This window comes from Peromyscus eremicus, chromosome 4 (assembly GCF_949786415.1).
Source record: "Peromyscus eremicus chromosome 4, PerEre_H2_v1, whole genome shotgun sequence".
NCBI classification, from domain to species: Eukaryota; Metazoa; Chordata; class Mammalia; order Rodentia; family Cricetidae; genus Peromyscus; species Peromyscus eremicus.
Genome location: NC_081419.1, coordinates 49,517,930 through 49,645,491, shown reverse-complemented (window position 1 = coordinate 49,645,491; position 127,562 = coordinate 49,517,930). Strand labels below are relative to the sequence as shown.

The 127,562-nt window shown below is 43.6% G+C and overlaps 1 protein-coding gene across 2 annotated transcripts; it reads left to right on the top strand.

The window, feature by feature from the left end:
* The first annotated feature begins 28,061 nt into the window (after positions 1-28,061).
* On the top strand, positions 28,062-119,711 carry Slc25a12 (solute carrier family 25 member 12). 2 transcript variants are annotated; one of them, XM_059260681.1, is made up of 18 exons: positions 28,062-28,310; positions 29,249-29,302; positions 53,685-53,827; positions 63,676-63,791; positions 72,728-72,867; positions 81,503-81,649; positions 85,388-85,526; positions 86,128-86,221; positions 88,174-88,258; positions 94,377-94,458; positions 95,990-96,148; positions 99,100-99,152; positions 99,398-99,478; positions 112,396-112,536; positions 114,364-114,502; positions 117,546-117,704; positions 117,830-117,920; positions 119,087-119,711. In XM_059260681.1, exons 1-18 carry the CDS (start codon positions 28,299-28,301, stop codon positions 119,295-119,297), a joined length of 2,046 nt encoding a protein of 681 aa, XP_059116664.1. In that variant the 5' UTR covers positions 28,062-28,298; the 3' UTR covers positions 119,298-119,711. The 2 variants fall into 2 exon arrangements, with proteins under 2 accessions (XP_059116664.1, XP_059116665.1); XM_059260682.1 differs by lacking the exons at positions 28,062-28,310; positions 29,249-29,302; positions 53,685-53,827 and adding an exon at positions 68,511-68,614 and having other exon boundaries at positions 63,679-63,791.
* Positions 119,712-127,562: the final 7,851 nt, after the last annotated feature.

Sequence of the window (127,562 nt, the reverse complement as noted above, 5' to 3'; positions counted from 1 at the left end):
AGCTGATTCTAACATAAACTGAGGAATCAGCAGCAGCACCAACAGGATAGATGAACTTCCCAGCCAGAGTGAAGGTTGAGGCAAAACAGCAAAGCTTTCCTACTTCCTTTTATCTGGGCCACTACCAAGAGGTGCTGCCCACGGTTAGGGTGGGTCTTCCCACAATGAGAGCACCATGGTGAGCTTCTCCCCGCCCCAGGCTCTACTAGTCCTGAGTTTCAGTTTCAGTTTCTGTTTGAGTCCCAGATCCAGTTTCAGTTTCTGGTAAGGCAGATGGGGGAGATAATGCACACCAGGCATGAGTCAGCATTGACGGCGCCAGCCAATCATAAGCGTATTAACGTGGCTGCTGCTCGCTTGACCAGCCATGCTTAGGATGACTTAATCCCCTCCTGGTTGTCTATAAAAGGAGCCTGCGAGCCTCTTTCCGCTGTGTGGGGCTTTGGGATCAAACTCTGGTTGTCAGGAGTGGCAGCAGGTACCTTCCCCTGCTGAGCCATTTTAGGACCCTGTCTCCCCTTTCTGATCTATCATTAATAGCACTGACTTCATCTTCCTATCTGGACATTATGGCTGTAATCTTGTATATAATTGAGAGTTTAAGAAAAAGGATATCGGCCGGGCGGTGGTGGCGCACGCCTTTAATCCCAGCACTCGGGAGGCAGAGCCAGGCGGATCTCTGTGAGTTCGAGGCCAGACTGGGCTACCAAGTGAGTTCCAGGAAAGGCGCAAAGCTACACAGAGAAACCCTGTCTCGAAAAACAAAAAAAAAAAAAAGAAAAAAAGAAAAAAAGAAAAAGGATATCAGTGTTCTTTCTCCTTCTCCGTAAATATATAATCCATATATATGTATATACCCAAGTCTTTCTTCCCAGGTGATTTTAGGTTGTGCCAAGTTGACAGTTAAAACTAACCATCACACTTGGTAAGATAGTCTAGAATTAATATGTTCTCTAGTCTTAGACATTAAGAAAATATAGCCGTAGCAATGGATTATGCCTAAACTCATTGCACTTGGGAGTATGAGGCAGGAATATCACTCATCAGTTTGAGGTCAGGATGGGCTACAGATTGAGGAGATTGTGCCAGAAGAGGAGGAGGAAGAGGAAAGGGCAAAAGGGAGGAAGAGAATGAGGACCAAAGTGTAGCGGAACAAAGTGGCATATACCTGTAACCCTGCACTTGGAAGGTAGAGGTAGGAACTCAGGTCATTCTTGGCCACAGAAGCTTGAGGCCAGCTGGGCTGTGTGAGGTCCTGACTTTAAAAAAAAGAGAGAATCCCATCGCTCGGGAGGCAGAGCCAGGCGGATCTCTGTGAGTTCGAGGCCAGCCTGGGCTACCAAGTGAGTCCCAGGAAAGGCGCAAAGCTACACAGAGAAACCCTGTCTCTTAAAACCAAAAAAAAAAAAAAAAAAAAAAAAAAGAAAAAGAAAAAGAAAAAGAAAAACCAAAAAAGAAAGGGAGGTGGGCAAGGAAGGAAGGGAGAGAAAGAGAATCAGCCCAAGGAAGGGAAATTGCCAAGTTTATCCTCAATTTTCTGCAGTCTCTGGAAGAACCCAATTCTCCAGATACTCAGCTATGTAGAGATGCACTTCCTTAATATAAAGATCAGTAAAGGTAGGGAGGACACTGAGATCCTTTTTCTTAAACTCTCCATTATATACAAGATTACAGCCATAACGTCCAGATAGGAAGATGAAGTCAGTGCTACTAATGATAGATCAGAAAGGGGGACAGAATCCTAAAACGGCTCAGCAGGGGAGGGTACCTGCTGCCACGCCTGACAACCTGAGTTTGATCCCAAGGCCCCACATAGTGGAAAGAGGGAACCCACTCCTCTAAGATGTCCTCTGACCTCTTTTTTTTTTTTTTTTTTTTTTTTTTTGGTTTTTTGAGACAAGGTTTCTCTGTGTAGCTTTGGAGCCTGTCCTGGAACTCACTCTGTAGCCCAGGCTGGCCTCGAACTCACAGAGATCCAACTGCCTCTGCCTCCCGAGTGCTGGGATCAAAAGCATGTGCCACCACCTCCCAACATCCTCTGACTCTTTATCTCACACACACACACACACACACACACACAGCAAGAAATAATTTCATTTTAAAAATTAAAAAGGAAAAAACAATCTTTAATATATTTTTTCAAAATAACAAAATGTATTGTTTTCCAGATCCTAGGACAAAGTAATATACTGGTAATTATTAATATTAATGTCATTAATTATTAGTAGTATATTAATAACTATGTATATTTACCTTGTCCTAAAGAGGATTTGGGTATGTGATCAGTAAAACTGCAGAATGCGTTTCTTTTTTTTGTTTGTTTTTTTGTTTTTTTGTTTTTTTTTTCGAGACAGGGTTTCTCTGTGTAGCTTTGTGCCTTTCCTGGAACTCGCTTTGGAGACCAGGCTGGCCTCAAACTCACAGAGATCCGCCTGGCTCTGCCTCCCAAGTGCTGAGATTAAAGGCATGCGCCACCACCGCCTGGCCAGAATGCGTTTCTACAAAAGGCCTGTGCCCTTCTGCTGTGTGTGAGCAAGGCACTGGGCAGTTCAGTGTTTAGTGACCTATGAGTCCAGTTCTACTACTATTTCCTGGTTGACCTTGTCTTCTTTATGGAGTTAATTATACCTTCCCAGACATCAAACTGAGTTCTTTGGAAAATCAAATGGATATTTAGAGACGAGCCTTGTAAACTCTGACATGCTATGTAAATATGAACTGATAACATGATAGCGTTGAGTCTAGTAAAACATCTTTTTGTGTGTATACGTATGGTGTTTGTGTGTATGTGTGTTTGTGGGGGGGCATGCATGTGCTGTGGCTCACATGTAGAGATCAGAGAACAACTTTGGATATTATTCCTTGCTTTCCACCTTATTTTGAGATAGGGCCCATTGCTCTGTCTTTGTCTCTGTCTCTGTCATACCCCTCCCATACCTTGTGCATAAAGTTAGCTCTCCATGCCTCCCATTTCACCATAGGAATCCTGAGATTATAGGCACATGCTACTGCTCCCTACATGCTGGGGACGTGAACTCAGGTCCTTATTCTTGTGAGACAAGTATTTTCACACACTGAGATAGCTCCCCAGCCCAAAGGCGCTTCTCTCTTCAGAGTAAAAGGTCATATTACACTATAAGGAATTAACTAGCAACTATATATCTGCTACAGGCAGAGTGTATATAGACAAAACAATTTTTACCATCCTGCCTGAAATCTGTAGAAGGCATTTTTAAATATAGTATAGGAAATATGGTCAGAGGAGAGTGAGTGTAGGCTGGGATGATAGCCCAGTCAGCAAAGTGCTTGCTTTATAATCATCAGGATCTGAGTTCAATCCCCTAGAACCCACACACACAAAACCCAAGCTATAATTTTGAAGCAGGGAATAATCTACCTTTTTACCCTATCATTTCTATAACAGATAGATAGTATAATAAAAATCCTCAAATTTTTATCAATGTACAAAAATCCAAGCCAATGTAAAATATTTAAGACAAGTAGTTGCTTTTTTGGTTTAAAAGTAGATTCAATAATCTACCCTTTTATCCTATGTCTATATCCTCCCCCCTTTTTTTTTTCAAAACAAGATCCCTGAGTCTAATCTCCTTTGTTCAGCTTTTTTTCTGATCATTACCAATAACAACTTGTAACCAACCCTCCTAAATGATAATAAATATCCATAACCCACTGAATGACAAAAAACCACCCACCCCACCTCTTGGGAATGTGGACATCCTGTTCTTAAAATTACTTCCTGCTGTCTGGGGGTGATGGCATCTTTAGGGAATCCTGAAAATAAAATTGGGATAATTCGGCCCATGTCCTCTTATCTGAGTCCTCAATGCCCGGCATTCAGTAGACACTTAACATGTTCATGGTGTGGCTTATCAGATAAAGGTGCTTGTCTCTAAGCTCAACAACCTGAGTTTCATCCCTGGAACCCATATGGTAGGAGAGAATCAACTCTTCCCAGTGGGCTGCTGACTTCCACACTTGCTGTTGCACACGTGCTTACACACAAACATGCATACACAAATAAATAAATGCAATTAAATTTTTAAAAAATGTAGTTTTCTAGCCAGGTGGTGATGGTGCATGCCTTTAATACCAGCACTCGGGAGGCAGAGACAGGTGGATCTCTGTAAGTTCATAGGCCAGCCTGGTCTATGGAGCAAGTTCCAGGACAGCCAGGATTGCTTCACAGAGAGACCCTGTCTCGAAAAACCAAAAAATAAAAATTTAAAAATAAAAAAAAATGTAGTTTTCCTCCATTCTTATTTTTTCTTTCATTCCCCCACCCCCACCCCACCCCCGGCCAAGTCGTTTGTCCTTTCAAATTCTCCAATTCTTTAGTGACTGTATGGAGGTCAGATAAAGCAGCCTCCCTCAGGAATTGCTGTAATTTGATATTTGAACGTTGCCTGGGTTCGAGCTCTGTTTTTTTCTAGGTGACTGTCTAATCCAGTTTCCTAGTGCCAGGAGCACAGCCGTAGTGCTGTGGTTTCTTTCCCTGGTGTTTGAAGTTATTTAAATGGAAAGTGTTTCTTACATCTTTAGAAAGCCACATCCAGCATTTTGTGTGAACCTAAGTAACAATAAAAGTTTAGAACTTAAAAAAAAAAAATTGGGATAATTGTCGAGTCCTTGAAGAGCTAGCTCTATCATTTGTTGTCCAGTCTCTCTGTAACGGGAAAGTGCTGGGCTTGTCTCAAGTCCTGACTAGAGTAGTCTGTGAGCCTGGATCATCTCAGCCAGCCACCCTGAAATTGTCCTGAGCAGTTTGTAGTCCAAAGCCGATCTCTAGGTGATGTTTGTCAGCTTGGTGGTGTTATCATAGCACAGGTGGAATCATGTCATTGTGGGGCCCCATCCTCCTTTTGGAGACTTCATAGATCGAATTAGGCCAGATTATTCCTTTTCTTGGTAATTTTTTCTAGGTTGTTCTCCCTTCTTCTTTGGATGCTGATTTGTCCAAAAGTTTTTGTTTTTTTTTTTTTTTTTTTAAGATTTTTTTTTAAATTTATTTATTCATTATGTATACAGAAGAGGGCGCCAGATCTCGTTACAGATGGCTGTGAGCCACCATGTGGTTGCTGGGAATTGAACTCAGGACCTCTGGAAGTGCAGTCAGTGCTCTTAACCTCTGAGCCATCTCTCCAGCCCTGTCCAAAAGTTTTTAATTTCCTCAAGATGGTTGTTTTTATTTTCTTGGAAAGACAAAAACAAAACTCTGCCCTAACCCTAACTTGGGGAGTTTCCCTTTTGGCAAGTTATATCTGATCAAATGCATTTGTTACTCTTTTTTTTTTTTTTTTTTTGAGTTTATAAATTTATAATTTTCAAAGCCAATCGAAATGTATATAACTATTTAATTAAATTTATCATGTCCAATAGAATAAAAGATTAATTAACTGTGGTAGCTACTTTTGCTGCCAGGGTCTCCACTGTGCTAGCTGTAGTAAGCAATTATGAAATGGTAATCCCAGAAACAGTAGCCGCGGTGGCTTCCACTGCTATAACAGCAACAACGGCAGCAGCAATGTCAAATTCTCTTCTGGAGCGTGTGGGCATCCACTGGCATGGATACAACTCCAGGAACACGAACCACCAAGGCCCATTTTTCTTGATCTCAGCACGACTTAGGCTGGCAGCTCTTCTGGAGAATCCAAAAGCATGGCTACAGTTCCCAGGCTTATGTTAATGCTTGCCAAAACTGGCCATATTGGGCTCTCAATCCCCATTGGCATCGGAAGTGGAGAGTTTTTCATTAAGGCCCAATAGGTCTCTGCCATGTTGGGCTTCAGCAGCAGTCACAGGGTGAACACAGCGCTCAGGAATCCAAAGAGGAACCTCGTTGTCCTGAGGAAAGACATAAACAGAACCCCGGACCCACACCAACACCAGATCGGGTCTCCTTCAAGTGCTAGTAGAAAGATGCTTCCATCGCCCCAGAGGGTGATTTGCAACAGAAGACTTCCAGTGCTTATCTCCAGTGGATACTCCAGCAGAATCCACCCATAAAAAATTTAAAATATATAAAACAAGAGAAAGAATAGAATGTGGAGAGGAATGATGAGTCCCCAGTTCCCCCTTTTTTTGTTACTCCAGCAAAATATGTTTGTTTGGCTCCTTTTTAAACAGTTCAGCATTTGTTACTCTTATAAGTTAGTTTAGGTTGAATCATCCAGAACACTATGGGTTTTTTTGTTTGTTTGTTTGTTTTGTTTTGCTTTGTTTGTTTTTTGGTTTTTTTTTTGTTCTTTTTTTTTTTTTTTTTTTTTTTTTACAATAGGCATTAGGTCTTTTAATTGCTTTGGGAAAGAGTTTCCCCCATGGTGACAGGAAACAACTAAACCAAATTTTACATAGGGACCTACAAGAGGCCCCCTAAGGTGTTTCCCATTGGCAAAGGTTATACCCTGTCTGTCCCTTGTTGATCTGTATTCATTGGTCCAAGGTTGGCCTTTGCCACACCTTCTGCAAACTCCAGAAGGGTGGGGCCTTTTGTTTGGATTATTCCTAGAAAAAACATTGTTTCTAGGAATGCCCTGTCTACAATCCCTTTTTAGGTGACCTTATTTGCCACAATAAAAACACCTAACATTGGGTGGTGATGGTGCACTCTGGGAGTTCATGGCCAGCCTGGTCTACAGAGCAAGTTCTAGGACAGGCTTCAAAGCTACACAGAGAAATCCTGTCTCAAAAATAAAAAATAAAAAAAAAAAAATAAAGAAAAAAACCCTAACATGTTGATTTTTCTTCAAGCTTCTGGAAATCACCTCTCCTATCCAAGCATTATCATGGTTATGAGATTCAATATTGACTGTATCTTGGATCCATTCCTCTATGGGTGCTGATCTTGCTTTTAAAGGCCTAATTACCCTTTTGCACTGTGAATTAGTATTTTCAAAAGCCAAAGATTCAATTATTATTTGTCTAGCTTCTGAATTTGGTATCATTCTATTTACAGCTGAGGCCAATCTTTGTTTTAAAAAAATGTAACAGTGAAGGCTCTTTTGGGCCCTGTATAACTTTAATAAATGACTTCCAACTTCAATTCTGTCCCAAGCGTTCAAAGCTGCTGCATAGCATAGAGCCAGGGTGTGGTCATCATATAGAGATTGTCTTTGAACATTGGCATAATCGCCCTCTTCAAGAAGTTGGTCTTGGGAGATTTCCATAACTCTTCATTGTTCAATGGTCTTAGCCTCATCTTTCCACCAGGTCCTCCACTGTAACTGACAACCAGGCTCCAATACTGCTGTAACCAAGTCTCTCCAGTCTTGTGGGACAATTCTGTTATTAGTTGACGATGAATTTAAAATCTGCTTCACAAAAGGTGAATGCATATCCTATGAAACTATTGCTTCCTTAAATCTCCTTAAATCTAACATTTCCACAGGAATCCGGTCAGCTCTGTCACAGCCTTGAGGATGTCTGTCACTTGGAAGTTCCTATAAGGTAAGTAGATAAAATAAACTTAAAGGCATTACAAATTTCTGACATTTGGATTTTCTCTTTTTCTTTCTTTCTTTCTTTCTTTCTTTCTTTCTTTCTTTCTTTCTTTCTTTCTTTCTCTCATATCCTATGCATGGGCATGTGGCCTACTACTTTATTTGTTTGTTTGTCTGAAATATGTATTTCTTGCTGGCCTGGAATTTACTATGTAGACTGGGATGGCCTTAAACTAACAGAGATCTGCCTGCCTCTGCCTCTCTCCTAATGTTGAGAAGAACTGTATCAGCAAGGCTGTGATAAAAATATTGACAAAAGCAACTCAAGGGAGAAAGAGTTTATTTTGGCTAAATGTTTCAGGATATAGTCTATAATGGCAGAGAAGATACGTCAACAGGAACTGGTCACATTCTAACCAAAGGCAGGAAGGGGAAGAAGATGAGTGATCATGTGTGAGCCTTGTCCTTTTTATATAGTTCAGGACCTAGTCCAGGGAATTGATGCTGCCCATATTGATCTTACTTTCACATGATTAAGGTTATCCCCCACAGACATGCACAGAGGCTAACTTGATCTCGATAGTCCCCCATAGGTGTGCACAGAGGCTAACCTAATCTAGATGATCCCCCACAGGTGTGCACAGAGGCTAACAATTTAGATGATCCCTTACAGGTGTGTCTGGAGGCTTGCCTGATAGATGATTTAAAATCTGTCAAGTTGAGACTATAAACCATCATAAAAACACACTATTTGTACTTGATCACAAAATGACCATCCAGGATGACTGCTTTACTCTTTGAAACAAGACCCACAATGTGCATTCTGAACTGAGACCATCAATCTTTGTAGCAAGTGTCTTTACCTGTTGAGCCATCACAGGCTCATAATGATTGATTGATTGATTGCTGCTGTTTATTTCCACGTTTTATAGAAAGGCCTTGGTTAGATTTAGTGGTTATGATGGTTTGAAAGAAAATAGCTCCCGAAGGGAATGGCACTATTAGGAGGTGTGGCCTTGTTGGAGGAAGTATGTCACTGTGGGGGTGGGTTTTAAGGTCTCATTCGCTCAAGCTTCCCTTAGTGTGACAGTCAGTCAACTTCCTGTGGCCTGCATATCAAGATGTAGGACTTTCAGCTGCTCCAGCACTATGTCTGCCTGCACACTGCCATGCTCTCCATCATGATGATAATGGACTGAACCTCAGAAAATATGTGAGCCATCCCAATTAAATGTTTTCTTTATAAGAGTTGCCATGGTCATGATGTCTCTTCACAGCAACAGAAACTCTAATTAGGACAGTGGTGCATGCCTCTAATGCCAGAACTCAGGAGTCAGAGGCCAGAGACTCTCTGTAGTTAGAGGTCAGGGCTAAATAATGTGACCCTGGTGGTGGAGTGGGGGGGGTGCTTTATTATGTGGAGAGGGGAGACAAAATCTGTTCCTTAAAAAGTGAACAAAAAAACTTTTTTTTCAAGGTTTCATGTAACCCAGGCTGTCCTTAAATTCACTTCTGGTCTTTCTGCCTCTTCTTCCCAAGTGCAGAGATTATAAAAGTATGCACTACTGTGACTGACTTAAAAATAGTGAAAACTATAGGAATTCCTTCTGAAACTTGAAGAAAATAAGATTTATTTTTATGTGTATGAGTGTTCTGCCTTCATGTATGTATGTGCACCATGTGTGCCTGGCATTCTCAGAGGTCAGAAAAGAGACTCTGATTCCTTGGAATTGAAGTTAGAGATGGTTGGGTGATTAGTACAGTGGGTTGAGGCACTAGGAGAGGTAGGTATTGAATGATTGGTACAGTGGATTAGGTAGTACATTGAGAGAGTCAAGGAGTAGTGGTGATTAGTACTAACAATCTTATTCTTTTTTTTTTCTTTCTTTTTTTTTTTTTTAGTTTTTCACAACAGGATTTCTCTACATAACCCTGGCTGTCCTGGAACTCTCTCTCTCTGTAGACCAGACTGGCTTTGAACTCATAGAGATCTGCCTGCTTCCACCTCCCAAGTGCTGGGACTAAAGGCGTGAGCCACCACTACCTGAATCTTGCGCCTCTTATCTCTGGGTTCCCACAAGCAAGAATGAGACCATATAGTCCAAGGCCAGTGCTACATTTCACCTCAAATGAGGCTTTTGTATGATCTCATTTCTCCACAGTTGGCTTCATTGAGGCCAGCTATTTCAGGGACCTACTGCTTTGACTTAGTAAGGAAAGTCTGCTTATCACAGAAGGGATGCTTCTCTTCCTGATCTGTCCTTAGGTTGTGAATCACGACCTTCTCTACTCTCAAGTTACATACTCCTTGTGTTAGTCAAAATTCTGTAGAGGAATTGGACCAATAGAATTTATATACATATATATTTTATAAAAGAGGACTGTGCTGGATAGTTTTATGTCAACTTGACACAAGCTAGAGTTATCTGAAGAGCATTTTGACAACAGTCATGGAGATACCAAGTTTGGAGTTTGCCCAGTTGGTTTTCGGTCTTGCTTTGGAACAGTATTTCCTCATTATGTTCCCTTCCCTACATTTAAAAATGGTAATGTATATCCTATGCCATTATATGTTGGAAATATGTAATCTGCTTTTTGATTTTTATCCCCCCCCCCCTTTTTTTTTTTTTTAGTTTCTCAAGACAGGATTTCTCTATGTACTTCCCATGGCTGTCCTGGAACTTGCTCTGTAGACCAGGCTGGCATCGAACTCATGCAGGCTGGCCTTGAACTCATGGAGATCCGCTTGCCTCTGCCTCCCAAGTGCTGGGATTACAAGCTAAAGCCCAACTTGATTTTGATTTTACAGGGGATTACAATTAAGAAATTGCATGAATCTCAGAACAGACTTTGAACTTTAGACTTTTTAATAAGTTTGAGACTGTTAGAGACTATGAAGACTATTGAAGTTGCACGGAATGCATTTTTTTCCATAATGATATGGCTACAAGCCTTTGGGGCCAGGGAGTGGAATGTAGTAGTTTAAAAGAAAATACCCCCCCCCCCCCGTAGGGGGTGGCACTATTAGGAGGTGTGGCTTTGTTGAAGTAGGTATGGCCTTGTTGGAGGAAGTGCATCACTGTGGGAGTAGGCTTTGAGGTCTCCTATGGTCAAGCTCAATTAAGAAAATGCTTCCAGGCCGGGCGGTGGTGGCACACGTCTTTAATCCCAGCACTCGGGAGGCAGAGCCAGGCGGATCTCTGTGAGTTCGAGGCCAGCCTGGGCTACCAAGTGAGTTCCAGGAGAGGCGCAAAGCTACACAGAGAAACCCTGTCTCAAAAAAAAAAAAAAAAAAAAAAGAAAAAAGAAAAAAGAAAATGCTTCCATAAGATTGGGTTGTAGGCAAGCATATAGGATGTTTAAATAGTTGGGTGGGAAGGTATTTGCTTAATGATTGATGGGGGAGGGCCCAGCCCATTGTGGTCTGTGCTGGTGGTCCTAAGATCTATAAGACAGCAGACTGAGCAATCCATTAAGAGCAAGCCAGTAAGCAGCATCCCTCTACAACCTCTGCATCAGCTCCTGCTTCCAGGTCCCTGCCCTGTTTGAGTTCCTGTCCTGATGTCCTTCACTGATGGGTTACAATACAAATGTAAGCCAAATAAACTCTTTCCTCTCCAACTTGCTTTTTAGTCATGGTGTTTCATCACAGCAATAGGAACCCTGACTAAGACAGGGACTTGGGTTGTGTCTTAGGGTTTCTATTCCTGTGAAGAGATATCATGACCACACTAACTCTTATAAAGGAAAATATTTAATGGGGTGGCTTACAGTTTCAGAGGTGTAGTTCATTATCATCATAGTGGGACGACATGGTGGCATGTAGGCAGACATGATGCTGGAGAAGGAGCTGAGAATCCTGCATCTTTATCCACAGGCAACAGAAAATGAACTAAGATACTGGGTATGGCTTGAGCATATGTGAGACCTCAAAGCCCACCTTCACAGTGATACACTTCCTCTAACAAGACCACAGCTACTCTAACAAGGCTACATCTCCTAATAGTGCCACTCTTTGGGGGGGCCATTTTCTTTCAAACCACCACAGGTTGGCACACCACTCAGTAGGGGCTAGGAAGCCAACAATGGCCATCTGTGCTTTGGAAAAGCTGAGAACCTAGAAGTCCATGAAACTGGATGCCTTGGCAGTCATTCTGGCGCCAAAAGTCTGGATGATTTCTAGATAGTGGCTGATCTTCTGTCCAGGTCAGAAAGATTAAGAACCTTCAGGAAATTCTTAACTTGTCCTGATGTTCTAAACACTCGATCCTGAAAAGACTTCACAAATGAGAATCCCTACCCAAATGTTACAAAAGATATCAAAAAAATTGAAATTGGAAGGGTTGGGGAGACAGCTCTAAATGCTTGTTGCTTGAGCATGACAACCTGAGTTTAATCCCTAGCATCCATGTAAAAAAAAACCCAACCAACCAACCAAACAAACAAACAAACAAAACAAAACAAACATGCATAGCCATGCATGTGTATAACTTCATCGTTAGAGGGCAGAGATGGATGGAAAGCTGGAACTCCCTGGCTAGCCAGCCTAGCCAAAAATAGCAAACTTCAGGTTCAATGAAAAATGTTGTCTTAAGTCAGTAAGTTGGAGAGTGGTAGAGCAGAATACCTAATAGTCTCGCTGGTTCCTGCAGGCACATATATTCCAACTCCCACACACATGCATCCACATGTATTCAACACACACACACTCACTCACACACACACACACATGCACACACACACACACACACACACACACACACACACAAATTGGAGTTGAAAATAGAATAGGTTGGGGTAGGTTGGGGTAGATGATTTCACATCAGGTGGGCCAGAAGAATCTTTACTGGATGGATTGCTCAAAGACCTGTTCTCTGAAATATCTGCAATATTAACAATTATATGTATGGACTCCCTGCAAACTGCAATGATTGCTAATAATGGGAAAAGCCAAGCATAATATTCAATTTTTGATGGAAAGGGGAGGAACTGAGGAAACACTATTTAGTCTGCTTCTTTGAAATATTAAAGTGTTAATCTTTGAAAAACAGTGACAAAAAAAAACCCACCCACAATCTATATGTTCACAGAGGGTAGCCAAGAATCCATCATCCGAGGTAGGTTTACGAAAAGCAATCATCAACTGAACTTACTGTAAACCTTAAACAAATAAATCACAGAAGGGAGTAAAATAGTAGGTTTGGAAAGGCATCTCATCAGTGCTGACCTCACATGAAACTGTGATTTAGAGATAATTCAATTATCTGGACTCAGCTTTGTCTAAAGTATTCAGATTAGTGGGTACACTTATACTTGGCGTGAATATATTTTAATTTCTGATTCATTCACTTAACATTACTTAATAAACTAGGTGTCACTTTTGCTTTTCTGTGGCCAGGTTACCAAGGAACATGAGCTGGATAGAGATAGAAACATGAGTCTTTTCCTTTTCTGTCGTAGATGCTGCCTCCGCATTGTATTGAATATATCTCTTCCCAGACACACATCCTGTAGATTTCACAGTTTTCTAGTTTTTGAAGTTATTTAAATTCTAGCCTAGATTAATTAAAAACGTGGTGGTTTTGGAACTTCCCCCACTGCTGGCCAGCAGTTAAGAGCACTGGCTGCTCTTGCAGAGGACCCTGGTTCAATTCCCAGCAACCACGTGGTGGTTCACAATCATCAGTAACTCCGTTCTCAGGGCATCCCATGCCCTCTTCTAGCCTCCACAGACAGGCAAAATACTCGTGTGTGTGTGTGTGTGTGTGTGTGTGTGTGTGTGTGTGTGTGTGATGTGATATATAAAAATAAGTAAAATCTAAAAAAACAAAAAAAGAGAGAAAGAAAGAAAGAAAGGAAGAAAGAAAGAAAGAAAGAAAGAAAGAGAAAGAAAGAAAGAAAGAAAGAAAGAAAGAAAGAAAGAAAGAAAGAAAGAAAGAGAGCAAGCTTGTATTGGGAGGGAATGGGGCAATAAAGAGCTGGAACAAGGAGGAGCTGGAACAAGGAGGAGCTGGAACAAGGAGGAGCTGGAACAAGGAGGAGCTGGAACAAGGAGGAGCTGGTGACAAAGGCCAGTAGCCCTACAGACCCATCCCTATGCTTGCATTGTTCTCCTTACAACAGAAACATGGACCTTGTGAGTGCATGTTAGCTGTTAACAATTGCTTTCCAGGCAGGCATGGTGGTGCACCACATGCCTTTAATCCCCACACTCAGGCAGCAGAGGCAGATCTCTGTGAGTTCAAAGTCTACATAGGGAATTCCAGGACAGCCAGAGCTACATAGTGAGTACGCCGGATAGTTTTATGTCCAGTTGACACAAGCTGGAGAGTCATCTGAGTAGAAGAAACCTCGAGAAAATGCCTGCATAAGATTGGGTTGTGGGCAAGCCTGTAAGGCTTTTTTGTTGTTGTTTTTCTGAGACAGGGTTGTTCTGCATAGCATTGACTGTCCTAGAACTCAGCTCTGTAGGTCAGGCTGGCCTTGAACTCCTAGAGATCCACCTGCCTCTTCTGGGATTAAAGGTGTGGCATTTTCTTAATTAGTGATTGATGGGGGAGGGCCCAGCCTATTGTGGGTGGGGCCATCCTGTTCTGGTGGTCCTGAGTTCTATAAGAAAGTAGGCTGAGCCGGGCGGTGGTGGCGCACGCCTTTAATCCCAGCACTCGGGAGGCAGAGCCAGGCGGATCTCTGTGAGTTCGAGGCCAACCTGGGCTACCAAGTGAGTTCCAGGAAAGGCGCAAAGCTACACAGAGAAACCCTGTCTCGAAAAACCAAAAAAAAAAAAAAAAAAAAAAGAAAGTAGGCTGAACAAGCCATGAGGAGCAAGCCCCTCCATGGCCTCTGCATCAGCTCCTGCCTCCAGGTTCCAGCTCCTGCCTCCAGGTTCCTGCCCCGTTTGAGTTCCTGTCCTGACTTCTTTGATGATGAACAATACTGTGGAAATGTAAGCCAAATAAACCCTTTCCTTCCCAAATTGTTTTGGTCATGGTGTTTCATGCAGCAATAGAAACCCTAAGACCGTGAGACCTTGCCTCCAAAAACAAGAACAAACAAACAAAAAAAACAATTGCTTTCTAAGACGTTCTTGGTTTTACTGTTAAACCAACTAATCAACAAACAAAACACAAACAAATGAAGATGTGCTTTGAATACCTGCCTGCCCAGCTGTTTCTCTGGGCCACAGTCCCCTCTCCAACTCTGTTATGCTAGGTGATATTGGCTAGGTCTCAAAAAAGGGACAAATGGCTAAACTGAGGTGTTCATTAACATATCAATGCTGATGCTGGCCAGGTTTTCTGAGCATCCTTCAATCTCCACAGGACCTTCTTGGTTGGCATACCCTGCCCCCTACCCTGAACTCTCCAGTCCATCTATTGGTCTGGGCTTCCCTCCCCCCTTATATAACTTCCCTCCCCCCTTATATATTCCCTCCTCTGATCCTTATATAACTCAGCCATTTTGGGTATGCCAGTCTCTTGGCCCAGGCTACCTCTCTTGGTCAGAGGTTCCTCCCACCACCAAAACTCCCCAACCCCCCACCCCTGTCTCATGGCTGAGCTCAGGGTCATGTTCACTCTAGACTCTCCCAGATGTCTCTGCCTCTGGCTATACTCTCCCTTTTATCTACAATGCACCTCCTCCATCATACCTAGGAGCAGTCATGGCCTTCTTCTTATTTCTCTTTTTCATTCAATACTCAGCTGCTCCCTTAGAAGGCTCTGATGCATCCACACTGCTGGGGCAGTCACAGGGCTCTCAAGCAAAGAATTTCCGCTTCACTGAGGAAGGCTGCAATCTCCATTTCTGTGAATTGACTTTCTTCAGGCCATCAGCAGCTCTGTTCTAGAGGTCCTGAGTTCAATCCCCAGCGACCATAATATGGTAGCTCCCAACCATCGGTAACGGGTTTGGATGCCCTCTTCTGGTTTGCAGGCAGACATGCAGACAAAGCACTCATCAACACAGACAAAGTTGAAAAGAAAATGGCCAAGCACAGTGGCACACACCTCAAGAGGCAGAGTCAGGCGGGTCTCTAGGAGCTCCAGGCCAGCTAGGGTTACATAGTTTGTTCCAGGATAGCCTGTCTCTAAAACAAAGCGAACCTTACTCAGGAAGTTTAAGAGAAACGGCCAGCAGTTAAGAGTGCTTGCTGCTCTTGCAGAGGATCCAAGTTCACTTCCCAGCGCCCACATCCAGTGGCTCACATCCACCTGTAACTCCAACTCCAGGACCCTCATCTGGCTCCCAAATGTACAAAAAGATACACGTACATAGAAATAAAAAATATTTTAAAAATATTTGACACAGGCTGTCTTAATTAGGGTTTCTATTGCTGTGAAGAGATACCATGACCATGGCAACTCTTATAAAGGAAAACATTTAATTGGGGTGGCTTACAGTTTCAGAGGTTTAGTCCATTATCATCATGGTGCAACATGGTAGCATGCAGGCAGACATGGTGCTGGAGCTGAGAGGTCGACATCTTACAGGCAACAGGAAGCATTCTGTGACACTGGGCAGTATCTTGAACGTATATGAGAACTCAAAGCCCACCTCCACAGTGACACACTTCCTCCAAGAAGACCACACCTACTCCAACAAGGCCACACCTCCTAATTAGTGCCACTCCCTTTAGGGGCCATTTTCTTTCAAACCGCCACTTAGGCTCTCCCTATGTTGCCCCAGCTAGCCTGGAACTCACAGAGATGCATCTGCCTCTGTCTCTCAAGTGCTGGGTTTAAAGGCATAAATCATCATGCCTGACCTAAAATAAACCTAAAGCAAACAAACAAAAAAATAACTGTTCACAGAGAATGCTGCATTGAAGGGTTGGGATGGAGGAGAGGAATTTCCATGTGGGTAAAAAGTCACCACGTCACAATCTACACAATGTGTCCGACTTCTTGCTCTATTGTCACTCATGGTGACAGACAGCATAGCAAGAGCAATCAGACAATCATTGTTCTGAACTCTGTGACTGCAGTACTTCAGGATGTACTGTTGCGATGGTTTGAGCCCAGTTCCAGAAGAAGCAGGTAGTGAATTAACTCAGGCACTTTCTCAAAAGTGCGGGCAACAACTTTGTGCCTAATTGTGTGAGTTGAGATATCTTTCACAACACAAACACCAATGCTATGGGACATTAAGTGGAGAGGTTATCCCCACCCTCAATTCCTGTTTATTTCATTTTCATGTACTTTTTCATTCTCCTCTCTCTCTCTCTCTTTCTCTCTCTCTCTCTCTCTCTCTCTCTCTCTCTCTCTCTCTCTCTCTCTCTCTCCAAGGTTTCTCTGTGTAACTCTGGCTGTCCTGGAACTTGCTCTGTAGACCAGGCTGGCCTCAAACTCAGAGATCCACCTGCCTCTGCCTCCCGAGTGCTGGGCACAGCCTGGCTCACGTACTTTTTCTTTTACAGTGCCATTGCCCTAAGGTGGAATCATACTATCAGAACAGCTGGAAACGGAATCTGGAGAGAGCAGCTCTGAGACCTTAAATTCCAGTCAAGTTTTTCCTTTGGTCTCAGTTTCCCTTCTTTCTGGTTAAAAGGACACTGACCACTCCCCAGACCTGTCCGCTTTGCTTCCTTTACCGCCAGGTCTATCACTCTTCACCTGCTTCACACTGCTTCCCCAGAATGGTCTAATTCCAGTGCGTTCACTTATTATTCTGATCTGTCCAACTGGTTTTGCTTTCTTTTTCAAGCTGAAGTCCCACTGCCCGAGACCGGCCTTGGCCTTAAACTTGTAATCCTTTTGGTTCAATTTCTAGACAGTCAGGATCACAGGCACTTGCTGCTGCACTCTGCTTGATCGGTACAATTTGATAGGGATTATATTGTTGTTTCAACATACTTTTTTTTTTTTTGAGTTAGGGTCTCATGGTAACCAGGCTGAACTTCTTATATAGCTGAGGATGACCTTGAACTCCTGATCCTCCTGCTTCTACCTCCCAAGTACTGGGATTGCAGGCATATGGCACAACACTGGGCTCATTCTTCTGTCATACTTAAGAAAGAATTTCTGGTCCTGGGAGATGGCTCAGCAGATAAAGGTGCTTGTTGCCAAGCTTGGCAACCTGAGTTGGATCCCTAGGATTCTCGTGGAGGAAGGAGATAACTCCTGTAGGTTGTCTTCTAACCTCCACATGAACTTAAACACACACACACACACACACACACACACACACACACAAATAAATAAATAAATAAATAAATAAATAAATAAATAAATAAATAAATAGAAGAAGCTTTTAAGAAAGAATTTGTGATATACTTCAGTTCTTATTTCCTTTTCTGAACGTTTGCTCCCCCACTCTGTGTGTGTGTGTGTGTGTGTGTGTGTGTGTGTGTGTACACACACTGGTTAGTTTTTGTCAACTTGACACTAACTAAAGATACTTGGGAAGATGGACCCTCGTTGAGGACTTGCCTCCGTTAGATTGGGCATGTCTTACACATTCTCTTGATTGTTAATTGAAGGAGGAAGGCTTAGACCACTGTGGACAGTGCCACCCTGGGGAGGTGGTTCTGGGTTGTGTATAAAAGTAGCTGCCCGCCGGGCGGTGGTGGCACACGCCTTTAATCCCAGCACTCGGGAGGCAGAGACAGGTGGATCTCTGCGAGTTCGAGGCCAGCCTGATCTACAAAGCGAGTTTCAGGAAAGGCGCAAAACTACACAGAGAAACCCTGTCTCGAAAAATCAAAAAAAAAAAAAAAAAAAGTAGCTGACCATGAGCATGGAAGCAAGCCAGTAAGCAGCGTTCCTCCCTGTTCTCTGATTCATACAGAGAAGCAAACTAAAACGCTTCTCTTTCTCTCTCTGGCAGACTTTCGGGTTTCCCAGTACAAACCTGCCTCTCCTTTTGGAAACTTCTTACTCCAAGGGTTGGTTTCATCTTATCACCTTTCTTCTGGCTGAGCAATCCAAGGTCACAATGCCCCTTGCAGAATCTTGCCTACCAAAGCCTGAGGTTCTCAATCTAGAGTTACACCCTGGGTACAGACCAATAGGGGAGCTCCAATTTAGGCTTCAGACAGCATGCCTGCCTCCTCCTGAGGCTACGCAAAGAAGGTTCCACAAGCTTGCTTTGGTTTTCCTGTGTGTCGTGTTTAGACTAAACACACACAGCTACCCAAACATTGCCACTGCCCAATGGCATACAATTATTGTCTGAGTCTGTGGGAAGGAAAACACTTTCCCCTTCTTTTTTTTTTTTTTTTTTTTTTTTTTTTTTTTTATTTATTTATTATGTATACAGTGTTCTGCCTGCATGTGTCCCTGCAGGCCAGAAGAGGGCACCAGATCTCATTACAGATGGCTGTGAGCCACCATGTGGTTGCTGGGAATTGAACTCAGGACCTCTGGAAGAGCAGTCAGTGCTCTTAACCACTGAGCCATCTCTCCAGCCCCACTTTCCCCTTCTTAATGCGACGTAATCTTCACAGATTCCCCTGCCCACAAGGGGGTGTGTTGCTTGCCAGGTAGTTTCAGTTTTATTTCCCTCCCCTCCAGCAAAGTGAGAAATCTGTCAGTGGTTAAGAAATAGGTCTTGGAACTGGAGTAATAGCTCTGTGGTTAAGAGCACATAGCACACTTGCAAAGGGCCTGGGTTCCCTTCCTGTGGGGTCCCCTTTTTCCTCACAGTCTGTTGGCCACCAGTCCATGAGGAAGAAGGAGCAGAAGCCGTGACAGAGAGCTTTGCACAGCCTGTGAATACAATGGAAACAGCCTTCCAGGAGACATCTTCAGTGAGGCGGCTCAGATTTATTCCAGAGTGTAGGGGATATGTAGGACTGGGGACCGTAGCAGGTGAATCACCTAATTTGCATTAAATGGCACCCTCCTATCATATAGCTGGACTAATAACAGCATGGCCCTATCAAAATAGCTAGAGAATATCACCTAATTACCATCTGGGCAGGAGCAAGGCAAGAGCATTTGCCGGGGACTGTGTCCTTGAGATAAGTTGGGCATCCAGGCCTAGAGATATTCTCCAAATAGTTAGGTAGAGAGCAGGAAGCCCTTTCTGGGGAAGGGGTGTCCCTCCATATTGTGCTGAGCTCAGAGAAAGCTGTCGAGCCACGGTAGACTTAGATTGAAACTTCTGACCAGCAGGACCTCCCAAGAACAACTCAGCACCCACACTAGGAAGCTGGACTGCCTATAACTCCAGCTCCAGGGGATCCAATGACCTCTTCTGTACTCAGAGGGCACCTGCATGCACACATGTATATACCCCCACACAAACATATACATAATTAAAAAACAAATCTTAAAAAAAAAGAAAGAAATAGGTCTCATTACTATTTCTAACCCAGGAACAGGATTATGTTATAGCTGGTTATGTAAAGACTACTGACACTATTATGAAAATTTCCAGAAATTTGTAATAATTAAACAAATATTTCAGTAAACTCTTAAATGCTCCATCAGTTAGATATGCCCCATATATCTATATCTCTATTCATTCATAAGTATTTCTCATTTCTTTGATATATTTCAAAATAGATTTAAGCCAGATGTGGTGCACATGCCTTTAATTCCATCTCTTGAGAGGTAGAGGTAGGAAGATCTTTGTGAGTTTGAGGCCAGCCTAGGCTTGATAGTGCGTTCCATGTCAGCTAAGGCAATATAGTGAGACCCTGTCCCAAAAATAAATAAAAATATAACTTCACAGAATTGCTATGTTATAACTCAATATTTTTTCAAATCATTTCCTCTTGAAAACTTTACATGCATTTGTAAAGATGTGCATAAACCTTAAGTGTACATTCTATGAGCTTTGAAAAATGAACGCAAACCCTAGCCAAGTGTAGTCTGCTATTATCACTCCAGATACATCCTTCAGGTCTCTTTCCTCTTAACTACTCTCTCCTGGCCATCACAGTTCTGATTTTTTTCCCACAGCACCTTAGCTCTGGTTGTCTTAGTGGCTTACATAATTGACATTAGTCAGTGTTCGCTCTTTTGTACAACACGATTCTGTGTAAAGCTTTTATTAACACCTGACATGATGACTTTCCCTTATCCAGGTTGTTGTATCAACAATCTGCTTCTTCATCTTCTTCTTCACACAATTTCTGAATGATACTCCATTCTGAAATGTACCATACTTGAGCATTTAGACTATTTCTAGTTTTGGGTGATTATAAACATCCCCCCCCTTTTTTTTAATGTTTTTGAGACAGGGATTCTTTGTGTAGCCCTGGCTGTCCTGGAACTAGCTAGCCATGCATGTACCACCACACCCAGCAGTTGCAGAGCTCTTAGTGAATATATATATATATTTTTTCTTGATTAAATATAGAGAGATAAAATTGGTGAATCATAGGGTAGGTACATATTTAGGTTTTTTTTTTTTAAGATTTTATTCTTTATTTTTGTGGGTATGGGAGTTTTGCCTGTGTGTATGTCTATGTACCATGTGCATGACTGGTGCCCAGGGAGGCCAGAAAAGGGCACTGGATCCCCTGGAACTGGAGTTACAGGTGTCTGTGAACCATTGTGTGAGTGCTGGAAATCCAACCCAGATCATCTACAAGAGCAGCCAGTGTTCTTAACTGCTGAATCATCTCTCCAGCCCACATACAATTTAAAAGTGACACATTTTCTTTGTTTGGATCAGATCCAAAGCATCTTGATGGGTTTCTTGGAGGAAGAGAGTGAAAACAGCATCTAAGTCAAGCCCCAGGAGTAGGGGAGTAGGTGGCTGAAGGACTCAGCAGGATGTTTGACCTACCAGTTATACATTTCTTTTCCTGGACCGAGGATGCGCACCCCACTATTTTCATTTACTTTGTGGGTCTGAGCATCTAATTCAGGCCCTTGCACATGGTGGCCCAGCACACTATCTGTGCAACATCCTAGCCCCGCCCCGTTATTACCTAGAGCTACCTTCCCATCTGACGCATGACAAAAGGTTCTTGTTGTTGAGCTTTTTGTTGGTTTGCTTGTTTTTTCAAGACAGGGTTTCTCTGTGTAGCCCTGGCTGTTCTGGAACTTGCTCTGTAGACCAGGCTGGCCTCGAACTCACAGAGATCAGCCTTCTGAGTGCTGGGATTAAAGGCATGTGCCAACACCACTCGGCCAACAAAAGATTTTTTTTTTTAATGCCAAATGATGTTTACTGAAGGAGGGAAGAGGTCTTAAATACAGGCTTACGGCACAATGGGAGAACCCCGGAGGGCAGAAGTTCACTTCTGATGTTTTACAATCTTGCATCTAAGCTGTTAATGCCCATTATACAGGATACACAAACAAGGAACTTCCCTTAAGCATTCAGGAGTGTGGCACCCAGCAGGGAATTAGCATAGGGGGATATCAAGGTCAAGGTCAGCAAGCAAGGCAACAGTTACCCAAAAGGGGGGGACAGGGCCCTACAGGTCCCCTTTTAATAAAAAATGAGCTTCTGACTTAGGTTGCGTGGGACATCAGCAGGTCACCTTACCCGTCATAGAGACGCCTGCCCAGGCCACACAGGGGCTCCGTCTTAGGTTGGTGAGTGTCCCCCAGGTATTACCCGTCTCTGAATACTCATTATCATACAGGCTCAATCGTGTGTGAGCTGCAGAGTTAACTGCTGCTAAAGATCTCAAAGTGGCACTGGACTTGCAATCTGTGTGTTCGACACAGAAAAGACCAACAGAGGTCCTATCCCACCCATAGCCAGTAGGCTAAAGGCAACTGAGCCATTCCCTTCCTTAACGAGCCTTACTGCTAATTGGAGTCCTTGTAAGATGGTATCCCAAAAACAAATGGAACTTGAGTTTATAAATTTATAATTTTCAAAGCCAATTGAAATGTATATAACTATTGAATTAAATTTATCATGCCCAATAGAATGAAAGATTAACTAACTGTGGTAGCTACTTTTGCTGCCATGGTCTCCACTGTGCTAGCTGTAGTAAGCAATAATGAAATGGCAATCCCAAAAACAGTAGCAGCGGTGGCCGCCACTGCTATAACAGCAACAGCAGCAGCAGCGATGTCAAATTCTCTTCTGGAGCGTGTGGGCATCCACTAGCATGGACACAACTCCAGGAACATGAACCGCCAAGGCCCATTTTTTCTTGATCCCAAGAAACAGGGTTTCTTTGTGTAGCTTTGCATCTTTCCTGGAACTCACTCTGTAGCCCAGGCTGGCCTTGAACTCACAGAGATCCACCTGGCTCTGCCTCCCGAGTGCTGGGATTAAAGGTGTGTGCCACCACTGCCCAGCTGGGCTTTGAGGTCTCTTATGCTCAAGCTATACCCAAAGACTCAGTTCACTTCCTGTTGCCCGTGGATCAAGATGTAGGCCTCTCAGCTCCTCTCTAGCACCATGTCTGCCTGCATGCCACCATATCCCATCATGATGATAATAGACTAAATCTCTGAAACTGTAAGCAAGCCTAGTTAAATGTTTTCCTTTATAAGAGTTGCCATGGTTATGGTGTCTCTTCACAGCAATAGAAACCCTAACTAAGACAGGTTCTCAGCACCCACATGGTAGTTCACAACTGTCTGTAACTCCAATTCCAAGGGATCTATTGTCCTCTTCTGTCCATGACAGGCTCCTGCATGAGTGTGGTGCACATACATGGAGGCAGAACTCTCATACACACAAAATAACAATCTTTAAAAAGAAGATTATATGAAGAGTTCTGTATTACTTTTATCTCCTCTCATATATTTTGTGAATTTTATCTGAGAGGTTTGTATTTTGATATATTATTAGGTAATAAATTTTTCCTTAACTGGTGATCATTAGCAATTGATGTAATAGTAAATTTTAATTTGTTAAAACTTCTGCTAATAGTATTTAGCCAATTATTGCATCAGAATGACAGTTTGAAAGTTTTTTCATGATAAGAACTCTGTTTATCTGGGCAGTGGTAGCGCACACCTTTAATCCCAGCATTTGGGAGGCAGAGGCAGGTGGATCTCTGTGAGTTCCAGGCCAGTCTGTTCTACAGAGCGAGATTCAGGACAGCCAGAGTTATACAAAGAAACCCTGTCTCCGCCGGGCGGTGGTGGCGCACGCCTTTAATCCCAGCACTCGGGAGGCAGAGCCAGGCGGATCTCTGTGAGTTCGAGGCCAGCCTGGACTACCAAGTGAGTTCCAGGAAAGGCGCAAAGCTACACAGAGAAACCCTGTCTCGAAAAACCAAAAAAAAAAAAAAAAAAAAAAAAAAAAGAAACCCTGTCTCAAAAAACAAAGAGAGAGAGAGAGAGAGAGAGAGAGAGAGAGAGAGAGAGAGAGAGAGAGGAAACTGTTTAAAAGAAACCTAATTTTACTATGTATATTTATATTATATAATACGATGTGATACAGTATGTATATAAAAGGCTCCAGAGATGAATCCATGGTTAAGAGCACTTGTTGCTCTTATAGAGGACTCGAGTTTGGTTCCCACAACCCATATCTAGCAGCTCATAACTTCCTATAACTCCAGCTCAGGAGATCTGATGTCATCTTCTATATTCAATGGGCATCTGAACTCATGTGCACAGTCTTATGCACAGACATACATATATACATAAAATTTGAATCCTTAAAAATATGTATATACATATATGTGTGTATAAACACAGACACACATTTATGTGTGTGTGTGTATATATATATATATATATACATATATATATATATGTATATATATGTGTGTGTGTGTGTGTGTGTGTGTGTGTGTGTGTATACAGAGCTAGTTCCAGGACAGCCAAGGCTACATAGAGAAACCCTGTTTTGAATAACCAAAATCAAAACCAAACCAAAACAATAATGTAACTGAAGTTTTCCTGTGTCCCAACCTGCCAGCAGTCAGGACAAATCTCTCCCACTCACATCCCCCAAGTAAACACATAGAGACTTATATTACTTATAAACTGTATGGCCATGACAGGCTTCTTGCTATCTGTTTTTATATCTTAAATTAACCCATTTCTATAAATCTATACCTTGCCACGTGGCTTGTGGCTTACCAGTATCTTACATCATGCTTCTCCTCCTGGCGGCTGGCAGCATCTCTCTGACTCAGCCTTTTTCCACCCAGCATTCTCCTCTCTCCTTGTTCCTCCCACCTACACTATCCTTCCTGCCTGGCTATTGGCCATTCAGCACTTTATTATTAATCATGGCAACATATATTTATAGCATACAGGACATCCCATAGCACAACAACAAAAAACAAATAATAATAATAACACCAGCCACCAAAAACTGGGGAAATTGTGAAAGGAGATTCAAAAGCACTCCCACAGAACAGAGAATACAAAGCTAATCAGGAAGCTGACTCTATTGAACCACCCTACACACAGGGCTGCTACATGCTAGGTATTCAGCATTTGGGAGAGGTTATTAGACATGGCTGATCCCCTCTGCAGGGGACTATTGTAATCTGTCAAATAGGAGAGTAGATACAGTTAAGATGTGGTAGTTTCCTGTCCTGTGCGTATATGACCAGAAGTAGGATCTAGAGTACATATAAACTTTTTTTTTTTTTTGAGACAGGGTTTCTCTGTGTAGTTTTGGTGCCATCCTGGATCTCACTCTGTAGACCAGGATGGTCTCGAACTCACAGAGATCCACCTGGCTCTGCCTCCCGAGTGCTGGGATTAAAGGAGTGCACCACCACTGCCCGGCAACATATAAACATTTTTAATTATACACATATATTATTTTAGTTGCACATATACATTTTTAACATCATTAGAAATCTTTTTTTTGTTTGTTTGTTTGTTTGTTTAAGACTGGGTTTTTCTGCGTGTCCCTGGCTGTCCTAGAACTTGCTCTGTAGACCAGGCTGATCTCAAACTCACAGAGATCCGCCTGCCTCTGCCTCCCGAGTGCTGGGATTAAAGGTGTGTGCCACCACCACCACACCACCTGGCTTCTCTAGGAATCTTTGTACTGGATTCCATAATGATTCCACCAAATTCCAAGAATTCCTTCGTTTCTGAACCAAGGTTTTACTTGCTGGCTTTTTATCTTTTTCGATAATAACAGTCTTAACAGGCAAGAGGTGATAACCCCCAGCACTTATTTCTTGGCCTTTCCCTGGTGGTAAGTGATCTTGAGCTCCCTTTCTGGGTGCCCACTGACCATTTTTATACCATTTTTAGAGCAGTGTCTCTGCAAGTCTTTCACTCACTGTTTGATTGGGATCTATTTGCTATGAGGTTGTATAAGTTTTTTTTTTTTTTTTTTCCGGTTTTTTCGAGACAGGGTTTCTCTGTGTAGCTTTGCGACTTTCCTGGAACTCACTTGGTAGTCCAAGCTGGCCTCGAACTCACAGAGATCCGCCTGGCTCTGCCTCCCGAGTGCTGGGATTAAAGGCGTGCACCACCACCGCCCGGCGGAGGTTGTATAAGTTTTGTCAGTATGAATCGTGGATATGGACAATCTGAAAATGTCTTTTCCCAGGCTGTAGGCTGCTCTTTTCCTCCTTTGCTTTACTTCGCTGTACAGAAGCATTTTAGTTTGATGTAGGCCCTTATTTTGTTGCCTTTGTAACCTGAGCCTTGGCGTTGGCATGCAAGAAATGATGGCCAAAGGCGATGTCAGTGAGCTTCCTCCCATGCGTTTTCTCCTGGGAGCGTTATGGCTGCAGGTCTTATGTTTAGCCTTTAAAAATGCATTTTGAGGGAGATTTCTGTGCATGGCATAAGATAAGGCCCAATGTCACTCACATGTGGGAACCTGGCTTCTATCACTACTTGCACCTGTTTTTTTAATTTAAAAGAACATGTCTCATTTAAGAAAGAAGAGAAACCTCATGTAGTTGAGGTTGTGGGTAAACATGATCTCAAAATGTCTGGAGAGCTGGCTTTTACTTGACTCTACAATTTCAAATATCCCAATATTTATTGATAGATGCAAGTATTCGGGGCATGAATATGACTTTATGAATTAAGTAGACTTAATTTTAACACTATAATGAGAACAATTAATTAAAATCTCATCATTTCTTTCCCACCTACAAAAAAACCATGTCAAGTGAATTAATGATCAGGTTTGAATAAGTAAACTGTGTTTCTAAACAACAACAACAACAAAAGATATGCTGGGTGGTGGTGGCACACACCTTTAATCCCAGCACTCGGGAGGCAGAGGCAGGTGGATCTCTGTGAGTTCGAGGCCAGCCTGGTCTACAGTGAGTTCCAGGACAGTCAGGACTGTTTCACAGAGAAACCTTGTCTTAAAAAACCAAAAACAAACCAAAACAAACAACAACAACAACAAAAAAGACTTATACACTTGACTGGCCTCAAATATTAAAAACTAGCACATAAAGCCCATAGCTAGGGGGTAGGAATACAGGCAGACACCATCAGTTCATGACGAATTCTCTTGTGACAACCCAGTGGATAACAAATGCTGCTGCAACATTTAAGTATGACTGAGCAAGGTGGACATCTACAGTATTTAGGATTTCTGTTTAGTTTCATAAGTTTAAACGGTCTATGACAACGGTGGCAAAGAAGGTCTTGCAATAAATAAACTGTCTTTGTGTGTGTATGTATATACACGTATACACAGACACACTTTATATACATTTATATTTATATACACACTTTACAAATAGGATCATGTCTAGCACAGGGAGGAGCTCAGTAAATGCGTGAGTATCAGTATGTGACCTAATAGGATCTTTTCTTTCTTCTCTTTAATAATTTCAAAACTTTTATCTTATTTATTAGAGTGCATATGCACACCTGCCTAGTTTAAATGTGGAAAATAAGGAGTTGATTACCTTTCCATCCGTAATGGGTTCTGAGGGTCCTCAGGCTATCACCTTGGGCCCCCCTTCCTTTTCTCTCTCTCCCTCCCTCCTTCCTTCCCCCTTCCTATTTCTCTTGTTTTCTTTTCTCTGAAGACACATCTTACGCATCCCAGCCTGGCCTCTGCTTCTGTGCATTCTGATCATCCTGCCTCCATTTCCCAAGTGCTGGGATTACAGGCGCATACTACCAACCTTAGACTTCTGTGCTGAGCTTGGGTTTACGCGATGCCGGGGATGGAACCCAGGCTTCCTGCTTCATGCATGTTGAGTAAGCAATTTACCAACTAAGCTACTTGCCTGGCCCTCAGATATCTTAATGGCAAGATGAAGTTTTAAGACATTATTTTGGCTTAAGGCAAAGCTGGGAACTCAATGAAGAATTGTTTTGTGTTCTTGTAGAAGTGAGAGCCAGCATAGTGCCAGCCCCAAGACAAATGAAGTTGTTTTATATATACATCGCACAAAGAATTTGTGTGGCTAAGAAAGTGAAGCGCGTCTACTAATAAACTATTAAGACTACTCCAAGGAATGCCAATTCAGGAACATATTTCTGAAGTTATGTTTACTTAGCCCCCCCCCCACCAAAAGCCCTAAGTATATAGTTTCTAATCTTTTAATTTTTTTTTTTTTAGTCAGTATTTGTCACTAGTTGTCATTAACTCATTATTAATGGTCCAAGCGCTCAGACGCTTCCAAACCTTGCCCAATACAGGCCCCAAGTGTTCCTTTAAGCCCCAAGAGGGAACCGACTTTGGCCGAAGCCAGTGCCCAAAGCCACACCCACTGCCTGGCCTTGGGACTTGGGGCTAGCCCAGCGGCGCTTCTGCTCACGCATCGTCCGGGATCCGGCGGCCGGAGCTCCGGTGTCCCCCGCGAGAGGTGACAGCCCCGCTGGCCGGCAGATGGACCGACGGGGGCCTCTCGGTGCGCTCCGCCGCGCTCTGGCTCATTTGCATATAGACGGGCGCGGCGCCGCGACAGGAGAGAACGCGGGCGCGGCCCCGGGCCGTGGCGCGCGCGCGCCCTGACAGCTCGGGCCCTGCTCGCTCACTCGCTCGTTCCCGGCTTCCGAGCACAGCATGGCGGTCAAGGTGACTCCAACTCTCTGCTGCTGCCTTTATTGCATAAGAGACGTTCCAAGGGCCCCGAGTGCAGCCCCCCGCCTCTCTCCGTTGCTTTCTTTGCCTGGTTCTTGGCCAAGCGCGTCCCGGGGCTCTAGATTGCGGGTGGAGAGCTGTGCCGGGCTTGGACCGGAGAGAAGAGGATGCCCGGCTGGGGGAGGGGAAGGAGGAGGGATCGTGAGTTGGAGGGGCTCGTGAGGACCATGGTTGGGAGGAGGAAAAGAGCAGTGTTTTGCCCTAGGTACATGGGATTGCGAGCACAGAGTTGGAGAGCAGAGGAGAGAGAGTGAGGACAAGCGGACAGGAAAGCCGGGGATACCCAGGGCATCCGCGGTGGGGGAGGGGGTAGGTGTTGTCATTTGGGGCCTCAGTACAGCCCAGGGCACTGGTTGACATTTGCGTGGCAGGTTGCAGGATGTCGAAAGTATCCATATTTGTGGCAGCTCTCAAGGTTTAGGTTGGATGGAGAAGGGGTCGCCAGGATGACGATGTGCGGTTACTGTTTTCCATAAGAAAGGCTGCTAGGCCCCGGGTATTAATTTGGGGGTTTTACATCTCCTGTTGCTCCACTCCTGAGGCTCTCTGGGTTTACAGCTTGGTGGTTGCTACTGTATAGCTAGTAGATGTGGAATAAAGCAGACGATTATATTACTTGGTTTCCCTTTCCAGTTCAGAGGAAGTACCGTCTGTAATTTGCTGTGTCTTGGTTATGCACACCCTTTTTTACCACCCCTTAGCCATAGATCTCCAGTTTGACAGGTGTTATCAGCAATTAAGCTTTGGGGTTGTTTTACACTAAATACCCTTTTAAAAGATAAGCAGAGTTGGCAGATGTAAACTATAATCTAAAGAGATTGTATGCTTTCTAGCTAAGCATTAACCAGTTCCTCCTCCTCCCCTCCCCATAGGTGCATACAACCAAGCGAGGTGATCCTCATGAGCTGAGAAACATATTCCTACAGGTAAGTTAAAGAATTTTACATCATGGAAAAACTGAAAAAAGCATAGTCACTATTCCTTTTTAAGCTCTGACTTTGAGAAATATTCTACTTCCATCTAGTCTCATAAACATGAGTGGAGGATGTAGTTTGTACTCGTTTTGTTTTTCGAGACAGGGTTTCTCTGTGTAGCTGCCTGTCCTGGAACTTGCTCTGTAGACCAGGCTGGCCTTGAACTCAGAGACCCGCCTGACTCTGCCTCCTGAAGGCTGGGATTAAAGGTGTGTACAGTCATGTCTGGTTGTTTATGCTTTTAACAACTGATTATCACATTTCCTTTATATTGGGGATTGATAAGAGGTTTTCCTGGAGTTACTATTTTTGTTTGCTTGATTTGAGATTATGAAGTTTTCCTTATGTGTATGTCATTTGTTGCACAATAAAACAGCAATTATAGTTGTGCTTTCCCTTCTAATTATTACAACCATAGATCTGGGGGCCGTGATACAACATGTTTACTTTAGATTTTTCTCAAGGAGGCTGGTGAGATAAAGGCTCTGGATAAAGGTGCTCTACCCAGAACCATGTCCATGTGGAAGGAGAGGACTGACTACATAAGGTTGTCCTCCAACCTTCACTTGCATGTGCATATGCCCACATGCTCACCCACCCACACCTTATCATAATAAATTATTTAAAATATAAGGAAAGGGGATGGAGAGAGAGCTCCCAGACAAGAACACTGTTTGTTCTAGAAGACCTAGGTTGGATTCCCAGCACCCACATGGCAACACTGGATTGTCTGTAACTCCAGTTCCAGGGAATCTGACATCTCCTGGCTTCTGAGGGCACAGCATGGATGTGATGCACAGACATACACACAGGCGAAGTATCCATACACATTTTCAAAAAGGAAAAATTGTTGTAAGGATTTACTTTCCAATACCTTACTTAGGTTAAGCTTTTAGACTCAGTGACTTGACTATAGACTTAATTTAAAAATTGTTGCTTAGTTTTTTTGTTTTGCTTTCTTAAATTTCTAAGGTATTTTACTAAAGATTGTGTTTTTGTCGGAAGAGCTTTTTTTTTTAAATTTTGTATTCTGGATGTGGGTTCTGTGTAGACACTTAACCTTGGACAGACTCCTTCCGGGTACTATTTCCCTCTATAAAATGAAAGGTGACCTTCAAGGTTCCTTCCGATTCCAAAGTCTATGATTCTATTTTAGGAACAGATTCTAGCGTCTACTAGTGAGCCTAGGCTAGATGGCACTTTTATCTGAGACATGTAGTTCCCTTAACCATTGTTGGGGGAGGAGACTGCATAGGAGAGCACACACAGCATAGTTTATGAAAAGGAGTTAGTAAAGGCAGGGATGTAGCTCAGGATTAAAACATTGATCTACCTTGTTTGAGGCCCTGGGTTTGAGTGTTTGCACCAAAAGAAAACAAAATAGAATTTTAAAAAATGAGATTTATTTTTAATTTTTATTTTTTAGACAAAGTCTTGCTGTGTAGCCCAGCCTTGAATTTTTATCTGTCTGTCTGTCTGTCTGTCTGTCTAGAGACACAGTCTTACCATGTAACTCTGGCTGGCCTGGAACTCAATATTACACCAGGCTAGCCTTAAACTCACAGAAATCTGCCAGGGGTATCCTTGAACTTGTTTGATCTTTCTGTCTCAAGCCCCCTGAGTGCTGGGGTTGTAAGTGTGTACAACCAAGCTTCCTATACTAAGAGAAGGATCTTTTCTGGAACAAAACCAATTATAATAGAACTGCGCCATTTGTGTGTTAAGACTTTTGCATTCTTTGGGACACACAAAAAAAGTTAGTATAAACTCTGTCATATGATTAGAATCAGTTGTTTTGTGGAGAGTTTATGTAATTTAGTTAATTTTTGGTGTTTCAAGACAGGGTTTCTCTGTGTAGCTTTGCACCTTTCCTGGGACTCACTTGGTAGCCCAGGCTGGCCTCGAACTCACAGAGATCCACCTGGCTCTGCCTCCTGAGTGCTGGGATTAAAGGCGTGCGCCACCACCGCCCGGCAATTTTTTTTCTGATTAAGCAGGCATGAAGGAATCAGTTGAGATGCTGTATGATGTAGTGAAAAGAGCCCTGTTCCAGGTATCAGGAACACTTTGTTGTTGTTGTTTGTTTTTTTCCAAGATAGGCTCTCTCACTAGATAGCTCTCTGGCTGTCCTGGAACTCACTATGGAGATCAGGCTGGCTTTGAACTCACAGAGATCTGCCTGCCTCTGCCTCCTGAGTGATGGGATCAAAGGTGTGCACCACTAGACCCGGCCTTTTTTTTTTTTTTTTTTTTTTTTAGGGACCTGGGTTTAATTCCCAGGTCTGTGGGTCTGTGTTTCAATGGCTGCTTACCCTTAAGCTAATTGTCTAGCCTTCCTAAGTTTCATTTCAGAAGAACATAAGAAAATAGGAATCGGGGTCTTTTCCAGCTTTAAAAATCTATATGGAAAAAAAAGTCTGACTCCGTATGACTTTGTTACTGGTTTGTGTATTGTGTTGTTCAGGGTGGGTAGTGACGGTGGGGGTGTGGGGAGCTCACAACTATACCTTACCCTTGGTCAGCAGTCACCCTTTAGCTCTTCATCTGCTCTTTTACATAGTGTTGGTATCTTTTTGCACATTGTTTTTATTTTGTGGTGCTGGGGAATCAAACTCCTCATAAATATTAGACTGACATAGTACCCCTGAGTAGAATATTGCTCAGTGGAAGGACACCCTTACTCTTTTAAACATTATTTTGATGTTGTCTGTATCTTACTTTTGTACTGAAAATTTGTGAAATTTACTAATTTGTATTTAGCACTAAACAGAAAGTTCTGACTCAAACATCATCATCATTATTATTATTTCATTTTTCTAGTCAGAGTCTTGCTACATAGCCCCGGCTGGCCTGTACTCATTATGTAGCTCAGGCTAGCCTTGAATTTAGTGTTGGGATTACAAATTCCATACTCAGCTTCAGCATTATTGGCAGGCAAGAGAGAAACAGTGTAAAGATGCTTACTTAATCCCCTGGAAAGCATAAAGCTCCTGGGAAGACAGTGTATCCAGTTGGAGCAACTTTTTGTTACCTTCTGGCATTTTAAGACTTTATTCCTGGTTTGTCTACTTCAAACTATAGTTACTTAAACAATTAGGTACTTCTATAAAAAGTTTCATTATGGATCCATATGGCTTAGTGACATATTAGATGTAATAAAATGCACACTAGCTACTTTTTTCTTTAGCAAATAACATTTATCACACACACACACACACACACATATTGTTTTGTTTTTCGAGACAGGGTTTCGATCACATATATTTTTAAAATGAAGTTTATGTGTGTGAGTGACTATGAGTGTGGACGTGCACATGCCACAGGACATCCGTGGAAGTCAGAAGCCAACTTTCAGGACTCAGATTTTTCCTTTCCCAGTGAGTTCTGGGTGTCGAACTGAGGTCATCAGGCTTGCGTAACAAGCTCTGTTACCTGCTGACCATCTTGCCAGCCCTTCAACAACATTTACTAAGGACTATTTATGTCCCATGCACTTGTGTTTTATTTAGTCGTAATCATCAAATTAAATAATTTGATAATAATTGAAGCCGAGAATTGAGCCAAGACTGAACGGTGGCAGACCTTTTCTTCTCTGAGGCCCCCTCCCTTTCTAGTGGGCTGTCGTTGAGGAAGTCAGGACTTGTGAAGGCGAAACGTGGCCTGATGTAGAGCAATTACTTTGGTTTGTCTAGAATAGAGGTTCATGGAATAATGACAGTGCCTGCTGACATTTTTTGGTCATTTTGAGTGTAGTGTACACTAGCTCAGGACTCTAAAAATATTGTTAATGTTCTCACCACTCTTATGAGGTAGACTTGGTAGGTCTGTTATGTAGATTGAATTAAATGACTTGGTTAATGTCTCTGAGTTCATAGAGACCATCATCAAATCAAATGAGCTCCAGAATCCATTTTTTTTCTCTTTAAGAAGAGCAGCTTTGCCGGGTGGTGGTGGCTCACGCCTTTAATCTCAACACTGGGAGGCAGAGACAGGCGGATCTCTGTGAGTTCAAGGCCAGCCTGGTCTACAAAGCAAGTTCCAGGAAAGAAGAGCAGCTTTAGCCAGACATGGTGGTTCACACCATTAATCCCAGCACTCAGGAGTCAGAGGCAGGTGGATCTCTGAGTTCAAGGCCAGCCTGATCTACAGGGTGTGTTCCAGGATAGTCAGAGAAACCCTGTCTAAAAAAAAAAAACAAAAAACAAACAAACAAAAAAAGCAGCTTTAGTGGGCATGGTGTCTCATGCCTTTAATCACAGCATTCAAGAGGCAGAGACAGGCAGATCTCTGGGAGTCCTACGCCAGTTTGGTCTTCCTGTCAAGTTTTAAGCAAAAAAAAAAAAGCAACTTTATGGGGTATGCTAACTTGCACAACTAGGTTGTAGAAGAAAGAATCTAAAACTCCCCCTCTTCCCTTTTTGAGACAGGCTCTCACTATGCAGCCCTGGCTGGCCTAGAATGCTCTATGTAGACCAGTCTGGTCTTGAACTCCTAGGGATCCACCTGCCTCTCTAGTGCTGGATTGAAGACATACACCACCATGCCAGGCTGAAAATCTTTATTTTGACCCCATTTTTATTCACCTCTAAAAGGCCTTTTGTTGTTTTTTTTAGACTAAATCTTACTCACTTTGTAGCCCTGGACTGATCTCCAACTGGCAAGTCTCCTGCCTCAGCCTCCCAAGTGCTGAGTTTATAGACAGTGCTACCACACCTAGGCCTAGAAGATATATACTACATGTATGTGTATATGTATACACACACACACACACACACACACACACACACACACACACACATATATATATATATATATATATATATATATATATATATATATATATACTCTTGACCATTAAATTACATGCTTAAGGGGTTTTTAAATGGGGTGATTTTTGAAAGAGTTATATTAAGGATTTTAGCAGCTATATTTTGCGAAGAATATTAAAGATAAAATTACTTAAGAGACAAAATTAAAACACGCCTTTGTGCTGTAACTACCTAGAAAAATTGGCTGAGAAGTTGGGGTTTGAAATAGCAGGTAGACTTTGTGGGGTTCTGAGTGGGTCAGTTGGAGTGTGTGTCGGATAAAGTGTGGGGAGATTGGAAGTAAGTGAAGGTGTCAGCTAAGAGGCTATTGAAATAATCCATGTGGGACTAATGACCTGGAGTGGCTGAAGTCCGGGGAAATGGAAAGGCAACACCAGGGACTTTGTAAGTGCGGAAGCTATTGGATTTGCCGTTAGCTATGGAAGGGTTAGAGGAGCAGTGAAACTTGCATTTTTCGGATAGATGTCAATTGATAGAGCATCTGTTTGGGCAATTGGAGAAGGTGGCTACGGAGTTACGCTTGATTGGTAAATGGATGTGACCCACTAGTTAAAGTCCGGATTAGGAGAGACACAAGTTTGTGTGGGTGCTAGACTAACTGTAAAACAGGGCAGAGAGCCAGGAGCCAACTCACAGTGGGCACTTTTAGTCGAAACGGGAAGGAGGAACTGAGCTGAGGAAGTAGTGCCGTGAGAGTCTGAAGGAGGAGTTTCACAAAAAAACGGTAAATCAAAGATTAAAATGTCCATCATTCTGTTAGTTAATCTGGTTTGAGCAGGACTCTGAAGTAAATTTGAGTTCAGTATCGTTTGAGCTTGCTACTTGAAAGTCTGCGGAGGGCTGAGGAAATGACTAAGTGGATGAAGTCTTGCCATACAAGGTGAGGACCAGAGATGCCTAGAACCCACATAAAAGCCAAACAGGTGTGGCAGCGACGGCGTGTAATCCAATTTCGGGGGTAGGTAGAGTCTGGGTTCAGCAAGAGACCTTATCTCAGAACTACAGAGCCATGGTAGAAGAAACTCAATGTGAACGTAGGGCCCACACATCCACACATGTGTCCATATACATGCGAACACATATGCACGCATACTGTACATGCATACATAACAGACTTTCCTTTGGTCACCAACCAGTTCTCAAATCAAGACATGGAGACTTATTATTAGTTATGAATGCTCAGCCTTAGCTTATGTTCATTTCTGGCTAGCTTTTTTTTTTTTTTTTTAACTTAAATTAATTTGTTTCTCTTCATCTACATTTTGCCTCAGGGCTTTTTCCCTTTCTTTGTGTATGTCCATTTCTGTGTCTGCTGGCTGGCGGCTGGCTGGCGGCTGGCTGGCAGCTGGCTGGCAGCTGGCTGGCTGACCCCAGGAGTCTCCCTCTCTTTCTCTCCTGAGCCTGGATTCCTCCTACTACTTAGTCTCTCTGTCCACCAGCCCTGCCTATCCCTCAACTGCCTAGCTATTGGCCGTTCAACTTTGTATTAGACCAATCAGGTACCTTAGGCAGGCAAGATGAAACAGCAACACATTTTTACATCGTTAAACAAATGCAGCATAAACAAATGTAACACATCTTTGCCTAGTTAAAGTAATGTTCCACAACACACACATACTGAGAGAATATTTGATTTAAAATTTTAGGACACAATTGAGAGTTGAGTATAGCAACATACACCTGTAATTCAGTACTCAGGAGGCTGAGGCCCACCAGCTCCGGGCTAGCCTGAGATACATGGAAAAAACTTTGTCTTAATAAAGCCTTTAAAATAATAACAAAGTAGGTTAGAGAGATGGTTCACTGGATAAGAGCACTTACTGCTCTTGTAGAAGACCCAGATTCAGTTCCTCTTAGTTCCCAGTACCCAGTACCCACATTGGACAGCTTACAACCACCTGTAACTCCAGCTCCAGGAAATAAGATACCTTCTTATTTATATCACAAACACATCCACATAGTTAAAAATAAAACAAATCTTTAAGCAACAACACAGTCATTTGTCATGTAAGGCAATAAAAGAATCTTCTGTTATGGTTTTCAAGACAGAGTTTCTCTATGTAGTCCTGGCTGTCCTGGAATTCACTCTGTAGACCAGGATGGCCTTGAACTCACAGAGATCCACCTGCCTCTGCCTCCCGAGTGTTGCGATTAAAGGTGTGCGCCACCACCGCCCAGCTAAAAGAACCCTTTTGGAAAGTGCGGGCACATCTGTGCTTAGAGGAGTCCTGTGTGTAATTCATGAAGGGCTTCAGAAAGAGAAACATCAAGTATAGGGAAATACTCCTTTTTTCCCATGTGTCCTTTCGTTCTTTCTTTCTACTTATCAATTTATTTATTTGGCTTTTCAAGACAGCGTTTCTCTGTGTAATCTTGGCTGTCCTCGAACTCGCTCTGTAGACCAGGCTGGCCTCAGAGATCCTCCTGCCTCTGCCTGCTAAGGGTGGCAAGTATTAAAGGCGTGTGTCACTATGCCCAGCTTCCCTGTGTTCTTTATTACTTCTCAAAATTTGGTGAGCTATTTCTGTTTGTTCCTTTTCCTTTCTTTTTTGAGATGGGGGCTCATATATCCCAGGCCAGCCTCCAAGTCACTGAGTAGCTGAGGATAACCTTGAACATCTGATTTCTCTGCCTCTACCTCCCCAGGTACTGGGGTTCAAAACCAGGCATTGGTGTTGGGCAAGCACTCTGTCATCTGAATTACCTCCCCAGCCCATGTATTTTCTGTTAGTTAATTTAAAAAAAGACACTTGGGGCTGGAGATGTGGCTCAGCAATCACGAGCACTTGACACTCTTACAGAAGGCTCAGGTTTGATTCCCAGCACTCACATAGTGGCTTACAACTATTGGTAACTCAGTTCCAGGGGATCCAACAGGTATGCATGTGGTGCACATATATACATGCACATAGGCAGAACATTCATACACATCAAGTCAATGAATAAAACTATAAAACAAAGCAAAATAAAAGAGATTCTCCAGGATTCTGCCTTCCCCACCTCAATCCCGCCGAGCCCAGGACGTTGGAGCACACGGATGAATTCTTAGCTGTTCAACTGCGCCGTCCTTTCCCAGGCGGTTCTCAAACTCCGACTGTATCATTGCCACCGTGGAACTGTCGTTTCCTGATTTGTCTCTTTCCTCTTTTCCCTTTCTTGCCCACACACTGTCATGGACCCAGTTTTCCTGCATCAGAGGTATACAAGAGGGAGAGGGTACAGTAGTAGTGATAAGAGGCGGGTGAGGCAAGGAGGACACGGAGGCGACCTGCTGTTTGTTACGAATCCGAAGAATGTCAAAGCGAGGAGTTAGCCTTCTCTGCGCAGTGTGACAAAGTGGGCTTGGAACAGATTTTTTCCCCCATTTTTAAAAGATCTCTTAATTCTTTTTAGTTGGTAAACTTTCTGCGTTCGTTTGCCGGCTTATTGTAAGCTGAAAGCAATACATGTGGAGATGATTCAACTGTGTGCGCCAGATCGAAGCCTGCTGAGATACAGAATCCAAGTATTGCTTTGATTTCTGTTCTTTTCTTCGTTAGCACCAATGGACAATGAAGGTTCGATAACACATGAAAGTGCACTTTTTGGTCTTATGTATTATTTATGTATTTATGTATTTGCTGTGCTTTGAACTTGGTCTTATGTGTTTTTATTTATTTATTTATTTATTTATTTATTTATTTATTTATTTATTTATTTATTTGCTGTGCTTTGAACCCTTGAACCCCAAGATCTTGCTCACACTGGACAAGTGCTCTACCACTGAACTACATCCTTAGCTCTGTCTTGTTCTTCTAAACTGAAGAATAAGTGGAAGGCGGTGACGATGTTGCAGTAAGAATGCGTTTTTTTGGGTTTTGTGAGAGCAGGAACGTTTAGCGGAATGAAGTATCCTTTGGGTCACTGAGTATTTGTTTATGTGTTACGTTGTTTACTTGTTTTTGGAAGGAAGGCTGAGGAGGGACTGAAGCAGGTTTTTGAAAAGGCTCCTTTGGGCCTGCGTTGTCAAGCGTGGGAGGCGCCTCCCTCTAGAGTTACGAGTGAGATATTAAGGAGCTGGGGAGTTGGCAGTCAGTAAGGAGCTACCACACAGGCATGAAGACATGAGTTTGGATCCCCAGCATCTAGGAGTGACCCAGACATAGAAAAGCTCACAAGAAGAGATTACTATAGGCATGACAAGTACAATAAGGAAATAAAAAGAACGAGGAGAGGACCGCTATTTTTCACCACGTTCAAGAGACCGGTGACAGCTCCTGAGAGTGCGTTAGTGTTAAGAACTGAACCCTCAAGGTGAAGTGGTGGAGAGGATCCAGGCCCGGGGCTCACATCTGTGTGGCTCGGATGCAGAAAATGGCTTTGCTATGTTCACCAGTAGGAAAGGAAGCCAGTGGGTCTGAAGCGTCCGTGAGTGAGGGGGCCAGTGACAGATGAGGCTGAAGGAGCCATATCCAGCAGGCCTTTGTGTCTAGGCCATGCAGGAATTTAGATTCTTTTTTTCTTAGTAGCTAGACAGAAAACATCGAATATCCCCCCCCCCCCTTCACTTTGGAATGGTTGAAATTATAGTTTCAACAGAGCATGTTTAAGTAGATCATATTGATATGTAAACTGGTTTTTCTGTTTCCATGCTTCCTTGTGGATGACTGCTTTGAGTAGACGCTGATTCTTGGAGGTTTCATTTCCTTCTATCTGTCAACAGTGCTCTCGGAACATCTTGAGCTAGGTAAAGACACACAGGAGGCCTCAGGGTCAATCCAGCTGGAGCCAACATGGGCTTTGTGGGTTCAGTGCTTTGTTTTGCTTTTTAAGTTCTTGATTGTTTGGTTTAGTTTGGACTTCTGTTTTTGTTTGTCTGTTTTGTGTTTATAGACTGGATTTCATTAGGTAGCCCAGGTTGACCTTGAACTCACTGTTTTGCCCAGGCGGGTCCTGAACTCTAAATCCTCCTTTCTCACATTCCCATGTGTTGGGTTATAGGCATTGACCACCACTTGCAACTCAGGCTTCCAACCTGAGTTTGGATTCTCATGTGCCCTATTTTTAATGTGCCGTAGGTATGTATAGCGCCTTTGGAGTCTGTTTTCTGTCTGACTAAGGGCCGATGCACTCAGTGCAGACAGGTCTTATAAAGATTCAGTGAGGTGACTGCTAAAGTGTGCCTGAGAACACGAAGAACCAAATCAAGCTTAGTGTCTTGTTCCAGTTCTGCTTAGAGACGAAGACTCCTTTTCCCTGTGAATACTGTCGTACATCCTTGTCTAGGTAGCTGTGCTGAAATTAATAAAGGGACTCCGCTGTTAGTGTGTGTTTATCACCGTGTGTGAGTCATCAGGTGCATTCTTAAGACATGCATCTGAAGTCTCCACAGGATCCCAGGTGCAGATGTTATCAACCTCTGTGGTGATTCCCCTCCCTGTGCAGTTCTGAGAAGATGGATGGTCAGTCTGAGGCTGGGAGAGCTGAGGCTGCGGCGGCGGCGGCGGCGGCGGCGGGAAGCAGCTGTTTCCTTCTGAACCGTCAGGTGCTTAGCTGGGACCAGAAAAGCAGTACTAGTTTAATAATTATAAACGGTTAGGACATTCGGAATCACGCTGTTCTTTTCTGCTTCAAAGAAATCTTTTTGCGGGGCTAGAGCGATGGCTTGGTGGTTAAAAGCACTTGTTGCTGCTGCACAGGGTCCGAGTTTGGTTCCCAGCACCTGCTAGGTGGCTCACAGCCATCGGTGACTCTAGGGGACCTTTGGGCATGTGTGTGAGCACAGACACACAGATACAAACACACAACAAACAGACAAAGCCCCCCCCCAACAACAATAACAACAACAAAACCCACAAACATGTATTAAAAACTGACGAGATGCAGGCTAGACTCATTCATTGCGTTTGATGGATCTCTCACTGATCTGTCAACATCTGCCAGATCAGGATAAAAGACCTTCTTGTTCTGTGACAGAATGTTGGTTTTCAATCAAACCTTAACAGCATCGAGGTGTGCCATCTCCCCAAGAACTGTACCTCGGTTATCAAAGAGGCACAATTTGTCCAGGCTTATGAACATACATGCTCCTTGTATGTTCCCATGGTTACCTAGAACAAGAGACTGAAGTGTTTAGTTAAAGAACAGTACAAACGAATTATTCAGCTTAATCTCCCCTGGGAAGCTTCCCGGTTCCAGTTATTGGATTCTCTGAGGTCATTATTTTATTTCCCGGGTTTTTCATCCTTTTGAAGAGAAAACGAAGCCCTAGCGTTAGTTTGTGTCAACACTTACAAGCCTCTTGAGTCCCTCCCCGGCCTGTTAGAAATTGCATCGTCCTGGCGGACGGTAGGACTAGCTATAATGCACAGAGAAAACATACGCGTTTTAAGTTTTAGTCTTTTAAAAAATTAACTTAATTTTTTATTGTGACATTGTTTCTCCCCTTGCACCTCCATGTGGGTTCCGGGGTTTGAGCTAAGGCCATGAGGCTTGGATCATTAGGTGTCAAGCTCCTTTACCCACTGAGCCATCTTGCCAATTTTGAAATCTTTTTGTCTATTTCTAGTACATACACGAAGTAGAAAGAAAAAATAAGCACTAGCATTTATGGAAGCATTCTGAGCCAGAAAGGCAGAATTCTAGAGAATTTTGTTTGCAAAAATTAAATAGGTTTTGTATCTGATGAATCTGAAGATTATATATATATATATATATATATATATATATATACATTTAATATTTATATTAAACCCAGGTCTTCTGTTCCTGTCCCCACCCCACGCACACAATAAATAAATGTAAAAAAAAATTTCAAAGCGTATAAATAAATAAATAAATAAATAAATAAATAAATAAATAAAATGGATGAAGCCACTTTTCCTTAAAACATATGATGTTATAATCTTGGAAATTTTTATATTAAAATAGTTCTATGTCTTAATGAAGTTCTTAAAGTTAAAAAGTCAATTTGTTTTCATTCGTTTGTTTTTGAGACAAGAGCTTCTTGTGTAGATCTGGCTTGTCTGGAACTTACTCTGTAGTCAAGGCTGGGCTCAAATTCATAATCCTCCTGCCTCAGTCTTCTGAGAGCTAGATTTACAGACACAAGACACCACACCCTGCTTGTCATATGAGTAGAAAATTACTTCTTTCCCCTTAGGATAGAATAAGCTTTCTTCCCCATTGACTGAGTGTATCAAAATAAGGTTCCTCCCACATCCCCCTGTTGTACAAGTTTCGTGTGTCAGGTGTACTGTGGTCTTTGCTCCTCATGCAGACAGCGTGCACAGTGAAAGGGCACACATTCCTGACTAAATTTGGCTTCCGTGAGAAGGACGAGCAGTAGTAGTGGACAGCGAGAGGATTAGCTTCCTGCTCTCAGTTCTCGCTCTGGTACATAATGTCCCCCTATTGTTCACATAACTCCTTTTTCCACACGGGAAACACTCTGTGTGATATCTCTCGTTAACCAAACTCAGTGACACCATTTCTGGAGTCAGTGAAGTTGGAAGGATGTTAAGATCTAAAATATTAGTTCCTATCACTTGCAACGACGGTCATGGAGAGACAGTTTGTTTTGACTCGTATTACAGCCGCATGTTGGATGTGCAGAGATAGCCACTTAGAGCAGTCCCAGCTGACCTGCTGCGAGCCGACCCCTGGGCAACCTTGGTTTGGAGAGGCGAAGCATAAGAAGAATAACTCCTTCATGTTTGCCTAAAAGCAGGAAAGCCAGAAGAAGGCACTAAGACCCTCCCCTTTCCTGTTTCTGAGCATTTCAGAGCGATGACGTCAACACTCGTCTTTGCCCATTTCTGAATACTTTGGTGTTGAAGATCCACACACCCCCCAACAACGGGCCAGCTATTTTGCTTGTAACTACTTGTCAGAGAAGAAACTGAGAGATATTTGCTTATTTAGAGATGGAGCCTAGGGGTACTGCCCAAGCTGTTCGCAAATGAAAAACCTTAGCTTCCCACATGGCTGCAATGTCAGGTGCAGCGGTGCCCAACAAGTCCCCAATGAGTTAGTGGCCTGGGATTTAGGACCCCAGTTTCTGATTCTGATTCTCCTGTCCGTCCTCCTAGCAATGTCGTGTGTCTTACTTCTTGGCACTGAGACCTGTTTAGGTGTTAATGCTGAGGCACAGTACTCAGCATGGGCTATTGATGAAACACAATAACACAGAAAGATTTGATTTCCACAGATTTTTTTTTTTGGCTTAAAAAGCAGTTTTTCTAGATATGTGACTTTAGTTTGGTAGGCATACTTAAAAAAAAATAGTTTGATCTTGTTTCATTATATAATCTCTGAGTTCAAGGCCAGCCTGATCTACATAGTGAATTCCAGGACAGCCAGAGCTACACAAGTGAGACCTTGTCTCCAAAAAACAAAACAATAAAAAAAAATCTGTTTGTAATACATCACAATTAAAAAATCATATTTATTTTTAATTATATACGTATGTAAATATATTATATGTGTGTGTTTAATTACACACCCACACCCACACACCCCTCTGTTTGGGGGTATGTGCATGTCAATGCAGTTGCCAGCAGAGGCCATAAAGAGGACACTGAATCCCCTGCACTCCTTGACCTGGGTGCTGGAAACTGAGCTCTAAAAAGGGCGGTAAGTGCTCTGGACTGCGAAGCCATCTTTCCAGACCCAACATCTCAATTTTCATTTTTGCAGTTTATTGACTTCTTTATCTGATTTTTGTCTGTTTGTTTGAGTCAGGGTCTTACTTTACATTATTCACGGACGTGGAGCTTGCTAGTTACCACAGGTTGGCCTCAAACTTGTGACAGGCTGTGTGTGTCAGCTTTCCTGAGTGTCTGGATTACAGGCTTGCGTTTCCATGTCCAGCCCTGAAATAGATAGATAGGTAGATAGATAGATAGATAGATAGATAGATAGATAGATAGATGTGTATATTTGAATAAGAATCATCAATGAATCTGTTTTTGTTTTTTGTTTTGTTTTGTTTTGTTTTTTTTTCCCCCGAAACAGGGTTTCTCTGTGTAGCTTTGGAGCCTGTCCTGCATCTCACTCTGTAGCCCAGGCTGGCCTCGAACTCACAGAGATCATCTGTCTGGCTCTGCCTCCTGAGTGCTGGGATTAAAGGAGTGCACCACCAACGCCCGGCATGAATCTGGTTTTGTTTTTTTTTGTTTTTTTTTAAACTTACACCGTTCAAACAGATTACATTTTATCATATTTAGACTTTTTTAGAAAATTATTTTAGTTATGAATTTTTGAGATAATCTTTTCTCCCCCTTAGTAGAAATTTAGAGGTGTGTGAGTGCTTTGTAAGCTATAATTAACACAGTTAGCTGGTAAGGTGGGTGTCATGTGTTTGAAAGGTCATCTAAGGTTAATGTTAGTAAATTGCAGGGGAGTTTCTCCACTCCTGTTTACGCCAGTCAGGTGAGGCCTTGATGTATTCATCTTTTGGCTTCAAAAGGCCAACCGTTTCGGAGTGGCATGGTCTTCCCCCCTTGGGCAGTAGACAGTTCAGTGTAATTACAACATGCTTTTGTATACGAAACCCTGCCAATTTTAATATGGGATTTTGATTACATATATGAGGACTCCAGGCTCTCATAAGGTCTGTTTTGTTTTTCAAGCCTCAGACTGCCAAGGCCTTCTCAAGCACATGTGAACTATCCTTGGTGAAAATGTAAATGTCTCTGGAAATGTCAAAAGCTGTGTGCATGTTTGCATTCCGAATACTTGAGTTAGGTTGGAAAAGTTTAATCTGGAAACGAGACCACTTATTTTTCGTCAGCTCTGGGAACGTCTTCTTGTCAATGTCTTCCATGTGTCCTTGACTTCTTGCCCAGGAGGGATTTACAACTGCTTAAGAAACAGCTTTAAAAATGGCAAGTGATTAACTCTAAAGGTATTTGGCATAAGGATATAATATTCGGCAATTTTATTTCAAGTCATTTTAGGTTACCCTTTGAAATGATAGGAACAAAAATGGAAAAGATGTGATAAAACTATTAAATTACTTAAGATATAAAATCTTTGGCACAATGCTATTTTGGAAGACTCCAAGCTCTATTTTTAAAGATTGTAATTAATTAATTAATTAATTAATTAGGTTTTTTTTCAAGACAGGGTTTTCCCATGTAGTCCTGGCTGTTCTGGAATCCAGGCTGGCCTCGAACTCACAGAGATCCAGCTGCCTCTGCCTCCCAAGCGTCCAGCTGAGCAGCACATGTTCTTTTTTTTCTTCTTTTTTTTGGTTTTTCGAGACAGGGTTTCTCTCTGTGTAGCTTTGGAGCCTGTCCTGGAACTCACTCTGTAGACCAGGCTGGCCTCAAACTCACAGAGATCCACCTGCCTCTGCCTCCCAAGTGCTGGAATTAAAGGCGTGCGTCACCACCGCCCGGCTGAGCAGCTCATGTTCTTAACAGCTGAGACCTCAAAATACTATTTTAAGTCTCTCTTTCCATTTTTAATGTAAATATCCAAGGTATTTTGATTAGTACAGAGAGAAGGCCTCAATAAGGCCCTTAACAGTTTTAATTTCTATTCTGATATTACCTTATTGGTATTTTCTCTGTGTGTGTGTGTGTGTGTGTTTTGTGTGTGTGTGTGTGTGTGTGTGTGTGTGTGTGTGTGTGTGTGTATGTGACAGACTCTTGTTCACTGTAGGTGGCCTCAGGCTCCCTATTGAGAAGCATAAATGTAAGCACCACCTCAATGCTATCTTTACTTCCTAAAAAAAATAAAAATCTGTTCACAACATTATTACCAGGCTGGGTATAGTGTAGTGGTGCCTGTGTGTAATCTCACCACTTGGAATGTAGAGGCAGGAAGATCAAAGAGTTCAAGGTCACCTTTGGTTACATAGCATGTCAAAGGCCAGCCTGGGCTACAGGAGACCCTGCCTTAAAAAAAAAAAAACCTAAAGAAAAAATTAATAACCCAAATCCAACCCTCTTATTAGCAGTCAATTAAAAGAAGCATTATAAGTAAGTTATTTAAGATAAGTGGTCCATACACATTTTTTTTTTTTTGTTTTTGTTTTTTTGTTTTTCGAGACAGGGTTTCTCTGTGTAGCTTTGCGCCTTTTCCTGGAACTCACTTGGTAGCCCAGGCTGGCCTCGAACTCACAGAGATCCACCTGGCTCTGCCTCCCGAGTGCTGGGATTAAAGGCGTGCGCCACCACCGCCCAGCCATACACATTTTTAAAACTATTTTTTAATGTACTTTGGGTTTAAACACATCACACACACACACACACACACACACACACACACACACCCACACACACACACACCTCGATTTTATTTTGCTGCTGAGGATTGTACTCAAGCACAACCTCGTCTTTGTCTAAAGATTCATGAGCCTACAGGCCTGGCAGCCAGGCGGCTCAGAGTTAAAAGAGCCTGCTCTCAAGCCTGATGGCCGGAGCGTCATCCCTGGGACTCAACATGCTGGAAGAAAAGAACCCTTTCCCGAAAGTCGGCGTCTAACTTTCACGTGTGTGCCGTGGCATGCGTGGTGTGTGTGTGTGGGGGGGGGGTGTGTGGTGCAGGGGTGTAAGGACGGGAACCGGACTTCCGGCCTCCCAGGTGTGTGCTCTCCCGCCACAGACCTGCCTCTGCAGCCTGTCACGGTGGGGCCAGCTCTTCTCTATTAGTGTAGTCTCTAATTCGTTTTAACCGACTCTGGGTAGCTTCTCCTTCCCATTCAGGACTCTCTTTGGCTCTGTCTGTTCAGGCAACAGGCTTCCTGACATTGCCAAGTAATTGCCTCTAATTTAATGGGTTAATTAGTTCACTGTTTTCTGTAGAAGTCAAGTACTGACTCCCTGCAGAGGAGAAGACTTGGGGTTTTTTTCCCCCCTTCAGCTATACACTCCATCTTTCGATTAAAATCAAGTTAAAGTAGACTGTGAGAGTCGGGGAGTTGTTCTCTGGCATCATTTATAAGCCTAGGTACTGGCAAGGCCTTTGTCAGCCTGTGTCAACAAAAGCATTTGTTTTCCTGTTGCTGCTGTGTCCTTGGTAGCTTGTGCTAATGCTGCTGTTTCCTGGGTTTTAAAGTGTGTATTGGGGGGCGTCTGGGGACTCTCTGGGTGCCGCCTACTTTCACTGTCTGTTCTGGGTAGGCTGTGTGCTTGTCCCGGCAGCCAGGCTCAGGCACCGGAGAACACACGCCTCTCGATCAGAAGGAATGGGCAAGTAATTCTTACTAACAGCTCTGACATGTGTTCATGTTCTCTCCTGGCTCTTGAGAAAGCAGCATCCTCACAGTTGTGAAGCCAAAGGCTGTCAGCAGTGCTAACACTGGGGCTTTTTACCTCCCTGTGTTCCTGCTGGCCTCAGGCACTTCCACCAGGCTCTGTGAGATGGACACTACGCGGTCTCCTTGTCTCAGTCACGTCTTCTGTCTTCATCCACCTGAACAGCACAGGGATAGTTACTCTCTTCTCCAAAATCTTTCATGATACAGCAAGCTTCACAGACTAACGTCCATTATCTGTTCAGCTTTCATGGCCTTCCATAACTTGGTCCCAAACACCTTTTTCAGTCTCAACTTTCTGCTCCATACCTTTGTGTGTAGGTTGGACATTGCTGCTGCTATTCTTCTTCTTCTTCTTCTTCTTCTTCTTCTTCTTCTTCTTCTTCTTCTTCTTCTTCTTCTTCTTCTTCTTCTTTTCGAGACAGGGTTTCTCTGTGTAGCTTTGCGCCTTTCCTGGAACTCACTTTGGAGACCAGGCTGGCCTCGAACTCACAGAGATCCGCCTGCCTCTGCCTCCCAAGTGCTGGGATTAAAGGCATGTGCCACCACCGCCAGCTGGACATTGCTATTCTTAAACATTGAAATCAGAAATGCTCCAGAATCCAAATTCTTGAACATTGATGTGATGGTGTATGGAGGAAGTTCTATACCCGACCTTATGTAATGGGTTGAGATCAATATACAGGCACACTGAAAATATTGTATTAAAGTCACCTTCAGGCCGTGTATAGAAAGGTGTGTGTATTACTTTTCTGTTCTGGGATAAAACACCAGGATGACAAAGGCGACTTCCGGAAGAAAAGCTTTATTTGGGCTTACGGTTCCAGAGGGACAAGAGTCCATCGTGGCAAGGAGGCGCAGCAGCAAGCGACAGACAGGAGCAGGAAGCTGAGCGCTCCCGTCTTCAAACACAAGCAGAAAGCAGGAAGAGGGAACTGGAAGTAACGGGAAGCTTTTCATTTCAAAGTCCTCCCCTCCAGCGACACAGTTCCTCTGGCAACACTGCATCACCTAAACCTCCCCAGCCACCAACTAGGGACCACACGTTCAAATGCCCCCAACTATGAGGAACATTTCTCATTTAAGCCCCAAGAGTATGTATGAAACAATGGAATTTGTGTTTCGATATCTCATTAAGGAACCAGATGTGGCAGTGCCTGTAATCCCAGTGTTTGAGGGGAGTGGAGGCAAGAGAATCAGTTCAAGACCAGCTTCTTCTACATAGTGAGTTTGAGGCCAGCTTAGACTACCTGAGACCCTGCCTAAAAAAGAAAAATGGAGCAAATCAACAAAAATAACAATAGCAAAAAGATTTCCCATGAGTTTATGCAAATATTCGAAAAATAATCTGTATTAAAAATACTTCTGGTCCCAGGCATTTTGAGGTACTCAATCTGTATCCATTCATTTTTTTCCTCTCTCTTTGTGTTTGTGAGTGTGGTGTGTGCTCACCCTGCGGTGGGAATGGGGTGTGTGTAAGAACCTATGTGCACCTTCTCTTACTGAACCTGGAAATAGACTGGCAGTCAACAAGTCCCAGCAATCCTCCTGCCTCTGCCTCCCAAGTGCTGCTGTTACAGACACTTGCGTGGTCACCCTTGGCTTTTTACATGGGAGCTAGGAGATTTAACTCAGGTCCCACGCCTGCATAGGAAGAGCTCTTACCCTCTGAGGTATCTCTTGAGCTATACCCACCTCCCTGACTCCCTCCCATTCTCTCTCCTTTTTTTCCTTTTGTCTTTCTTAAACAGGAAAAGAGAACACACACAATTACATGCTTAAGACAGGACAGTATCACCCACCACTTCGGGTGCTGTTGGGAATCAAACCTAGGGCTTCCTTCACTCTGTACAAATGCTGTACCCGTGAACCATATCTGCCAGCCCCAAACTCTATTTATTACTGTTGCTCACTCCAATTAACCCCTCTCCCAGGAAGGAACAAACAAAGATTTTTCTCATTTCTAAGTTATCCCCCAGGTTGAACTCTCCTTTCTCTGGTTGAAATCAGATACTGGGGTGCCCTTAGAAGGGACACTCCTTTGGTTTCCGTGGTGTCTGTGTGATCTTACTTAGTTTTTGGTAGCCAGGTTCCCGTTGTTGCGTGACTCATCGGGCTCCTTAAACCCTGCTCTCAGATTTCTTAGTGCTGACCTCCCTTGGCACTCCAAGTAGCCCCATGACTCCTGTGCTTCTCTCCACTGCTGCCTGTCCTTAGCTCTGCTGATTTTTGTGTTCTTGTTAACCTGTCCAGGGACTGAAGGTGGAGCTCAGTCGATAATGCTTGCCCAGCTTGCATCAAGCCCTGGTTTGATCCCCAGCCCTACAGGGTAGCTCGTGCATGTAATCCCAGAACTGGGGGGTCGGAGGTGCGGTGGGAATGATGGGTTGGAGGTAGGAGGATCCCAAGTTCAAGGTTATAGTGAGTTTGAGGCCAGCCCAGAATACCGGAGACCCTGTTTCTACAACAAAAACAAACAAAAAAATCAACATGTGTCCTATTATGGCAAGTGTTGATGGAAGCACAGGGAAGAAGTGTGTAATGAGAGCCAGTAGACAACATTTATTATCAGAGGCTAGAATTCCTTTACAGATACTGCTAATATCTTATAAGGTTTTTTGGTTTGGTTTGGTTTGGTTTGGTTTTTCAAGACAGGGTTTCTCTGTGTAACAGCTCTGACTGTCCTGGATCTCACTCTGTAGACCAGGCTGGCCTCACAGAGATCCGCCTCCCTCTGCCTCCCGAGTGCTGGAATTAAAGGCATGTACCACCACTGCCCGGGCAGTTCCTTTTTTAAGGTTGATTTTTTATTATTTTTGACTGTGTATGTGTGTGTATGTGTGTGTGTGTGTGTGTGTGTGTGTGTGTGTGTGTGTTGGAGAGATTATCTCCGACCAGGAATTCTGAACTCTCCACCAAAGGTAAAGTTAGCTACACGATTTTGAGATCTCCATATTCTCACCATTACTTTTATGTCTTTGTGTCCCTCTTCTCGGGAAACTGTGGGCTTTTTTTGGTACATGGATTCATTTGGGGTGGGCACACATGCCACGGCGTGAGGTTAGAGAGCTATTTTCCAAAGTCAGTTCTCTCCAAGCATCAAACTCAGGTCACCAAGCTTAGCCCTGGTGCCTCCCTTGCTTGGCTAGCTCACTGGGGGGACGGGGGGGGGGCGGGGGGGACACACGGGAGAGGGTGGGTAATGTACATGTGAATATGAGTGTCTCAGAAGGCAAAAGTGTTGGATCCCTCTGGAGCCAGAGTTACAGGCATTTGTGAGCCACCCAAACGCAGGTCCTCTGCAAGAGCAGTTATGTAGTGCTGTTATGCCGCTCTGTTTCACTAGTCCCTGGTTTTCTTTTTTTTTTTGTTTTTGATCCTTTGTTTATAGACCCACTCTTTCAATATATCAAAGAGTTACTTTATCTTCATTGCACAGAAGCGTGCATGATCCAGAGTCCTGGGGAAAGAAGGAGCTTGTCTAAAGACTCACATGAGCTGATTTGTGATAGAGCCAGGATTAAACACAAGGCTTCTTCAGGAATGGCTTTGGTAGTCATGTGGCCAGGGCATGATTCATTTGGAGGGTGACGCTTCTCAAGTGCTCTTGATTGTATCAGCTAGTAAAGAAAGAAGTGCACCTTAGGCTCCTTCTTTTGCAAGTTGACATGATTTTTTTTTTTTTTTCAAGTGTGACCTTTGATGTTTTCAGAGCAAGACAAAGGGAACATTTCTGGTTTAAATTCCCTCCTGGTTGGAAGGGCAGATGGTTTACTCAGTTCACAGGTATTGGAAATAGTTAAGCCAACCAGCAGTCCTTGTCCTGATCCTTCTCTGTCTTACCCCCCAGAGGCAGCCACTTGAACCTCCGTTAGCTGTTTATTTTGGTATTTCCTTTTATATTTTTATGCTGATGTTTATAGGTTTTTCTCTTTTCTTAAGTACCAGGGATTGAGCCCAGGGCTTTGTGCCCGAGCTAGGCAAGCTTACTTACTAAACTTTCAGGTTTATCCTCCGTTCTTCTCAAAACAGTTATAACGTTTGATCATTATTCAGTCTCAACATTTTTCTGAGTGCAAGTAGTTTATTCTGAGGTACGTTGTGCTTTTTCGATTGTTTGTTTGAGACAGGACCTTGTGACATAGAACAGGCTGGCCTTGAACTGGGGGTGATCCTCCTGATTTTGCCTCTGCCTCCCTAGTGCTGGGATTTCGGGTGTGTTGCTACCATGCCTGGCTGACAATTTTTAAAACACATTTTGTTTATGATGTGTGTGTGCGTGCTTACACATGCTCACACGGTGTACGTGTGGAGGTCAGAAGACAATTTACAGGACTCTGTTCTCTCCTCCCACCTTGTGGGTTCTGGGCATTGAACTCAGGTTGTCAGGCTTGGTGGTAAACCAACGCCTTTACCAGATGCAGGCTGTCTTCACACACCCTATGGTCCTCCTGCTTCAGCCTCCTGAGTGTTGGGATTACAGGTGTGCGACCCCACCACCCGAGCTCAAGTCATTACTTTGGATATTTCCTATTTTGCCCAATGAAAATGCATTTTCATAGTTAAAGATGATCAGACTTGTATTTGCTTGTTTATATACCTACTGCTGATTCATTAATTCAGTGGGTGTTTTTTTTGAGTGCCTACTATGCACCAAGCACTGTGTTTGTTTCTAGGAGCATATTAGAGAACAAGCTAGACAGAGATTCTCCTCTGACATTTTAGGCGGGAGATGGTAAATTACAGTGTTGGAAGGGGATATGTGTGAAAGGGAGAACAGCTATGTCAGGGTGGGGGCGGGTATAGACACACACGGCCAAGGTGAGTAGTAAACAGGTATGTAAGGGTAGGGGGTATAGACACACACGGCCAAGGTGAATAGTAAACAGGTATGTAAGGGTAGGGGGTATAGACACACACGGCCAAGGTGAAGGAGTAAATAGGCGATGAAGGCAGAACTCTGAGCAGATTTACATTCTTCCCAGCATCCCTTTCTTTCTCACTCTGTGCCTTGGGTAATCTGGTCTTAGGTTTTTCCTGGTGGCTTTGCTTCCTGCAGCTTTCTGTCTGCCCCAATCAGGAGTAGGTACCCTGGAGGGCTGCAGTACCTTGGTCCTAGGCTTTGCTTCCTGCAGCTTTCTGTCTGCCCCAATCAGGAGTAGGTACCCTGGAGGGCTGCAGCACCTTGGTCCTAGTTTCCTCGCCCATTTCCTCAGTAGATCGCCTGCCCCTGATTCCTACACACTCTCTTTGATTTAGTTCGCTCTCTCTTAAAAGAAGAAAAACTCCCCTGGGGCCAGCGAGCTAGCCGAGCAAGGGAGGCACCAGGGCTAAGCTTGGTGACCTGAGTTTGATGCTTGGAGAGAACTGACTTTGGAAAGTAGCTCTCTAACCTCCACACTCACGCCGTGGCACGTGTGCCCATCCCAAATGAATCCATGTACCAAAAAGTCCACAGTTTCCTGAGAAGGGGGACACAAAGACACAAAAGTAATGGTGAGAGTATGGAGATCTCAAAATCGTGTAGCTAATTTTACCTCTGGTGGAGAGTTCAGAATTCCCGGTCGGAGATCATCTCTCGGGCCTCCATCCACTGTCAACAAGTGTTCCCCTAATACTTTATTCTGACCCAGTGTTTCTCTCTGGGGACTTTTAGGATTGTTCTTTTTTATTTTGCTGTCCTGAAGTTTTATGAGGGTGAGGGAGGCTTGGTGAGATTTTTTACATTAATTCTTTTTGCGTGTGTGTATGACATTTAATGAGTTCTTCTAGTCTTCAGTTTGGGAAACTCCCTGATCTTACCTCTTTGTTGGTAATGACTCTTGGTCATGGCCCCATGCACTGAGTCCTTGAAATGATAAGGGGTTTCTTTGATGAGCATACTTTTAAAAAATTGACATGAGATGTAAGAGACTTTTTATTTCTTTTTCCAGTGACTGGGACTTGGACTAATGGAAGATCTCTTTAGAACACAGTAGTTTCATTTTCAATGGCAGCCTGTGCCGCCTGCAGCCACCCCCCCCCCCATGGGCTCTCGGCCAAAGGCTGCATCTGGGAAGTGAGGGGTCTGTGAGCTCACCTTCGGGGCCTTGGCCTTTCTTTCACTTACCTTAGTTTTTCTGGTTTCTCTTATCTTACCAACGTTTTTATTTTTACTTACTTATTTTACTTTTGCAGTGCAGTAGATTAAACTCATGATAGGAAAGCTGTATTCCTCAGCCCATGTAGTTTTACACTTACTTATTTAGTGTGTGTGTGTCTCTCTGTGTGTGTGTGTGTGTGTGTGTGTGTGTGTGTGTGTGTGTGTGTGTGTTGCATGTGGCTGTGTGGTATGGCATTTGTGTGGAAGTTGGGGGACAGCTTTTGGAAATCGATTCTCTCTTACTGTGTGACTCCCTAGACTTGAACTCAGATCGTCAGGCTGATGATTGTCAGAAGAACTCAGTCATCTTGCCAACCCCTCTGTATTTTATTTTATTATTTATTTTTAAAAATTCATTTATTTTTATTTTATGTGCGTGGGTGTTTTGCCTGCATGTTGTCTGTGCATCACATGGTTGCAGTGCCCTAGAAGTCCAGAAGGGGGAGTTAGATCTTCTGGAACTGGAGTTACAGACTGTTGTCAGGGGCTGTGTGGGTGCTGGGAACTGAACCTAGGTCTTCTGGAAGAGCAACCAGTACTCAAACCCCAGAACCATCTCTCTAGCCCCATCTCATGTATTTTTAATTGAGATTAAGTAGTCACATGACATAAAGGTTCCTGTTGTGATCATTTTAAAGTGCACTACTTAGTGGTTTTAATTTAAATGTTTCTAATGTGTGACCGTCACCATTATGTAATTCCAGAAGCCGTTCATCATCCTCAGAGAGAAACCCCCACACTCATTTAGCCATTAGCTCCTGTTTCCCTCTCTCAGATCCTGGCAGTCATAATTCCGGGTTCTCCTCCATGGCCTTACCTTTGTTGACATTGGATGTAAATGGGGTCCTACACTGTGGACTTTTTGTGTCTGGTTCATTTCACCCAGCAGACTTCCAGGGTTCATCAGTGCTGACCACACATCAGTTCTTTACTGTGATCTTAAATTGGTATCTGGGTGTTTGGTTTTTCACTACCCAGAGGCAATCAATATCCACGTTTATTATCCTTATTTTGATTTCAATACCGTAACTTGGTTTACTTTCCCCCAGACAACTGTTGGCCACCACATGATGTTGAATCATCCTCCTTTTTCAAAGTGCCTTTTTGTTTGTTTTTCAGTATGCCAGTACTGAGGTGGATGGAGAACATTACATGACCCCAGAAGACTTCGTTCAGCGCTATCTTGGCCTGTATAATGATCCAAACAGCAACCCAAAGATTGTGCAGCTCTTGGCAGGAGTAGCTGACCAAACCAAGGATGGGTAAGAACTTTTATACCTGTTCTGAAAATTAGTCATATATTTTATTAAAAATGTAAAGCTGGCCGGGCGGTGGTGGCGCACGCCTTTAATCCCAGCACTCGGGAGGCAGAGCCAGGCGGATCTCTGTGAGTTCGAGGCCAGCCTGGGCTACCAAGTGAGTTCCAGGAAAGGCGCAAAGCTACACAGAGAAACCCTGTCTCGAAAAACCAAAAAAAAAAAAAAAAATGTAAAGCTGTAAGTTTCATATCATTTTTTTTTTGAGACCAGGTCTTACTATATAGCCCAGGCTAGCCTGGAACTCAGTATGTTGACTAGGCTAGCCTTGAACTCACAGAGCTCCTCCTGCTTCTGAGTGCTAGGATTAAAGGTCCATCACTATGATTAGCTTGCATCTTGAATTATTTAAAAGATGTACTTATTTTTATGTTATGTAAATGTTTTGCCTGCATGTGTGTATATGCACTATGTGCATGGTGTGTGAGGAGGCCAGAAGATGGCATCAGTTCTCCGGGTACTGAGTTACAGATAGTTGTGAGCTGCTGTGTGGGTGCTGGGAACTGAATCTGTGTTATCGGGAAGAGTAGCAAGTGTTCTTAACCACTGAGCCGTCTTTCTGGCCCTGTATCTTGAGTTGTAATAGTAACCAATATCTTCCCCTTGAAACTTACAAAATGGTGTTCTTTACTGCCATTATTAAACATGCTGTCACCTCTTATTTTCTTAAAAAATAAGTTTACATGAGAGAAGCCATATTTTATATTGGATAATCTCATCAGGAGGGGCTCCTTATAGCGAATTTTATTTTTTTTTATTCCTTTATTTGAAAAATATTGAGTGCCTGCTAATGTGTCAGGCATTATTCTTAGTGTTAGAATGTGTGAGAAAGCAAGCCACAAAAGGTAATAAAATAAAATAAAAAGTAAACTATAGCATGTTAGGGGGAGGCAAGCACTATGAAGAACTTAGGGAGTGGCCTGTATTCATGTGTCTACTTATTTAGTTGGAAAACATTACGTTAAACACCACAATTTGCCAGGTACTATTGGGCTTTATAAATATAAGCATGAATAAAATGAGGTTGCCGGCCTTAAGAATAAGTTCATAGTTTAGTGGGAAAGAGAGGACCAGACAAAGTAAAAGCAAGTCAGTATTTCTGGGGTAAGACAGTGATGATAAATATAGAAAGTAGAAGGACCCAGGAAGCTTCATTAACTCTCAGTTAGGACAGCATCCCAGGGAGCTGACACTTGAACAAACCCATGGGACAAAGAGGGGGAGGAATTCCAGGGAGGGAGAAAGGATTGCCAAGGAACATGAAAGAATGCAAGCGTGTGTGTGTGTGTGTGTGTGTGTGTGTGTGTGTGTGTGTGTGTGTGTAAGCAGTGGGGAATTTGTGTTGTAAGTACTTTGGTGCAACAACTGTGGCATTGCTTTGCTGCTGCAGAAGATGTAGTTGGGGTGAAACTGGGGACTGTGTATGTGCTGGGCTTTTGCTGTGTCTTGTGACTCCCAGTCTTGGGGTCCTTTTAGCCTGGTAGTGTGTGGGTGTGAAGTTACAGAAGTAATAAGGATTCATCTTACTATGGAGTTAGTCCATTCTTCAAGGGGCGCTCTAAATGTTAGTAAAATTGCATGGGGCTGGATTATGGAACAAATACAATATTTATTGAGTTACATAAAGAAAACAGTTGTTCACTATGGCAGTTTTCAGCTTTATCCCTAGCCAGGATTTTTTTTCCCCTAGGTGTAGAGGTGCTTGAGTGAAAAGCTGGGCAGTGAAGATCCATCTTTATCTTTATCCATCACTATAAATATGATCATGCTTTGGAAAAGAAGGGTGGAGAAGACAAGACTGGTCTGGAGCAACCTAGGGAGCCAAGTACTATAATGGTTGAAGTAGCCAGACTGGCCAAGAGTTCCTTCCTGCCAGAGCCGATTCTGAGTTCATTTTTACTGTCTCACAGAACTTGGCACAGTGCATGAAATTTGGGACATTCAACAAATGTTTACTCAATGCATCTTTAATAACTTGGAAAGATGCATCATTGTAAATGGCAGGTGTTGGATAAAAGTTATACATTTTTGTCTAGTATTAAAAATGTCAAATCAGATGCCGGGCATGGTGGGGACTTTAATCCCAGCACTTGGGAGGCAGAAGCAGGTGGATCTCTGTGAGTTCCAGGCCAGTCTGGTCTACATACCAAGTTCCAGGACAGCCAAAGATACACAAAGAAACCCTATCTGGGGCGGTGTGTGTGTGTGTGTGTGTGTGTGTGTGTACCAAAAAACCAAAAAGAACACCAAAATGTCAGGTCAGCTCCCAAGCTGCAGATCAGGTCATTTATAGAGTCTAAATAGTGGTTAGATAGAAGGTCTATGGAAATTAATGTATTTAATTAGAATTCTTCTTTCTGAATTATTAAAGGTAGCACATACAGTTTGCTCTTTTAGAAAATATTGGTATGTTTGTTGTTGACCTGGTTTTGTATTTATTTATTGAAACAAGAGTCTCTCTGTGTAGCCCTGACTGTCCTGGAACTCACTATGTAAACCAGGCTGACCTTGAACCCACACCTGCCTCTATCTGCTGAGTGCCAGGATCAAAGCTGTGCAGTCACCACACTTGGCCCTATTTTTCTCCATTTATTTATTTATTTATTTATTTATTTATTTATTTATTTATTTAGAGACAGAATTTCTCTGTAGTTTTGGTGCCTGTCCTGGATCTTGCTCTGTAGACCAGGCTGGCCTCAAACTCACAGAGATCCACCTGGCTCTGTCTCCCAAGTGCTGGGATCAAAGGCGTGCGCCACCACCGCTGCCGCCCAGCCTCCCTTTATTTTTATTTCATGTTTTGCCTGCATGTATGTGTGTGCAGGTAATGCCCAAGGAAATCAGGCAGGAGCATCAAATCTTCTGGGACTGGAGTTACAGCTGTGAGCTGCCATGTGGGTGCTGGGAATTGAACCTGGATCCTCTGGAAGAGCAGCCAGTGCTCTCAACCTCTGAGACATCTCTCCAGTTCTAGACATGGTTTTAGAATGACCAGTTTTCACATAAATACCTCACGCCTTTTGTGACCATCTTGTTTTAGTTCTTTGAAACTTTAGATGATTCTTGTAGGCTGAAGTGCATTGTTAAAGTATGGCATTTTTCATGAAGTCAAGTAGAATCCAAGTATTAATTTGGCAGAGTGTATCAGTAATAACTTTGTGTAGTGAATAATCTAGTAATATTGAATTGAGTTTACTCTTTTTTTTTTTTTTTAAATACAGAGTCTCACTATGTAGCCCTGGCTAGCCTGTAACTTACAGATCCATCAGTCTCTGTCTTTCAGTGCTGAGATTAAAGGTGTGTGTCACCACAACTGGCTGAATTTACCTTTTAAAGATACCCTTTCACTCTTGGTTTTCTTTTTTGGGTGGTTGTGAGATATGTATTTAAACTTATGATAATCCCCCAGCTTCACCCTCCCAACTGCTGGGTCACAGGCATCACCACACCTGGCAGCCCTTTACACTTTTTTTTTTCCATTTTTTTCAAGACAGTCTCACTTTGCCCACAAATTACTTCCAGAAACAGAGAAAAAAAATAGAATTTTTCAGAAGACTTGGATTCTTGCCTTTTTATGGATGCATGGTGTTTAGAAGTTGTTGAACTTCCTGAATATAATGCAGAATGGGTGGATTTGTATCAGAATTTTTCTAGGGAGAAATCTCAGGCTTTCGGAAAGGCTCAGTATTATAGTTAAGGGTTTACATCTTTTTTTTTTTTTTTTTTTTTTTTTTTTTGGTTTTTTTGAGACAGGGTTTCTCTGTGTAGCTTTGCGCCTTTCCTGGAGCTCACTCGGTAGCCCAGGCTGGCCTCGAACTCACAGAGATCCGCCTGGCTCTGCCTCCCGAGTGCTGGGATTAAAGGCGTGCGCCACCACCGCCCGGCTCGGGTTTACATCTTAATCCAACAGAATCAAAGTCTTTGGTAATGTTTGACTCATTCCGAGAAGTCACTTTTGTTTAACAATTAAGGAAAAGAGGCTCAGAGTGGTTAATCAGCTTTCTTGGTAATCAACAATTAGTTCTCTTAACAACCGGTCTTCTTTTCTTGTAATCTCTCATCATTAATTTCTCCTTCTCCAATTCTCTCTTTCTTGCTGTCACTGTTACCGAGGACAGTGAATGAAGGCTTAGAATGAAGTTGTTACTTTTATTCTGGCCTCGGGGTTAGAATGAGATTGTTACTTTTACTCTGGCCTCAGGCTTAGAATGAAATTGTTACTTTTACTCTGGCCTCAGAGTTAAAGGTTCTGTTACAGTTTTTGTTGTTGTTTGTTTGTTTTCCAAGACAGGGTTTCTCTGTGTAGTCCTGGCTGTCCTGAAATTTGCTCTGTAGACCAGCTGGCGTCGAACTCAGAGATCTTCCTGTCCCTGCCTTCTGAGTGCTGGGATTAAAGGTGTGCACCCCCGCCACCTGTTACACTGCTGCCCGGCCTGTTACGGTTTTTTGATGCTGAGTCCCTACAGGATGTAACTTGATGGCAGCGTGACATTACTTAGAATCACCCTGGCAAAGGGAAGCCACGCGAGTGAGTAGAATCAGTAGAGACAAGTTTAAGTAACCTGACGTGTGAGCTAGAGCTGGGTTAGGAGCGGTCAGTAGTCTTCCTTTGTTGATCAGATCTGAGACCTGCTTTTGGAATCTCAGTGCCTTCAGGTTAAGTCTTTTGCTTTGCTTTTGAAACTTTCCGAGCCCCCCAAAAAAAAAAAGAACATAGTGTTTCCCCTGATGTTTTCTAGCCCAGGAAGTGGCTCTTTCTTGCCATCCCCTGTCCACCATTAGACGGTGAAATAAGGTGCTTGATACAGAGTCACGCGGAAGCAGCATCGTGTGGTATAAATAGCCTGCTGGGTTGTCTGAAAGTCAAGTTATCGGCCAAGTGTTATTTGTGAGATTGTGGCTTAAACTTGGGAGTTCTGGTTGTGTCATGGAAAGCAAAATGATTTTATGCATTAAACACAGATCACAGAGACTATTATGTGATCTGATCTGAAATATTTAGACAGTTGCTTCTTTGAAACTGTAACTTCTAGGATAGTGGTTTCTATATTTAGTCTAGTCAGAATTTCATCTGGAAGTTCTATCTGCTATACTGGGAAGACCCAGTTTTTTCTCTGATCCTTCATGAGTGGGTTTTTTTTTTCTTACCATGCATGTTGAAGATCCATTCATTTTGGTAGAAATCTTGGCTATTTTATACAATTTTGTAGAAAATTATAAAAATAACGAACATTTTTGGCATTATATTAGTTTTCATTCTGATAAGGGACTTTGTGGGAAAATGTACTACACAGTCACAAAATTTGTTACTTCAAAGTTATAAAATATGCAATTTTAAATAAAAATTTCAAGCACACAGGAGACAGAAGCAGGAATGTCAGGAGTTCAGTGTGCCCCCTACCCGCACTGCACCCCATAAAAATAATTTAAAAAATAGGTGGAACTTGGCCAGGGATGAGGTGCACATCCTGCAAAGTCCAGGGACCTGGTGAGCTATCCCACACCTGATTTTCTCCTGCAGATGGACCAGTAGGAAAGTAAATGGCTGTAGATGTGTCCCACTGGTTCCAATACCCTGGCTGCTCAGTAGTTTGGTGGAGATCTGAGTATGCTGATGGGCAAAATGTATCAGTTTAGCAGGTTCCATCAGGCTTGTATTTTAATAGGGCTGCTTGCTGCACATAGTAAATCTCTGTGAGTCACCAGTGTCCTGAGGCATCGGCAGCCAAGGCCTACAGCTGTCTTTTTGGAGGCAGTTCCTGCTTGGCACCAAGAGCTACCAAATGTCACTTAGGACCAAGAACCTCCTGTTGCCCAAGCTTGCAATTTGTCAAGGGAAATCAGAAAGCTGGATATTTGTATGAAATCTTAGGATTTCCTAATGTTGCCAACAAGTGCATCTGGAAAAGTAATTCTTTGTTTGCCAAAGAAAACATGTCTGTTGGACAAATTCCACTTGCTAGCCAGCAGCTACGGCCTTTGCTGGATAGGGAGCTAATCTTTGATTTTTCTCCTATAAAAAAATAAAGTTTTATTACTGAGCATGAAATATGTTCCAAAGTGATGCATTCTGTATTTCAGAGTTACTTGTGTTTTTGATGCCCAATTCTGAATACTTAAAAAATCAAATTGTTGCTGGGCAGAGGTGGCACACGCCTTTAATCTAAGCACTCGAGAGGCAGAGGTAGGTGGATCTCTGTGAGTTCGAGGCTAGCCTGGTCTACAGAGCCAGTTCCAGGACAGCCAATGCTACATAGACTCAAAACCCTGTCTCAAAAAACAAAACAAAACAACAAAAATCAAATTGTTGCAAGTTGGTTCATTAAAAAAAAAAGATAATCAGCTCATCTATTGTTTTTAAGTTTTAGAATTATTATTACCATTTTTTTTTTTTTGAGACAGTTTCTCTGTGTAGCCCTGGCTGTTCTGAAACTACGTCTGTAGCCCAGGCTGGCCTTGAGCTCACAGAGATCCGACTGCTTCTGCCTCCTGAGTGCTGGGATTAAAGGCGTGCGCCACCACCGCTCTAGAATTATATTTATAGTCAGAAGAAATGATGCTGGTCATTCTTCATTATGAAACTTCAGGCATTTAAAAGTGTGTGGCTAATGAGTCTTCTGGTACCCCCTGCCTATGCCCCCGTTTCCTGGCATTCCACGCTCTAGTCAGTCTCAGCACCCCACTCATGGCTGGCCTTTTGTTTCACTCAAGCCCAGCCCCCCATATTGACTTTCTCTCTCCCCTTTTCCTTTCTTCCCTCCATCCTTCTCTCCCTCCTGCAGCCGGGTATGGAGTCCAGGGCCTCCTCACACATGCTTAGCTACACCTCACCCAGCTTGTTGCTTTTGAGGAATGTGTGGTTGGTTCTGGTATGCTGCAACAGGAATAGCAGAAAAAGCCAACTAAAAAATAATTCAAAACAAAACAAACCAAAAAGAGTAGGTGAGTCAGGACTGGGGGTCACACCTGGCAATTTCAGGGACCTGCCGAGTTGTCCCCTGCCTGACTTTCTCCTGCCGATGGAGATGGGGGAACATCAATGGCCACAAAAGCTGGGGTGCATTGAGGGCCAGTGTGCCCTGTAGGCTCCAAACTCCTAGGACTGTCAGTGAGGTCTGTGTTGTGTTAATGGCACCACGTCTCCCACTACTACACCGCCCGCAGACAGGGTTTCTCTGTAACAGCCCTGGCTGTCCTGGACTATGCTCTGTAGACCAGGCTGGCCCTGAACTCAGAAATCTGTCTCTGCCTCCTGAGCGCTGGGATTATAGGTATACGCCACCACAGCCCAGTGGCATCATGGTTTTCAGGGGAGGCTACAGGGAGACTGCCAGCAGTACGAGGTGGGTAGATCCCAAATCCCACCTTTAGAAGTTAAGGGTCCACCTCTGAGGCCGGGTGCCAACCCTCTCTGTAAACCTACATCTGATGGTGCCCTAGGGTTGATTTTATAGCAGTGGTGGTGATTATAGATAAAGTACAGTAATGCCTCTTTGTGCCAAGCATTGAGCATATATGTTTTACATTATGGATTTCTCAAAATTAGCTTGAGACTTAAATGTTAAAAGTTTTACATATAAGGAAACGGAGAGGCTAAGGAACTTGTCCAGGGCATCCTCTGTTCTTGATATTGTACCCTACTTGCTTTAAAGTCAAACCATCTTTGACAGGCTTTCAAAAGACCTAGGACGGTGGTTTTGTAATTTGCAGGCCATGTAGGCGCACAAGCCAGTAGTCCCAGCACTCAGGTGGTGGAGGCAGGAGGATCAGAAGTTCAAGGTCATCCTCTACCACATGGAGACTTTGAGGCTGGCCTGGGCTATGTGAGACCCTGTCAAAAAGAAAAGGAAAGAAGTAAACAGAAACATGGAATCACAGTGATAAGGGTGCTTTGGTTCCTGCAGCTGACACATGCGTGCTCCATGACGCGTCATTAAAGGCAGTTTTGTGTTATTTTGACTGCTGGTTAATTTCAGAACTCACTAAATATATATCTTAGGGCTCAAGTTCTAGAAATTCAGTAATGTGAGATTTTACCTTTTGTTTTGAGGGTTCATTAGAGACATATCATTGTCTTTTTAAACATAACAGAATAATGTAGTGATTTCTTGTTCTCATCACTTTTGATAATTATCAAAATAATTATTGAATTTATTTCATTTAAATTTCTGTCCTTTGGCTTATTTTGCCGAAAGCTCCAGATGGCATAATTTATGTACAAATACTTTTTTTTTGTATTTCTAAAAGCTTCCCAGCTCCTCTCATCTCATGTAGCCTAGGTTAGCCTTGAACTTGCTATATTGTAGAAGCTGGCCATTGAGCTCCTTAATTTTCCTGCCTCATCTCCCCAGCGCTGGAATTATAGGAATGTGCCACCACACCCATTTTGAAGTCACTAAATATGTATGTGTGTGTATACATATAAGTGTCTAGATATAGATAGAGATTCTTCAGCCAAGACAGTGAGAAGGAGATGATTTAGTGTACCTGAGTTATACTTGGGCACACGTGAGAGAAGTGGAATACCCAGGTCCGAGGCAGAGGGTCAACAGGGACTGTTTTGGTTGTAAGCAGAGCAGTCTCTCAGAGGCGCACTTGGTGGTCTGATGGTGAAGTTTTGGATCGTTGAGATAATGACAGACAGTAGCGTGTAGTCAAACAATGTGTACCAGCATGCCCTCCTTTCTCCCCCAACCCCCAGGGCTGCACAAGCTCATTTACAGGGACCTCTGCGCCATCTTTCTTCTCATGTACTTTCACTTCTTCCTGAACTTCGCTCTGTGGTGCAGGAGTTTCAGGGAAGACGGCACGGAGGCCGGGAGAGCGTCTTTTCTGAATGTTATCTTCTCGGACCCCTGCACCGTCTTGCGGTTTCCTCTAGGCGGCCTTTCTGTGGCAGCAGTTAACATGTGCCTTTGTGCATTACATTTTCTCTCAATTGATGATTAGTTCTAAATCACTGGTTCTCAATGGGGGTAATTTTGTTTTCTAGGACATCTCTGACAATATCTAAAGACATTTTCAGTTATCACAACTGAGAGATGAAATTGACATCTCGTGCGCAGAACCCAGGGATACTGCTAAATATGCTACAAATCATAGAAGACCCAACAATAAAAGATTATCCAGCTAAAAATGTCAGCAGTGCTGGGGTTGAGAGACTATTGATCAAATTCAGGCTTATTTTTGGCCTGTTCCTATCTCTGTGGTGTTAGGAGCTATTGATTAATACTCACGTTCGTTAATTTGTTAAGGGCTTACAAAAATGCACTATTCCTTCCCTTCTGCAAATGCATCCACCCTTCATCTGTCACCTGCTTACCCTGAGCTACAGTTCATACAGCAACACATACTAAATGCCTGGTAGTGATGACTCTCTCTGGAGGAGCAGGTACCCAGGGTACGTTTTCCTTTCTGTGACTTCTGCGAGACGTCCACCCCCATGCTCTTGGGTGTCTTTTGTCTGAGGGCCTCTTTCTCTTAACCCTCATGCTTTAGCTTATATTAAAATGTCTTTATTAAACTCCAACTCTGATTCATAAAAAGGTCCAGTATTTTCCTGTTCTCTACTAGCCAGTAATTAAAAGAAATATTTAGTTTATTTGTGTGTGTGTGTGTGTGTGTGTGTGTGTGTGTACGTGTACGTATGTATGTGTGTTTGAGTGCCTTGGAGACCAGAAGAGGACATTGGATGGACATGTGGTTGATGTGGGTGTTGGACATTAAATCCGGGTCCTCTGTGAGGCTGAGCCATCACCCCTCCAGTCCCAGTAATATTTTATATTTTGTTCCAGGTTGATCTCCTATCAAGAGTTTTTGGCATTTGAGTCTGTTTTGTGTGCTCCAGATTCCATGTTCATAGTGGCTTTCCAATTGTTTGACAAGAGTGGAAATGGAGAGGTGACATTTGGTAAGGGGAAACAAAAACGGTTATAAGTCATAGTAACGTTCTCACGGCTGGTCCAGCCCTACATTCCCAAATGTAACTACTGAATGCACGTTGCTGTTTACTTCGGGCCTAGTCAATGAGTGAAGGAGTAGTTTCCTAAAGGGATTTATACGTATAAACGTGGGCATTACTTTCTTCAGAGTCAGACCATTGCAAAAGGTGAAGGAGTTCATGAATGATGTCGCTTCAGCTCATTCAAACACTGATGTTCTGACTTCCTAAAAGAGTCGGGTGAGCTTTCCTCATTCCGGGCCAGCCTGGGCAAAAACTCTCCGTGAAGTAAAAGTACAAACGCCAGTGCTTGTCTCCCCCTTCTTGAAGAGCTTTTGTCTTACTTTATTTTGGAATAGGAAGATTGGAGGCTCTCTACGACACCTTGGGGAAATTGCTACTCTGCCATTTCCCACCCGTGGGTGCGTGGGGAGGGGTGGAGTTGAGGTGAGATTAGAGTCTCCACAGCCTTCTCCCCACTTTAGAGCCTTGGTTGTAGGAAACAGAGCCTAGAAAAGTAGAATTGTCATTGACTTAAATCCTTCGGTAGGAACATTGTCTCAGAAGGATACAACTGGAATTTTTCTTTTCTTTTTTCAGCTATCATTCATCTCTAAAGGTGCTCGTTTGTAGAAATTAGTTGATGCTTAGTAACAGGGCTAATCTTTCCTTCAGCAATTTTTCAATTAAAAAACAATGTAGTGTTCCCACGGATTTAGATCCCCCCTCTCTACCATTTCTTTTTCTTTTGATATTTGAAAACAGTATTTTCTTATGGTTAAAAACAAATCACATGAAATTTTCCATCTTAGTCACTTTTAAGTGTTCGGTTCAGCAAGGTTTGGGATGTTAGATTTCCACAACTTTCCGTCTTCTACAAGTGAGGTTGACCCCCTTTTGTGGTGGGAATTGCCACAAATATTAGTAGAGAGACCCTTGAAATTCAGGCTTTCCCTCAGTCACATCATTGATTATTCCCTCCGATGCTATAGTTGTAATAGAAACGTCCTTGATTTACACATGGTGGTGCACATCTTTAATCCCAGCACTTGAGAGGCAGTGGCCGTGGATCACTGTGAGTCTGAGGCCGGTCTGGTCTACAGAGTGAGTTCCAGGACAGCCAGGGCTATATGGAGATCTTATCTCAAAAACAAAACAAACAGCACACAGGAAGCAGCGCCACCATAACTGTGAGGATGGTGAGGAACCACGGGTCCATCAGAAGGACGAGCTGCACCTTGCCTGTGACTTTGGTGGGCACACTGTCTACTTTGGTATTTTTTTCACTCTCTCTTCATTGGCTCAACCCTCCTCTGTGAGGAGCATTTTCATTTAAAAATACTCTGCAGAGCTCTTTACATTTCTGCATGTAACTGGGCGTCCTCCCTGGCCATTTTGCCCGAACACCCAGAGCTCTAGAGAAAGCAGTCTCTAGTTAGTTAGCATCCACTCTGCAGTGCTTCTGAGCATTCCCCCCTGCAGGGGGTAGCACACGTACTCATGTGGCTCCCTTCCAATGTGGCTCTGTGACGTGGGGAAACTGGGACGCATGAATCTGAGTTAGTGACAGTTTCCCTGTGCTTATATCATGTGTACATGAAGAATTAGGCTTCTCCAACGCGCGTTCTAATTTATTTTGTCTCCTACCTTAGTACTGTCCCTCTTCCATTTGGTGGCTTTCCCCAGCTTGTATGTGTGTCTTTTTTAAAGTGTCACCGAAGACGCTTCTTGAACAGACCATCAACAGATCCCTGTCACTGTTGATTAGGAGATTAAAATGAATACAGGAAGCAGTTGGGTGGCTGACACACACCTTACTTTCTGAGATAAAAAGCTCGTGGATATACCAAAATAGCTCCTAACTTTATTACTTTATGACTTTTGCTTTTCCCTTAGGTTATGATTTACGAGTTAGGGTTTAAGAAATATAGTCAGGATGAGAAGGTAGTTTGAGTTTTTAACAGCACCCATGATCTGAATGAAGGGCATAGGAACCTCCCACCCCAGAGTCTTAGGTTCTTTTTTCTGTTCCGTAATGTACAGATAAGATTATTACGGATTATCTACAAATCCTGGGGTCCTTGCCCAGCACTCTGGTCCTCCTGTTTCTCCCACCCCCTCTCCATACCCCTTTTTTCTTTCCCTCCCTCGAATTTTGTAAGGACTTTGATCTTTTCCTCTTCCTGTCCGCCATCTCTAATTTTGAGGATTCATTTGTAGATCACGTTTCTCTTTCCTTTTTTGTGGTTCTGGGAGTTGAACCCAGGGCCTCATGCATTCTAGGTAAGCATCCTGCCACTGAGCTCAGGCCCAGCTCTTAGAGCAACTCTCTCAACTGATCTGAAAGTAAAGAAGAGAATATTTGACTTATGTCTGTAAGAAATAAACATTGTAACTGTTACTTACAGCAAATGCCATGTAATAAGATTTCTAAGGCCCACTCATTTCAAAACTCCAGATTCTCTGCATCAACTTGAAGTTTATTTTTATAGGATTTTTACTTATGTGAGGAAGGTCAGTTTTTATGTTTGTATCCATTTAATAAAATGAATTGTTCTTATAGATTTATAGACACATGTTTAGGGAAAAGAAATTTGATATTCACTGTAACTAGAGTTAAATCCTTCGAAGCAAATGGCTTTCCATTTCTTAGTTGGAGCTATTTAAGGTACAGTTTTCTCTTGTGCACACGAGGGAAAAGAAGGAGAGATATTGGATGCGAACTGCAATAGAATGGAGACCAGTCACTTTGCCATTGCTATATTCTGTGGGCTCCGACAGGAGTGCCGTGTTATCTGTGCATTTGTTTATACTGTTCTTATCTGTGCCTCTGTTTTAGGTCTGTTTTTTATACACATCAAGCTATATATTTAAACCTAGCATCTTAACAAGTATTTCTATACATAGCAGCATTGGACATTCACTTGAGTGCCAGACAAGGGGCTTTTTGTTGTTAGACGTGCCTCCGTTCTGGAGAGAGGGCTTATATCAAGGCCTTGGTAATACATTTCAGAACGAAAGCTCAGGAAAGGTTTCTAGAGTTCTGTGTCTGTTTTGTTTTTTTAAATAAATAAAGCGTTCCTCTTTGATAATCTTTAATGAACTTTTAATGCATGCTGTGGGTAATTACTTAATGGCCTGTATCTCTGTTACTGCCAAATGGCATGAGCCTTGTGGAGGTCGTTGCATGACTGGTGTGTGCTAGATACAGTGTACATGTGCTTGTGCCTCACTGTTACCCACTAGTGTGCTGGCATCCTGCTGGTAGAATAGATAGAGGCGACCTAATCTTCATTAAGTGGTAATACTGCATAGCGCTGTTATTTGCTGCCATGTATTTATTTCAATTTTAAAAAAGAAAGGTATTTATTATTTTTATCAAAGATTTAATTCTAAAGAATAAACCCAAACAAACAAAACCAAGAGAACCTCTTAACTGTTTATTAATAAACAAATATAAAACATACCATATGCTCTAGATTTTCTATCAAACACTCATGCACCATTTCACTCCCACATGTTTGTGAGGACCAGGGACTCATCAAAAGGAACTTTTCCAAGGACACGCCCATACTGTAGAAACCTTCTAAATCAGGGGTGCCTTTTGATATAGTACAGTGTTGGTGTCAGCATACAGCAAGCAAAAAATGTATTCCACATGTGCCTTTGAAATAGACTTTTCTCTCAAGGGAAAACATAACCATCATTGTTATTCCAAGTGTCCGGACATGGTAGTGTAAATAGCAAGAACCTTGTATGTGTGTGCCCTTTCTCTGTGGAGACAAAACTATAGATATGGATTCTAATACCGTAAGACTAGGGTAATTTGGTATGCAGTAGGGCCACATGGGTGTTTGATTAAATCAGGAAGAAATTTTAAGATGCTTTATATTATTTTCAGACATCACAGAAAGGACTATTTTGGGGAAAAAAAATACACAAGCTACTAAAGTAGCTTCAGGTTTGAGGTTAGAGGAGAGGATTCGCTGGGTTCACGTCACTTGATGGTAGACTGTTGTTAATGTTGAGGCTTGTGGCTTCTGTGATGTTCTTTAACTGTGAACTCATCTTTCCTGAGAAACGACCCTTTGCGTGTATTTGGCACAGGACTGCTCTATTTGACTGATCACACAGTAATCCCTTCTGGAGGTAGGTAAGGGGCTAACAGACACCTTCCCGCAGAGTGCCGGGGGAGTTCACCCAGGACACTAATGCCCTCCTGGAAGTGGAGTCGGAAGGAAGCCGAGAGAGTCTGCATGCTTCGGCTGGGACTTCCTCCACCAGTTCCTGCCATTGATCTTCTCTGTTGTTATTGTTGTTGCTGTTTGTTCACTTTTCCGGGTTCCTAGTTGTTCCTCTTCTTTCCTCCCAATTTTTCCTTCACTGAAAAGCACATCCACAAGTCTCACTGTCGTGTCTGTTCAGTTGTACACAAGGATAGTCACCATTTACCACAGGTATCCTAAGGGCCTCTCTGACTTCACCCTAAGAACTGTGCAGGTGAAACCTGGCTGTTGAAGTTAAAAAAAAAAAAAAAAAAATCTCCCCTGGCAATAAGAACGCTTGGTCTCAAGCCTTTAAGTTGGAAGCAGCGACTCCTGCTGGGCTGGGATCCTTGAAATCAGGATGTCAAGCTGGGCTGATGGTAGGCGGGCTGTGTCACGGGGCTGATGGCTTGTATACCTACAGGAGGAGTTCTCTGGCCACACCGTTGGTACAGCAGCTCCTTCCAGGCTCATTCATGGAGCAGGCATGGTGGCAGTCTTGGAGAAGAGTGCCAGCCCCGGTCAGAGGTAATTTTGTACTGCAGAAAGGTGATAAAGACCCTGGAGGAAGCGCCCTTAAGAACCAGGGTGGGCATGAGGGTGGATGAATGGGGAGACACAGTGTGGGCTGCTGGGGAAATGGAAACCTCTGTTAAGACATATTTACATAATATGTTTCAATGTGTATTTCACCTAGTCCAGTCTTTATAAGTGACTGATAGAGCTAAACTGACTAATATAGGTCTTGGAACATTTTTCCTTAATCACATTGTCACCATTACTTGCCCTCCTGACAAATCACATGCTCCTCTCCTTTTGAGCAAAGAGAACATAATGACAAGCTACTTTTGCTATCTGGCCCCAATTCTCTCTTCAAAGGAATTGTAAGACATCTTTTTCCCCCTTAAGCCCATGCTCTCTGCAGGAAGTGAAAAAGTGGTCTATTGTTTTCTCTGTCAGAAACATGAATGGACTCCTGTTTCTCTTAGCAGTACCAACCTAGTATAACCTCCTGGATCATGATCTTGCTGCCAAGATGTCAGGCCAGGCCAGAACTGTGGCCACGGAAATAGTGCTCGTAAAGAGTACTAGTTAGAACTAAAAATCCTTGTTTGCCACTGGAAAGACGGGATTCTCTTTGGGTGGGAAGCTTGTTCCACAGAGCAGTGAGATGACTCAGGTATGCTCGGGGTTTATGATGGTCCCCCCTCTCAGGTCTGGCAAGACCTGGTGACCCACGAAGATAAGTGCTGCAGCTGATGGAGCTATTGCCTCATGCAGGTATATGCTCCTTAGTTCTAGAACTTTTACATGATTTTGTTTTGTAAACACACCCCAGTGAAAGAACAGTGGCGATTATAAATTGGACTTCAGTAGTTGGCCATCTCTGTGACATTCTGAGCCAGCTTCAGGTGATGGATCATGGACCAGATTTGTAGACTACATCTCAAGAGATGCCAAGATAGGTTTCCAGTCTTATTTGCCCTAGTGACTCCAGTTGCAGCCTGGGGTGTGATGAAAAGGACTGAAAGTCTCATGGAGTAGTTAATCAACTGGCGGATGATGTTACAATTGAAACCACGTACAGAGCTGTCCGGGGACCATCGGGGGAGAAGTGGTAGATGCCCAAATACTGCTTGTGGGAAATGCCACTTCTGTATCTGAGAGCCTGCTCTGACTAATTCAGACCACTATTTTAATTGCTTGAACAGCGGTCTAAGATTTCAGAGATTGCTAGGAAGTTAGTAAGAGAGAGTTTCCCACTAAAGAGCTTTTATTATAGGGCTGGGGTATGGCTCCGTGGTAGACTGCTTGCTTAGCATTGGTGGGGCATAGGTTCCATCGTTAGCACCACTTTAACAATTTGTTTTTAACTGTTAAGATTTTTTTCTAATACGTTGTATACATTTAGTTTGGGAGCCCGGTATGGTAGCTCATGCCTGTAATCCCAGTCTTCAGAAGGCTGAAGCAGGAGGATTGCCAAGAGTTCAAGGCCATACTAGGTGACAGTATGAGAAGCTGTTTCAAATAACAAAACCAACCCAAACAAAACTCTGCCAGGCACAATAGTGTAAGCCTGTAATCCCAGCCACTTGGAGGCTGAGACAGGAGGATTGTAAATTCAAGGCCTGCTTAGGCTTCAGAGTGAGTTCAGGTCCAGCCTAGGTAATGACACCCTGTCTCAAAATAAAAAATTAAAAAGAATTGGGGGTGAGGAGTGGAGATCAGTAGCAGGATGTTTACCTCAAATGCTTAAGGCCCTGGGCTCAATACCCAATACGACAAATAAACACATAAATAAAGACAATTTAGTTAGTAAATATCCTTTTGGTGATGTCAGAAAAAAATAGAAAAGACTATATTTTTTGTTTGTTGCCTGAAGGCTTTTGAGTCTTTGACCTCATTTGAGGCTTTTTCACACTTAATTTCCAAACCATATAAAAGGGATTCAGTTTCATCTACCGTTGCATAAAAATTAGGCAGATATCTGTCCTTATCTTTTGCTTTAGAGATAGCTTTATGCTAAGTAGACTCCGACCTGCAATGTAGCAGTGTGTACATTTCCAATTAAATAATTGAATGTTGTGCATTTCAACCTTTAAAGTGAAGGTTACTGTGAAATAACTCATTTTCTTTAGTGATCTTAGTATCACTTCATATATATATATATATATATATATATATATATATATATATAGTGATTTATGTTATCCCATTTTGCATTCCATTCTGCTTTTTATCTTTTAGTTTAAACTCCTTTTTTGTTAGACTTTTTTTTTTTTTTGAGACAGAATATCCCATGTAGCCCTGTCTGGCCTGGTACTTTTTATGTAGACCAGGCTGGCCTCCAATTCACAGAGGTCCTCCTGCCTCTGCTTCCCGAGTCCTGGGATTAAAGGCCAACGCTCTCATGTCTGGTTTGTTAGACTTCTAAAATAAGTAAATAGTTAATTTGGGAATAGAATGACTAATTATATTAGATAGATCCTAAAAACATTTTTTCTAGTAGTCCATATTTTAAACATTTTACAATCCTTACTGTTTCAATTGTTTTATAAGCTTTAACATATTTTACAACCTGAAACTTCACTTACATGTCCCCCCCACCAGGGTAGAGGCTATTGGGGATTGGATCCATGATCTCATACATGATAGGCAAGCATTCTACACAAGCTACATCCCCAAGGCCTAGTTTTAAGGATGATCTTTCCCATCGATTTGAGCCAGCATCTCATGAGTTGATATTGAAGTCTTTTCAGAATAAAAACCCCATGCAGTGTTTAGTTTATGTTTATTTAAAGTGAACTTACTTGACCTGGGTTGAAAACCCTGAGATCTTGTTGCCACTTAGCTGAGAAATCCTGCATCCATTTGAGAGAGAAGATGAGAATCCCATCTCCCCAGTGACATCCAATGCCTCCTTCCGAGTTTGCTACATCCTGTAAACTAGAGCTTTTGCCTTGAGTCCAGACTGCTAGGACAGTTCCAGTTCAGAGTTCCACCCAAACGCATCACTTTCATTAAGGAAAAGGGTATGTAAGACAAAGGGAATCCACTATACCATCGTCAGTTAGGAGGTGGGCATTGTATTCAAAGACTGTCGAAATCAGAGAAGACGGCATAGAGGTGACTATAAAACATTCAACCCATGTTTATTAATTCTTTAGGATAATTGATAGCTATTGATGGCAGAACCCTTTCACTAATAAAATTGACTTTAATTGGAAAATAATTTGGTTCTTAAGACATTTACTAAAAGGCTTCCTGCTCTCTTAACTTTGCTAATGATTTTTTTTTTTTGGCATGAGCTTCTAAATTAGTCTACCCAGTCTCTGCTTGTTAAAGCAACAGTCATTATAAATGTAAAACTGTAAGAAAGAATGATCTCGCTAGTGCATGAAGATGAACAACAGAGTTCTGGTTGCATCATACAGCGTGACTCGTACCTATCGAGAAGTTAGCATGCCGTGTCTGGTGCATCATTGACAAGCGGATCACTAATTTCACTTCTCTTAAACTATTTTAATAGTTCAGACTAATAATCATGGATTTTCGGGGGATTTTGAGGCTTTGTGGCAAGACCCAATTTTTGACACTATTAGCTTTTAATAAGGGGCTTTACTGCTGAGCTAATGATACGCTGTTGGTAGTATTTCTTAAAGCTATCTTCAATAGTCATATTCAGGCTAGTGTGAATGTAATAATCATGCCTCAATCAAACCATACTTAGTATGACAAATATTGCATTATACTGTAATTTAGGTATTCACGCTTCTGATAAAAGGCTTAATTCGACTCCGTGAGGAACCAGGAAAACACTATTGATTTTATGTTGGAATGTAAAGTAGCAGCTATTTATATTTCGAGGTAGAAATCGCTTCCTAATTAAAATTAAATCAAGAGAAATTAAGAATCTCATGGCCTTATATGTAATGGTACACAATCTTAAGTGAAAAATTATATTTTGTGTCAGTTGTGTTCCTGCATGGGTTTCTGGGCACAAAGAGATCTGCAGTTCCTCTTAGAAGCAGCCGGTCTTGACTTTTTAAACTTTCCTTAATCCTTCTCTGTAGGAGCATTGCCGTGGACTGGCTGACTCACTGTCAGTGTGACTGACGCCTTTTTCTTTTCCCTTTTAAGAAAATGTCAAGGAGATTTTTGGACAGACTATTATCCATCATCACATCCCTTTTAACTGGGACTGCGAATTCATCCGACTGCATTTTGGGCACAATCGTAAGAAGCACCTTAACTATGTGGAATTCACTCAGTTTCTGCAGGTAGGCGCCCTTCCCTGGACACTTGCATTGTCTAGTACAGGGACAGAGGAGGTCCCCACGTCACCCCATTCTTCGTTTCCCTCCCACTGAAGCGAGCTCTTCAAACTCTGCAGCCATTTGCTTTCAGCATGTCCTTCCATTTATTTAAATACTCAACTTACAGTATCCCTGCTTAATCTTTCCACTTCAGCTGAGTTTGGTTGAATTCTAACTATGTGAGATGAGGGCTTCTTTTACCTCTCACTGCCAAGCACACACTTGGACATTTTCCATGCTCATTCTTTCTTCCTTTTCTTTTCTTCTTCTTTTTTTTTTTTTTTTTTTCAGGATAGGGTTTCTCTGTGTATCTCTGGCTGTCCTGGAACTCACTCTGTAGAGCAGGCTGGCCTTGAAGTCATACAGATCTGCCTGCCTCTGCCTCCACCCTCATCCTTTCTATAGTTGTGTCCTCTGACCTCCTCATGTACACCATGGCAAATGTGCACACACACACACACAGAGAGAGAGAGAGAGAAAGAGAGAGAGAGAGAGAGAGAGACAGACAGACAGACAGACAGACACATATCCACTAAATAAATAAATGCAAAACAATGTAGGATGCACATAGGCTATATGGAAGAGATATTTAAAGTATAAGGGGGAACACTTGTAGGCCGTCTGCAAATAGTGGACCATTTAGCTTTTGGTGTCCACTGGGAGATGACCAGTAGGGTTGGGTCGTAGAACCAAACACCTCACAGATACTGAGGGACACCTCTAATTAATGACTGGAATTATTAATTTGTTTAGGATCTCCAGGCTTTGTTGACTTGTCTACTTAGTAATGGTAACTCATCCTGTCATTACTGGCAATCTTAAATCTTAAAATCTCTGTTGTGCATTTAAAAACGGGAGGTTATCAGTAAGATAAATCAATTTCATATTAGTGGGACTCTCCAGCAGCCTTCCACCTGAAACAAAAATTGAGGGCCAGGTGTGTGTGGCCCAGTGCTTGGCATGCATGAGGCCTTGGGATTGATTCCTAGTAAAGCAGAGAATAAAGAAAATATGGGATGAGGAGGATAAATTTTCACATAAAATATGAAACGAACCCTTTAAAAGTAGATAGTTTACTGGCTTTTAGTACATTAATGGTATTTTGAAACCTCTGTCTCATCCCAAACATTTTCATTACCCCCAAAGAACAGCCTGCACCCTTTTAGAAGTCACTCCCCATCAATATTTCTCTCCTAGCTTCTGGGTACTACCAATCTGCCTTTTGTTTTTAAAGGCTATAACAATCCTAGACAATTCATATCAATGGGATTGTGTGACAGAACTTTTCGTGTGTCTATTTCCTCCACATAATATTTTAAAGAATTTTCCATATTAGGCCAAATGTGGTAGCACACAGCTTTAGTCCAGCATACAGAAGGCAGAGACAGGCAGATCTCTTGAGTTTGAGGCCAGTCCGGTCTACAGAGAGTTCTAGGTGAGCCAGGGATACATAGTGAGACCCTGTTTCAAAAAAAAGAATTAGCCATTTTGGGAGTGGGGTTGTAGTTCAGTGTAGAGTGCTCGCCTAGCGTACGTGAAGCCCTAGGTTCAATGACCTGCACTGCAAAACACAACCACTAGGCCTTTAGCTGGGTGTAATGGTTCACACCTGTAATCCTAACACTTGGGAAGTTGAGGCAGGGGGATCAGGAGTTCAAACATGCATTTACATCACACTTGGCCATATGAGAAGACCTTGTCTTAAGAAAGAAAGAAACAAACCGAACAACAAAAGAACTATCCGTATTTGATCATGTAGTAATACTATTTATTTCTCTTTTTTTTTAACCTAATAACAGTCATTGTATAACTAACTATATTTTTGTCCATTCATGAGTTGTTCTGACCTTCTGGTTCTTGTGCACAGTAGCTCCTACAAACATTCATATTCAAATGTTGGTTAGATTACCTATTTTCAATTCTTTTGTGTATACACCTAGGGGTAGAATTGCAGTCTTCTAATCCTGCATTAAATCCTCTGGTGTCCCTCTGTCCTTTTCTTTTGTGGTGATGGGCATCGTACCTAGGACATTGTGCATGCTAGACACAGTGAGCTGTGTCCTGGCCCCTGGGTTTCAGTCGGAGGAACCACTGGAGTGTTGTCTATGGTAGTGGCCCCGTGTCCTGGTGCCCTCGCGGTCTGGAGGTGAAGTTGAGCTTGCCACATGGCTGCTGCTCTGTGATAACCATCACCCCTTCATCCTGGAGATCCCAGGGTGTTTGCCCTTCTGCTACACTGCGTCTCCTGTTCCCTGGGTTTCATCCTCCCTTAATAATGGTTTACTTCTTTTTGATGGAATGTGTCCTGGATTAGCTTTCTGAGAAAACTAAAATAAAGAATGTTGAGACTTTTCTCATATGGAAAAGGCTCTTGTTCCATCCTAAACTTAAATAGTTTGACTGGATATTGTTTTTTAAAGCATTTTTTTCTATGCTTTCTACCTTGTGGTGTTGACGCTGAGAAGCCCAGGGCCATTCTCATTTCAGATTTCTCTTGCACTCTGGAGGGTTTTAGGATTCTCTCTCCCTGCTTGTCCCCCCTATCTCATTAACGGTGGTTGGTTTCTTGACTGGTTGCTCCCAGGTTTTGATCTCTTATTCAAGAAATTGAAATAAGGGTATACACAGATTGCAGTCTCAAAGAAACTTTATTGGGGAGCAGAGTGATAGTACAGATGAGAATAGATGGAAGTACATGAAGCTGAGCAGTGACCAACCGCGTGAGTGAGAGAATCATCACAGGCCCCGGGTGATTGCCCGAGGCTTCTTTTGTGGGGTCTAAAGGAAAGAGGGACTTGCTACTAAGGGGCGTAATTTGGTCTTGGTCAGTTCTCTATTTAGACTGACCAATTTGAGTTATAAACCTTTATTGCCCGTGTTTCTTCCCACAATGCACCTGATTTTAATCATATGCATACCCAAGTATACATACACGTAAGATGGTAAATAGCAGGGCCAGCAAGATGTCTCAGTGGGTAAAGGGACTTGCCACCACCAAGTCTGATGAACTGAACTCATGACAGAAGGAGGGAACTAACTACTGTAAATTGTCCTCTGACGTCCACATGCATATCCATCCTGGTGTGCCCCCCCCACCCCATTTTATAAAGTAATATTTTTTGTTTGTTTGTTTGTTTTTTTGTTTTTCAAGACAGGGTTTCTCTGTGTAGCTTTGCGCCTTTCCTGGAACTCACTTGGTAGTCCAGGCTGGCCTCGAACTCACAGAGATCCGCCTGCCTCTGCCTCCCGAGTGCTGGGATTAAAGGCGTGCGCCACCACTGCCCGGCGAGGTTTTCTTAAAAGCTCACTCAGAGGATATGATTTGCCTTATTGCCCACATAGCAAGACAAGTTCATGCTGGATTGGCTCCCCCCACCCTCCTACAGCATATAACTGGGAATGCATTTGAATAGAAATTATCCATGTTTGATTGCTATCGGGGAAGAGAAACTCTCCTATTATTTGGAGGAGGGTGCGTATACAACTTGATACAGATGGGAGTCCTGGGTTACACAGGTTACCAGGTGCGTTGTTAGGGAAAGGTCATGTGCATGGCCCATACCAAGTAGAGCCATTCCCATGCTGGTGGAGTCCTGGGTTACACAGGTTACCAGGTGCATTGTTAGGAAAGGTCGTGTGCATGGCCCATACCAAGTAGAGCCATGCTGGCCTGCCTTGTCTTCTTGATGATGAGTTTATTTTATTTATTGATGTGAGTTTACTTTCAATCATTAGACTGGGTATTTGATAGACTCTCATAAGAAAATTTCAATTCGTGACTTTCCCCCTCTTTTGCATTTCTCTTTTAGTTTTCATTCTATTTCCTTCTGGCTCTTTAGAGGTTTTTTATATTTTATATTTGTTGTATTTTGAATTTTCCAGGAGTTCATTTGGTTTTCTGAACATTCCTTTTTAAAATGTGTGTATTTGTTTGTTTGTTGTTTGTTATTTTAATGGCATAGCTGGGTGTGTGGTATAGTCTGTGGGTTGAGCTGGGGAGAGTATTCCAAATTGGAGGTTAGTTTGGAATAATACTGCTTGGGGTTTCTACTGCTGTGAAGAGACACCATGACCACGGCACTCTTTTTGTTGTTGTTGTTTTTTTTTCTTTCGAGACAGGGTTTCTCTGTGTAGTTTTGTGCCTTTCCTGGAACTCAGTCTGTAGCCCACAGAACTCACTCTGTAACTCACAGAGATCTACCTGTCTCTGCCTCCCAAGTGCTGGGACTAAAGGCATGCGCCAGCATCGCCCGGCCCAAGGCACTCTTATAAAGGAAAATATTTAATTGGGGTGGTTTACAGTTTCAGAGGTTCAGTCCATTATCATCATAGTGGGACATGGCAGTGTGCAGGCAGACATGGTGCTGGAGAAGGAGCTGAGAGTCCTACATCTAGATCCGCAGGCAGCAGGCAGTGAACTGTGTCACTGGGCATAGCATGAGCATAGGAGACCTCAAAGCCCACCCTTCAGTGACGCACTTCCTTCAACAAGGCCACATCTACTTCAGCAAAGCCACATCTTCTAATAGTGCCCCTCCCTTTGGGGGCATTTTCTTTTAGACCACCACAGATACACAGTAAGACTTTGTCTCCAAAAAAAAAAAAAAAGCAGAAAAATAGCATATTGTTTTTATTTGAGTGTTACCCTACTCTGCCCCCTCCACCTCTTCAATGATACCAAAGATGGGGCTTTCAGTTTTGAAACTTGCTTTTATTTTTTTTTCTATTTCCCTCAAAGTGTGTTTGCTCCAAAATTCTTTTCTCTTCTCCCTTTCTGTTTGCTTTTTTAAAAAGATTTATTTCTTACTTATGTATATGTGCCTGTGTACAGTGTTCATATGCACCATGTATGTGCAGATGCCCTTGGAGGGCCAGAAAAGGACATTGAATCCCCTGGAGCTGGAGTTACAGGTGGTTGCAAGCCACCCAGTGTGGGTGCTGGGAACTGAACAGGGGCCTTCTGCAAGAGCAGTAAACTCTCCTAACTGATGGGTCAACTCTCCAGCCTCTTTTTGTTTTCGCTGCCATAGTCTCTTGAGTGCTGGAGTTATAGGTGTGTGCTAACACATCCAGCTTCCAATTTTTCTTCTTCTTTGGGTCTCTGTTTTTCATAGTGGAGACTTTTGTTGGGTCTGATGGTCTTCTGCTCATGTTTAAGATTAGGACTTGTCGGCGGGCAGGCGGTGGTGGCGCATGCCTTTAATCCCAGCACTTGGGAGGCAGAGCCAGGTGGATCTCTGTAAGTTCGAGGCCCGCCTGGTCTACAGAGTGAGATCCAGGAAAGGCGCAAAGATGCACAGAGAAACCCTGTCTTGAAAAACCAAAAAAAAAAAAAAAAAAAAAAAAAAGATTAGGACTTGTCGAACACTATAGGTTTGTGGCAGGCGTGCTGAGATAACTCAGTATGGCACTTTGAAATCTCAAAGCGCAACCCCTGCCCCACCATGATATACTTCCTCCAGCAAGGACACCCCCGAGTCCTGCCCAGATAGCTACCTACTGGAGTCCTAGTAAACATAGGAGCCTGTGAAAGCCATTCTAATGTACAATGCTGTGGTAAGGCCACTTCATTGGAATCCCTGGTGTCTCTGTGTTGAGGCCTTTTGGATTAGGGAATGAGATCATCTGGTCTATTTAAGAAATGGTTCCCTGGCTGTGTGGTGGTGGCACACACCTTTAATTCCAGTGCTCAGAAGACAGAGGCAGGGGTATCTCTGTGAGTTCAAGGCCAGCCCATTCCAGGACAGCCAGTACTATACAAAGAAACCCTGTCTCAAACAAACAAACAGAAAAGAAAAGAAAAAAGAGAAGAAATGGTTCCCTGGGCTGTGGAGCTGGCTCGGTATGTAGAGTTCTTGTTGCACAAGTGTGAGAATCAGTTCAATCGCCAGCACCCACACCACAAAGGAGAGGGGCCATGTTTATGTGGTTGGATACCTGTAATCCCAGGGCTGTGTGAGGCAGAGACAGGAGGATCACTGGAACCTGATGGCTGCCAGCCTGGCTCCAGGTTCAGTGAGAGACTCTGTCTGAATGGAATAAGGTGCAGAGTGATAGAGCAAGTCACCTGATATCGCGCGCACGCGCACGCGCGCGCACACACACACACACACACACACACACACACACACACACACACACACACGGAGCAGTTACCTGCCTACTCTATCAGCCATCAGCCCAGCCTCTGCCCTTTACTAACCCCAGAGAAGACTTAAAAGTTGACTGTCGGTCTGGAGAGTTCAACAGAGGAACCAGAGGCTGATGGAAGCCAGTGCAGAACAGGAGCCTGAGAGAAGGAAACAAACTGCAAGTCTGTATCCATAGCAACTGTTGAGGCCTCCAGCCCTCTTCCCTACTCAGCAGCCAGAGTATAAGAAACCAAGTCTCTCTCTCCTTAAATTTATTTATTTTTAGTCTATGTGCATTGGTGTTTTGTCTGCATGTATGTCCGTGTGAGGGTGTTGGGTCCCCTAGAACTAGAGTTACAGACAGTTGTGAGCCACCATGTAGGTGCTGGGAATTGAACCTGGGTCCTCTGGAAGAGCAGTCAGTGCTCTTAACCACTAAGCCACCTCTCCAGCCCAGAAACCAAGTCTCTTATTCAAAGTCTCTGTAGTTAAGGCTGACTTTGAACTGCTCATCCTTCAACCTCCACCTCTGGAGTGCTGGGATTACAGATGTGGCTATAGATTTCGCAGTTCTCACGGAATCTCAGCCTTTATCTGATTCCCATATCACCTGCAGAGCTGTCTGGAGCTCTTGACCCATTGAAAGATTGAGAAAGTTTGACATAACTTGTCTTTAGCTCATCATCACTCTGCTAAGAATTTTCAAAATTTTATTGTGAAATCTCATACACATAGAGAAAACGATATAAAACAAACATATAGCATAATGAATTATGAAACAAATACTTGCTAAACTAATTTTAATGACTTGAAATACTGTTGAGATATCAAAGTCCATGGAAAAATATAATTAAAACCAGATGTTATGCTGTCAGGCCATGGTGGTGCACGCCTTTAATCCCAGCACTCAGGAGGGAGAGGCAGGCGGATCTCTGAGTGAGTTCAAGGCCAGCCTGGTTTATAGAGTGAGTTCCAGGACAGTCAGGGCTATACAGAGACACCTTGTCTCAGAAAAAAACAAACAAACAAAACAGATGTTGTGGTGCACGCCCATAACCCCAGTACTTGAGAGGTGAAGGTAGAAGAATCAGGAGTTCAAGGCTAGCTTTGACTACACAGAGAGTTCAAACCCAATCTAGGCTATGTGAATGAGACCATGTTTTGTTTTTTTTTTTGAAAGATATACACATATGTAAAATAAAAAGGGTGAGACTTCAACAAAACATTTTATCTGTCTATCCATCCATCCATCTATCCATCCATTTGTGGTTGCTAGGAGTGAAACTTGGGCCTCATGTATGACGGGTAAACTTTCTACCAGTGAGTCCCCCAGCCCCACAAAGTATGTTGAATATCAGGAAGAGGTAAGGCAGTGCTTTGGTGAATGAATGGCATGGCAATGATAGTGTTTCGTCTTACCTTTGGATAATATTTAATTATGTATACAGCATATATGACAGCAGGCTAGAAGAGGGCACCAGATCTCATTACAGATGGTTGTGAGCCACCATGTGGTTGCTGGGAATTGAACTCAGGACCTCTGGAAGAGCAGTCAATGCTCTTAACCTCTGAGCCATCTCTCCAGCCTGGATAATATTTAAATATGACCAGTTTCCAGCTGCATGGAGCATCTGAAAACATATCATGCGTTGTACCAGCACATCCGTTTGGATTACATCAGGGATGCCCAAGACAAAAAGGCTCTGGCTTTCACTTTTGTGTCATATCCTGGGGTCCATTTTCCTCGTCTTATTGATACTGCTTGTTACAACATTTTGTTTTACAGTAGTTCAAAACATCAGAGAGTTTCTGGATCCTTTTACAGCTGGAGAGTGGCTGTGCCCCACATCTGACAGAGTGATAATGAGCACAAGCTTGTATAGTTTCCTGGGCCTAACTTCCGGTTCAGAATCAGGAAGTGTTGCATTTGCCAGTTGGTAGAGTTTCATACTGAGTTCATTTTTTTTTTTAAATCATTTGAAAAAAACGGTGTCTGATGTAGAGAGGAGAGAGACTGGCCCTGACTGCTACATTTAAAATGAAAAACTGAAAATGAATGTAAACTCTTAATTCAGGAAGTTCTCATGGATGGCAAGAAAGTAAATCATTGTGTATTGTAGCAGCTGGAAGAAGGTACTAAAACCCCGCTGTATCTTTTGTTTTCAGTGATGGGAACTTTCCAAGTAAAACCCAAAGGTCCCCCACCCCACCCTGCCCCCCCTCCTAACTCCGCTAGGTTACTGCCAGCTCTGATCCATTCTCTTTCCCCAAGGAATACCATGTATCACATCCATCAGAAAGCCTCCTTGCACAAATCAGAAGCTTAGTTGTGAATTCAGAGCTGCAGATTGCTTCTCTCTGTAGTAAGGACATGCCGGGGAGGGCCATCTCTCCTCCCTTTCTTTGCAGAACGTGTGCTTGGGAGATGCTCCCACCATTTTAATGCTGTTTCTCTCTTTCCCCTGCAGGAATTGCAGTTGGAACATGCAAGGCAAGCCTTTGCGCTTAAAGACAAGAGCAAAAGTGGCATGATCTCAGGTCTGGATTTCAGTGACGTCATGGTCACCATCCGGTCCCACATGCTCACTCCTTTTGTGGAGGAGAACTTAGTCTCAGTAAGTAAGAAGACAGGCTTTCACTTTCCATTTCCTGAACTGTTTTGAACCTCTGGGTTCTGGAACGCCTTCTTGTGTCCACATGGCTCTTGACTAACCAGGCTTCATGTTTAGGTGGTAGAAGGTTAAATAGTGTGTGTGTGTGTGTGTGTGTGTGTGTGTGTGTGTGTGTGTGTGAGGTGAGTGGTCTTTTCTTAGTTTCTAGCTTCATCCAGAGCTACCATGTTGCTCTCATGTATTTCCAGTTTGTTTATTTCCATTTTCAGTGTGCAGTCCAAGGGACATGAGTATTTGTAGACAGGAGACCATGATCACTGTATCTTAGTGCTTTCTTACCTTCATCTTGGCTTCTATTACCTCCCACCCCAGGCTCTGGCAGTCTAGTTAGGACACTCCTTCCTCTGTGTGCTGGAGGGATGGTCACTGGCTTATGCCAGAAGGCCTGGAGGAAGTGTGGGGCCACCAGCCTCTGGAATCACGGCTCTCTGCCCCTTTGCGAGTGTGTGTCCCAGACACAGGTCTTTTGTTCTGTCAAAGTGCGAGTCTATCTCAGGTAACCATGTGGACCCACAGCAAACTCCCGTCATCCACTTCCTTACCCAGGGGTGAAACGCTCCTCACTCACCTGTGGTCTTGTCCACACACTGTGCCGTGTGCACGGCTTTGATTACCGCTTGTTTGGGATGGAGGGAAGTCAGTGGGTACTTTGTTGTTTCAGCTGAAGACCATTATCCCCGACTTAGACTGGGGTAGAAAGATCAACTCCTGGACTTTCTCTTCAGAGGATTTGAGCGTGGAGCTTGTCACTCTCCTCTCCACATCTCACCTCCCTGACAACCCCTCCCCCCCACTTCTGCGCCTTCACCTCTTACCCCAACCAAAGATGAAAGGAAAGGCAGAAAAGGAATCAGGGAGGGAAGGAGAGAAGAAAGGAAGAAAATCCAGGGGAAGGATTCACTCAGCGTCAGTTAGGATGGAGGGATCCATTTTGTATTTTCCAACTTGGTTAGATGGCCGTTGCCTCAGTTTACCAAAATACAATCACAATCCTCAGAGGAAAATATTAAGGAATCTGAACCCTGTGGTTGACATGTTATGCACCCCAATAAACTTATCTGGGGGTCTTGAGAACCGAACAGCCACTATATTAAATGTAGAGGTTAGGCAGTGGTAATACACACCTTAAATTCTAGAATTGTGGAGGCAGAGATCCATCTGGGTCTCTGTGAGTTCAAGGCCACACTGGAAACAGCCAGGCATGGTGACACACACCTTTAATCCCAGGAAGTGATGGCAGGAAGCAGAAAGCTTTATAAGGTGTGAAAACCAGGAACTAGAGGCTTTTTAAGCTTTTAGGCTTTAGCAGTTCAGCTTAGATCCATTCCGATGAGGACTCAGAGGCTTTCAGTCTGAGGAAACAAGATCAGCTGAGGAATTGGCAAGGTGAAGTTGGATGTGGCTTGTTCTGCTTCTCTGATCTTCCAGCGTTCACCCCAGTACCTGGCTCCAGGTTTGTTTTTATTAATAAGACTTTTAAGATTCATGTTACATCTGACGCCCAACATTTGTGGTACGAGTTTGTGTGAAGGCCACTTGCCTGTGGCCTTGCAGTCCCCAGCTCAGGCCCAAGCTGCATGCGGCTGGTTGTGGTGGGGCATGCTGGTAGGATTTGCTGAAGGAGGCAGAGGCAGGAGGATCCCGAGTTCAAGGCCAGCCTGGGAGGCTTGCTGAGGAGAAGCTACAGCTGGGACCGGACCACAAACGGTGGCGGTGGGACCATGGAGGCGGCCGAGGCTGCTGCTCTGAGTTGCCAGCTGCTTCTCATCCTGTTGGTGGTGGCTGCTCTGCTGCTACCGGTGACGAAGGATTTACGGCTGCATTTGGTATCTAGATTGACATTAATAAAAATGAAATCTATATGGGGGCAGAGACATTGCCCATTGTTACCTACACTGTAGAAGGTGAAGGATTTATGTCAAAGAGAAACCAGAGCGTCATACTACTTGTAATGGACTTTTTTGTTTGTTTGTTTGTTTTTTGTTTGTTTGTTTTTTCGAGACAGGGTTTCTCTGTGTAGTTTTGCGCCTTTCCTGGAACTCGCTTTGTAGTCCAGGCTGGCCTCGAACTCACAGAGATCCTCCTGGCTCTGCCTCCCGAGTGCTGGGACTAAAGGCGTGCGCCACCACCGCCCGGCTGTAATGGACTTTTTTGACTGGGGTTGTTACCTTGGTGTTTCTATTAGTATTTCTTTGAGTCTTAGTGACAATTTTCGATCACCTCCACCTTGTAACTTTAATGTTAGACTTTTAGAAACTGAACAAACAAACAAACAAACAACACAAAATCCTTCTCTTTTAAGACTATGCCTAAATGATGGGCAAGGGCTCAGCCTCCAGAGGTGAGGAAGGCTACTTGCCTGCTATCCAGTGCATGAGCCCTGTGGCCTGGAACCACTGAGGATGCCACTTAGTAGTGAACCCCTTGCCAGATCTTCTGTACATTTGTGGAGCTTCGGGGAGCTGTATTTTTCATGCTGCAGGATCAGAGAACCACACAAACTAGGTATCTTGTTTTGTTTTGTTCTTTTTGAGACAGGGTTTCCTTGTGTAGCCATGGCTGCCCTGGAATTAGCTTTTAAAGACCAGGCTGGGCTTGAACCCAGAGATCCATCTGCCTCTGCCTCCTGGGTGCTGGGATTAAAGGTGTGTGCCACCACTGCCCGGCACCAACTAGGTACTTTAGTATAAAAATAGCTTTTAAAAAATTGAGGAAAAATCGGGCGGTGGTGGCACATGCCTTTAATCCCAGCACTCGGGAGGCAGAGCCAGGCGGATCTCTGTGAGTTCGAGGCCAGCCTGGGCTACCAAGTGAGTCCCAAGAAAGGCACAAAGCTACACAGAGAAACCCTGTCTCGAAAAACCAAAAAAAAAAAAAATTGAGGAAAGTTGATGTAATCAAATGGTCTCAGGGCTGGAGGTATGGCTCAGTGGTTAACAGCACTGACTGTTCTTCCAGAGGACTTGGGTTCAATTCTCAGCACCCACATGGTGGCTCACAACCACCTGTAACTCCAGTTTAAGGGACCTAATGCCCTCCCTTGGTTTTCTCTGACACCAGGCACACGTGTGGTGTACCACATACATGTAGTCAAAATTCCAGTATACATAGAATAAAATAATAATCTTAAATGGTCTTAAAATTTAAGGTTACTAAAACTGGAGGTGTGGCTGAGTGGTAGAGTACATGGTAAGTATAGAGGAGGCCTTGGTTTCAGTCTACAGCATGAAAAAGATAATGCTTGTTTTGTGTCTATGCATAGGAAAAGTAAATTAACAAGTAGGAAATATCCTTTATTATTCATTGATATTTTTCCAGGCCTAGCAGGCATTGCACAGTTGAGGGTCTTGAAGAATTCTGTTTAAATAGCCAGGTTTTGATCTGCAGTAATTGTATTTGTTGTTCCTGACCTTAGCGGTGGATGAACCATGAACTCCAGCTTCCAGATGTTGCTTTCTTCTTTAAAACCTAAATTGCATAGACTTCCCTGAGGGTGCAAAGTGCTCGGTCCTCTAGTCAGATAGCCCCTTGTATTTATGGGAGGGTAGTTAACTGTTTTAATGAAGGAGACTCCTTCGGGTCCACTTTGAGGGAAGAAAAAAAAAAAAAAAACAACAATGCAGAATCCAAACCACGTTTCTCGCTTTTGAGTTTTAAATGTTTTGTGTTGTCCTTTCCTAGGCTGCTGGAGGGAGTACCTCACACCAAGTTAGCTTCTCCTACTTCAACGCGTTCAACTCCTTACTCAACAACATGGAGCTTGTGCGTAAGATCTATAGCACTTTAGCAGGCACGAGGAAAGATATTGAAGTCACAAAGGGTAAGATTTGGGAACTGATTGGAATATTCCAATTTGTACTTTCCATCAGATAGACGTGAGGTCGGTGTAGGTCTGCCACGGCACAGCCGGAAAGCCGGTTGCCGCACGCATGTGCGTGTTTCACGCATGCGCATGCTTCGTGGGGGCCTCGAACCCCAGGTGCATTTAATGAGATGCCGAGGCCCGAGTGTCAAAATGCCTTTGACAGTTTTGAAAAGAGCCTTGGCCCGGTCTGTGAAACAGGTCAGTGGCAGTGTGGCAGCAGCTTGTTTGTACGGGGACCGAGTTGCCACAGAGAGAGGAGCCAGCGCCCTCTTGGGTGAGCGGTGAGAGGAGGTTTTGGGAGACCTCTCAACAGCCGCCTTTATCTTGCAACTCCGGGGGCCAGAGTGAAGAAGCAAGAGAAATGAGTACTAGAAAGTGATTGTTTTGTCGTGCAGTTGGTTTATCGGTTTCTGCAGTTTTACCAGTTTTCAGGAATGCAGTTATAAGCAGAACTTGAGTATTTAAATTTAGTTTTAGATGTGTGGAGTGTGCAGAAATTCCTTTGCTTTCCGTTTATATTAGGCTCTCGAGACACCTTTGTTTCTTTCTCTTCCAGAGGAATTTGCCCAGAACGCCATACGCTATGGACAAGTTACTCCGCTAGAAATTGATATCCTGTACCAGCTTGCAGACCTATATAACGCTTCCGGGTAAATGTCTGTGATTCATGGTGTTTAGTAAGGGGGGGACACGGACCTTTTTAGATGTGACGTATACCATTTCCTTTTACCAACAGCCTTGTCTTTTTTTTTTTTTTCTTTCTTTCTTTCTTTCTTTCTTTTTTTTTTTTTTTTGGTTTTTCGAGACAGGGTTTCTCTGTGTAGCTTCGCGCCTTTCCTGGAACTCGCTTTGGAGACCAGGCTGGCCTCGAACTCACAGAGATCCGCCTGCCTCTGCCTCCTAGTGCTGGGATTAAAGCCGAGTGCCACCACCGCCCGGCCTCCAACAGCCTTTTCAGTGGATAGATTCTTAGCAAGAGAAACAGGAGCAGAGAGAAGACAGAGGGCGCGGGAGGCAGAGGGAGGGAGCGAGGGAGAGCAAGCGAGCGGAAGCAGAGAGAATGGGTTGGAGCAGAGAGCCAAGGGGAATGGAGAGGTAAGAGGAGGGGTTCAGGGTGAGAGGGAAGAGGGAGAAGGAAGAAACAGAAGAGTAGAGAGCTGGAGAGAGGGAAAAGACGGGTTTAATGTAGGCTTTCTCAAAGTGTTCTGAATTTGAAGAGATTTGTAGAAATTTGGTTAAGTTCGTAAATTCATGAAAATAGGCTGAGGTGCATGGAAGAAATGTTGTGTTGAGGAATGTTGTTTTCTTTTTGGTTGCCATAAACAATTGTCTTTCTGAAGACTGTGTGCCCAATGTGTGTTGGAGAGTATTATTTTCTTAAGATATGCCTCATGTATCATCACGCCTCCTCCAGAGGCAAGCTCAGGTGTTTATGCTTCTTTTTTTTTATAAGTTAAAAACAAAAAAGTGTGTAGAGGGTATTTAATCTGCAAAGACATGCAAATTCATGGAAAGCCCTCATCCATAAGTACCCATGGACAGGGTTAAAGAGGTGTATGGTCTGTTAAAAACCTGGGTTCCTGTCGGTCACCTGTAGTAGTTTGTTAAGTAATAATATCAGAACTCCTGGGCCTCAAGAGACCGCTCTGCAGTTAAGGATTTCGCTCCTTTTGCAGAGGGCTCAGGTTGGATCCCGGTATCCATTGGGTGGTGCATACTTGCCTGTAACTTCAACTTGAGGGAATCCAGCGCCCTCTGGTGGCTCCAAAGGGCCCCTGCACACACATGCATATACATACACATGTCAATACACATAATTAGGAATGATTTTTAAGTATCTGGAGACTACAGAAGTTGGATATGCATGTGTGATTTATTGCCTTCTTGCCGTATGATGCGTTGCTGGACTGGAGATGGTATTTAGTCATTCAGCTGCCTTGTGCAACAGCAGTGTTTGGTGTTTTACACAAGCTGCCAGGCCATGTCTCAACCATCCAACATTCACGCTTTTAGACAAATGTTTTGAGCCTTCTTGTAAAAAAAAAAAAAAAAAGTTTTTTTTTTTTAAAGTCCTTCTCAAAACTACATCTGAAGTGACTTTTTTTTTAGCTGTCTCACAGAATGAACTTATTTTTAAGTCAGTTCTGGCACCCATGGCGCTGAATTCATTTGATTCAAAACTCAAGGGCTTTGAGGAAGAATATCGTAAAAGAGAAGAAGGCTCCTTCCTCTCCTGTACCTTCTCTTGAAGGCAGCCAACCGCATTGATCCTTCTTGTTTCTAACCTTCCTTCTGGGACACTGGGGACTTCGGCATTATGGAGAGGGTTTGTGGCCCTTTGCTTTGGCCTGAATCACTTCTTGGCTGCTAGGGCCCACCACTGGAGTCTCCTTAGATCCCTCCCTCCTCAGTGATCTCCGGAGACTTTGCTTTTGTTGTGAATAAGATCCAAAAGCTTATTGGTTTTTTTCTCCTCACTAAAATGGTCATAAACCGTGAACAAGGAAATAGCCCCTTAAATGCTAGCTCTTTAGGGAGGAGAACGGTGTGTTCCATGTGAGGGGTCTGTCGGTATCTAACAGTTCCCTTTGCCTCTCTTCAGGCGCTTGACTCTGGCGGACATCGAGAGAATAGCTCCGCTGGCTGAGGGGGCCTTGCCTTACAACCTGGCCGAACTTCAGAGACAGGTATGGCAGTCTGTGACTGTACAAGACATGGACAGTGCTGATGGGGGTGGGCGTCACAAGCCTAGAGACTTCAGTCGGCATGAGTATTAAAGACCCCAGAGCTCCTGCCTCAGAGGTTCTATTGACTGAATTATCGCCCACACCTGCACTAGATATTTTGACTAGTTTGTGAGTTTCATTCTTCTAGCTTATTAAGATAAGGAGTTCAAACAGCCGTGGGTGTGACTTCCTTTCCAGTCATTTGCCTAATCATCTTTTTTTTTTTTTTTTTTTTGGTCTTTCGAGACAGGGTTTCTCTGTGTAGCTTTGTGCCTTTCCTGGAACTCACTTGGTAGTCCAGGCTGGCCTCGAACTCACAGAGATCCGCCTGGCTCTGCCTCCCGAGTGCTGGGATTAAAGGCGTGCGCCACCACCGCCCGGCCTGCCTAATCATCTTTAAAGATTAGTGTTCAGGCCACTTTGTATAGTTAAACTGATATATATAGTTGTTTTATTTTGACTGTGATTGTGCCTAACAGATTATAAGAGGGAAAAGGAAATGTATCTAATGAGTGAACCAGAAAGAATTTTTTTCTTTAACATTAAATATAATAAAAATGGTTGCCGGGCGGTGGTGGTGCACACCTTTAATCCCAGCACTCAGGAGGCAGAGGCAGGCGGATCTTTGTGAGTTTGAGGACAGCCTGGGCTACAGAGTGAGTTCCAGGGAAGGTGCAAAGCTACACAGAGAAACCCTGTCTTGAAAAACCAAAAAAAGAAAAAAAGGGGGGGGGCATGTCTTGTAAGGTAGAAAAAGTCAGACCCTTGAGATGACCTCCAAGACAAAATGGAACTATTTTTTTAATGAAGCCTTGTTTTAAGTGGAATCCTGGACCTCTAAGCATTTGAGCAAGCTTCAGTTGTAGCAGAGGTCCATCGGTCTTGTGGGGGCTGAGGTTTAGGGGAGCAGGCCTCTTCCTCCCGATGCTTCACTGGGCTCCTCCTTGAAGAACCTCTGTTTCTCATGGTTCTTTATGAGGCTGTGTGATGTTCAGGGAGATGGGGAGGGAATGTGGGGACAGAAGGACAGAGGACACGTGGGATGGTAAGGGGCAGGCTGCCCCTTCTCCTCGTGTGACTCCTGGGTGAGTAGGCAGGGGTGGGTTTGCTGTTATTCACTTTGTCAGTTAGGTTAATGAGATATCAAAGTACTCAGCCGGGTATGGTGGTAAGTGCCTCTAACCCAGCACTAGGAAGCTGAGGCAGAAGGATTGCCACGAGTTCAAGGTCAGCCTGAGCTACATGGCAAGACCCGGACTCCAAAAAACACAACAAACAGAGAAAGATGTCTTGACTTTGGAGAGGTGTGGTAGGAAATGTTCCTTCTGCTTGGGCTCCTTGGAGCTGCTTTCTGCAACCAGTTAGGATTTCCAGTTCCTCCTTAACAATAAATGGGACCTCTGACTCAGCTGAAGCTCAGGGAAATGGCGTCCTCACTCACAGTTGTGCTTTCTCTGATATCTGTGATGATCTGCAGTTTAGCTTTTCTGTTTCCCTCTCCCCAAATTCTTGCTTTCTGCTACCAGTTTCTCCCCTTTCTGTTCTGTTGGTTTGTTTTTTATTTTTTCATGACAGGGTTTCTCTGTGTAGCTCTGACTGTCCTGGATCTCGCTCTGTACACCAGGCTGGCCTCGAACTCACAGAGATCCGCCTGCCTCTGCCTCCCGAGTGCTGGGATTAAAGGCGTGCGCCACCACCGCCCAGCTAAATAAAATTTTATAGCATAAAAAATACTTAAGGGGGTTGGGGATTTAGCTCAGTGGTAGAGTGCTTGCCTAGCAAGCACAAGGCCCTGGGTTCGATCCTCAGCTAATAAAAAAATACTTAAGACATTGAACTATTTAAAGAGTTCTTACTAAATTGAACTGCATATTTTATTCTACAAATTTGCGAAAATTGCTCTTGAATCTTGAAAAAAGTAATTGTGAAAAGATACTGTACAGTGTTATCTCTCTATCCCTGGCAGGAGCACACCTGCTTTATGAGTGCTGGGGATTGAACCCAGGGTTCATGCTAGACAGGTATTGTACTGACGGAGCTATGTCCCCATCTCCCCAAACCAGGCTGTTCCTGTGTGAGAATGGGCAAACCAGCCTCCTCTTTCTCTTTCAGGGGGTCCCCCACATTTACTTTTTCAACTATATGGGATAAATGATCTATATGAACCTTCTTGGGCATACAGCTGTGTGTGTGTGTGTGTGTGTGTGTGTGTGTGTGTGTGTGTGTGTGTGTGTTGCTCTATGTGAAATTATATTAAAGCTCTAGGCAGTTTGCTCAAAATGAGCTGAGTTGTGCTCTGCTAGGTCAGTGGATCTCAACCTCCCTAGTGCTGCGACCCTTTAATACAGTTCCTCACGCTGTGGTGACCCCAACCATAAAACTATTTTTGTTGTTACTTCATAACTGTAATTTTGCTACTGTTATGAATGGTAATGTAAATATCTGATATGAAACTCCCTCCCAAAGGGGTTGAGACCCACAAGTTGAGAATCACTGACCCCAACATTACTGGGTTGATTGCATTTTTATTTCACAAATGCTGTTCCTTAGTCTTAGGATTTTGTCTCTTTGTGTAGTTTATAGTCTCATGGACTGTCTTTGGTCTTGGATTTGTGAATACATGGAGGAAAACATTACATTTTACTGATTAGTTCCACAAAAGTGAAACCTGTTCTCTAAAAGGAAGAAATCAGATTTATATGCAAGCTATTATTTATTTATTAGTCATTTATCTCTTTAAAAATTTTAGATTGGAAGATACTGCAGTCTTTAATGCATCTGAACTCCCTCACACTGAGAGGAAAGTATTCATACATTGTTTTATGGATAGAAACAAGAAAATAATTAAAATCAACATAGTTTCCCTCTACCTACTTGGTCCTCCTGTTCTTTCATAGCTTTGGGTTTCAACCTTACTTCGTAAGGCTAAAAATATTGAATTGCAGTGGAGGGTTGGGAACGTCATAGATGTGGTTTGGAGTAGCTGTTTTGTGTTTCCTAGCCCTACCTTGCTCCTCTGACCACACATTTAGCTCATGGAGAACCCAGCACTGCTGTTCTCAGACACTTGGGCCACTCTTGTTCTCCCACACTGGTACGTGTTGTACGTGTTGTTGGAAGAGGCCTTCTCTCCATTGGGTTGGCAACCTACAGAAAGCAGCCTGGTGAAGGCTTGATTCCCATCACATTGACACAATACCATCCTACATTTAACAAAAACAAAAACACCCCGAATTTTTTAAAAAAAGGGGGAAGAAAAAGAAAAAAATGGACCTCTCTTCAAATGAAATCTCCAATTCCTGAGGGAGCCAGTTAAAATCATTTAAGAGTCTCAACTCTGTTTTGCTTTGAAAACCCACTTAATTAGCCTTGTTAAATATCAACCTTCACAGTCATGATCATAACCTTAAAGGAGAAAGTGCCTTTGCCTTTGGCCGTTTGCTCCCGGTAGGTGATCTTTTTAGTGCTGAGTATTTTCTTTCAGCCTAAATGCTAAAAATTCAGTACATAGTCATTAATTGGGAAGACAGCTATGGGGACATTCCTTTTATGAATATTCATGATGTGAAACATATAGCACTAATTACATTAATTTGCATAGCTGAATACAAGGAAACTCTAAGTTGTAGTGATAACTAAGCCTTCAGAAAAAGCATCTCAGTAACCCCACTCTCGAATGTTTCCTTACAAATGCTATTTAATGGGAATGAAGGTGACATTTCTGTCAAAAGGCATTTGGGTATTTATAGTTTGAGATGTTTTAGCTAAGAATTAAAGCACAGAATAATCCTTCAGTTTTCCTAGGATTTTGCAGGGCTTATAAACACTCTTTGAAGATAGGGAGTTGAAAGAAAAATCTATATTGTTGAATGCAGAAGAAAACGCCCATGTGAATAAGGGAATTAGTGGTCACTTGATGCTCCTTTGGGATCATAGACCTATTATTTTTGGAAAAAAACTTTTACCCCCTTTTTAAGATAGTGTCCCACTTTGGACCCCAGATCTGCCTTGAATTTATTTTTAAAATTTTTATTTTTTATTTTATGTTTTGCCTGTATGTATATATGCATATATATATATATATATATATATATATATATATATATATATATATTGCATGTAGTGCTTTTGGAGGCCAGAAGAGAGTATCCTTGGAACTGGAGTTTTAGGTGGCTGTGAGCCACTGTGTGGTGCTGGGAACTGAACCTGAGTCCTGGAAGAGCAGCCAGTCTTAACCACTGAGCCATCTGTCCAGATTTGAACCCTTGATCCAATGGCTTTGGCTGTCTGAGTAGCTGGGATGACAGGTGTGCACCCTCATGCTTAGCTTTATTCTATATTCTGAAATTCAGCTTTTTTCCCTCTTGAGATAGTCTCCAGATGGGCCTTGAGCTTACCATGTAACTAACAATGACCTTGAACTTGTGAATCTCTCACCTCCATTCCCTTTAGAATTGATGTCTGACTCACCATGTCCAGCTAATGGCTTTAATTTTTTTGTTTTGTTTACTGTGACTGTATTTATATGTGTGTGTGTGTGTGAGTGCAGACACACGTGTGTCACATGTGTGGAGCTTGGAGGACATCTTTCTGGAGTAAGTTCTCTCCTTTCACCGTGGGTTCCAGGGATCAAACTCAGACCATAAGGCTTGCACATCGAGCACCTTAGCTGCTGGACCATTTTATCAGATGCTGCTACCACTTCCTCCTCCTGTTCCTCTTCTTCTTTTTGAAAAGCTCATTACAACAAAGTAGATATTTTATTCCTTTGTTCCAGTATCTTACAGAGTGTAGAAGATGTTTTCATACTGAAAACACGAAGTTCCAGACTCACACATTGATGTAGACAAGTTATCCAGGTGCAGGGCCCATGGACTAGCATCTGAATCACAAGGAGATTTATTCCATTGTTTTATCTTACTATTATCATTGATTTTGTTAGAACTGTGAATGTGGGTAGGACAGTAGTCATTAGAGGTTTTAGATGTGATCCATCTTCTCTGGCCTGGAACTCATAGAGATCTGCCTGCCTCTTTCCCCTGAGTGCTGAGATTAAAGGCCTGCTCATCACACTAGGCAATTTTGATGCATTTCTAAAAGGAAGATATTTTGGTATGGGCAGTTCATGCATGTAATTCTAGCACTTGGGAGACAGGAGGGTCAGTGATTTAGGGATATCCTCAGCTATATAGCAAGTTCAGGGCCAGCCTAGGGTCTGAGACTTTGTCACAAAAAACATAATAAAGGGGGTTGATAAGATGGCTCAGCATGTAAAGGCACTTGCCACCAAGCCTGACAGTCTTAGTTTGCTCCTCAGAACCCACCTGGTAGAAGGGAAGAACTGATTGCTGCAGTGGTTTCCTGACACCCACATGTGAACTATGGCTGACTATACCTCCCTACCTCACTGGACAGTGAATGAGTGATTCAATGTTAAAAACAGCAAAGTAGTTCAAATTTTCAATGTAGTTAAAGAGGAGTAAATGGTATATGCTGCTCTATTTGCTTACCTAAGAGTCCACTTCCGGGAGGTCTAGAAACGGGTCTCAGTGATACAATGCTTGCCCAGGCTTCTGCGCAGCCCTGAAATCAATCCCCAGTACTGCACACACAAGCAAACACAAACCTCTCAAGGATAATATGTTTCCCAGTAGCCGTCCATATGTGAAAGTCAAGAAAAAGCTACTCTGTATTTTGCTGGGTATGTTTTTTTTCTTTAGTTTATTTTATGTTTTTGAGTGTTTGGAGAACATATATATCAGTGTACCACATGTATGCTTGTTGCCCTTGGAGGTCAGGAGAGGGCCTTGGATTCCCTGGACTAAAGTTACAGGTGATAGTGCACCACCGTGTGGATGCTGGGAACCCAAACTGGGTCCTCTGCAAGAGCAGTGAGTGCTCTTAACTGAGCCGTTTCTCTAGCCCCGAGGTATTTCTTTTCAAAAAAACACTAATATCCTGTGTGCTTTCAGTTTTAAAGTTTCTTTTTTAAACTCAAAAAATGCCAAACTGTAGTTTTTTTCACCTGCAGAATACTTTTTCAGGCTTTTTTTTTCTTCTGTTTTCTCTCACCCCGCAGCAATCTCCTGGCTTGGGCAGGCCTATCTGGCTCCAGATTGCCGAGTCTGCTTACAGGTTCACTCTGGGCTCGGTTGCTGGAGGTGAGTGCCATGCTGGCTGGCTCTTTCAGGCTGGTCTTGCTGTAACCCTATCCCAGCAGATTGGACAGCTCAGTGAAGGTGTGGTTCATTGTTCCTGGGGGTCAGGACTGCGGGGCTTTCCGAAGGCTCTTCATTTCAGGAGGACTTGTCATACATAGCCTGGCTGTGGCCCTCTGGCTCCAGTCTGTCTTCAGCATAAAACCTCTGTAATGATGGAAGAGTCAGAAGTGCATCGCTGTGCACTCACCTTAATTACATCAGTTAAGACCAGCGTGAAAAATGGAGACTAAAAACGGAGTTTATGGGGTCAGGCTTGGGGCAGGGTGGAGGCTGAGATCTGAGATGCAAACTCAGAAATTCGTAAAGTGAAACAACCTCTCACAGAGAGTCACAGTGGTGGGCTTGTGATTTTTCTCTCCTTTCTCTGGCTTAAGAGTGTCCAGATATGTTGTTTATTTGCTAAAAGGAATCTCTCCTCTCCTCTCTGCTCACAGCAGAAATTAGAGAGCCCGTTAAAAAGGTTTTCATTTTTGTGCGTGCATGTGTGAACATGTGCTGGTCATGGTGGGCATGTGGAGGTCAGAGGTCATCTTGGCCAGAGTCGGTTCTCTCCTTCCACTGTGTGGGGTCCAAGGATTAAACTCAGGTTGTCACACTTGGTGGCAGGCACTTTTGCCTCCTGAGACACCTCCCCAGCCCAAGACTAATTTTGCTTAAGTAATCTACAAAGAAAATATATAAAACCTGAAATTGCTTTGTTGAGAAGAACCTCCAAAAATGATTAAAATGCTCCTGAACATTCAAAGCAAGCTGGAACTGGTGACTAGGATTTTTTTTTTTTTCAGCCTTAGTTTTAGAAGGTGCCAAGTATGTTCTGGTTTTCAACAGCCCAAAATTAGAACACTCTAGGTCCTATGAAATATTTCAATGCCCAAGAAATTCTAAAGCACGACTGTAGGTTTTTGGTTGTGTGTTTGATTTTCAGCCCAATTCCATACATAGGGGCAGGATCTTGTGAAGATTTTTTCCTTCAGAGAATGGCTAGAGCTTAGATTAATTTACTAAAATGCTTCAGTGAACTAACTTTAAAATCACAACCACCTAGCTTATGTACCGTCATTTCACAGTTATGAAGAAGGAATAGGTGTAATATTTAGGCATTTAATAGAAAATGAAAAGAAATGGTGCCCATGCATAATAGTTTAGTGTTGCTAAAGGAAACGGAGCTGGTTTTCTAATGTTGGTTGGTGGTGATTTGAGAATCTACTTTCTAACTCATAGACCAAAGATATCAAAGATTTTTTTAGGTCCTCCCACATCCTAGGTAAGAACTCTACCTCCGAGCTGTGGTGTTGCCTTTTTTTTTTTTCTCTATTAATAAGCGAAGGAAAAGTATAATAAGTTGACTCTCCTTTGTAAGAATAGACACTATGTTTTATTTCTCACCTGTGGAAATGAGGTTTGATGTCCTTGTGGACGCTCCATCTAATTGTATTCCTTTTGTTAAACCTAAACATTGTTCTGTTTGTAGCCGTGGGGGCCACTGCGGTGTATCCCATAGATCTGGTGAAGACCCGGATGCAAAACCAGCGTGGCACTGGCTCTGTGGTCGGGGAGCTGATGTACAAAAACAGCTTTGACTGTTTTAAGAAAGTGCTGCGTTATGAGGGTTTCTTTGGACTCTACCGAGGTGAGTGGGCAGATCTCAGCCGCTGAAGTTGGTGATTTTTCCGTCACCATCAGTAGATGTAACGCCCTTGTTATGAGACCAATTAGGGCTGTTCCCCCACCCCCACCTCCTTTCTACTTTTTCCCATGTTGCGATCTTCTGGTGACTAGCAATATTAGTCTACAAACAGGTGTTCCCTTCTCCTTCCTGCTGTTTTTAATTCTTGGGATCCAAATCCCGTGTATGTGTGTGCTCTTTGAGGGCACGGGCCAACAGAGATGTAGAGAGGAGTACTATACTAACTAATTCCCCGTGAAATCGAAGCCAGGTGCTGCTTGAAGGTGCGTTTACCCTCTATATACACTTGTTTCAACAGAAATTCCTCTTTTTTTTTTTTTTCAAGGAGACCCGTGATAAGTCTTTTCCAGTTGGGTCATCTGAATTTTTAAAAGGCAGGGAAACCCTAGGGCCCCAGGCTTCAGCTGGGCCCCCTGTCCCCACCATGGCAGGCAGAGCAGAGCGTTCCTCTCTTCTCTCGTGGTGACTACTACAGAGCGCCCAGGTGTCGGAGCCCCCGGCTGCAGGCCCATGTAGAATTCTCCCCAGGCCCAAATGGGCTTTGTAGGAACTTGTCTTCTTGGAGAGCGGATGGCTTTTATCTACATGTTTTCACATTAGAATTTAGGGTTCTTTTGCAGGGGAGATTAATATTTTAATCCCTTTGGGCGCCACTTGGAATTCTTTAAAACACTCTTCGCATGCTCTGGTCCCGGGCGGTTGTGTAATTTACTGTACTTGTTTGCATTCCCAGGCTTATTAATCCCCAGCTCCTTCTGAGCTCTGTCGAGCTGTTAGGCTCAGAGCTCTTCCTAGGAAAGAGAGACTGGGATTGAACAGACGGGCAGGAGAAGAAACGCCTGTAGTTGGCATCGCCGTCAGGCATTTGAGTGGACACATTTAGAGGCGAAGAAGGCCGTTTGCATGTCTGTTGTGGGCACCGTGTACGGAGTAAATAGGCTCAAATGCCCTGCTTCTGAAGCGAGTATAGTGAAATCTGCTCAACTATTCAGAACGCTTTGGCTCTGCAAATCCCAGCTGCATGACTTGTACTGCAGGGGCAAAAGCGGCCACTGTCCCAGGGGTCCGGTGCTGGCATGCAAAGACTTGTTTTAAATGGACTCAGCTCTTTGCACCTAGATCTAACTTAATGGGGAATCACAGGCAGATGGCACTAAGCTTGTTTATTTCTTTGACATCTCCAATCTTTCATTATTGAATAATGACCTTTCTCTTAATTAGTGTGGCTTTAAGTTACAAAGGGTGTCTACAGAGAACTATTAGAAGGACTCTAGCCATGCCATGTATAGCCTTCTCAGTAGATAGATACTTCTAGAAGATTTTGTTTGGAAGTGCTATCATATTAATTAAGAGGGTGCAATATTTCAAGCAGGGGAGGATGCTGTTGACTTTGGTGAGGATCTAAGCTGATAAAATGGGTCCTTTAAATGAGAGACTTTTGTATTACAGAGTGATTGTAGGAGCCCTGCCTGGGAGCACAGTGATTGTTGAGATTGTCGTATATTGCTTAGAACTGGCCCATTATTCTGTCAGATGATTGACAGAGTTGTTGACAGATTAGCTAAATTTCTTCTGCAGGCAACAATGATAAAATGACACAAATCAGTACTTTATTAACATTCCATGAGCTTTAGGGAGGAAAGTTGGAAAACAAATACACATGCTGACACCGTGGTTCTGGAGCGAGGCTCAAAGTAATAGGGTCTGCTGATCAGGAAGGAAGAATGTTAAGACTGCCATCTGCTGATTCGTTCTTTTAGATCAGTCTGCGGCCCGCAGAAGGTGTGCACGGCTTGTGTTTGTCGTTGGTAATTCAGTGTGACTGACAGTAGCCTGTATGCACGACTACTTGCTGGCTCTCAGCTCCCAGAAAATCACTCATTGGCACCTTCCAAGGAGGCTTGAGACGAGCGGCAAGGAAGCGTGCAGACATGAGTATCACTCCCCTGGTTTTAAAGCCGTAAGATGTGTTGTTTATTGTTAGCATCTTTAAAAAATGTATGCAAAAAAAAAAAAGAAAGAAAGAAAGAAAGATGCCAACAACTTGGTAAACCTGCATGCTCTAGAAAGCTGAGCTCCACGGGCATCTCCAGATGGAGTTGTTTACTTATGCCTGTTCTTTTCCAGTTCGTAGCCAGCCTGGGGAATGCAGCTTTCTAAGCATAATGATTTCTTTTGTTTTGAGAAGAGTCTTTTAAAATGTCTTAAGCTTGACATATATTAGTAAATAAAAATATAAGTGGCATATGTTTTCACTTACAGAAGATACTCACAAACTGGTACTAAAAGCTGCATTTTTTTTTTCTTTGCAGTCTTAGCTTTCTTTAAAATAAATGAGTGCTGAATGCTGGGCTTCTCTTCAGAGAAGCTAAGGGGAGCAGATAGTCAGTAGCAGCCATACACTGTGCTGCAAGGTTGTCTGTCTGTAGCGAAACCTAGCTGTGTTAAAAGCACACTGCCCTGAGCGTGTCTCCAAGCCTAAGGCACTGGCTTCTGTAAATTGTCTGCGTGTGCTGCTGGGGACCGGGAGAAATTCCGTTACGGAGTGGAGAAAACCCAGAGGCTCCATTCTTTTCTTGTGTACTTTAGGGAAGATGTTGGCTAGAGGGGTTTTATTTATTTGTGTATCTTTAAGGATGTTAAAGAAAAACATTTATAGCTTCAAAAAACATTATATTTGACTGGTAAATTGTGTGTGTGTGTATATATACATGTGATTTATATATTTATGTAATATATAGGATTTTTTAATGTATATTTAGGATTTTTTAGGATAATCCCTTTTCCCCATTTAGATGAAAGCTTTGAGCTACTTGGTAGGTAACTTGGAGGAAAACACTTCCTTGTTGGGCTTGTCCACTCACGTAAAGACATGATCCTCTCCTTCTGTCCAGGTCTGATACCACAGCTGATCGGAGTCGCACCAGAAAAAGCCATTAAGCTGACAGTAAGTTTCTTGTCACTGGTCTGATGTCACTCACTTAGATTGTCGTGAAGCCAAAAGCAAGATCAATACTGGTGGGATCGGTGCACTGTCAAGGGGCCTGTAAGGATTTTCACATTCGTGTAGACATTTGGTAAAATCTGACTTTTAGCACGAGACAAGTGTTTTGATAATTTGGAAATATGACGGTGTGCCAGCAGAGGAAGTGACAGGAAATTCTGATGAGCTGATCTTGTCTTTCTAATTAGGTTAATGATTTTGTCCGGGACAAATTTACCAAAAGAGATGGCTCCATCCCACTGCCGGCGGAAATCCTCGCTGGAGGCTGTGTGAGTGTCAATCCTGAGTATTTCTTGTGGCAAACATATTCCTCTAACCTTTTTGCAAAGTAGGTATGAAATATGAATGACATTCCTCTTTAAAAACTTTTACTACATTTCTCTCGCGTGCGTGCGTGCGTGCGTGCGTGTGTGTGTGTGTGTGTGTGTGTGTGTGTGTGTGTGCGGTGGCCAGAGGACAACTTCGAGGAGGGATTGAACTTAGGGCTGCAGGTTTGGCAGCAGACACCTTCACCTACTGAGGCACCTTGCTGGCCCAACATTTTCCTTTAACTCAAAGAACTGCCCGAGAGGATTCTCATAGTAAGTGATGTTTTAAAGTGAGTGTGTGTATGTGTAGACAACCTTGAGTGGCATCCTCAAAAAAACTGTCCACCTCCTTTGAGACAGAATCTCTCGTTGGTTTGAAGCTCAGCAATTTAGGCTAGTCTGGCCGGAAGTGAACCCTAGCGACCCTCTTAGCTCCACCCCTGCTGGTCCTGGGATTCCCAGGCAGGCCACCACATTTGGGATTGTGTGGCTTGTGGGGGCGGAAAGCAAAGCAGTTCCTCGGGCTTGCCTTGCTAACCGAGCCTTCTCCCTGTTGTATTATCTGATTCCTTTTTTCTTTTCAGTTTTCCAGACAGGGTTTCTCTGTGTAGCCCTGGCTGTCCTGGAACTCATTTTGTAGACCAGGCTAGCCTCAAATTCAGAGAGATCCACCTGCCTCTGCCTCTTGAGTGCTGGGCTTAAAGGTGTGCGCCACCACCCCCTGCTGGGTAATCTGATTTTGAGTATTATTATCATGAGCTTTGTTTCTTTTAAGCTCCTAAAGCTCTATCTTCTAGACTTTGAAATATATATATATATATATATATATATATATATATATGTGTGTGTGTGTGTGTGTGTGTGTGTGTGTGTGTGTGTGTATGTGTGTGTGTGTATTATATAATTTTTATTTCGTGTGTGTTTTGCTTGCATGCATGTAAGCGCACTATGTGGGTTCAGTGCCCATGGTGGTCAGAAGGGGGTTTCAGGTCGCCTCCAACTGTAGTTATAGATGTCTGTGAGTCACCACGTGGGTGCTAGCAACTGAGCAAGTGCTCTTAACAGCTGAAGCAGCTCTCCAGCCCCCTCTAGGCTTCTTAAATTCTTAAGTTTTGTTTTTTTAAGTATCAAAGGAAATGTAATAGCAGGTAGTGTGACGGTTCATTCCTCTCCCTGGAACTTTTAAGTGGGAGGGGGCTGGTTAATTGGGCCCTTCAGTTTTATGTGTAGGAATGAGTGTGCCCTTGTAGTTTAATTAAGCCTCCTATGGGGCTGCAAGGGGCAGTAAGACCCTGTAACTATACTGTAGCCATTGGCAAAAATTCCCAAGCCGGAGACGGAGAGTGTAAATTCTTTTAGAGCTCAGATGCTCTGTGTTGAAGGTGTAAGCACTGCATTGGATTCAGACCGGTTGACACATCTAAGTGTGTGTGGTCTGCCTCACAGTTGCTAATGTGATCTGCTTGGGACTTTCGTGCTTCATTTTGGTCCTGAAAATGTTAATAACTTCTGGTTGAATTGGCCGGAGGTCTTGGTGAAAATCTTCTTACTTGCTTACGGAGCCTGAGATGATAAGGTCAATGACCTTAGAAGTTTTAATTCAGAGAAGATGTCCCTGGGGCCAGGGGGAACAGTTGCTCCAGGCTTTCTCCATGATGAGGCTTGTCAGTGGGACCCTTGCCTTGTGTGTGGGATGAGGCCAGGCTTGCATATTTACATATACGCCATGGCTGTGTGTGCTTTCTCAGGAGAGAGACTTACTTGGCTCAATTTATCTTTTATGAAAGATAAGCCCCCTGTCTACATGTGTCCACGGAAGTATGCTCTTTCCCCTTATGTAGTAAGTAGATGCTATAATTGTTTCACTTCTTTGCAAATGATAGATACATTGTATCCGTGGTTTTAGCTTCCTAACTCAGATTGACCCCAGCATACACAGACTTGTCTGTAATCCCTGGAAAACTAGACGTCTTTTGTGGTGGAGGGGTAGTGCATACCTGTAATTCCCGAACTAGGGAGGCTAATGCAAGAGAATCAGAATTTCAAAGTCATCTTTGGCTACATATGGGTTCAAGGCTAGCCTGGGCTAAATGAGGCCCTGTGTTGTTGTTGGTATTTTACTCTTGGGGGCCTGCCACCCAGCTCCCAAATAAATCGCTCACGGAGGCTTATTTATATTTATGAATGCCTGGCCTTAGCTTGGATTATTTCTAGCCAGCTTTACTTAACTTTAAATTATCCCAGCTACCTTTTGCCTCTGGGCTTTTTCTGTTCTCTTATTTCTGTAAATCTTAATCTTACTCCGTGGCTTGCTGTGTAGCTGGATAGCTGGTCCCTGGAGTCCTCCTCCTTTTCTGGCTACTTCCTTCTCTCCTCTCCCAGATTTCTCCTTCTGTTTATTCTCTCTGCCTGCCAGCCCCGTCTATCCTTTCTCCTGCCTTGCTGTTGGCCATTCAGTTCTTTATTAGACCATCAGGTGTTTTAGACAGACACAGTAACACAGCTTCACAGAGTTAAACAAATGCAATATAAACAAAAGTAACACACCTTAAAATAATATTCCCCACCAGGTGGTGGTGCACGCCTTTAATCCCAGCACTTGGGAGGCAGAGGCTGGTGGATCTCTGTGAGTTCGACGCCAGCCTGGGCTACAGAGTGAGTTCCAGGAAAAGCATAAAGCTACACAGAGAAACCCTAAAAACTAAACATAATAATAATAATAATAATAATAATAATAATAATAATAATAATAATATTCCCCGACAGACCTGTCTGGGAAAACAAGGAAACAAGAAGGTTGTACATTTTCTTTTCCACGCAACTAATTGCTGTGCTGTATAGAGGATTTGGGTCATAAATGGGCCGGTTCTCTTGTCTGCCTATGACCTAAGTGGTTAAGCCATAGTCAGACATGTGACAACTTTGTTCTTCTAGGTGTGGACTCTTGTGTTCCGGCGAAGTCTAAGATAACCTGAGGGTTTGGCTGACACTGGATTTCTCCCTCAGTTGTGATTTATTTCTGGATCTTAATCCTGATTGATGCTTGATTGGCTGATATCAGGAGAAATAGTGTTGAACTCTGGGCAAAAAGGAAGGAAAATGCACATTATTAAGTGGTGGTGGAATTCTTATTTTTATTTTATTTTTTGAGACAGAGTCTCACAGTGTAGCTCAGGCTGGCCTTAAACTCATGATGCTTCTTCTTTAGCTTCCTGAGTGGTGGGATTACAGGCACACATCACTCACATTGATTTTTCTACTGATGGTTCAGTAGAAAATGGTTTTCTACAGCCCACCACTTCTCTTCAAAGTCAGTAAACTACACCAGAGAATAGAGTCTGAGACAGGAGCCTCTGTTTGTGGACCAGCATGCCCCTCCGGGTAGAGGGTGATCCTGAATGAGGCCAGTCAACAGTGTGGAAAGCAGTTTCGCAGGGGCCTGATCTGGAGTCCCTGCCTCTGTGGTAGTGATCAGATAAATGTGTGTGTCCCTCAGGGTGTTTAGCTGAGTGCTGTTGTTACCATCACCCCAAGTGATTCACAGCTGCTCTTCCCCCAGCTACCCAGTTTTAAAACAGTACCTCAGTTACTCAGGAAGGACAGATCTAACTGAGCCAGAAGCTCTTCCCAGCAAAGGGATGAGTGAGCGCCCAGGACTAGTTTCTTGTAGTCAGGAAGGAATACAATTGCCATGAGACTAGGGTAAACATTTCAGATCTGCAGGTATATGTTCTGCTGGTGAGTTTTCTTTGTTTTTGTTTTGAGATAGGGTCTCACCATATAGCCCTGGCTGGCCTGGAACTCTTTATGTAGACCAGGCTGGCCTCAACTCCTAGAGATCCACTTGCCTCTCCCTCTGAGTGCTGGGATTAAAGGTGTGACTCACCGCATCTAACTTGAATATTTGTGTTTTTAATCAGGGTGTATGTGTGTGTGTGTTATGTAAGGGTTCCAACCCAAAACCCAAAGTGAGGAAGCTGGACTCTACCATAGCCCTCCTGGTACTGTGACCAGTTTAACCTTTAATTACACTTAGTGTATGTATGCTTGTGTGTGTGCACATGTGTGTGAGTATGCATGTGTAAGAGTGTGTGTGAGTGCATGTGTGTGTGTGTACGTGTGCGTGTGTGTGTGTGTGTGTGTGTGTGTGTGTGTGTGTGTGTGTATGTGTACACACGCTCATGCAGAGAACAGAGGACAACTTGCCAGAGTCAGTTCTCTCCTTCTTGCCTGCAAGCTCCCTTACCCACTGAGCCGCCTTGCTAGCTCACTGTAGTCAAGTGTGTGTGGTAAGGCTGGGTATAGTGGCTCACACCAATCCCAGCTCTCAGGAAGAAGAGGCAGGAGGATGACTTCTAGTTCAACCGTACCCAGGGTTACAATGTAAGACCCTGTCACACAAAATAAAAAGATATATGGTATGAGCTACATACAAAAACAAAAAAAAACCAACCAAACAAAAACAACAACAACAAAAAAACCAAAATAAAACAAAAAAACAACCTGTAGCTAGAGTTTTCCTGCCTGGCCCACAGTCAGGACAAATCTCTCTCACCCGCCAGTCCCACAGCCCCTCAGACCCAACCAAGTAAACACAGAGACTTATATTGCTTACAAACTGTGTGGCCGTAGCAGGCTTCTTGCTAACTGTTCTTATATCTTAAATTAATCCATTTCTATACATCTATACCTTGCCCCCGCGCTCATGGCTTACCGGCATCTTCACATGCTGCTTGTCATGGTGGCGGCTGGCAGTGTCTCTGACTCTGCCTTCCACTTCCCAGAATTCTTCTCCTCCTTGTCCCGCCTACACTTCCTCCTGCCTGACTACTGGCCAATCAGTGTTTTATTTACTAACCAATCAGAGCAACACATTTGCCATACAGAACATCTCACAGCACCAACCAACCAAAACAAAACCAAAAACCTATGTTGCATAGCTTGAAGAGTTGACTCAAACCCCACTGTGGTCCCATATGCGACATCTGGCAAGGATGAAGTTCAAACCATGTCTATCTCCAAGTCCACAGTCTCTCGCATTTGGAAGACGAGTCTGGTCTTTATTTCCTCTGTTCCCTTTTCTTCTTACTATGCACCTGCTGTGTCTTTCAGGCAGATGTCATGGTTGATGTTGGGGATCAAACTCAGGGTCTTATGCATGTAGAACATGTGCTTTACCAGAGCTATGCCCCTCACCCTAAGAAGAGAGTAGCTTTACTAATGCTAAAGTCACTCTCTAATGCCCAATGTATCCAGTTCAGTAGCTTTTAGGATATTCACAGAGTATATGCAGCCAGCATCACAATCAATGCTGGAACATTTTATCACTGTCCTCACCAACACACACACACACACACACACACACACACGTTAGCTATCACTTTTCCATCTTCTCACTTCACCCTCACATCCTAGGCAGCCATTAATAAACTCTTCCATAGACACCACTTCTGAGTATTTCCTGTAAATGTAACCACATGGCATATAACCTTTGGAGTCTGGCTTCTTTCCCATAGCATGTTTTCAAGGTTCCTTGATACTGTAGCATGGTCCCATGGGATTTAGAAGTATTTCTTTGACCCTGCATCCCTTCGGCATCCTCTGTTATATATTTAATATCCATTCTGAATGGGGTGAGATGTTTAGGTCATATGCCATTTATTGGCTGGATCTCTTGTATTTGTTACATATTTTTTTAGGTTTTTGTTTTTGTTTGTTTGTTTGTTTGTTTGTTTGAGACAGGGTTTCTCTGTGTAGCTCTAGCTGTCCTGGAACTCACTCTGTAGACCAGGCTGGCCTCAAACTCACAGAGATCCACCAGCCTCTGCCTCCTGAGTGTTGGGATTAAAAGTGTGTACCACCACTACCCGGCACCATTTTTAAGTTACTTTTAAAGTTTATCATTAAATTTATTTATTGCGCACACACTTGGAAGTCAGAGGACAACTTCCAGGAGTTGTTTCTCTCCTTGCACCATGTGGTTCCCAGGATTGAACTCAGATCATCAAGCTTGGCCGCAAGCGCCTTTATCTGCTGAGCCATCTCACATCCCCTGGTTTGCGGTTTTGTTTTGAAGGCCCAGAGCTATAGCTAACTGAAGTCTAGCTGAAGTCTGTCTTTCTCTACAAGCTGGTCTTGTACATCTTTAAAGAGCAGTGGAAACAGCCCTTTTCTTCCATTTCCAGGAATCAGTATGGTCTCAACTTCATGCTGCCAACTTACATGGTCACATGGGCACATGCGTACAAGTTAGACATCATTGTACATTTAAGCAACATGTAAAGTAGGATAGGTCCACAGGGATTTTTTACTTAGCTCATTCTGGCTGCTATAACAAAATGCCATGGACTGGGTAACAACAATCAACAGAAGTGTATTGCTCACAGTTTTGGACTGTCTTAAGATCAAGGTACCATTCTCCTCATGGTGCTGATGGCTGGCTGGGTCTCAGTGGTGCCCTGCTGCTCGACCTCCTATGGAGGAAGGGACAAAGCAGTTGCCTTCATCTTCTGTAGCAAGCCAGTCAGTTTCAATCTAGGTAGCTGCATATTATTTTTTTTAAATCTATTTTATTTATTTATTTTTGGTTTTTGAGACAGGATTTCTCTGTGTAGCCCTGGCTGTCCTGGAACCCGCTCTGTAGACCAGGCTGGCCTCACAGAGGTCCATCTGCCTCTGCTTTCCTAGTGCTGGGATTAAAGACATGTGCCACCACTGCCTGGCTCCTTTTTATTTTTTTTTATTTTATTTATTTATTTATTTCCGGCTCCTTTTTAAAAAACAAACACACTCGATTTATTTTATATGTATCAGTGTTTTTTCTGCATATGGTCAGACTTGGGCAGGGGTCTGGAAAGCAGCCACTGTTTCAGATGCCAACTCTGCTAACTGAGTTCCAGAGGATCACTGATGCATTCCTGAGGCTGAGACTTCCAGTGGGGTGGGTGGTGACATTCTCCCCCAGCTGCTCACTTCCTCTTTGCAGGATGCAGCTAATCATGTTTTAATCGTAAGACACTTCGATTTAGAAAATCTTAGGTAAATTTTGACATAATTATGATCAAATAATGTATAACAAATATTTTATGTTCCTAAGTGATTTAAGCCAAATGCAAATATTTTATGTTCACAAATGATTTGGCATTTCTTTTAAAGAGCGAAATCATAGTGCTTTCTGATATAATTAACAGTTTTCTTATTGGGCATTTGCTTTTTTTTTTTTTTTTTTTTGGTTTTTTGAGACAGGGTTTCTCTGTGTAGCTTTGCGCCCTTCCTGGAACTCGCTTTGGAGACCAGGCTGGCCTCGAACTCACAAAGATGCTTTTTTTTTCTTTTCTGTGTTATTTCATTACTATTAAAGACTACAGACTGTGTGTTGTCACAAATACAGGTGTATTTCCTCCACTGAGAAGTTACTATTTTGGGGGAACTGTATGTGTTAAATAATTGTATTTGCTGCAAGCAGAGTATTTTCCCTTTGGAAACTGTTTTGCTGTACTGCAAAAATTGGTCCTAGCATAAGAAGCACCCAGCTAAAGGGAGTGGTGGTGGCGGAGTCCTTATTCTACACACGAGTCCTCTTGTCAAACAAGGAGTTTAAAAACGGACAATGCATATTCTCAGGGCATATTTCTTTTGAAGTATTATAAACACCCAAAGTTCATTATTGTTTTATAGATATATATATATATATATATATATACATATATATATGTTTAATTTTTAATTAATTAATTAAACTTTTTTTTTTTTTCGAGACAGAATTTCTCTGTGTGTAGCCTTGGCTGTCCTGGATCTCGTTCTGTAGACCAGGCTGGCCTGGAACTCACAGAGATCCTCCTGCCTCTGCCTCCCAAGTGCTGGGATTAAATTGTTTGTCACTACATCCAGCCTGTGTTTGACTTTGTGTGTGTGTTTGTGTATATGTTGTTTGTGTGCGATGTTGTATATGTGTATGTGTGTGTATGTCTCTGTGGTGTCTGCACATGTGTGTGGAGGCCAGCTGAGGACAGGGTCCCTCGCTGAGTCTGGAGCTGGACTGGTGACCAGCGAGCCCCAATGAGCTTCCCATCTCTGCCTGCTACAGTGTTGGGACTCCACCTGTACAACCAACCCTGACTTTTTATACGGACTCCACCTGTACAACCAACCCTGACTTTTTATACGGACTCCACCTGTACAACCAACCCTGACTTTTTATACGGACTCCACCTGTACAACCAACCCTGACTTTTTATACGGACTCCAGCTGTACAACCAACCCTGACTTTTTATACGGACTCCACCTGTACAACCAACCCTGACTTTTTATACGGACTCCACCTGTACAACCAACCCTGACTTTTTATACGGACTCCACCTGTACAACCAAGCCTGACTTTTTATACGGACTCCACCTGTACAACCAACCCTGACTTTTTATACGGACTCCACCTGTACAACCAAGCCTGACTTTTTATACGGACTCCACCTGTACAACTTTATACGGACTCCACCTGTACAACCAACCCTGACTTTTTATACGGACTCCAGCTGTACAACCAACCCTGACTTTTTATACGGACTCCACCTGTACAACCAACCCTGACTTTTTATACGGACTCCACCTGTACAACCAACCCTGACTTTTTATACGGACTCCAGCTGTACAACCAACCCTGACTTTTTATACGGACTCCACCTGTACAACCAACCCTGACTTTTTATACGGACTCCACCTGTACAACCAAGCCTGACTTTTTATACGGACTCCACCTGTACAACCAACCCTGACTTTTTATACGGACTCCACCTGTACAACCAAGCCTGACTTTTTATACGGACTCCACCTGTACAACTTTATACGGACTCCACCTGTACAACCAACCCTGACTTTTTATACGGACTCCAGCTGTACAACCAACCCTGACTTTTTATACGGACTCCACCTGTACAACCAACCCTGACTTTTTATACGGACTCCAGCTGTACGACCAACCCTGACTTTTTATACGGACTCCAGCTGTACGACCAAGCCTGACTTTTTATACGGACTCCAGCTGTACGACCAAGCCTGACTTTTTATACGGACTCCACCTGTACAACCAACCCTGACTTTTTATACGGACTCCAGCTGTACAACCAACCCTGACTTTTTATACGGACTCCACCTGTACAACCAACCCTGACTTTTTATACGGACTCCACCTGTACGACCAACCCTGACTTTTTATACGGACTCCAGCTGTACGACCAACCCTGACTTTTTATACGGACTCCAGCTGTACGACCAACCCTGACTTTTTATACGGACTCTAGCTGTACGACCAAGCCTGACTTTTTATACGGACTCTAGCTGTACAACCAACCCTGACTTTTTATACGGACTCCAGCTGTACGACCAAGCCTGACTTTTTATACGGACTCCAGCTGTACGACCAAGCCTGACTTTTTATACGGACTCCAGCTGTACGACCAAGCCTGACTTTTTATACGGACTCCAGCTGTACGACCAAGCCTGACTTTTTATACGGGTCCTGGGCCCTTAAACTCACGCCTTCGTGTTTGCGGTGCAAGCATTCTTACTCATAAGCCTTTCTAGCTCCATCTAAAGTTCTAGACAACTTAAATAGCAATCTTATAATTTCTAAAAGGTTTCAGTGTTTCTAGATAATAATTTGCCTAAATGAGCCTAGTCCTGTTGTAAAGTTTAAAAATATTAAGTCGTTTCAAAAACATGAACAAGCATTGTTGAACTGATAGGGAAGTTTTATTCCTTAAAATTCGGGGACTACATAGGAGTGACCTGCTAGTTGTGTGCCTTGCCATGGTGTCACTGTGCATGGTTGTCACACTCCCTTGCTGGGAGATCCGTATTGGCAGTTCGCTTCTGTGTTCCAGGGTGTCGTAGGGGTGCTCACCTTCAGTGCAGACAACTGTAGTTGGTTGTTTTGTTTGTTTGTTTGTTTGCTCTTTTGGTCTTTGGGGGCCCACCACCCAGCTCCCAAATAAATCACATGGAGGCTTATTCTTTTTTTATGAATGCCCAGCCTTCGCTTGGCTTGTTTCTTGCCAGCTTTTCTTAACTAATTATCCCATTTATGTTTTACCTCTGGGCTTTTATCTTGCTATATATCTTTCTTTACTTCTTACTCTGTGGCTTGCTGTGTAGCTGGGTGGCTGGTCCCTGGAGACCTCCTCACCTCCTCTCCTTGCTTTCTCATCCTTTCTTCCCAGATTTCTCCTCCTATTTATTCTCTCAGCCTGCCAGCCCCACCTGTCCTTTCTCCTCCCTACCTATTGGCCATCCAGCTCTTTATTAGACCATCAGGCATTTTAGACAGACAAAGTAACACAGCTTCACAGAGTTAAACAAATGCAACATAAAAGAATGCAACACGTCTTTGCATCATTAAGCAAACATTGCACAGTACAAGAGAATATAACACATTTTTAACTAATTTTCCACAACAGACAGCAGTTAACGTGACTGTATGTGGAGCATGTGTGGTCAGCTCCAGGGTGTCCTATGGGTGCTAACATGCACACCTTCAATGCAGACAGCAGTTAACGTGACTGTATGTGGAACGTGTGTTGCCGGCTCCTTTCCTCAGTTGTACTGAAGAAGACTTGTTGTTTGTACCCTGAGAGATTTGGAGACGTGTTGAAGGAGAGCACAGTTTAGTCAACTGGTCCTCATTTCTAAGAGGATCAGATGAGAGAAGAGAAATCTCAAGAGAAGGGAGCTGAGGGCAGGCAGGCAGGATGTGTAATTCACCAGTGGGTAAAGTGTGAAAAGACAAGCTGGAGGTGGAGGCGCACGCCTTTGATCCCAGCTTTCAGGAGGCAGAGGCAGGGAGATCCCTGATTTCGAGGCCAACCTGGTCTACATAGAGAGTTCTAGGACAGCCAGGGCTACACAGTGAAACCCTATCTCAAAACACCAACCAGCCAAACAAACAAACCAACCAAAACCCATGAAAGGACTTGGGGTTTACTTAAACATAACGTTCTTATTTAACACTTAGCACCTAGAGGCCAGTTCACTGGTGGTGGTATATCTGGGGGATTATAATAAAAGTGTATAGTTCTTTTCTTTTTATCTTAATCTGCCTTAATTTAGAATAGAAGGCATGTTTCCCCAAATACAGTCTTTCCAACCATTATTTAAAAAAGCAATTTCAGGGAAATAGTAAACTTTTCAATTGATTTGGGCTTTAATTCTAGCTACAGGAGTAATTACTTGGATTATCATTTTAACGTAATTTGTCACCCAGCAATCCTTTTGAAAGCATTGTTTGCTTAGATTGAAACATTGAACAGCTCCTCTCTGCCTGCAGCGCAGCAGATTATAAGAGAAAGAAACACAGGCAAATCACATGTCAAATCGGACCAGTACATCCTCGTTGGGGGACCTACATGCCTGCTAGTGATCTGTGCTGTGTCAAGACAAAAGGGGATTAGTTCCCTGGGGCATTCAGGACAGTCAGCTGCCCAGAGGAGAAAAGGAATCTGGGGCCGGTGTAGTGTTCAAAGTCATGAGTGTTGAAGGTCAGCCAGGATTTACACCAGAGGCATTGACGTGTGGCCCCAGAGTGGTTAGGAGCCTCCTTGCTATGCTTTGGAAGGGGTCAGAGAGGGTGACAGGTTTAGGCAGATGTGGAGGAGTATGGGTGGAGGACTGATAGGATGTTTGGGCACCTGTAAAAGTGCCTGTCGAGGAGCACACTTATTTTACAGGGACGTGCGCTGCGGCTGAGTTACAACTGTGTGATGATTATGATTAAATGAATACCATTACAATTATGAATATTGTATGAATATAGTTTTGATTATAGAATATAAACAGCCTCAATTTAAGACAAACCCACACAAATGAGATTCCTTTGCTTTATGAAGGGAGATAATATATATTTTATTTATTTTTATAGATATGTGATCATGCACACATGCTCATCTTTATATTACAGAAACCCAAAAAGGAGCTGTAGCAATTATTTTAAACATTCTTTTTTTCACCCCTCCACTGCTTAGCAGATATCAGATGCAAACACACTCTGATTATTTAAAAATCAAATCTGTCACTCACTACCAGAGTGTGGAATGCGCCTTTGATCTGAGGATGTTGCACTCTGGGTGTCTCAGAGTTCTGTTTCCCAGCTCTGTCTTGAAGATTTTTTTTTTCCTTGTTTTGTCTTGAAATGATACTAAAGTTTGCCTTCCCAAATTCCTTCCTTTTGTGTGGGTGTTGCTAGGCCAAGTTCAGAGCTCTGTGCATGCTCATACAGTGTAAAAATTGACCCAGAGCAGATAAGTCTGACTCTAAAGGCACCTGTGTGGGGCTAACGTTGTATTCATTTTTCTGCAAGTTGGCAGGCTGGAGACAGTGCTCTGTGGAGCATTCCTGTTCACTCCGAGTCCACCACCCCCTATATCTTCATTCCATTTTGTTTTCCAAATTGGTTTTATTGATTTTGCTGTTTTGAATATGCTTGAGGTTATCCTTGAAGGTCAGTTCTGAGAATCGGTCTTGACATTTCAAATAGAAATTAACCTAAATTAACCACCAGCCATGGTGGCTCACATCCATAATCCCAGCACTCTACAGGCTGAGGCAGAAGGATTGCTGTGAGTTCTAGCTGAGACCGGGCAACATAGTGAGTTCCAGGCCAGGCTGGGCTACAGACTTAGTGAGATCTTGCCTCAGCTAAACACAAGCCTAAAGAGAGATTGACATGAGGCATCTTTGGGACATCTCCATGAGAACTTCTCACACTGAGCACCATGAGGGCCTCTCCTTCCCTAGTGTAAAGTGAAGGAATCTTCTGTGGCTTTTCCTTCCTGGACACCCCAGTCCAGCTCCGATGTGGGAAGAGCTTGTCTGTCTCCCTTGCTTGCAGGCTGGAGGATCCCAGGTCATCTTCACCAACCCGCTGGAGATAGTGAAGATCCGCCTGCAGGTGGCGGGAGAAATCACCACAGGGCCCAGAGTCAGCGCTCTGAACGTGCTTCAGGACCTCGGGCTTTTTGGGCTGTACAAGGTGGGTTGATTTCAGAAGCCAGGTGACACCCCCATCCCCAACATGAAAAGCACTCCTACCCAGCAGAGTGACCTATGGGATAGAAAATGCAAGTGAAACCAGTACCCCCGGGTAAAGGCAGTGGGACATACACACGAGGGTGCCCGTTGTCATTTTTTAGCTCCTATGCGTGCAGGACATCTCTTCCATAGAACAGCTGGCTTCAGGCTCTTGGCCTTCATCCCACGGGGCCTTTGAGAAGTTTCTGTGGTACCCTTTGGGTGGGTTTAGGACTGTGCCTACTCTGAGGCCGAATACTTTCTTCTGTTATCAGACCAAGAGGGCTTCTCTTGTCTTCTTAGTCCTCTGGCCATGGTTAAAAACAAAACAAAACAACCCGATAGTAGAATTGGACAGGATTTGAGTCTTTAAGAAGTTAAGTGGGAGGATTTGTCAATAATGAATTCCATTAAAAAACAACAACAGTTACTGTACTTTCACAAAACGCCAGTCAACAGATTCCTCCCCTGCGGGTCCACTTACCACCGTCATTACAGATCAGATGTAATGGAGCAGAAGCCAGTGTTTTCCTCGAACTAGGAGAGTATTTCTTTCCTCTCCTTTCCCTGGTAGAAGGGGGAATACGGAAATTTCACCTCTACAGGGGACTGTGTTTCCACAGCATTGAATTTATTTATGGATCCATAACTGCTGAAATGTGTAAATTTACCTCTGTAACTGCAAATTAGAAATTAGGAATGTCTAGATTAGAGGCATGCCGCCACAGGGTGCTCGGGAGCCCGGCTGCCAGGCATGTGTGTCTTTACAGAATGCCTCCACTCTGCTCCTCTCGCCCACCCTCTGCCGTCCGCTGAGATTCCCTTGGGGAGCAGAATGTATAAATATTGGTTCTGTCTGTATTATCCTGTAAGAGTCCTTGGATGTTTTTGTTGTTATAAAGACAGCCATCGGGGAACCCAGGGCTTGGGTGTAGGTAGCGTTTGGCTAGTGAGGTAAAGCTTCAGGCCTGGGCTGGCATGGGTCACTGGTAATTCTGAGGAAGGTATTCACTGCCCTCTCCATGGCCGGGACAGGCTGTCTTGAGTGTAATGTGGGAGTGAGTGAACAGGTGAGGCTTTAGGGGTTTTTCCCTCTACTTTTCTTAGAATGAGTCCCTTCTCCATGCCTCTGGCATTCCGCCTGGCACTCCCAGGGCTTGGAACTGATTGAGATTGGTAATTTGTTGGTTTTTTTTTTTGGGGGGGGGGGTAGGGGAGACGCTTGGGAATCAAGCCATTCATTTTGGGATCTCAGTCTAATACCTCTCCTCTTTGCCCTTACACCTCATCCCCACTCAGGCTCCCCACCCCCACCCCCAGCAAAGCTGACAGGTCAAGCAGCCTTGGGAGTTTGAAACTCCTTATGAATCCTAAGATGTTGCCTCGCTTAGTGCACAGAAAGTTCCAGTTACACATTGCCAAGTTGCAGAGACCTGCCGCAGAGTTCCCCTTGGAGTTAATATTGTACCGACTGCACTTTGGTGTGAATACCAGAACAGGAAACAAACTAAATTTTCAAACCCCAAGTCTAGCACTTCCAGAAATGCTAGGAAGTTCTTCATTGCCCGAGTGCTGCTGGGGTTAGCCTGCATACCCAGTCTCCCTGTGAAAGGAGAGTATGCTTTCTGCCATGCATACTTGCTCTGTTCCTCTATCCCCCACCTAATTCCCCTCATGTCACTCCTAATGCTGTTTGAAGGACATCTCAGCCTGTCACTCGTCTGCTTCCCATTCGGACATTCAAACCCTGTTTACACACTGTTTTGCACTGTTTCCTCACGTGTGACAGGGTGCCAAAGCCTGTTTCCTCCGAGACATTCCCTTCTCTGCAATCTATTTTCCTGTGTACGCTCACTGCAAACTCCTTTTGGCTGATGAGAACGGACGCGTGGGAGGCATCAATCTCCTGGCGGCTGGAGCCATAGCAGGTAACTACAGACCTTTTTAACTCAAAGAATTCTCTTAAGAAGTACAGAGTCTCTGACTTCGCTCTTTATTTCTGGAAGTTATTGTTGGGATCTGACTTAGCTGGATATAGCTGCCTTTTCTCCTTTGTGGGATGTGCTGTGATTCTGATGAGAGTTAATTACATTTGCATAATGTGGATAAACAACTTAATGCAGCTTAGCAACTTGGAGCCAAATTAGATCTGCCCATCTAAATTGGGCTTTCATCATTAACACGGTTCTTAGCCTCCTGGGCTCCCGAAACCTTGGGTGCAGCCAACTGAGGTGGAGAAGTTCTTTGCCGGATCAGTTGCTCCATTGACCTAGTGCTGATGTGCAGGCCCTGCCTGCCCTTGTACTTGTCCTGGAGGGTGGAGTGTTCCTGTTTGGGCTCAGCTCTCTCTTCCTGCTACCCCAGCTCTCATCAGACCAAAGCAGCGCCCCGCAGCAGACTGCCCTCCGCCCTCAAGTCCGTTTTCATCTTTTTCCTGACCATAGTGTTCGGTTTGGCTAATGGCTGCTTGAACTGGTTTTCTTCCCTGCGGTAGGCTGAGTGCTTCTGAGGGCTCTGCCTTCCCCCGAGTGGCCGGCATCACAGTAGAGGCTCAGGGCGAGGCAGCAGATGACGGGTCCCGTGAAGAGCTTCATCTGGTCTAAGACACCAGATTAGGCCCAGAACAGAGTCCATCAGAAAGAGGAGCCCGGCAGTCAGGAAGGGATCAAGACGCTCCTGACTTACAGCAGAGGGGAGGGTTTGAACGTGTGTGTGTGTGTGTGTGTGTGTGTGTGTGTGTGTGTGTGTGTCCTTACTCTTGAGTTACCAGGGAACTGACTTGGAATAGAAGGGACCAACCAGGCATCCTTAGATGCAGCCACACACTGAAATGACAAGGGAAGGACTAGGCTCCTGGTCCCTGCTTGGGTTTTTTTTTTTTGTTTTTTTTTTTTAATTTATTGACATGTGGGAAGCAGAGACAGGCAGAGCTCCAGCCTGGTTTACATAGTGACTAGTTCCAGGATAGCCAGAGCTGCATAGTGAGACCCTGTCTCAAAAAACCCAAAAGCAAAACAGGATTAATTTATTAATGTGTGTATCGCACATGCATGCCTGTTGCTGGAGGAGGCCAGGAGAGGGCGTCAGATCCCCAGGAACTGGAGTTGCCAACAGTTGTGAGCTGCCATGTGGGTGCTGGGAATCAAACCCAGGTCCTCTAGAAGAGCAGCCAGTGTGCTCTTAACCACGGAGCCACCTCCTCAGCTTCCCTGCTTGCCTCTTAATTGCTAGGTTAGCCTCCTCTTCTGTTTGTTTTAGATTAGGAGTCCTGGGTTCTGAGAGTGTTGACATGGGTACAATGTTCTTGCTTCCGATGACAAGGGACAACTTGCTTTAAAAAATAAACGAAAAACAAGACACCAGGCCTTTGAGCCCTCATGTGGGGTCTAGCACATGCTTTGGCCTCTGGCGTGTGTGATCTTGGCTAGTGGAATGAGAACTGCTGGTCAGGCTGGCATAAGTGCCCAGCTCCTTTCCTGGGCTCACCGGACTGTTACCAAGGGGGAAGCGTTTCCCCTTCCAACTTTTCCTTGCGTTTCCTAATCAGCAGCAAAACCAGCCAGGGAAGTCCGTCTACTCGCTCACAGCCAGGGATTTGCCAGTGGGCAACAGAACCAGCTTCTTGCTTATAGACATCTGCCGGCTTTCCAGAAAGAGGAGAGTTTTTCTAATTATTACCAGTCAAGCTTCGCTAGCAGGTCCTGAGAGCGTCTGGAGGGCCACCTCAGAAGGCAGGCAATTTACCTGCTTCTGTCTGAACAGGGTGCTGGGCGGACCGAGGGGAGTACTGGCATCATTCTCTAAACAGAGGCCCTCAGGGCCACTGGCTCCATTTGCCTAGTGATGAGACCGTGATATTTAGGCCAAATTGAATTCCTTCCCCCTGGGGAAGGTCATGCTGCTCCTTCAAGGTTTGTTCTGTTTTATGAACAAAAGCTGTGCTTGAGAAATGCATCTTCTATGTCCTGCTGCTGCTGCTGCTGCATCTCAGGTGATCCCAGGGAGCTGAGGCACAGGGGAGGAAGAGTGGCCTTTAGATGCTCAGTCCCCTGCTGCTCTTTAACCAGATGCCTGACCTGCTTTCACTCAAGTTGTAATGACTTCTGTCACGTGAGCAGATCTGAAGGGAGGATTAGTCACCTCTCTCTTGGCACCTCAAACTGGCCAGTGCTTGGTGCTTTTGACACTCACCCCTATAGAGTGTGGTTGGCAAGAGTCAGCCAAGACCAGTACGGTTTGGTGCCACATACATTCTGTGGCTCCTTACATCAGTGTCATCTCATACATTGTACATGAAAATACTTTTGTCTTATTTAAAGAGGGAAAAATGTAAAAGCAGTTGAAACTGGAAAGGGAACATGGGAATTGTCCTATCACTATCATTACATTTCTCTCTCTTTCATTGTTCTTTGGGATGGTGAAATCAAGAGAGATTTCCTATATTCAGAAAGAAAAACAAAACATTTTCTCCCTGACTCTGCTGACTAGCAGGCTCGTCAACGCTCCTTTTCCTCTTGTGTCTGGGTGTCTGTTTACGGAGCTTTCCGTTCCCCGTGGGGTTACAGTTGTGGTTCGTCTTGTTGGATGTATTGTGGTGATAATTTGTTTGTGCCCTAACAAATAAAGCTTGCCTGGAAATCAGAGTGTGGAGCTAGCCACTAGTTAACCGCAGAAGCCAGGTAGTCGTGGCACACCCCTTTAATCTCAGTACTTGGGAGGCACACGCCTTTAATCCCAGCACTAGGGAGGTGGAGACAGGCAGTGATCTGGCTGGGCGGAGAGAGGACTATAAGGCAGGAGGAGACAGGAGCTCGGCCCTTTCAGTCTGAGGATTCCTAGAGGTAAATTCCAGCGGCTGCCTGTGCTGCCTCTCCGATCTCCAGGCAAGCTTTATTTGTTAGGGCACAAACAAAGTGTCACCACCGTGTATGACGCCCTTAGGATGAATGAAATGTGGCTTTCTCCTCACAGGTGTGCCTGCTGCTTCTCTGGTGACCCCTGCTGATGTGATCAAGACGAGACTGCAGGTGGCCGCGCGAGCTGGCCAGACAACATATAGCGGGGTCATTGACTGTTTCCGGAAGATTCTCCGGGAAGAAGGGCCATCAGCATTCTGGAAAGGGACCGCAGGTAGATGCTGGGGGGTCCTCCAGAGTGGCTGTCCGTCTTTCGTGTCCCGCCCCGTCCGTCCCTCCACAGTAGCCTTGCCACAGCCATGCGGTGCTAAGCCTCCTCTCCCCGTCTGTCTTTTCTAGCTCGTGTGTTCCGGTCCTCCCCTCAGTTTGGAGTCACTCTGGTCACCTATGAACTTCTGCAGCGGTGGTTTTACATTGACTTTGGAGGCCTGTGAGTGCATCTACTTCCCCTGATAAAGACCCGAACCTGTGCTTGTTCTGTTTACGGAGCCTCTTTGGGAATGCCAAGAAAATGGAGGCAACAGAGTCCTTTAAAACCAGGGCATAGAATGCAATGGGTTCTAAAAGTTCCATGTTAGAGTCAGACCTTGTCAGAGTGACTCAGCAGATAGTATTCAGCAACTGTTTGGGACCATTTTAGGGAGGCATCAAATTAAAATGCTATGTGAATAAGTGTCTTTTTTTTTTTTAAGTGAGATTATATCATTACTAGTGGATTGTTTAATATGGCCCAGAAACAATCCAACGTGCAGTGGTCACACTCCTGAGATGGTAGTTCATCATTCCCCATCACTTCCTACCTAGATGTTCACACACAGGACTTCAAAGGGAAGTGGGTCTGTCATCGGTGTCAGCCCCAAACTGAGCTGCTCCGAGCTCGGCACTCAGAGCTTACCCTGGGAGAAGAGCAATTGCTTGTTGAGTCTGCGGGGAAGCGGTGTCCAAAGTAAGGAAGCAAGCAGTTATTAGCGGTTGGACAGAGGGCCAAGTACCGCTCGGAGTCTTTATCTCTTAAGCCTGTGAGCACCTCTCGTGCCGGAAGCCTCACTGGGGCATGAGCCGTCGAACCAAGTCCTGGGGGGACCTATACATAGAAGAGATGCAAGAACAGCAATGTATCATCCCATTGTACAGATGCTGATATTGGCCTTTCTGTACCCTCAGAGACTATAGAAGCCAGAACTAAACCTGTTTCTTTTCTAGTGAGAAGCTTCAAGAGCCCACTAGTTAAGAAGCTTTTAAATTATAAATCAATTTCTATACCTTTATGATAGATTTCACACGTTTCCTGCATACAGTTTGAAAATAGAGAGAAGTCCACACATAGCCAGTTTCCCAGAGACTATTAATAACTGAGTGTATTTTCTCCTGAGTCCAGGAGTCTGCTTGCTCCTGCATTGAGGGTGGGGCCGTTTGTCTTCCATATGAGATATGTGAAAGCAATGTTGTGGGAAGGCTGGAAATCACGACAGATGCAGAAGAGGTGACATGGAGAGCTGAGAGAGCCTTCTTGGTGGTGTGTGGGTGCTGCCGACCGTGCCCAGTGTCAGCTGCCTTCACCAGCCCTGAACTCTCTCTCCTTTTTCCTGTCCACAGCAAACCTTCGGGCTCAGACCCAACACCGAAGTCACGCATCGCAGACCTCCCTCCTGCCAACCCCGATCACATTGGTGGCTACAGACTCGCCACAGCCACTTTCGCTGGCATTGAAAACAAGTTTGGCCTTTACCTCCCCAAGTTCAAGTCTCCTAGTGTAGCCGTGGCTCAGCCCAAGGCGGCGGCGGCGGCGGCGGCGGCAGCTCAGTGACGTGGCAACTGCAGACTGAGGCCCAGGAGAGTGGCCGGTACCGTGTCCAGTCAGCTGCATGGTACCTTCTGCGCTGGGGTCAACCACTTTCTGTGCGACCTATACGTGTATTGTTCATAAAGTGATCATATGCCCAGGGAGAACCACAGTGCAGTTCCAAGCTTTAGTCTTATCTGTTGAAATGTTTTCTGAGCCTTGGCATGAATCCCGTGTTCTAGACTCTGCTTCGCAAGCTTGTACCTACAGTGACTGTACATATTGTACATCTTTGTACAGAGACACCTTGGCACCTCATCCCAACAAATCCCATTTATAGAAATGTAACGCAGTTCTGAGTGGCTTGAACTGTACAGAATGTTTTGAAAGTGTTTTATTAAGAATCATGTAAGAATAAATGTACTAAAGTTAAATCCATCCTCCTCTTGGTGACTTACGGAAGTCAGGCTTCAGTGTTGAATGTATCCGATTTCAGTTTGTTTCCCATCCTGGAACAGGAAGGTATTTGTTCTTAGAAGGCAGAGCGAGATGATGCTCACAGCATTGAGTAAGAGATGCTTTGAAAAGGTGCATGCCCGTGGATGCCCGAGGACCAGCTGGTGACTTGCGTGTGCTCGTGTGTTTCCAGTTGTTTGTAGCAGAGTGCAAGCTTTCTGACAACCGGAAGTGGCTGCCGGTGTCCTCGAACATGTGGAAACAGGATGGGCTCCAGCTCGGCTCCCTTAGTTCTGCTTTCCTCCTGTGCAGCAGGGTAAAGGCCAAGATGTTGAAAGAGTAAAGTTTGGAAGTTTCCCTCCATGTGGTATGATACGAATCAAAAATAAATGCACACCAAAATGTCTGCGCCGAGTTGGTTTCCTTCCTCAGTCATGGTGCTTTTGTCCGGTTTGCTGACTCTCCGTGACTCGGGATTGAGTCTGTGCCCCCCTACCTGAGGAAATGTGGACTTTGGAGTGAGGGAAGGGAAGGAGGAGAGCTCCTAGGTGGTGATCTTGTGGGTCCAGGTCCTCACAGGGAGTTCAGATGGAGACGACCCCCTCAGAAGGTCTCTCGCCTGGGGCCCACTTACTCATTAACAGTTACTTCCAAGCTCAGCCACACTTTGCTGTGGCTGTTACTTGACCGGTGGTGACATCAGGACTTACTTTAGCAAAGTGCTCTGGGAAAACACGGCTGTGGCCATTGACCAGGATGTGAGGATGTATACAGATGTATGTACGATTAAGGATGAACCTGGAGATGGACCAAGTCATCCCATGCCCTACACAGCACTCATCAGCTGGTGCTGACAGCCCTGTATCTACAGCTCTGAGCTCTCTTGGAGCCCCAGAGACAAAAAATATTTGAAAGATACTTAAAAGCCTTTTTTCTCTCTTTCTTCCTTTTTTTCTTTTCTTTCTTTTTTTTTTTTTTTTTTTTTTTTTTTTGAGACAGGATTTCTATGTGTAGTCCTGGCTGCCCTGGAACTTGCTCTGTAGACCAGGCTGGCCTCGAACTCACAGAGATCCTCCTGCCTCTGCCTACCGAGTGCTAGGACTAAAGGCATGCGCCACCACACTTGACTGAAAGCAGGCTATTTCTAAATGTGTTAGATTCGTCTCTTTAGACCTGAACATAGGGCATAATAGCTCTCGCTGTGCTTGTTAGAACTATACAAGTAGTCCTGGATATGAAATTATGAAATTACATGAATGTGTGTGTAGGAAGGTGACAGAGTGCCCTCACTGCCTTCTCTTCAACCGCCACTTCCTGTCACTCTTTGCTGACAGGTTAGAGCCCGAATTTGTGATCCTTTTTCCATACATCTGCATATGTACATATTTAAAACCGGAGTTATGCAATGTCTGGGTGATTCTGTGGCTTGCTTTTCTTCCTATGTCTCTGAGATCTTTCCACATCGGTTTATAAAAATGTATCCTGTTTCTAGTAGCTGCATAGTAGTTCACTGTGTGGATTATGGAGCCTTTAATCATTTCATTTTTATGAACAACACTGGAGTGTGAGGAGAACATCTTTGTGTGCATGTCGTGAGCTGCTGTATTAGTATTTCATCAGGAGAGTACTAATTCACGAAACAGATGACTTTCATTCTCTCTCTCTCTCTCTCTCTCTCTCTCTCTCTCTCTCTCTCTCTCTTTGGTTTTTTGAGACAGGGTTTCTCTGTAGTTTTGGTGCCTGTCCTGGATCTCACTCTGTAGACCAGGCTGGCCTTGAACTCACAGAGATCCGCCTGCCTCTGCCACCTGAGTGCTGGGATTAGAGGCGTGCGCCACCACCGCCCGGCTGACTTTCATATTTTTTATACCTCTTGCCACACTGCTTTTCACAAAGGTCTTACTTTCCCTTCTCTCAGGGTGCACAGGAGATCACCAGTTTCGTAGGTGGGTCATAAACCGTGGTTTATTTTTCTAATTACTAATGGGCTTGAATAAATGTCTTTTTAGTTTGTTGGCTTTGGTTTTTTTGAGACTCACTCTTGTTAACTCAGCGTCTGGGAACTCCCTGTGTAGATCGGGCTAGCTTCGAATCTGTGGCAACCTTTTGTCTCCCCTCCCGCGTGCTGGGATTGTAGGTGTGGGTGGCCCCATCTGCTGTCTTCTCGTTTTTTCACTGGTCATCTGTATATTTTCTTCTTGTGAAATATACAGCAGGCATATGAAGCATATGTGTGTACATACACACAGAAACATGTACATGCCTATGTTCAGATGGCACTCATGGGGTGACCAGGACAAGAAATAGAACACATCTAACACCCCAGAAGTTACCCATCCACCCTCTCCACTCTTTCTCCCTCCACCCCATCCCTGCCAACCATTTCCCCATTTCTCTGTGGTTTCACTGCTCACATTTACATCCCTAAATACTATAGTCCTGTTCCCTCTATTGTAGTTCAGGCTGGCGTCCACTTGGGATGCTCCTGCATCAGCCTCCACAGCGCTAAGATTGTAGGTCTGGACACTAAGCCTGACATACATACATACATATATATATGTGTGTGTGTGTGTGTGTGTGTGAATACCCATGTGCAGGTGCCATAGCATGTGTGGAGGACAACTATTGAGAATCAGTTCTCTCCCTCTTCCATGTGGGATCTGGGGATTTGAACTCAGGTCGTCAGGCTTGTGCAGCAAGAGCTTTTACCCACTACAGGTTTTGTTACTCCTTATTAAGTCCTACCAAACTGTTCCCAAAGATTCTTGTACCAAGTTACATTTTCCTCAGGTGTTTTGATTTATTTATATTATTATTGTTGTCATCATCTTACTAAAAATGGCAGGTAAATATCATGGTAGGTTTTTTTTTTAATAATTAATTAATTAGAGACAAAGTCCCACTACATAGACCAGGCTGGCCTTGAACTTTCAGAGATCAGCCTGCCCCTGCCTCCAGAGTGCTAGGGTTAAAGGTGTGCACCGCCATGCCTGGTTATACAGTGGTTTTAGTTAGCCTTTTCCTGATATAGTGCTCACTTAGAGTTCATCTTTGCTAAAAGTATATGTTAAAACCTTTGCCCAGCCTCATGAATTGGCAAGCTGTTATTTTATTTTTCTTTCCTTTTCCTTTAAAGATTTATTCTCTCCCCTGAATAACCTTTGCTCTGTGTGTGTGTATGAGTGTGTGTGTGTGAGTGTGTGTGTGTGTGTGTGTGTGTGTGTGTGAGAGAGAGAGAGAGAGAGAGAGAGAGAGAGAGAGAGAGAGAGAGAGAGAGAGGAGAGAGCACATATATGCCGGTGCCCCCAGAGGTCAGAAAGTGTCAGAGCCCCTGGAGCTGGAGTTACAGGTGGTTGTGAACTGCCCAACCCCAACATGAGTGCTGGGAATCAAACCTGGCTCCTCCATTACGGCAGAAAGATCTTTTAATTGCGGAACCATCTCTCCAGCCCTACGATGTTCTTCATATATTTTGGATACTACTGTGAGTTTGTTTTATATAACATTTTCCTACTTTGTGCCTTGTCTTTTTATGATGGTTTTGATACATTAACATTTTAATTTTAGTATGTTCAAATGTATTGGTATTTTTCTTATGGCTAGCTTGTTGAACATCTCATTTAAACATTATTCTTTTATTGTTCTGGGCATGTTGCTCAATGATAGCATGCTTGCCTAGCATTCACAAGACTCTGGGTTCATTCCCCAGAACCACCAAAAAAAAGACAACAAAAATAAAACTTCTAGGTAAAAATAATGAGCAGAGATTTTCTTTTTTTTAATTTTTTAATTTTTTATTTTTTAGAGATTTTCTTGTTAAACACTTTAGAGTGTTGCCTTTCACACTCAGGTTTCATTCAGTTTGGAGCTGTCTTTGTGTCTCTGGCAATGTGGAGCAGGTCTTTGTTTTTCTGAATGGCAGCCGGTCGGTGGTGCCTGCACTGTTAATTCAAAGCTGCCCTTTCCCAGCTGCTCTGGAGCATTCTCACTGCTGTTTACTGAGAACCAGCGAGCCTCTTGCTGTCTCCCGGCCCCTCGTTACAAGTCTCTCCCCATGCTGATGCACTCACTCTCTTCTTACCCTGTCTGTTAATTTCTGTCTCTGGTATGGTACACACCCCTGACACACAATATCATTCTCCTTTCCCCCTGACGTTTGAGAGCTACGATTCCTCCTGGTTCCTTGCTCATCTATGTATATGTTACCAGCTTATCAAAAAGCATTCAAAAAACACTGAAATGAATCTGTAAGCTGCTTTGGAAGAATTTGTATCATTATAATGGGGGCTTCTGATCCAGGAACATACTATATCTCTACTTAAATATTTTTCATGTCTTAATAAAAATTTATACTCACCAAAGGGGTCTTGTACATCTCTTGTTATATGTGCCTTTAGGTACCTCATGCATTTGGATGCTATAGCCAATCTGCAGGTGTGTGCGTGTGCATGTGTTTGTGTGTGTGCATGTGATATTAGGGTTCAGTACAGGGTCTGTGTATGGTAGGCATGCCCTCTTCCAGTCACATAGATTCCTAGCCTGAGTTTTTGAGCCAGGGTCTCACTGTAGCCTGGCCTGGCTCTGCTCTCAATCATGTTGATTCAGCATCTCAAGTTCTGGGAACTGTAAAAGAACACCACGGTGGCCAGCACAAGTTAGGTCTTAAAAATCTTAATTCTGCCAAGCAAGAATCAAGGATTCCACATTGTAGTTATTAAAAATTTTCAAATCCATAGAAAAGTTTAAAAGAGAAAAATGAATTCTTTCAAACTTTCTACCCAAACTGGGTCTACTTCTATGATCTTATTTCTACTTCATAAACACACGTTTTTGCTGAGCCATTGAAAAGTCACATGGAGACCCTTGTACTTCATCCCGCTTTAGTGTCCACGTGCATCTGTTCCCTGAGGAAGACATTCTCTCTCTCTCCTCCTGCCCTGCCCCCCCCCCCAGACAAGGTTTCTCTGTTGCTTTGGCTGTCCTGGAACTCACTCTGTAGACCAGGCTGGCCTTGAACTCACAGAGATCCTCCTGCCTCTGCCTCCCGAGTGCTGGGATTAAAGGCGTGCGCCGCCGCCGCCGCCGCCGCCGCCGCCGCCGCCACCACCACCACCACCACCACCACCACCACCACCACCACCACCTAGCAAGGAAGATATTTTCTAGCTAAACAAGAGGGGTACAATCAATAAAGGGCTGGAGATCAGGTTCATTGGTTAGGAGCACTTGCTGCTCTTGCAGAAGACTGGGGTTCGGTTCCCAGCACCCATGTGCCAGCTCACAGCCATCTGTAACTCAAGTTCTAGGAGATCTGGAGCTCTTTTGGTATACACAGGCACCAGGCACACATACAGTACATCTAAGTGCAGGCTAAACAATCATATGCATAAACAAAATCTTCTTAAAAAACAATGAAGACTTCATAATATCTGATAATCAATATAACTCAAACTTCCCCAACCATTCCAACAGTGCCATTGTGTTTCTGACCCAAGAGTCATTCAGAATGGCTGCATTGGGCTCAGTGGTCAGACAGTTTTGGGTGTGACTCTGGTATAGTCCGGTCATTTTGATAACATTATGGGCCAGCTGTCTAGCAGAACGCCTCGTGTTTCTTGTTTATGTGGTTCTTCCCCCGGGTATCATCTAAACTCTCTCAAGTCTAGGTGTGCAGTTTTCTTTTTTCTCTTTCTTTCTTTCTTTCTTTCTTTCTTTCTTTCTTTCTTTCTTTCTTCCTTCCTTCCTTCCTTCCTTCCTTCCTTCCTTCCTTCCTTCCTTCCTTCCTTTCTTCCTTTCTTTCTGTTTTTGTTTGTTTTCGAGACAGGGTTTCTTTGTGTAGCTTTGGAGCCTTTCCTGGAACTCACTCTGTACACCAGGCTGGCCTCGAACTCACAGAGATCCGTCTGCCTCTGCCTCCTGAGTGCTGGGATTAAAGCCACCACGGTCCGGTGCAGCTTTAAAGTACTCATTTTTTTCTTTCAATTTATACTTACTTATTGTGTGTATGTTTGTGGGCATGCATGTATCACGGTGTGCCTGCAGAGGGCAGAGAACAATTTGTAGGGATTTGTTCTCTTTTCTCCATATGGATGGATGCCAGGGGTGGAGCTCAGGGGGTCAGCCCTGTGGCAAGTGCCTTTACCTGCTGCTGAGCCCTCTCTCCAGCACTGATGTGGTCTCCATAGAGCTACATTACCAACATCACCATCCAGTTTCCATAAATTCCCGTCACTCTCTGAAATGTAAAATGGCATTTTCTATTCACACCAGTAATGGGCGTGTTTCTCTGCAGACCATCAACACTCCAGCTTTTCTTTGGACTGCCGGGTGTGACGGGATCCCACATTGTATCTTGATTTGCATGTCCCTAATGACGATCGTCTTTTCTTGCACCATAAACGTATGCTCTTCCATGCTGTAACCTGTGTTTAAACTGTAGCCTACCGCGTCTTGTCACCATGGTGTGTAGTTCTAGACATTCCAGATGTTGAATCCTTTATCATGTTTGCGGCTCTTCTCTGCCAGTCTGTTTCCTGGGTCTATCTTCTGAAGCATGAAAGTTCAAAGTTTTTAAGTTCAATCATTCTTCTTCCTTTAAAGTTTTATTACAATTTATTACAATTTGTTAATTTATTGGGGGGAGGGCATGCACATGTTGTGGGATGTGTCAAAGGACAGATTGCCGGAGTTGGTTCTCTCTGTCCACATGTGGGCCCTGGGATCGATCTCAGGTCTTCAGGCTTGTTGGTAAGCCCCCTTATCCGCTGAGGCGTCTCCCTGCCACTCGTATTTTCTGGAGGTCTCACCATGGCTTATACTAAAGTCATGAGGCTTTTTCTCTTGTATTTTCTTTGAAAAATTTTGTAGCTTGGTTCTTACAATTAGATATATGACTTTCTTTTCTTTCTTTCCTTTTTTTTTTTTTTTAAGTTTTAATGTCGCCCTGTCTGTCCTGGAACTTGTTATGTTGACCAGGCTGGCCTTGAACTCAGAGAGATCTGCCTGCTTCTCCTTCCCAAGGGCTGTGATTAAAGGGCTATGTGACTATGCCTCGTTAATGACTCTGTGAGCTCATCTGTGTGTGTGTGAAGTGAGAAGCTACTTTCATTTCCATGAGACATGCAGTTGTTTCTCCATTTTCTTGTGCTTCAGTTGACCATGCCTGGGGGGACTGACGTCTAGATTCTCAATCATCTGTACCACTCTATGTCCACCAACGTCACCACCTGAATGACTGTGGCGTCAAATTCAGCTTTGAAATAGGGAGGTATAAATAATCCAGCTTAGTTCTTTTTCAAAATTGCTTTGGCTGTGTTGGATTTTTTTTGCCATTTGTGTATAATATTTAAGATTAGCTTGCCAGCTTTTAGAAAAAGATTTTATGTGAATGTTTGAATGTCTCTGAGTGTGTAGGTCATGTATGTGAAGGTACCCACAGAGGCCGGAACGAGATACTGGACCCCATAGAGCGGCTTACAGGCAGTGGTGAGATGTCTGATGTGGGTGCTGGGAACCAAATTTGGATCCTTTGGAAGAGCAGTGGGAGCTCTTAACCACTGAGCCATCTTTCCAGCCCCATCTTGCCAGTTCCTTTTTTATGTTTTTTCTTTTTATTATTTTATATACATGTGTATATATTTGGCTTATTGAGACAGGGTTTCTCTGTGTAGTCCTGGCTCTCCTGGAACTCACTCTGTAGACCAGGCTGGCCTTGAACTCAAGAGATCCACCTGCCTCTGCTTCCTGAGTGCTGGAATTAAAGGTGTGCACCACCACTGCCCTGCTTATTATTATTATTATTATTATTATTATTATTATTATTATTATTTGGTT

Excerpts from the sequence above, each read along its gene's own strand:
- Slc25a12 (XM_059260681.1), top strand. Across the intron at positions 85,527-86,127 it reads AGATATTGAAGTCACAAAGG|AGGAATTTGCCCAGAACGCC; the intron begins GTAAGATTTGGG and ends TTTCTCTTCCAG. Across the intron at positions 88,259-94,376 it reads TGGCCGAACTTCAGAGACAG|CAATCTCCTGGCTTGGGCAG; the intron begins GTATGGCAGTCT and ends CTCACCCCGCAG.